General features: G+C 35.2%; 2 protein-coding genes across 4 annotated transcripts in view; one reads left to right on the top strand and one right to left on the bottom strand.

The window, feature by feature from the left end:
• Window positions 1–33427: 33427 nt before the first annotated feature.
• Window positions 33428–89578, bottom strand: LOC136028072 (tectonic-like complex member MKS1). The gene is made up of 9 exons (XM_065705677.1): window positions 89543–89578; window positions 86215–86307; window positions 80728–80866; window positions 78181–78386; window positions 59440–59644; window positions 50689–50818; window positions 45737–45856; window positions 43753–43985; window positions 33428–35356 (listed from the first exon to the last, which is right to left on the bottom strand). The coding sequence occupies exons 1-9, from the start codon at window positions 89560–89562 to the stop codon at window positions 35087–35089; spliced, it is 1416 nt and encodes a 471-aa protein (XP_065561749.1). The 5' UTR covers window positions 89563–89578; the 3' UTR covers window positions 33428–35086.
• An 11315-nt stretch (window positions 89579–100893) lies between these two features.
• LOC136028074 (uncharacterized) overlaps window positions 100894–116964 on the top strand; it is a 295077-nt gene continuing 279006 nt past the window's right edge. For 2 of the 3 annotated variants that reach the window (XM_065705681.1, XM_065705683.1), the window contains exons 1-3: window positions 109521–109610; window positions 112565–112669; window positions 115905–116071. In XM_065705681.1, the coding sequence (XP_065561753.1) occupies window positions 112606–112669; window positions 115905–116071 (231 nt within the window). In that variant the 5' untranslated portion in view covers window positions 109521–109610; window positions 112565–112605. Of the gene's footprint in view, window positions 100973–109520; window positions 109611–112564; window positions 112670–115904; window positions 116072–116964 lie in introns of those variants that run through there. The other variant, XM_065705682.1, reaches the window with a different exon arrangement.

The raw sequence follows: 116964 nt of genomic DNA, 5'->3' as shown, positions 1-116964 counted from the left end.
AATATTGTTTGTATTATTGTTTGTTAGTTCGCTATGATTGTATATTTAATTTCTGTTCGTTTTGGGTTTCATTTATACCTCAATAGCCAAATGTTTTTGTTTGTTTTAAGCTTGATTTTCATATTCAACTTAAGGTTTGCTCGTTTTGAGATTTACTTATTCATTTATATTAGCACCTGTTTTTATGGCACTTGGTATTAACCATATGACATATAACAATCGCAGATTCTGTCGGTCTGTTGGTCTGTCGGTCCCGGTTTTGCTACTTTAGGCACTTCCAGGTAAGCTAGGACGATGAAACTTGGCAGGCGTATCAGGGACTGGACCAGATTAAATCGGAAGTAGTCGTTTCTGAAAATCGTTAATTCTGTTATTTTAATCGTTAATTCTGAAAAATTAGAAAAAATGAGGTTTTTTAACTTACGGACGGGTTATTGGATCTCAAGAAAATTTGATATTTAGAAGGATATCGTGTCTCAGAGCTCTTATTTTAAGTCCCAACAAGATCTGGTGACCTTGGGGGGAGTTTGGGGTGGGGGAGCCTAAAATCGTGGAAAACGCTTAGATTGGAGGGATCGGGATGAAACTTGGTGGGAAAAATAAGCAGAAGTCTTAGATACGTGATTTGCATAATTGGAACGGATCCGTTCTATTGGGGGGGGGGTTAATTATGAAAAATTAGAAAAATGAAATATTTTTAACTTACGAAGGAGTGATCGGATCTTCATGAAACTTCATATTTAGAAGGACCTCGTGACTCAGATCGCTTATTTTAAATCTCAACCGGATCCAGCATAATTAAGGGGGGGGCAGTTGAGGGGCACCGAAAATCTTAGAAAATACTTAAGCGGTGAGATCAGGACGAAACCGGATGAGAAGAATAAAAACCTGTCTAAGACACGTGAATAACATAATCGGACCGGATCTGCTCTCTTTAGTGGAGTTGGGGGGTGGCGCTTAGCGCCACCCCAACAGCTAGTACGTAATAAAAACATGAGAATACAGAAGTTCGTTACGTAAGCTAATTTGTAAGCTACGTATAACTTTTACTGATAAAAACATTCGTAAGAAATTAAAAGTTCTAGTTGCCTTTTTAAGTAGCCAAAAAATCGGAGGGCAACTAGGCCTCCTCCCCCGCTCTTTTTTTCTCAAAATCATTCGATCAAAACTATGAGAAAGCCATTTAGCCAAAAAGATAAATATACAAATTTCGTTTTAATTATTCATCTGTGGAGAGCCAAAATTAAAACATGAATTGATTCAAAAACGTTCAGAAATTCAATAGAAAAAACAATTTTTTTTTAACGAGAAATATGGAGCAACATTAAAACTTAAAACGAACAGAAATTACTTCGTATATGAAAGGGGCCTCTTCCTCATCAACGCCCCGCTCTTTACGCTAAGGATTTTTATTGTTTTAAAAAGTAGAGTTAAGAGAAAGAGTCAAACTTTAGCGTAAAGAGCGGGGCGCTGATGAGGAAGCAGTCCCTTTCATATACGAAGTAATTTCTGTTCGTTTTAAGTTTTAATGTCGCTCCTTACTTTTCGTTAAAAAAATGTGTTTTTTTATTTAATCAGCAGTCAAAAATCCATTCCTGCTAATACCAATTTTGTTGCTGGAAATTCATGCAGCCGAGGCATGGACCTGTCAGTCCAGTCTATTTCAAGACCTTCCACTGAAGTAATTCCAAGTGACAATATATCTGACGCCACAAGCCATCCACTCAATGCATGCGATTTTGATAAGACTTTTGTGTCAGAGACAGGAATTTCGCATGTCGTAGTTAATTCGATATTATTCTTCGCTCTTGATTCGTTGAAAGCCGGAATAAGCGTTGATGAAATATCTAACGCAATGGCGGGATTCTATCGTTTAGAGGAGTTGAATGTAGTAAAAACGCTGCTCGCATGTCTGTGTCGTAAAGCTGGTAGATTGCAAGAAAGGAGAGGAAAAACAGCTGAAAAAAACTACTGCCTCGGACATAATGCGTGTTATCGTAGAACTTGATTCGAAACAGTTCATATTGCCTGTAATCGTCCCACGGAGCTTTAATGAATGTCCAGTATTAAAGCCTGACATCAGCGTCCGGCTTGATTAACTTGTTTATGACTATTCCTGAAAGCTTGGAAAAACACTGTCTTCTATTGAGCGTATCGAATCTAATTTGGAGAGAAAAAAAATAACGCCTGGCAATGATCTTGATATCAATCCCCCCACTATGCCCCACCATGAATGGCCGCCTCTCCCACTAAAGACTGTCCCATTAGAGACCGTAGTGATAAAAAACCCACCCGCTCTCCTACTGAAGGATCCTGTCTGCCGCAAGGAAGAATTTGATAAGACAGGGTGTGCAAATATTCGTTATGTTAAAGCGACTAAGGATAGTGTTATGGTATCGGTACCATGTCAAGATGCATCGAAGCTCAGTTGTGATCTAAGGGTTAATTTTCCTGAAAGCATAATAACTTCCAAGCCTCGGCGATTTTTTGGGAATTATCAGGAGTGTGGACATTGATTTTGATGTTAGTGCCTACGCATTGGACTTTCCGGGTATAACCGAGTTTAATCGGCTAGGAAAATCCTAAACTGTAAGAGTTATTTTTCAAACAGAAGAATACCTGCATTTTTACATTGCACAGGGCATCAAATTCGGTTATGAGCTTTTCCGAGTGGAACGTGATTGTATTCAGCCTAGGCGTTATTTTAAATTTCAAAGTTTTAACCATGTTCAAAATCAATGTAAATCTGAATGTTTCAAATGTGCCCGATGTAGCGGTAATCATATTTTGACTAAAGACTCCCTATGTCAAGTGCCAGTTAAATGCGCCAGTTGGAGCTCGAATGATCATCCAGTTTACAGCTACGATTTTAAAGAAATTTTGTAAATGAATGTGTTACTTCGTGTTACGTCCTTTAATTAAAATGGTGTATTAGGGAAATTACCTGTACTTCATATTTTTTTGAATGAAAAATCATCGTTATTATATCTTCAAGAACACCACCTCCTTGATCATTCGTTGAATCTGCTTTCTAGTCTGTCTACTCAGCATGATATTTTTGCTGTTCCCGCTACACCGACTGGTGGGCGTCCCTCCGGTGGTTTAGCTACTATTTTACCCAAGTCTCTTAATGCAACTATTCTAGCAATCGATACAAATTTTTTAGCTTGTAGTTTTTCAAACGTAGTTTTAATTAATTGTTATTTTCCGACTGATTACCATGATGATATTTCTTTTGATGCGTTTACTCAATGCTGTTTTAATCTTAGTCGTTTTGTCTCTAGCTTACAGTCGAATTTGCGTACTTATATTTTAGGTGATTTTAACTGTGATCCAAACATAGCGAAAGAAAGGGATACAATTTTATCATCTTGTCTTCCTAATTTTTCTGTTTTACCGAAGTCCCAGGATTTTACTTATATTCATTGGAGTGGTAGTACAACTAATATTGATCATGTTTTTTCTTCTAACCCAAGTGATCCTTTGCCTGTGGTTATTGTAATCGAAGATTTCCCCGTTAGTGACCACATGCCACTTCAGTTCCTTTTACCCCCTTTGCCTTCTCGTCCTTTCCCAGTTCGTTTTTCAGGTAATAAGCTTCCTAAATTTTTTGATCGGGTTGATTGGAATCCAAATTTTAAACCGCTTTACCAAGAAAGAGTTGGGACTTTAATTGATAAAGTTTTTATTCCTGATAGTTTGGATTCAATGGACAGTAATCCCTTTTTGACTATTAATTGTCATTATTTTGAATTAATCGATTGCTTAAAGTATGGTGCTGTGGCAGTTTTTCCTACTAATAGGATAAGATTGGGCGTGCAGAAACCTTTTTGGAGCCTCAATCCATTTTTGGTAAATTCTAATAAGGCGGCAAAACAAGCGTATTGGGAATGGCGGGTGCTTGGTAAGCCTAGAGACTCGCATCCAGCTGTTTTGCTAATGAAAAAGAGAAAGGCCGAATTCCAAGCGGAGCTTCATGGAAGAAGCTTCTTCAAATATTGATAACGGCAAGGACAAGAATCTCCTTTGGAATGTTCTCCGAGGCAATAGGCGGATTAACATGCCTGATACTAATTCCACACCATCGCTAAAAGAGTGGGAAAATTATTTTTCAAAGTTGTCGACTTCGCACGATTCTAAGAGTGTTGTGTTGTAATTAGATGAAAGGTTGAAGAATTTTTCAACTGATTATAGGATTTCTGAGGATATGTTATGTAAAGCAATCAAATCGTTAAAGGCGCAGTCGGCTAAGGATCATGATGGCGTATTTGCTAATCACCTTGATCTTGCTCCTTTTTCTTTTCTTATTACTCTACTGACATTTTTCAACCTTTTACTTATTACTGGTTTAGTACCATCGTCATTCTATATTGAAATTGTTACGCCTATTCCTAAGAGTGGGAAAAAAGACTGTAGTTCCTGGATGCCAATTACTAGAAGATCTATGATTGGGAAAGTGTTTGAGTTGTGTTTGAAGGATCTTCTTGAAATCCTTGACGCTGGTTCTAATCAAGTTGGTTTCAAAAGAGGTTTGGGATGTGACCACTCCCATGCATCTCTCAGCAAAGTTATTGAAGAAGCGAGAATCTCTGGTCAACCACTATACGCCCTCTTGGTTGATATCAAAGGGGCCTTTGATAACATTTCTCACGCATCTGCACTACTCGCTTTTATCCATGCTGGATTGCCCCTAGGTTTCATTCGAGTCCTTCGCTCTTGGTATTCTGGATTAAAGATCTGTATTTGTCCGAGTTCGTCTTCATCTCAGTCCAAATTAATTCAAGCGGGTAGAGGAATTAGACAAGGAAGAATTATTTCTCCTTATGTATTCAATTCTTGTTTAACTACTGCCCTTAATTCTCTTTCCTGCTCTTTTGTTTCATTATCTTGAAATCTGTCTTATATTGCATATGCTGATGCCATTATCCTTCTAAGCCGGTCCAAATCTAGTCTTGTTTCTAATTTTAATATTTTAATTAATCGTTTAAAAGGTTTGGGCATTTCTATCAGTTTTGAAAAATGTCAATTTTTTGTTGTAAATTGTTTAGAGGATAATGTCAGGGCGACTTTCGATTGCGGCAATGGTGTTATTTTCCAGTCGTCGCCAATAGTCACTTATTTGGGATTACCTTATGCTGCTTCGAAAAGAGATTTTAAACCAGTCCTGGTTCAGCATGTTCAGATGGAATTACGCAAGGCATTTGGTCTTTTAATTCGTTTTTGAGGTCTTTACCGTCGGGACGTCATTGGTCGTATGTATAGCGCTGTTGCTCTGCCTCACGTATTGTTCCCGTAATTACAGACCTTCTGATCTTTCGCCCATTAAAGTGTCTTATTTTAAATTTTGTAAATTTTTACTTGGTTTCCACCTTTCTTTTAGTAACACTGAGATTGTTTTAAAGCTTAAAGTGAAGGATCCTATAGTCTGTATAAAAAAAAAATATAAAACATTTGAAGATAAGGCAAAAATTATCCTTTTAGGCCACAATTTATTTCCGTTTTTTAGTAACAGTTCTGGCTCTTGATGATTTACTGGCTAAATTATTTAGCAAGTATTTTTGTATCTTTTTTTTTCTCTTTTTAAGTGTTTGATCAATATTTGATATTTTTCGATTGCAAGTGTTATCATTTGTCTTTTCTTTTATTATATTGTAGCCTACTCTTCATTTTTTGAGGGAAATAAAGAGAATAAATAAATAAATAGATAAATAGTTACTAATATAAATGACTAAATAAATCTTGAAACGGGTGAAACTTTAACTGAATATTCAAATCCAGCTTCAAATGAACAAAAATCTCTATAAAAACAAGTGTTTGGGTTTTGCCTCCTTCTTTTACTGTAAAAATCTAAAACCTACTGCGTCATTGGCGCTTACTGAAAATTTTATATGTCTTGAATAGTCTTGAAAAGTACAAATAAAATGAAACTGAATGTTTGATATATAATGCTCTTAATTGTTGAAAGATCCACCAATTCAAGATTTTATCTCACTGTAATTGTATTTCCATTGTCAAGGCTACAATAACTGGAAAAGAAAATATCTGTATATATAAAAATAAGTTGTTTGTTTGTGTGTCTGTCTGTCTGTCCGCATATGACGTCTGAATTATTTCATCATATACCAATTCAAAAACGAATGTATTCAAGCCGAAGTAGCTGAGTTGGTAAAGCGTTATGTTCCAGGTTCTAGGTCCGAGAGGTTCCAGGTTCGAACTTGGCTTTAGCATTAATACAAAAGAAAGAAAAAAACTAAAAAAGGTAAAAACTACAAAAAAAAACTAAAAAGAAAATACTAAAAAAATTAAAAAAGCTAAGAAACTAAAAAATACTAAAAAAAGGTAAAAAACTAAAAACAAAAAAAGAAAAAAAAAGAAAAAAAAGGTAAAAACTACAAAAAACAAAAAAGAAAAAAAACTAATAAAAAAACTAAAAAAACTAAAAAAAGGAAAAAAACTAAAAAATGAAGGAGAAAAAGAAAACTAAAAACCGGGACACAGGGAATATAAATGACGACCGGGACACTCAAAGAGAAATGACAGACTGGGACACTGGGACACAAATAACGACCGGGAGATATAAATGACGACCCGGACACTCAAAGATAAATTACAGACCGGGACACCGAGACACAAATGACGACCGGAACACCGGGACACGGGGAATATAAATGACGACCGGGACGCTTAAAGAGAAATTACAGACTGGGACACAAATGACGACCGGGATACTGGGAATATAAATGACGACGGGGACACAGGGAATGTTCGATTAGCAATCACCATCAACAAAGCTCAAGGGCAATCATTAGAATAATGAGGTATATATCTGAATACGGATTGTTTTTCCCATGGACAATTTTATGTTGCATGTTCAAGAGTCGGTAAACCTGACAACCTATCTATATGAACAGACAATGGGACATCGAAGAATGTTGTATATTCGCAAGTTTTACGTAGTTAAAAACATATATATATATATATATATATATATATATATATATATATATATATATATATATATATATATATATATATATATATATATATATATATATATATATATATATATATATATATATATCTATATTCACAGGTGGGACCCAGGGACACAACTGCAATGGCGCGTAACTAAGATGGCGCGTAACGACTTACGCGCGCGGGGGGCTTGGGGGGGCGTGAAGCGCCCCCTCAAACTAGGTGTTGGGGTGGCGCGAAGCGCCACCCCAACAGCTAGTTTGTAATATAATTCGCTTTCAGCGAAGCCCCGATGACGTAGTAGACTTTAGACTTTTACAGTTAGGGAAGGGGGCAGTATCCAAACTCTTGTTTTTAGTGAAGCTATATTTGTCTTGAATAGTCTTGGAAGGAGCTAATAAAATTAAACTAAATATTATATATATAATGACATTAGTTACTGAAAGCTCATCAGTTCAAAATTTAATTCTGCTGTAATTTATATTCTTATTTTCAATGTTGTAATAAATAAAAAAGAAAATATTCATAATATAATTTGTTTTCAGGAAAGCGCCAATGACGCAGTAGGTTTTAGACTTTTACAGTGAAGAAGAGGCAAAAGTGAAAGAAGTAGTTAGTGCGGGTTTCTATTTCTTCTGATCTCAAGCTTCGTATGGCTTTTTCTTTTCTTTAGGTAAGAACTAATAAATTAAACTGAATATTGAGCATATAATGATATTAATTGCGGAAACCTCTTTGTATTTGCCGCTCTGTTTTTGCAAGATTTTAGGGGAAGTCCCCAAAACTTCAGGAATAGTGAAAGCCGCAGGGCCTAGTGGGTCTATTGGTAAATCCTGTTCTGGTTTCACTGCAATTTTCATTTTATTTTCAGTGTTTTAATAAGAACAAAATAAAATGTTTGTTATATAACTCCTTTTAGTAAAGTGCCAAATACTCAGTAGGCCTTATACTTTTAACGTTAGAGAAAAGGGCAGAAACCATATTCTTGTTTGTAGTGAAGAAACCATTCAGTAGAAGTACATAACCCCTAATCCATGAAGATGACCGTGGTCTAACAACCAATCCTTAATCCAATTCTCAGTTGTGTTTGAATTCTGTTCTCCCATTTATTATGACAAAAAAAAAACGTAAACTGATTTTGCGGAACTTTGTAGCCACTCAAGCAAGAGAATGATCAATATTAGTAACAGAACTGGTTATCAAACAGTTCGTGGTAACGAACTGTAGTAAGGAGCGACCCGGCTCAATAGTAACCAAAACTCTAAAAAATGGAATTTTGATACCAATAGCTATATCAAAAGAATCGCATTTTAATGCTGGTTTTAAATATATAAGTTTCATCAAGTTTAGTCTTACCCATCAAAAGTTACGAGCCTGAGAAAATTTGCGTTATTTTAGAAAATAGGGGGAAACACCCCCTAAAAGTCATAGAATCTTAACGAAAATCACACCATCAGATTCAGCGTATCAGAGAACCCTATTGTAGAAGTTTCGAGCTCCTTTCTACAAAAATGTGGAATTTTGCATTTTTTGCCAGAAGGCAGATCACGGATGCGTGTTTATTTGTTTTTTTGTTTTTTTGTTTTTTTGTTTTTTTTTTTCCCCAGGGGTGATCGTATCGACCCAGTTGTCCTAGAATGTTGCAAGAGGGCTCATTCTAACGGAAATGAAAAGTTCTAGTGCCCTTTTTAAGTGACCAAAAAAATTGGAGGGCACCTAGGCCCCCTCCCACGCTAATTATTTTCCCAAAGTCAACGGATCAAAATTCTGAGATAGCCATTTTATTCAGCGTAGTCGAAAAACCTTATAACTATGTCTTTGGGGACGACTTACTCCCCCACAGTCCCCGTGGGAGGGGCAACAAGTTACAAACTTTGACCTGTGCTTACATATAGTAATGGTTATTGGGTAGTATACAGGCGTTTTCAGGAGGATTTTTTTGGTTGGGGGGAGGGGTTGAGAAGAGGGGGATATGCTGGGGGAACTTTCCATCGAGAATTTGTCATGGGAGAAGAAAACTTCCATGAAGGGAGAGCAGGATTTACTAGCATTATTTAAAAAAAAAAAATTAAAAAATAAATTTGAAGAAGCTTTTTCAGCTGGAAGTAAGGAACAGCAATAAAACTTAAAACAAACAGAAATTATTACCCATATGAGGGGCTCACCTCCTTATGATACCTAGCTCTTTACGCTAAAGTATTTTTAGTAATTTCAACTATTTATTCTACGGCTTTTGTGATTCAGGGGTCATTCTTAATGAATTGGGATAAAATTTAAGCTTTAGTGTAAAGAGCGAGGTACTGACGATGGGGTGGATCCCCTCATATATGTAATAAAAACATGAGAATACAAAAGTTCTTTACGTAAGCTAATTTATAAGTTACGTAAATCTTTTACCAATAAAAAGATTCGTAAAAAATTAAAAGTTCTAGTTGCCTTTTTAATTAACCAAAAAATCGGAGGGCAACTAGGCTTCGCCCCCGCTCTTTTTTTCTCAAAATCATTCGATCAAAATTATGAGCAAGCCATTTAGCCCCCCCCCCCAAAAAAAATTTTCAAATTTCGTTTTGATTACTCCTCTGCGGAGAGCCAAAATCAAAACAGGCATTGATTCAAAAACGTTCAGATATTAAATTCAAAAAAACAAGTTTTTTCAACTGAAAGTAAGGAGTGACATCAAAACTTAAAACGCACAGAAATTACTTCGTATATGAAAGAGGCTGCTTCCTCATCAACGCCCCGCTCTTTACGCTAAAGTTTGACTCTTTCTCTCAATTCTTCTTTATAAAACAGTAAAAAACTTTAGCGTAAAGAGCGGGGCGTTGATGAGGAAGCAGCCTCTTTCATATACGAAGTAATTTCTGTGCGTTTTAAGTTTTGATGTCACTCCTTACTTTCAGTTGAAAAAACTTGTTTTTTTGAATTTAATTTAAGTAAGAAAATGATACTTTTACAGTTAGGACAGCGGGCAGTAGTCATACTCTTGTTTGTAATGAAGATACCATTCATTAGCAGTGCATGATTTCTACTCCCTGAAGACGACCGCGGTCTAACAACCAATCCTTAATCCGATTGTCACTTGTCTTTGAATTCTGTTCTCCCAATTCATATGATAAAAAAAGGCTAAAAAAATTTGGCTATTTAAGTAAGAGAATGATACTTTTACCGTTTGAAAACGGACAATAGACATGCTCTTGTCTGTAGTGAAAATCCCATTAATTAGAAGTAACCCCAATAATTTCGGAAAAAATTAAGGAAAAAACTTTCGGAAAGTTTTTTCAAATTAATTTTTGTTCGTTTTGATTGCAAAAAGTTTCAAGTTTTTATAAACTCCTTGTTCTAAAATTAGATTTTTTTCAACTTCAAACTTTCATCAAAGTATCTAAACTAGTATCAAAGTGACGATATCGAAGTACCAGAGTATTAAAGTAAAGAAAGGATCAAAGTTAGCAAGGTATCAAAGTAAACAAAGTATCAAAGTAACAATAAGCAACTTGCTCAACTTGCACCCTTGTAACGTAAATCGAAGTTAAATCCAAGTATCAAAGTAACAATAATTAAGTTCCGTAAAAAAGAGCCATTTCCCCGGGGCTAAGGGGGGGACCAACCCTGGCAGCATAGTTTTTTGGCCTTTGAACTATTTTGAACAAAATGGCTATATCCAGATTGTGACCGGATGCCCTTTGGGAAAGCGAGGCAGGGGCTAGTTGGCCGTTGATTACTTTTAACTCGTAAAAATATCCGATACGACCTCCAAAGTTAATACGACCACCCCTTCTACAGAACCTTATATTATAACAATGGGCAACTTATATAGGTTACAATCCTTGCCCCGGGGACTAGGGAAGATTTCTCAGCCCCTAAGTTATAGTAATTTGAATTTTGGGCTATTTTAAACAAAATGGCTATTTCAAAGTTCTTATAATTTGTATCTGGAGAAAAAAGGCACAAGGGGAATGGGGCTTGTTACTTTTTAATCACTTTCGATTCTTAAGAACTTACAACTTCCATAAGTTACAATCCTTCTCCCGAATGCTATGGAGGATTTCTCAACCCCTAATTTATAGTAATTTCAATTTTGGACTATCATGAACAAAATAGCTATCTCGAAATTATTATCGGATGTATTTGGGAAAAAAGGCTTGGGGGGTAAATACCCTCCGATCACTTTCGATGACTCTCTTAAAAAGGTAACTACAACTTTCAGTTTCCAATCAAACGAGGCATCTCTGAAGTTTATGCGACCAGCCCTTTCATAAAACTTTATATGTCCTTGGGGCAAAGTTTATAACACTTGCCCCCGGGCTATGGGGGAATATGTTGACCCCGGAGTTTTATTATTTGATTTGTCACCTATTTTGAACGAAATAGCTATCCAAAAATTTGATGTGATGCATTTGGGGAAAAAAGGCCTCGGGAGGGGTAGGGCTAGTTACCCTCCGATCATTTTTAGCTCTTGCGAAGGGCACTAGAAATTATTATTTCCAATCGAATAAGCCCCCTCCGAAGTTTACACGACCATCCATTCCATAAGAACTTTATGTGCACCCAGGGCACATTTTACAACACTTGCCCCGGATTCTGGGGTGGGAGCTATATTATCCTTGGAGTTTTGCAATATTATCTTTGGTCTATTTTAAAAAAAATAGCTATATGAAAAATCGATCAGACACATTTGGGGAAAAGAAGGTTGGGAGGGAGGGGGCTAGTCGCCATCGGATCACTTTTGACTCTTAAATTGTGAATTAGAACTAAATTTACAATCATTTGAGTCCCTTCCAGAGTTTATACTACCACCTCTTCCATAAAAGCCTTATATGCCCCCTTGGAATAAATTATAATCTTTCCCCTGGCTCTTGGGGGGGGGTATGTTGACAAGGAACTTTCTGTTATCTTATCGTTGGACTATTTCAAACAAACTAGCTGTCTCAAAATTTTCATTCTATGAATTTGGGAAAAAGTCTGTGTTTGTGTCGGGGAGATGGGGGGGGGGTAGATGCCCTCTGTTAACTTTTTATTCATAAAAAGGTAATTATAACTTTAAATTTCCAATCAAATGAACCACCTTAAAAGTTTATACGACCACCCCTTACATAAAAACCTTATACACCTCCGGGCATACCTTAAAACACTTGCCCTCGGACTCTGATGTTCGAACTATTTAAAAAATGGCTATCAAAATTGGTATCAGATAAATTTGGGGTAAAGGAACTCTTAAAAAGTGAAATAGAACTTTCAATTTCTAATCAAATGAGCCACCTTCGAAGTTTATACGACCATCCCTTACATAAGAGTCTTATGCGCCTCTGGGGCATATTTCAAAACATCTGCCCCTGGGCTCTGGGGGTTTGTGTCCACCCTTGAGTTTTAGGTGTCTGATGTTTGAAATATTTAAGAAAATGGCTATCTCAAAATTTGTATTGGATGGGTTTGGGGAAAAAGGGGCTAGGGGCACCAGTTGCCCTCGGATCTCTTTTGACTCTTAGAAAGTGAACTAAAACTTTCAATTTCCAATCAAATGGGCCTTCTCTGAAGTTTATATGAGTATCCCTTCCATAAATCCATATATGCCCCCCAGAGCGTAACTTACAACGCTTGTCCCTAGGCCCTAGGGGGTTGTGTCAACACCACAATTTTTCTTCTCTGACTTTTCAGCTATTTTTAACAAAATGGCTACCTCAAAATTTGTATCTGATAGGTTTTGAAAAAAAGGGTGTGGAGGGGCCAATTGCCCTTGGATCTCTTTTGACTCTTAAAAAAGTGAACTAAAACTTTCAATTTCCAATAAAATGAGCCCACTCGTGAAGTTTAGACGAGCATCCTTTTCGTAATACCTAGATATGCCCCACAGACATAATTTACAACAACCTGCCCCCAGGCCCTGGGGGTTGTGTCGACACCGGAGTTTTTTTTTATCTGACCTTTGAACTATTTTTTTAAAAATTGCTATCTCAAAATTGTCATCGAATGAATTTGGGAAAAAAGAGTATGGGGGACTGGTTTCCCCCTGATCTCTTTTGACTCTTAAAAAGTGAACTAGAACTTTCATTTTTCATTCAAATGAGCCTTATCTGAAATTTATACGAGCATCCCTTCCATATGAAGCATATATGCCCCCAGGGCATAAATTACAATGCCCCAGGCCCTGGGTGGTTGTATTGACACTGGAGTTTTTCTCATCTGACCTTTGAACTATTTTTAACAAATACATCTCTCAAATTTTTATTGGATGGGTTTGGGGAAAAAAGGCCGGGGGGATGGGTAGTTGCCATCGGAACTCTTTTGACTCCTTAAAATTAAAATGGAACTTTCAAATTCCAATCAAATGAGCCCTCTATGAAGTTTGTACGAGCATCCTTTCTATAAGAACCATATATGCCCCAGGGCATAACTAATATCGCCTGCCCCTGGGACCTGGGGAGTTATATCGACACCGGAGTTTTTGTTGTCTGATCTTTTAACTATTTCTAACAAAATGGTCATCTCAAAATTTGTATTGGATGCACTTGGCTAAAAAGGGGGCGTGGGGAGGGGGGCTAGTTTCCCTCCGCTCTCTTTTAACTCTTAAAAACTGAACTATAACTTTCATTTCCAATCAAATGAGGATATATGAGCATCAAATGAGCATATAAAGTGTATATGAGCATTCCTTTCATAAGAACCATATACGCCCCCAGGAAATAACTTACATCTAATTTTTTCCCTATTTTAAAAAGAATGGCTATCTCAAAATAACTTAGACCGCCTGCCCCCGAGCCCTGGGGGGCTGTTTTGACACTGGAGTTTTCATATCTAACCATTGAACTATTATTAACAAAATGGCTATCTCAGAATTTTCACTTGATGGGTTTGGGGGGAAAAGGTGGGAAAGGGTTAGTTGCCCTCGGATCTCTTTTAACTTTTTAAAAGTTAACAAGAAATTTCAATTTCAAATAAAATGAGCCCCCTATGAAGTTTATAAGAGCATCTCTTTCAGAAGAGCCATATAAGCTCCTAGGGCATAACTTACAATGCCTGCCCCCGGGTCCTGAGGGGTTGTGTCTGCACCTGAGTTTTTGTTATCTGACATTTGAATTATTTTGAACAAAACGGCTATCTAATTTTGTTTATCAAATGCATTTGGAAAAAGGCGTGGGGAGGGGTTTAGTTGACCTCCAATGTCTTTTGACTCTCAAAAACTGAACTAGAACTTTCAATTTTCAATAAAATGAGCCCTCCCTGAAGTTTATACGAGCATCCCTTCCATAAGAACCATATATGTCGCCAGGGAATAACTTGCAATGCCTGGCTCTGGGACCTGGGGGTGTGTGTTGACCCCAGAGTTTTCGTTATATAATCTTTGAACTATTTTTTGGGAAATTGTTGGCATAAGGGGGCCAGTTGCCCTCTGATCCCTTTTGACTCTTAAAAAGGGCACTAGAACTTCCGATTTCCAATCGAAATGAGCCCCTTCCGAACTTTAAGCTATGACCCCATCCATATGAAGTGCATGTGGGAAAAAAAAAATCATTGAAGCCGTATGGCCTTTACTATAGGCAACGCTATAGCATTGCCGCTGATTCCTTTTAAAGTAATGTGACACACTTCTTTTTACAGTTAATTTTGGAAAAAAATGTTCTATAATAAAGATTTTTTAACTAGAGTGAGGCTACCTTTCCTACAAAAAAGCTATTTGTACTTTACTGAAAACAATTTGTGTTTTGAGCAGTGTTCTCATTTGTCATAACATCAACAACCACGAAACAGCAAAATAGTATGCACAAATCAAGGTTAACAGACAAAAACCTCCACAAATTAGAACAGGCTTTTTTTCTGAAAATCATGTTCACCAGTCCAAAGAAATTCACTTGTGACATTTTTGAAATACAAATGAAAGCGTTATATATATAATATTCGTGATTTTTTGTTCTAGAAAAACCATATTTGTCATGACATTTATTTACTTTTTCTATTTTTTTCATTTTTTTGGATAGTTATCATTTTCTAGGGTTTCATTTTCTAGGGGTATTTTCCAAGGGGTATTTTCTGGGGGGGTGTTTTTTCAGAGGGCAGTGATTCTTGGGGGTATTTTCCGGAGGTGGGTGGGTAAAGACAGGACGGGGGGTTAAACGCCGGGCACCATTTGTACCCATGTTTTCTCGATAGCGTATCAGCAGTAGGTCTGGATCTGCTTGGTGGATCGATCTATAACTGTCAAACAGTGTTGAAGGGGCCAAATGAAACCATAATCTTGACTTTGGGAGAGGAGATGGAGGCAAATCAAAAGAAAACACATGCATCCCGGTTATCAAAGTAAAATAACTGCAACATCTAAGGAACTGTATAGGGAATTTAATTAAGACTTTGAAAGTGCTGGAAGTAGGCAAGGGGAATTTGTGATCAGAGGGAGGGGCAGTGGAACGAATTTTGTTTCACTGACTCACCTGAAATTTTTGCAGTTTAAGTCCCTGCGGAACCTATAACCTATTCATATCCGTTTCAACATTAATAATAATTTTCGCTGGTTTGATTTCAGATATCTTATATAAGCTAATGTCTGTTCGCTTGAAGTTTTGAATTCACTTGATTTTTTAGGGAATTTTTTATTGAATTAATTATAAAAAAAAATGGCATCAGAAAATCACTTCATGGATAGTTGAGGTGCTTGTGACGACTGGGGATGGAAGATTTTGCAATAACTAAGAGAGAGCTTCTTCATTAGTGTTCTTATGTTTTTGTCACATCTTCTCGAGCAAAGAATCTAATTAGGATACTCGAGAGGTGGATACTGACTTTAAAAGAATATTTTTTCACCAGACTATCAGTTTATTATGATTTTTTTTACTGAATATTAAAATTTATAGCAATCTAGGCTTATTGTTGGCCACATCAGAAGAAAGTAATTACATGTAAAACCCTTGACTCGCAGAGAACATCAAACACGGAGTAAGGGGGTCTTAGTAAGTCGCACTTCTTGCAATTTTTGCGCTTTGGGTGAAAATCAAATTAAGACTTCAGATCCGTCACAATTAAAAATTTAGGTTGTTTGAAATATTTAAATATTTCAATGAGAAATAAATCAAACAGCTCGTGGTAACGAACTGTAGTAAGGAGTGACCCGGCTGAAGAGTAAGCCAAACTCTAAAAAACGGCATTTTGATACCAATAGATATATCAAAGAATTGGATTTTTATGATAATTTTAAATATATAAGTTTCATCAAATTTAGTCTTACTCATCAAAAGTTACGAGCCTGAGAAAATTTGCCTTGTTTTGGAAAATAGGGGGAAACACCCCCTAAAATTCATACGATCTTAACGAAAATCACACCATCGCATTTAGCGTATTAAAGAACACTACTGTAGAAGTTTCAAGCTCTTATCTACAAAAATGTGGAATTTAGTATTTTTTGCCAGAAGATCCATCACGGGTGCGTGTTTATTTGTTTGTTTTTTTCTTTTCCCAAGGGTGATCGTATCGACCAAGTGGTCTTAAAATGTCATGAGAGGGCTCATTCTAACAGAAATTAAAAGCTCTAGTGCCCTTTTTAAGTGACCAAAAGAATTGGAGGGCACCTAGGCCCCCTCCCACGCTCATTTTTTCCCAAAGTCAACAGTCAAAATTTTGAGATAGCCATTTTGTTCAGCATAGTCGAAAAACATAATAACTATGTCTTTGGGACTCACTTACTCCCTCACAGTCCCCAGGGGAGGGACTGCAAGTTACAAACTTTGACCAGCGTTTCAAACAGTTCGTGGTAACGAACTGTAGTAAGGAGCGACCCGGCTCAATAGTAACCAAAACTCTAAAAAATTGAATTTTGATATCAATAGCTACATCAAAAGAATCGCATTTTAATGCTGATTTTAAATATATAAGTTTCATCAAGTTTAGTCTTACTTATCAAAAGTTACGAGCCTGAGAAAATTTGCCTTATTTAGGAAAATAGGGGAAAACACCCCTAAAAGTCGTAGGATCTTAACGAAAATGACGCCATCAGATTCAGCGTATCAGAGAACACTGCTGTAGAAGTTTCAAGCTCCTATCTACAAAAATGTGGAATTTTGTATTTTTTGCCAGAAGACAAATCACGGGTGCGTGTTTATTTGTTTGTTTTTTTGTTTTTTTTTCTTCTTTTCCCCAGGGGTCATCGTATCGACGAAGTGGTCCTAGAATGTTGCAAGATGGCTCATTCTAACGGAAATGAAAAGTTCTAGTGCCCTTTTTAAGTGACCAAAAAAATTGGAGGGCATCTAGGCCCCCTCCCACGCTCATTTTTTTCCCAAGGTCAACGGATCAAAATTTTGAGATAGCCATTATGTTCAGCATAGTCGAAAACCATAATAACTGTGTCTTTGGGGATGATTTGCTCCCCCGCAATCCCTGGGGGAGGGGCTGCAAGTTACAAACTTTGACCAGTGTTTACATATAGTAATGGTTATTGGGAAGTGTACAGACGTTTTCAGGGGGATTTTATTTTGTTTGGGGGTGGGGCTGAGGAGAGGGGGCTATGTTGGAGGATCTTTCATTGAAGGAATCTGTCATGGGGGAAGAAAAATTCAATGACAAGGGCGCAGGATTCTCTAGCATTACTATAAGAAAACAATGAAAAATTGAAAACGTTTTTTCAAATGAAAGGAAGAAGTAGCATTGAAACTTAAAACGAACAGAGATTATTACGCATATGAGGGGTTCTAAAAATACTTTAGCATAAAGAGCGAGGTATTTAGGAGGAGATAAATACCTTGCTCTTTATGCTAAAGTATTTTTAGTAATTTCAACTATTTAGTCTACGGCCTTTCTGATTCAGGGGTCATTCTTAAAGAATTGGGACAAAACTTACGATTTAGTGTAAAGAGCGAGGTATTAACGAGGGTACAAATCCCCTCGTATACATAATAAAAATATAAGGCTATGAAAGTTTGTTACGTAAGTTAATTCTTAAGTTACGTATATCTTTTACTAATAAAAACGTTCGTTAAAAATTAAAAGTTCTAGTTGCCTTTTTAAGTAACCGAAAAATTGGAGGGCAACTAGGCCTCCTTCTCCACCCCTTATTTCTCAAAATCGTCTGATCAAAACCAATAGAAAGCCATTTAGCCAAAAAAAGAATTAATATACAAATTTCATTTTAATAATTTATGTGCGGAGAGCCAAAACCAAATATGCATTAATTCAAAAACGTTCAGAAATTAAATAAAAAAAACTAATTTTTTTAGCTGAAAGTAAGGAGCGACATTAAAACTTAAAACGAACAGAAATTACTCCGTATATGAAATGAGTGGTCCCCTCCGCAATCCCTCGCTCTTTACGCTAAAGTTTGACTCTTTGCCACAATTCTACTTTTTAAAACAATTTAAAGCTTTAGCGTAAAGAGCGAGGGATTGCGGAGGGGACAACTCATTTCATATACGGAGTAAATTCTGTTCGTTTTAAGTTTTAATGTCGCTCCTTACTTTCAGCTAAAAAAATTAGTTTTTTTTATTTAATACATACAGTAATGACTATTTGGAAGTGTACAGATCTTTTCAGGATGATTTTTTGGTTGGGAGGGGGTTGAGGGGAGGGGGCTACGTGGAAGGATCTTCCCTAGGAGGAATTTGTCATTGGAGAAGAGAAATTCCATGAAGGGTTGCAGGATTTTCTAGCATTATTTTTAAAAAACAATTAAAAAAATAAATATGAAAAAGTGAAAGTAAGGGCCAGCATTAAAACTTAAAACGAACAGAGATTATTACGCATATTGGGGATCTATCTCTTGCTAAATAGTTCGCTTTCTACGCTAAAGTATTTTTAGTAATTTCAACTATTTATTCTACACCCTTTGTGATTCGGGGTTAATCTTAAAGAATTGGGACAAAAATAAAGCTTTAGTGTAAAGAGTGAGGTATTAACGAGGGGGAAAACCCACTCATATACATAATAAAAATATACGAATATAGAAGTTCGTTACGTAAGTTAATTTGAAATTTATGTATATTTTTTACTAATAAAAACGTTCGTTAAAAATTAAAAATATTAGTTGCCTTTTTGAGTATCCGCAAAATTGGGGGGCAACTGGGCCTCCTCTCCCACCCTTTTTCTCAAAATCGTCTGATCAAGACTAAGAGAAAGCCATTTAGCAAAAAAAATTAATACGCAAATTTCGTTTTAATTATTCGTTTGCGGAAAGCCAGAATAAAAACATATATTAATTCAAAAACGTTCAGAAATTAAATAAAAAAAAACAAGTTTTTTTAACTGAAAGTAAGGAGCGACATTAAAACTTAAAACAAACAGAAATTACTCCGTGTATGAAAGGGGCTGTTCCTTCCTCAAAGCCCCACTCTTTACGCTAAAGTTTGACTCTTTCTCTCAATTCTACTTTATAAAACAGTAAATAACTTTAGTGTAAAGAGAGGGACGTTGAGGAAGGAAAAGCTCCTTTCATACACGGAGTAATTTCTGTTCGTTTTAAGTTTTAACGTCACTCCTTACTTTCAGTTAAAAAACTTTTTTATTTATTTATTAATATTTAAAACATACTATGAATAAAGATTTTTTCTAATATTTGAAAATTTACACTGATTAAAATCTTTACTTCAAACCCTTGTCTCCCTACCCCCTTCCTCCACTGAAAAATCTTGTGGGTGGCCAAATTGATATCGAAGGTTTTATAATGCAGAGGTTTATGTGGCTAGTTCAGGAGATTTTGCAATGCAGCTTTTTTGATATCCACTTAACAAATAAGCAAGTTTTGGGGTGGTTCAATGGGGCGATGCTTGCCAAGGGCTAAAACACTCATTAAAGGTGCATGAAAAGAGGTTAACAAATCAGAAACGGTTCAGAAATCGATTTCCTCTAGAGTGTTCGCCAACTCTTAAGAAAACGTTTAGACGATCGAGTGATAAATTGAAAATTACTAATGTAAAGGCTATGATTGCCATTAGAGTAAAATGATAAGGCGTAGTATTAGAAGACTGTAATAGGCTCGCTTATTTTGGATTTAATTATTCATCGAGTTATCGATTTGGAAAGCATCTGGTGCTAGGTAAAAGGGTTAAAAGAAAGTACTGCTTGTACACTTTGACTGCAAGCCAACTAACGAACATATCGAGCCTGAAGCTTCCTAAGCAGATTATGGAAAGCAGGCTGCCCAAAACGCATTATATTAAATACATAACCTAGCCAACTCCATGTATTAAATATTTAATTAAAATATACCTGTATAGTAGTTTATCTGACTGAGACTAAGCTAATAATCTCCTAATGCAGACAGACACCGGTTTTACTCAGATCAAGAACTTCAGTCTGGTCGGGAAAACTGACAGGTACCAAAATCTGTACTTCAAATTCTTTTCTCCCTCTCCCCCTCCTCCACTGAAAAATCTTGTGGAAGGCCGAATTGGATATTGAAGGTTTTATAATGCAGACATTTTTGTGGCTAGTTCAGGGGATTTTGCAAGACATATTTTTTGACATCTACTTAACAAATAAGCAAGTTTGGGAGTGATTAAAATCATTAACCACCTGTACCACCCGAAAAAAACCAACCGGGGCAAAACCCATTAAAGGTGTGAAAAGGGCATAGAAAAACCAAAAATGTTTAGGCCATTGTCTTCCTATAGAGTGTTGGCCTGCTCTTAAGAAAACTTTTAGACCATCTAGTGAAAATTTGAAATGGCATCTACGAATGTGGCTATTAACTTTAGTTAAATACTTCGATGTTTACATAATACTTACTAATGTAAAGACGCATTTAATCAATAATCCATAGTAACACAGTCCAATCCATTTCATTTTATTAAATTCAAATTAAATAGATCACGGCACATTATTGCTACTGAGAGCAGACGTTTTTTGATAAGATGAAACTATTTTTTAATCTAATTAAAAGTGTTCATTTAAAAAAAATAGCCTTGGGCGTATATTTTTCCTATTGGCTTAAATAGAGAGGTGTCCTAGTAGCACAGTAAAAATTAAAAACCGCATCGATTAATTTTGTTAAGTTTTATCAGTGAGATGTAACAGATGAACTGTTTTCATATGAGACATAATCTTCCATGGATTAATGCACATGGTTTTGGTGTGAAAATTGCGACTCACAAATGATTAATTATCTATATCTAAAGAGTGACATATTGTTGAAAAAATTTATCAATTTCAGTGAGTTTGAAAAATGATTCAATTACCTATGACACATTCCCATGGGTGCTCTGAATCATTATTATTATTTTCTACAATTAGAAACAGTAAAGAAACAAACTAATTTCAATGACATCTTGGCTTTATTAATTTTCAAATGTTCTGCTAAAATTTGGTACAATTTTACTAGGAAAAAAAAATTGCGAAAATCAGTTTATTTTCTCCCTCTTTTCCAAGCGAAATTTGCCGGGTCAATAAAAAGGCTGATGTGAAACAGATGAAACTTTAAATGAACAATCTCTTTTATTCTGTTATTTATTTGTTTGTTTTAGTGAATCTTTATCAACAAAATATCAACACTGGTCAATGAGCTGAATTAAAAGTTGATTTTAAGTTAAAAACTAACAAACAATTCATGGGAAGGAAGAAGGACTTAACTGGAATAAAACATGAGCGCTATCAGGGTAGAAATTTTTAAGACTTAAAAAAGGATTCACCTGACAAAGTCACAAGTATGATAGATAGATATTTCAATAAAAACAAAACCAAAAACTCAACTTAATAACACAAACACAAGTCCCCCACAAAGGCTCAATGGCCTGTAAAAGAGGGTGATCACAAAACGAGACTTTAAAATATCAAATTATTAATTGTTCAAGCACATAAAATGCAGAAACACCTACTCAAAAAAATAAATAGCAGGAAAAAAAGAAAAAGTAACAAAAAAGAAAAGAAGTGACAGAATTTTTTAGTGACAGCAAATTTTGGGCAATAATTTGGAAACAAATATTATACACCTCTTGCCTCTTGACTATCCGGATATGAGTCCCTCTTGCTCCCCCCCCCAATAAAAATGCTGAAGATTCACCCTGCACAGAAGGAACCAAAATTTCTTTAAATATGACACTTAAATCAGGTGATACAGGACGCCAGAAGTGGCAAAAAGACCCTCTAATTTACTGAATAGTTTTTGCTGGTTTTCAGTTCAACAAATAAAGAAAAAAGATGAGCTATCTAAATCTTAATGTTAGTAAAATCTCATAGTGAATGGGCCTTTAAACCATTAAAAAACGAAACTTGTATTGAAGTCATAATTTTTGACTGCCAACCGAAAAAGAAAAAAGAGACAGAAGAAAAAATAGGTTTCTTCGGAGTATTTGGACGGTGATCCGCAAAACTATGGCTTCTAGATTAAATAAAAAAATCAACTGAAATTAAGAACCTTAAAAACTATCAATGATTCCGTATCTGACCCCTCTTCAATCCTTCGCTATTTACGGTAAAGGTTTTTAGTACTTTGAAAAAGCTTGTTGTTCCAATTAAACGGCCCTTGTGTTTAAGGAGTCGTTCCAGAAGAATTGGCACAAAAAGTTAAACTTTAGCGTACAGAGAAAAGGATTGAGGAGGGGATAGGCCCCCTAATTTACTGAATAGTTTTTGTTGGTTTTCAGTTCTATGTTGCTCCTTACTGTTGAAAAACTTTTTTTTTTATTTGATTTCAATACGTTTCTCAAATAATGCCGGGAAAGCCTTGGAAAATTTTCCATGTAAAATTCCTCCTACACAAGATCCCCCCTAGATAATGTCCACCTCATTGAAAATCCCACCGAAAAGTTTCTGTATTTTTCCGACTAACAAATACTATGCAAATTGCATAATATACAGCTTTTTCCCTAGGGGCTAGCGGGGGCTAACTTATCTCTAGAAGCATAGCAATTGGAACTTTCAACTATGCTGAACAAAATGGCCCTCTTAAATTTTAATCAGATATATTTGGGGGGAAATGGAAGAGGGAAGGGGACAGTTACCCTTAAATCTTTTTGGTCACTTAAAAAGAGTACTAGAGCTATTATTTTCCATTTGAATGAGCCCTCTCCTGATCTTTTAGGATCATTTGTTCGATACGGTCACCCCTGGTAAAAACTAAAAAAAATAAATAAAAATTAAAATAATAACACATTCGTGATCTTTATCCTGGCAAAATATGTAGAATTCTATATGTTCGTTATGTTCTTTCCTGTCCGTATGTTCGGGCAGGAAAGCCTTGCAGCAGGGCTCTTTGATATTCTGGATCTGAAAATGACATATTTATTTAGATCCCTTGATCTTTGGGGGTGTTTCGTCCCTTTTTTACAACTAGGCAAATTTTCTCAGGCTCATAGCTTTTGATGGGTAATATTAAACTTGATGAATTCAATATATATTTAGAATCAGCATAAGAGTCATTTCTTCTGATGTAATGTTGTCATCAGAACTCCTTTTTTACAGTTTCGACTAATATTGAGCCAAGTCACTCCTTACTTATAGTGGACCAGACAAGTTATTACATCCAAGTGAAAATGAAACATACTATGAAGTATGGATATGTTGAAGGAAAAACATACCACAAAAATAGCATTTTTATTATGAGCACTACAAAATTTGGCATTTTTGTTTCTTATTCGTCATCTAAAATGTCATACGGGAGGGAGGGGGAGTACAATTCCAACCTTCCTTTTAATGGCAGCCAAGGCCAAAAGGGTTTAGCCAAAATTCCGCTTCTATAATGAAGTTCCTTTATTGCTATGATTGTTTTTTTTGTTTTACTTTGTTTCTATACTCTAAACATGCTGAGAGAATGATCGGCACAACGTACGATCGACAGAATATTTTCTTTTCTCCAAAACGTTTTATTTGATGTTTTTAAAAATTATCCCCGGGTAGTCTTGAACAATTCAACTAACTGTTCCAAAAGCATCCAGATATTTTCTTCATTGAGTGTTTTATAAATTGTCCAAAATTATTTTCTTGTGAGTAAAAAACTCACAAGAAAAAAAATACTATAAAAACAATAAAAACACAGGAAAGTCTTAAAAGTTAAATAACAATCCCAAAGAAATCTCAAATATTGTTTACACTGATTAAAGTAATGCTCAAAAGCTGTTTGCCCCTTAAAAGCATAAATATAAAAGTGTATTTCAACAGCCCTGGGGCCATCTACACCATACCCTGCATACAATACAATTTTTTTTAAAGATTGAGGGTAAAAAAAACTCATGATATCTGAATATACAACACATTTTCATATTTATAAATTTTTAAGGTGGAGAAAATTACGTACTGTACCCATCAGTTTTTAGAAAGCTTTCCTTCGAAAACAGGCTGTGTACCCTCATAGTCTTATGTAGTATTAATTTACACCAAAACTACGTCATATACACTTAGCTCCTGGCGTAATGGCAGGCACGTACGCAGGATTTTTTTTTCGGGGGGGGGGCAAAACCTTTGAAACAGCAGATATAAAGTAGCACCTTTTTATATAGTAACTAAATAAATGCAAAAAACATGTATATCGGAAAATACAGATTAACTTTAATCTCTAGTATTGTAGCAGATGGGGGAAGGAGACTGAAGCCTCAAAAGTACGTTTTAGGCTAAGGATATGTTCATGGCGATTTAGAACCAGTGATGAATCTATTATATCCCAATGAAAGGGAAAATTTAGGGTTAATAGTACAATATGGGTGCTGTGGGGGTAGTTCTTCTATTGCGAAAACATCGATTTTAATGAAAAATGATAGTCTCCAAAATTGATCCATTAAAAGCTGTACTTTATCCTGAAAAGGGGGGGGGGGTAAACGCCCTAATATCAAGGATAATTCTATTTTTCTGTGGAAAGCAAACTCTCTTTAAAAAAAAAAAAATAACAGTACAATCGCTAATTACTTCAAAGAGGGTAAAAAGTTAGACAGAAAATTGGTTAATAATTGGGCAGTGACTTGACCAGATAATTGCATGTTGTAAAATCCGAAAAAAAGGCTTCACAAGTGTATCTAGATTCTTAATAAATGTCCTGCTTTTGCCAGAAATCCCAAGAAACCATGGGGAAATTAAACATTTCACAAAATTTCGGGGGAGGGGCCGGGACCGAAGCCCCCCCCCCCTACGTACGTGCCAGCGTAAAGGATTATAGATTACCCTAATTTTTCCTTCACTGTTATGTTTAACATCCTCCCTAGGTTTTCTTACTTTAGAAATACTAAAAAAAACTTTACCAGACTTTCGCAGCCTACCTCCACTCGCTCAGGACCTCGGATTTTGCAATGCATGATTGCTGCCCTCGGACAATACTCCATGTAGTCCAAATTAAAAAAAAATATACCTATCTGAAGTCTCGCCTGTGAACAGGGTATGTTTAGAGATTAGTGTCTGGTAGGACAAGTTTCTAAACATGGGTTTCGATCTTGATGTTTATGTTTGCAGGTTTTTCGTTTATCTGAAGGATAAAATTTAATCGGTTCTAGGCATTTACCCCCCCCCCCCCAGAAAATTCCCCTTCAATGAAGAAACGCCCTGAAAAATATGCTCCCCCTTGAGAAACTGCCCCCTTGATAATATCCCCCGGAAAATACCCTCCTCCGTGGAAAATACCCCTGAAAAAAGCTCCCCCATGGAAAAATTCCTCCGTGGAAAGTTCTTTTCACGTAAAAGTACCCTTCCGTCCAGTAAAATCTTCCCAACACAATCCCATTTTAGCTAAAAATTTCACCCAGAAAATTTCTTACGGACGATCTCGGGTGAAATCTTTTTTTTAGCGTACTTTCATATGAAAAAGACTAACTTCTGATTGTTTTTAAAATCATGCCGATAATTCCCTCTTTGGTAAAAAGTTTCCCAGCAAAAAGCCAGCAAAAGATATTTTCCAACGAAGGTTTTAGGGTGAGGGGCACAAAAGAAACTTTAAACGAACGCATCAGAATTGTAAAATTGATATCTACTTCCGAAACATTAATGGGAATATTCCTGGTCTCCGCTGTTTATGAAAATAAAGAATGACATTAAACCCCAAAATGAGCAGAACTTATTCTGTACAGGAGGGGGTCTGCCCCTTCCTGATCCATACCTCCACCTCAAGTCTTAGCTCACTTTCATTTGAAAAAGACTAATTTCTGATTGTTTTTAGAATCCTGCCGGTAATCCCCCCCCCCTGGGACAAAAGTTTCCCGGCAAAAGGTAATTTCCAGCAAAGTTTTTTTTGAGGGGTGTGGGCACAAAAGAACCTTAAAAAAACGCATCAAAAACGTGAAATTTATATCTACTCGCTTATGATTTCTGGGAATATTTCTGGTCTCCGCTGTTTATGAAAGTGAAGATTAATATTAAACCCCAAAATGATCATAACTTATTCCGTACAGGAGAGGAGGTTCTAGTCCTTTTTTTTTGAAGTCCAGAGGGATTAGAGACCATCCAGCCGTGTGGGGGTACAATTTTTGAGCGGTTCCATGGGGTGTTTTTCTAGGGGCTATTTTTAAGGGTGTCTTTCCCGAGGAGGGGATATTTTCCGTGGCGGGGTAATTTCTGGGGGTATTTCCGGCGGGGGGTATTTTCCATGAGTGGGTATTTTTCGCGGGGACTTATTTTCCGAAGGATATTTTCCAAGGGGGTATTTTTCGTTAGGAGTATTTTCCAGGGGCTCTTTAATGAGGGTTTTTTCTGGGAAGGGGGTTAAACGCAGCCACCAATTTAATCAAGCAAATTTATTTTTCTATATCAAATTACTGTCTAAGCTAAATTTTTAAAGGAAATAACAGGTGTTCTTTAAACTTAGATGTATTTTCTCTCTTTCCCTAATCCTCTCCAGAGGCACCATTAGGGCCAAATTTTGGGGTTGGCATGGGGCGTTTGACAGAACTTGAGACTTTTATTATGAATCTAACCTACTTTCAAAGTTTACAATGATAAATAGCAAATAGCATAATTACCCCAAGGGTCGTCAAGTAATTACGCTCTTTGGCTAATAGGCGTGCAGTTAGTTCAAATCATTTGAACAGAATGGATAATGTTGGACATAATGGATAATTATGGCCGGAAAGGGCCCTTTGTGGTGGAAGCTTGGGCCCCCTGGAAAATCTGGGGTGGGCATTTGCCCACCCTGACCCCCCCTCCGCCAATGCCGCCTCAGATCCTCTCTCTCTTTCATTTATTTTTATCTATCCGTTCTCTTAGCAGTGTTCATGCAACAAGTTTATAGTTCCATATTAAATGACTGTACTTTTTAGCTTCGATTTTATTTTGTCTTTCTCTATAACTCTGTTTCAAGAAAGTGTTGAATGTAGTATTATTTTTCACATTTACGATTTGCAGTCCCTTTAGAGTAAGAATGTAGCCGATAATAGCTTCAGCTTCACCAAGCACTTACCCCCGAATTCTAATGTACCTACGATTATGAAACTTATTTGAGCGTAAGAGAGATTTAGTAAAAAGTCATGGCGACTAAGAAAAAGGCCCAAAATCATTTTTTAGTGCATTGAAGCATAACTTGTACTGATTTTGTGTAAGTTTATCCATTTTTGACACATCATATTTAATAGTTAGCTATGAACCGGTTTATGGTTAAATTTTGAGCATTTACGCCTGAATATTACTAAATAAGCTGTCAAAGTTGAATGAAGTGTGTAAATCTGCAATTAATCGTTTCAGTTGGTAAATCTTCAATTGCCTTTTCATTCAATTGTGTTACTGAGCATAGCTAAACATAGCCAAAAAAAAATTTGTGCTAATTGAAAAAATCAAATTTCTTTTATTTATTTTTTTTTCATGGGCAAAACTTTACTCGAATATTTTAGTAAAAGTGGATATAAAATATGATCCTACTAAAGGTTTTTTTTAGATTGTGTTGCTATTTTCTATGTTTCATTGAGAAATGAAGCTTAGAAGCTTGTTGCAGGAAGAGAGATTCATTAAAAGTCATAGATTCAAAAGAAATGTTAAACAAATGCAATAAAACATTGGGAGATAACAAAGGTATTACTATCTGGAGAGGGGAGCTAAACCCTCCCGGATATTTTGCACAGAAATCACTAGTTCAATAGTATCTTACTATAATTAAACAATAAAAAACGAGTTTTTTTTTTAACTGCAAGCAAGGAGTTACATTAAAACTTAAAACGAACAGAAATTATTCCGTATATGAAAGGGGCTGTCCCCTCCTCAACGCCTCGCTCCTTACGCTAAAGTTTGACTCTTTGTCACACCTCTACTTTTTAAAACAATAAAAAACTTCAGCGTATAGAGCAAGGCGTTGAGGAGGGGACAACCCCTTCCACATAATGTTTTTTTTAATTCGATTTCTAAACGTTTTTGAATTAATGTTGGTTTTAATTTAGGCTCACCGCACACGAATACTTAAAACGAAATTTGCATATTAATTAAAAATTCCGGTAAAGATAAAGCCTCAGTTATTCACCAAAGAGGGGTCTATCAAATACCTTGAATCTGGAGAAATGGCTACAGCAGCATAAAAAAGACACAGACAAGGTATTAATTTCAAATAGTTCTAATAACTCCTTTGATTCTCCTTTAGGTTGGCATATATTCAATAATCCCTCCCACACGATACTTTTTGAAAAATAACTTTGAGGCTGGCTACCAAAAACACAAGGCTAGCTTTGAAAATTGGCATTTAATCATTTTGCTCTGTTTTGTTTGAATGAATTTATCATCTCACTTCATTGAATTTATCACCCCTAGTTGAACTTCGTTGAAATAAGGATGCTAGGGCTGTTTTTGAAAAGTTTTAAAAACATTAGTAATTCTCATTTTGTGCTGAAGACGGCCCATGGCCATAGGGCCGATATATCCACTGAATTGATTTCTTCTGTCTTTTCCCTATTGTTTAGACTTTTTGTGTGTTTGCATATTTATTTGCTTTTTTTTTTTGCTAAATGCCTTTCTCATGGTTTTGATCGGACGATTTTGATTAAAAGGGGTGGGGAAGGGAGCTTAGTTATCCTCCAATTTTTGTTTTCTTAAAAATGCAACTATAAATTTTTTTACGAACGTTTTTATTAGTAATAAATATACAAAACATACGAATTAACTTACCTAACAAACTTCTATATTTGTATATTTTTATTACGTATATGAGAGGTTTGCCCCCTCGTCAATACCTCGCTCTTTACACTAAAGCTTGAATTCCCAATTTTTTAAGAATCATCCCTGAATCACAAAGGCTGTAGAATAAATAGTTAAAATTACTAAAAATAATTAAGCATAAAGAGCAAGGTATTGTGGAGGAGACGAACCCCTTATATATGTGATATTTTCTGTTCGTTTTAAGTTTTGATGCTGCTCATTACTTCCAATTGAAAAAAAAATATTTATTTTCTCATTTGATTTTTTTTAAATAATGCTAGAAATTCCTTCCCCCCCTTCACGGAAATTCTCATCCCTCATGATAAATTCCTCCATGGAAATATCCTCCCACGTAACCCTTTCTCCTGACCCACCCCTACCCCATCGTGAAAAGTCCCCCTGAAGACATCTCTACACTTCCCAATAGCCATTACTGTATGTAAACAATGCTCAAAGTCCGTAACGTGCAGCCCATTCCCCGGGGACTGCGGGGGATTAAGTAGTCCCCAAAGACATAGGTATTAGATTTTTCGACTGTGTTGAACAAATTGGCTATCTCAAATTTTGATCCGGTGACTTTGGGACAAAATCAGCGTGGGGGGGGGGCTAGGTACCCTCCAATTTTTGTCACTTAAATAGGAGACTAGAACTACAAATTTCCGTAAGAATGGGCCCTATGACGACATTCTAGAACCACTGAGTCGATACGATCAACTCTGAGGTAAAAACAAACAAAAAAATAAATACACATCCGTGATCTGTCTTCTGGCAAAAAAAACAAAATTCCACATTTTTGTAGTCAGGAGCTCGCTACAGTCGGGTTCTCTGATATGTTGAATCTGATGGTGTGATTTTTGTTAAGATTCTATGACTTTTAGGGGTTGTTTCACCCTATTTTCTAAAATAAGGCAAAGTTTCTCAGTCTCGTAACTTTTGATGGGCAGGACCAGAAGATATTTTATCTTGAAATCGAATTGAAAAAAAGTCTATGAAAGGGGTTGTCCCCTCCTCAACGCCTTACACTGTACGCTAAAGTTTTTTATTGTTTTAAAAAGTAGAGTTGTGGCAAAGAGTCAAACTTTAGCGTAAGGAGCGAAGGGTTGAGGAGGAGACAACCCCTTTCATATAGAGAATAATTTATGTTCGTTTTGAGTTTTAATGTAACTCCTTGCTTGCAGTTAAAAAAAAAACTTGTTTTTTTTATTAAATTATAGTAAGATACTATTGAACTAGTGATTTGTGTGTAAAATATCCGGGAGGGTTTAGCTCCCCTCTCCAGATATTAGTATGTTTGTTATCTACCAATGTTTTATTGAATTTGTTTAACATTTCGTTTGTTTCTATGACTTTTAATGAATCCCTCTTCCTGGAACGAGCTTCTAAGCTTCATTTCTCAATGAAAAATAGAAAATAGCAACACAATCTCAAATAAAAACATTTTGGAGGGATCATATTTTATATCCATTTCCCCTAAAATATTTGAGTAAAGTTTTGCCCTTGAAAAAAAATATATGTCCCAAAATGAATAAAAGAAATTTGACTTTTTTCCATTAGCACAAAAATTTTTTTGGCTATGTTTAGCTGTGCTCAGTAACACAATTGAATGGAAAAACAACTGAAGATTTATCAATTGAAATAATATCTGGGAATTTTCCAGAATTTCTGCATAAAATTCTTTTTATTTGTCTTACTTTCTCTTTGCTGACTGAATTTTACATGTGGAGATATTAATGGTAATTGTTCGGGGCACATGTTCACCAAAATTTTCGCAGAATTTTCGAATAAAAAAAGAAGATTATTTAACTGAAAGTACAGAGTGACATTAAAAATTAAAACTAACAGGACCTATACGTCTACCAGAGGGTTACTTCCTCCTAAATACCTCGATTTTTATGCTAAAGTTCAAATTAAGTCAAAATTCCTTATGAATGAATCTTGACACACAAGGGTTGTTTAATTAAAACAATAAGAAGCTTTTTTAAAAGTATTAAAAAAACTTCAGCGTGAAGAACGAGGTATTGAGGAGCAGGGAACTTCCTGATATACGTAATAATTTCTGTCATTCTTATGTTTTAATATTGCTCCTTACTTTCAGTTGAAAAACCTCGTTTGTTTGTTTAATTCAACGATATACGTCCAAGTGATCCGCAATATAGCACCCTATTCATAGTCTCCTTTCAAACAGTTCGTGGTAACAAACTGTAGCAAGGATTGACCCGGCTCAATAGTAACCAAGACTCTAAAAAATGGGATTTTGATATCAATACCTACATCAAATGAATCGCATTTTAATGCTGATTTAAAATATATAAGTTTAGCCGTCAAGTTTAGTCTTACCCATCAAAAGTTACAAGCCTGAAAAAATTTGTCTCATTTTAGAAATTAGGGGAAAACAACCCCAAAAAGTCACGGAATCTTAACAAAAGTCACAACATCAGATTCAGCGTATCAGAGGACCCTATTGTAGAAGTTTCAAGGTCCTATCTACAAAAATGAGGAATTTTGTATTTTTTGCCAGAAGGCAGATGACGGATGCGTGTTTATATGTTTTTTTGTTTTTTGTTTCCCAGGAGTGATCGTATCGACCCATTGGTCCTAGAATCTTGTGAGAGAGCTCATTCTAACGAAAATTGAAAGTTCTAGTGCCTTTTTAAGTGACCAAAATATTTGAGGGCATCTTGGCCCCCTCCCACACTAATTATTTTCCCAAAGTCACCGAATCAAAATTCTGAGATAGCCATTTTGATTCACACGTAGTCGAGAATCCTTATAACTATGTCTTTGGGGACGACTTACTCCCCCACAGTTCCCGTGGGAGCGGCTAAAAGTTACAAACTTTGACCAGTGCTTGCATATAGTAATTGTGATTGGAAAGTGTACCGACGTTTTCAGGGGGATTTTTTGGTTGGGGGAGGGGTTGAGAAGAGGGGGATATGTCAGAGGAACTTTTCATGGAGGAATTGGTCATGGGGGAAGAAAATTTCCATGAAGGGAGCGCAGGATTTTTTAGCACTATTTAAAAAAAAACAATGAAAAAATAAACATGAAAAAGTTTTTTCAACTGAAAATCAGGAGCAGCATTAAAACTTAAAACGAACAGAAATTATTACGCATATGAGGGGTTAACCTCCTCCTAATATCTCGCTCTTTAAGCTAAAGTATTTTTAGTAATTTCAACTATTTATTCTACGGCTTTATGATTCAGGGGTCATTCTTAAGAAATTGGGACTACATTTAAGCTTTAGTGTACAGAGCGAGGTACTGACGAGGGGGTGAACCCCTTCATATACGTAATAAAAACATGAGAATACGGAAGTTCGTTACGTAAGCTAATTTGTGAGTTACGTATATCTTTTACTCATAAAAACATTCGTAAAAAATTAAAAGTTCTAGTTGCCTTTTAAGTAACCGAAAAATCGGAGGGCAACTAGGCCTCCTCCCCCGCTTCTTTTTTTCTCAAAATCATTCGATCAAAACTACGAGAAAGCCATTTAGCCAAAAAAATAAATGTGCGAATTTCGTTTTAATTATTCATCTGCGGGGAGCCAAAATCAAAACATGCATTGATTCAAAAACGTTCAGAAATTAAATATAAAAAAAAACAAGTTTTTTTCAACTGAAAGTAAGGAGCGACATTAAAGCTTAAAACGAACAGAAATCACTTCTTATATAAAAGGGGCTGCTTCCTCATCAACGCCCCGCTCTTTACGCTAAAGTTTTTTACTGTTTTGAAAAGTAGAGTTAAGAGAAAGAGTCAAACTTTAGCGTAAAGAGCGCGGCATTGATGAGGAGGCAGCTTCTTTCATATTTTAAGTAATTTCGGTTCGTTTTAAGTTTTAATGTCACTCCTTACTCTCAGTAAAAAAAAACTTTTTTTTTTTATTTATCTACTAATATATACAGGGTTTGCATCGATAGGAGCGAAAACAAACGATTGATTTGAAAGAGCTAGCTATCGGTCGAAACTGACATATTAATATGGCAGGCAATAATTAATGTGAAGGGGAGGGGGATAAGGGTCAATAAATGTAAAATTCTAAGTCTTTTTAAGAGTATCTGACATTTTCCAATAAATATTATTTTTGTTGATGATTTTATCTCATTTTTTCCAAACAAATTTAAGTGCAAGACCATCCAGCAATTTGTTTTGGATCGTTATTCAGATAACATATAAATAGAGAATTTACATATTTAAACCAGTTCTACCCACGTAGATTCTAACAAAATGAATTTCTTTTCTTCCTTTTATTCTTTTGAAATTAAGTTTTAGGTGCGTAAAGATTGAATTTTTCTTACTAAACAAAATGCGGGCCGAAGTCTTCCATTACTTTAAAAATTGAAGTGACGCATTAAAAAACCACAATTAAAAGTGAAATAAACAAAATCCCTTAACTAAGAAATGGACTTCCCATGGCTAAGTCTAAAGTGAATAATTAATGCACAATTAGTAATAAAATCTTATAAAACCACAAATAACGTTAAAACTTTCCTTTAATCTCAGAATGTGCACTTGACATATATACTAATAGCACCTGTTACTAGCTATATAAAAAAATAAAATAAAATGACTGGGTGAAAATACACATTATTTGATTTAAGCTAAAATGTTTCAAAAAAAAAAAAAATCATATTAGTTTAAAGCAGCGCTAAAGTGTTTAAAATGTATTGTTTTTAAGAGCAGAAGAAATTTGGTCATGGAGTCGGGTTTTTTGTAGAGTAGTTGAAGATTTAGTTAGATAGATTGCAGATAACATTGAAGTTAAACAGTAAACTTAAAATAAAAGATTTAGAAAATAAAACAAGAAATAAAATGCTCACTGAAATGAAAACACGATTGACGACTAACAGTGAAATAAGAGCTGAAATAGAGTAAGAGCTGTTTTGGCTTTACAAGGTTTTTTCCTTGCCTAAAACTTATTGACTTTAATATTTCTTTTAATTTAAGCAGAAAATTTCAATCGAATGCGGAATTTTTAAGCTTATTTCTCTGTTTCTTATAGATTTTATTTTGTTTTGACTGTGTTATTACTTAGAGAGATTTCATTTCTTTTTTACTTCAGCAAAAGCTGCAGCATAGCGTCTTGTTGCTTTGTCTCTCACAGAAGATTTCTCCTCCAAAAGCATCTCTGTTCATTCCGATCTCAACAAGACACGGAGGAGATTTTGAAGTTTTTTTTTGTGGTGGGTTAAAAATAAAAAGGTTAAATATAAAGTAATGTCACTGAAAAAGTGGCATTACGATTATAATGAAATACTACACTTTTTTGTATATCTATTAAATCTGGCGGGGAAAGCTGCCCTTTAACACCATCACAAAATTTAAGCTTTAGTGTAAAGAGCAAGGTATTGACAAGGGGGTGAAACCCCTCATATACGTAATGAAATACACAAATATAGAATGTTGTTACGCAAGTTAATTCGAAAAAGTGGCATTACAAATATAATAAAATATTACACTTTTTTGCATATCAATTAAATCTGGCGGGGACGGCTGCCCTTTAACACCATCATAAAATTCGAACTTTAGTGTAAAGAGCGAGATATACGAGGGGGAAAAAACCCTCATATACGTAATAAAATTACACAAATATACAAGTTCATTACGTAAGTTAATTCGAAAAAGTGGCATTACGAATATAATAAAATATTGCACTTTTTTTGCATATCAATTAAGTCTGGCGGGGACAGCTCCCCTTTAACACCATCATAAAATTCGAACTTTAGTGTAAAGAGCGAGATATACGAGGGGGCAAAAACCCCCATATACGTAATAAAATTACACAAATATAGAAGTTCATTACGTAAGTTAATTCGAAAAAGTGGCATTACGAATATAATAAAATATTGCACTTTTTTGCGTATCAATTAAATCTGGCGGGGACGGCTGCTCTTTAACACCATCATAAAATTCGAACTTTAGTGTAAAGAGCGAGATATACGATGGGGCAAAAACCCTCATATACGTAATAAAATTACACAAATATAGAAGTTCATTACGTAAGTTAATTGGAAAAAACGGCATTACGAATATAATAAAATATTGCACTTTTTGTGCATATCAATATATTTTTTGCATATAAGTCTGGCGGGGACAGCTGCCCTTTAACCTCTCTGGTCAGTAGGCTTGTACTTGAGGCTCCTCATGTTTTTGTAAGTAAGTCAAAAATTTTTCGAGAACACTGGATAGTTGATACTTGGCTGTATAAATTGCTTGGAGAGTTTCTTGAATCTTCATGTCATGTTTGTTTAAGCCCTCTTGTGACAACTTAACTTCTTTGCAGTTTTGTTTTTCAGTTAAGCTGCTATTTTGCAGAATTACATTCAGATTCAATGTTATGCTTCCTGTCGGCTGAACATCAATGTTGTCTGAAAATGCCAAGTTACCCTGAAATTTAAAATTAGCATTTTACTAATTAGTATCAATTAGTTATTTACGACGGGAACGTCGTAAATAACTAAAAGCTACACAATGAAGTATATAGAAAAAGTGAAAAATAAAATTTTGTCACTAAACATTAAAACTGGAATCAGACTATCCTAAAATAAATAACTACCATAAATATCTAACCCCGTCAGAGACTAATGTGCCATAGCGAGGACTCAGCAAACAACTCAACCGAGACGCCCAAGGCGGACAAGCCTAAGTCATTTTGAAACCTTTCAGATTGCAATGTATCAAACAGTTCGCGACAACGAATCATAGGTAAGTAAAGAGCGATGTGGTCACAATGTACTATCTATTCATTTATTTACTTTTTTCACCAAGGCACTTCGTATAGAAGGAATTGTTGTAGAAACTTCGAAAGAAGCTTGTTCGATTGAAAATGAAATTTCTAGTGCCCCTCTTAAGAGCAAAAGTCATTAGAGGGTAAACAGTCCCCTCTCACACCCATCAATTTCCAAAACACATATAATGAAAGTTTTAAGTTGCCATTTTGTTCAGCATAGTTGAAAGGTCCAGTAACTCTGTCTTTGGGAATATTAACCCCTACTGCCCTCAGGGCAGGGGCTTTAAGCTATGCACTTCGTCCATTGTTTACATATAGCATATGTTTATGAGAAAGGTGCGTATGTTTGACCTTTACTTTCTATAAAAACGAAGGGCAATCAGTTGAGGCTTTCACAAAAGTTTGAGGCGAGTGTTGAACTAAATTAAAACACGTTATGTGTATATAGATTTTCAAGAGGGCTTAACCCAGGAATGAATGAGTATATTAATTTGGGACTTACATTAAAGGATAAGGGAGATTATCAGTTAACCAAAAAGACAATATCTAAACACTCCTACTACAAATAATACTGATACTACTGTGTTTTTTCTGAGCCTCCAACAAACGGTTGCTATTAAATGTGAACTATCTATTTACTTGTCAAACAGTTCTTGGGATCACACTGCAACTAAGGAGTGACAGGGCCAAGTAGTGCCCGAAACTCTAAGAAACATAGTTTTGATCACAACTGATAAATCAAAAGAATTGGCTTTTTATGTTAATTAGAAATGTCAAAGTTTCATTAAATTTAGTATTACCCATAAAAAGCTACGAGCCTGAAAAACTTGCCTGATTTTCGAAATAGGGGAGAAACATCCCAAAAGGTCAAGAAATGTTAATGAAAATCACATCATCAGATTAAGAGTAACAGAGGGTCGTTTTGTAGAGGGTTCAAGTTCCCATCTGCAGAAATAGGGAATTTTGAAGTTTTTGCCAAAGAAACATCACGGATGTGGATATATATATATATATATATATATATATATATATATATATATATATATATATATATATATATATATATATATATATATTTATGTTGTTCATCTCAGGGGTGATCATATCGAACCAATAGTCTTAGAATGGGGAGCAACTAGCCCCCAACGTGCTTTTTCCTAAAGTCGTCCGACCAAATTTTGCCTTTGGGGATGACATAGCCGCCCACAGCCCCCAGGAGAAGGATTGCAAGTTATAAATTTTCCCATCGTTTGCATTTGATATTTGTTATATGGAAGAATGAAGACATTTTTCGTGGGCAGGGGGGAGGGGTGAATAATTTTTGTGGATGAATTATTTACGGACGGATTTTTTCATTGGGAAGAAGTTCCTGGGGGCAAACTTTCCAGAGAATTTTGCATGAAGGCTATTTGTCAGATTTCATATACAAAATAAGTTTTATTTTTCTTACTTTCTCATCGGGATTTCCATTAATAGTGTAAAAATTTTCTGTGGGAATTTTTTGGGGAAATTTTCCGCGGATTCAAATTTCTGTGGGGGATTTTTATGTAGGAGGAGGGGTATTTCCCACATGATAAATTCTCTGTCGGGGAGTTATCTTCCAGATGAATTTTGCATGGTGAAAATTTTCAGCTGGAGAAACTTTCCATTGGGGGACCAATTTTCAACATAGTGGGAGAAAGGAGGTTCCGCCATGGCCTGAAAATCAATTAGAAATTATTTAAGATCATATCTTCTTTCTTGAAATGAAAGCATGCTAAGGATAGTTTTCAGGTAGACTTGTCTGTAAAAAAAAATCCTGTCGGAATTTGCAGCGAGGATGGAATTGTCTGGGGGTAATTTCCCGGCGGAAGAATTTTACGCAAGAAAAGCATCCATTGAAATCCTTTTTTTTGTTGAAATTCTCCATGTTGGGGGAGTTGGATATCCCGGGATTATTTGAAAAACAATTAGATTTTTTTAACTTGTTTCTACTGAAAGTAAGGAGCAAAATTAAAACCTAAAACGAACAGAAATTATTCCGTATATAAAGGGGACTGCCCTCTTCTAAACACCCCCTCCTAACTTCCCCACTCTTTACGCTAAATTTTGACCTTCTGTCTCAATTCTTTAATAACTACTACCGAAACACAAGGGCCGTTTACTTAGAATTAGAAATTGTTTTTTAAGTACTAAAAATTTTAGTATGATGAAAGGGGTATTAAAGAAGGGGTACTGCCATCACATATAGTTACAATTTCTGTTCGTTTTTAGTTTTAATCTGTTCCTTGCGTTCGGTAGAAAGAACTTGTCTTTTTTAATTTAATCTATCTATATTTCGCACTAAAATTTGATGAAATTTTGTCACCTATCGATTTCTATGTCATTTGAGCAGGGTTAAAAGACTGAGCCTTACTTTGTCGACTGTGCTTGTAATATTATCTTTTAGATACTTAATTTCCCCGAAGCATGTATAGATACAATACAAGAAGGCAAGTTCCTTTGGGAAGTGTTGAAGCTTGAGTAGAGATTTAAAAGGTATAAAATTGGTTAAAGAGCAATTATGCTCGCTCAACCCTTTTACTGCAGCCAAAATTCCATTTCTAGGAGGACTTTAGCTCCTTAGAAATTTTTAGATTCTTTATTTGGTTAATTCTGGACAAACTTTTCTTTATTTCTATATAACCTAGCATTTTCATAGCACGTTGATTAGATGACCTATACACCAACAATGGCTCTGGAGGATCTTTATCCTCATTTATCTTTTTAATTAATCTACTGTCAAAATCAACTTTAGGCATTGTTCATATTACTGAACAATGATAAAATATTCATATATTCATATTACTGAACAAATTATAAAATATTTTTAATTTTATGAAGAGTTGTTATGTTGGAATGTGTTCTAGTTAATTTTCGACACCATTATCATCATCCGAAAAAGGATTAAATTTCTTTTTTTTTTTAGCTACCTTTAACTCAAGACGCAGAAGTGGTCCTAATGCTACTACTACTGCTATTGACAACTAACTGCAGAACCAAGCCGCCTGACGCCAATAGAGCTACACACACTCCCTGTCAACCCCTATTTATCCATGCCTCCCTCTTTAAACCACCCAAAGAAGTTCCAATTTTGATTAAGTTATTCCTTAGAACCCTCTACCTAAAGCTTCAAAAAAGACATTCTTGGTAATTAGATTTAGGATACTAGTTTTCAAAAGTCGAAAACTTATCTATTAAAAATAAATATTTATTTTTAGTTATCTATTTAAAAATCTAATTAATTTTTTAGTTTTAAATAAACTTTTAATCTAAATTGTTTTTTAATCTTTAAAAATCTTTTTAAGGTTTTTAATATAATTAGAAGATGAATTTTTAAATAAATAACTAAAGTTAATTAGATTAAAAAATTAGCTAAATTCATAATTATTAATTATTAATTAATTAGTTTAAAAAATTATCTATTTTTAGAGAAGTCACTTGCATACATCACATACATATTATATACATACATAACATACACATTACATGCATACATCGCATAAAAAAATTCCACCTTACAGCAATCAATGTATTTTTTCGAGACAAGAAAACGAGGGGAGTGTAGGGGTAACAGCACGGGTGAGTTATATTCGTAATATTTTCATAAACACAAATTATTGTGTTTATATTCGTAAACACAAACAACCGTTTCACTTTTCTGCACGAAGAAAGTCAATTATGAAAAGATGAAACCACCAAAATTAAACAGTTTAAGGTTTTTATTACTAAAGACTCAGTTTAGTGTAGTGTTTTTAACTTAATGCTATTTTGCTCTATGCCTAAGTGTCCATTTACATTTCATAGCATATAAAACTCCACACCCGCCCATTTTATACAGTTTTTGCTTTTATTATTGGATATTAATGTATTGTGTCAAGCATTCCATACATTATGGCTCAAGGATTGTTCAAGTTCAACTAACAAAACGTTTTCACAACGACTCATTAATGTGACTCTCTCGGGTTCTACTAAGATTGATTTAAAAACTTTTTCCCCAAAATACATATTTGAAAGAAAAGTAAAACGCTACATTAAACCAAAAAAATAGTAGAAGTAAAGTCAAATGATTTTCTAAGCATAAAACTACCACAGATCAGCATCAATAAATAAATGAAACCCAAAACGAAGATAAAATACAAATAAACCGAGTCCAACTCAGAATCAGCAGAAACAAGATGAGTAGGGCTAACCCCCCTCTCCTTCTGAAGACAGAGTATAATTTACATTTTGATGAAAAAATCTTGATTTTGAGCTAAATGTCTCTTATTCTCAAAACATCGAAAACGTTTTAAAAAAGCAACGTCTAACCAAAATTACTGAAAAAAAAAAATCAATGAATGTGGTAAATCTACATATACTGATATTTACTTCTTGAAATCTTACTAATTCTGGATTTATTAAGCTAAAAAGTGGAAACATTTAAAATGTATTTTTTTTTTACTCGTATAACCTTTGTACTTTTATACTATCTATCTTGGCTTTTTCTCCAATTAGCCATGGCCTGATGGCAACTTGATTTTAATTAAAAAGTCAACTAGCTCCCTCAATCCTAGCTAAAAATTAATTCCCTAGCAGAAGTAATAGTAGAATGAATAGGAGTGGAAATAGCAGTGATAGTATAATAGTACAGCAATAGTAAGCAGTAGTGGGATTCACATTGTGCCTGTTTGGTCTAATAAAACACATTAAATCAAGTTTTTTTTTTTAAACTGAAAGTAAGGAAAAGCATTAAAACTAAAAACAAACAGAGATTATCCTGCATGTGAGGGCTTACCCCCTCCTCAATACCCTGCTCTTTATGCTAAAGCTGTAAGCACTTTTAGGAAAGTTTCCTATTCTAATTAAACAGCCCTGCGTTTCAGTAGCCATTCTTAAAATTTGGGACAAACAGTCAAACTTTAGCGTATGGAGCCAGGTATTGCGGAGGTGGCAACCCTTTATATACAGGATAATTTCTGTTCGGGTTTTATGCTACTCCTTACTTTCAGTTAAAAAAACTAGTTTTTTTGTTTAATTTCTGTTCGTTTTTCAAATAGCGCAGGTAAATCTGGCTCAGCCTCCGTGAAATATACCCCCTCCCCCTTGGAAATTCCTCCATGAAAATTCCATCAAGCATATAGTACATCCCCCTTGAATTTCCGTCCAGACAGTTCCATCCTCGGTGAAAATACCCCTTCTGCGTAAAATTTGCTGCGGATGATTCAGCCTGAAAAATTATCCTTAGCAAACTTTCATTTGAAAAAGACTTTAATCCCTAATCGGTTTTTTGATCACTCCGGAAATGCCCCCTTCCTTAGAATTTTCCGGAAATCAAAAGACGCGAAAAATAGCCCCCGGGCCATTCCCCCAGAACATCTCCACATGCAAAATTGAGTTGGAAAGGGTAATGCAACTAACAAGGATTTCGCATGGGAGTTCTATCAAATCCAAGAGTGCAAAAGTTTCCCTCGAATTTTCATCCCCCTCCAGAAGTAGCCCTCCCCAAGGAAGATTCTCCCAATGTATAATCATCCCAAGTACTAAATTCCCCCCGCCGAAAAATGTCTGCATACTTCCTAATAACAAATACTATGCGTAAACAATTAGCAAATTTCATAAATAGCCGGCCTCTCCCCACGGACTGTGGGGGGTTATTTTACCCCTAAAGACATTGTTATTTGATCTTTCAACTATACCGAACAAAATGACTATCTCAAATTTTAATCATATATTATTGGAAAATAAGTGAGCGTTGGAGAGGGCCAGATACCCTCTAAAACTTTTTGTCACTTAAAAAGGGAACTAGAACTTTTAATTTGCGTTCAAATTCTAGGATCAAAGATCTCTTCCGATTTTCTAGGACCATTTTATCAACACGATTACCCCTAGGAAAAAAAAGAAACAAAAAAAAACAAAAAAAAAACACGCATCCGTGATCTGTCTTCTGGCAAAAATAACAAAATTCTACAGTTTTGTGTATAGGGGCTTGAAACTTCTACAGTAAGGTTCTCGGATACGATGATTCTGATGGTGTGATTTTCATCATGGTTTCCTGAATTTTAGGGATGGTTTCCCCCTATATAAAAAATTAGGCAAATTTTCTCAGCCTTGTAATAACTATTGATATTACTAGTTAGAACAAATAACTATTGATAAGTAACACTAAACTCGATTAATCTTATATATTTGGAATCAGTATAATAAGCTGATTCTTTTGATGTATCTATTGTTATCAAATCTGTTTTTTAGAGTTTCGGTTACCATTGAGCCTAGTCTCTCCTTACTTACAGTTCGTTATCACGAACTGTTTGATTCCCTCTTCATGCCCTGCTAGTTAGAACTTAAAACTTTAAGCTCTTTTTTAGATATTTCTGATACATCTTGTTGATAACGTGCATGCGCACAATGTGTTTTGATTTAGACCAACATTCCCTTCAACATTCCCTAAAAGTTCCTAATTATCACCATCAGCCTTAGTGATATAAGCACTAACGGTCAAATGGCCTAGTACTCCGAGCCGCTCTTGATATACAGACGATAAGGCCATTTTTCAGCCTACATGAATAGAGCGTGTTTCAAAATAGTTTAACATACTCTCCAACATTTTTTGAAGATGTTCCCTTGATACACGTGGCTTTAACGGCACTAGTAGCAGCAGAAGCAGCAGGAGAAGTACATACAGAATACCTTTGGTTTATTCAATATCCCCTTTAATGTACACAGAAAGTTTCAAATTAATACTCTAAGTTGTTCCTGAGATATAGCTGCTATGACATTTTAATAGCCTGTATCCACATAGCACGTTCCAATTTTACTTCATTATTCAACATTCCCTAAAATTTTCACTGTAACATCCTTAGCTTCAGTAGTACTAGTAGTACTCGTCATTGTTGTGGTTCTAGCAGCAATTCCATTAGTAGCATCAATTCTAGTTGTAGTGTAGTAGCAGTAATAGTAGTAGTGTTAGTAGTTGTAGTAGTATGCGCACTTTTCATTTTGCGTTGTTCTAAATAGCCCTTAAACACGTCCTTAAAGTTTCAGCTTGATATTCTTGACCATTCCTGGGATACTGCTGATACACCCTTTTGACAACTTGCTTGAACAGAGTGTGTTTTCATTTAGTTCAACATCTTCATGAACATTGCCTGAAAGTTTCAACTTCCTAGTTTTAGCCTAAGTAATAGTGGTCGTGACAAAATTAGCAGCAGTAGTAGTAGCAGCATGCACAGAGTACCTTTTAGTTAGTTCAATGTCCCTCTCAACAAGCCCTGGAAGTTTCAACTTAATACTCTAAGCTATTCCTGAGAAATTGAGCACACATCCTTTTGGAAACTTAAATACAAACAGTGCGTTTTGATATACAGTACTTCAACAATCCCCTAAATATTTCCTGAAAATTTCACCTTAATAACCCAAACCTTGGTAGAAGTAGTAGTGGTAGCAGTCGTGATAGTAGCAAGTAGATCCAACCGCTTTTTCAATGCCCTCTTTGACACATGCTGTCTTTAATGCCTCAAATGGTTTTGAATAAAAAAATGGGGATGTCCATTTCAATGAGAATGGTAGCCCTAAGCCTGTGGAGTAAGGTGCAACTGGGTTCATGCAGCCCAGGTGTAAGGACTGTGCTTCAAGAACTATATGAGATAAAGTTCAGTATCGGTTGATGCAGGTTATTTTTTAGCAGTGTGGAGTAGATGCACTTTATTTTCTGAAAAAGAGTAGGAATAATATTGGGAATAATCATATATTAGTTTCGAAGCTTTACTTTTGAGGGACAAAGGAAGACAGAAATAAAACACAAAAATGATTTGGGAACTAATTTCTCAAAACTTACCCTTCTGGATACTTTAATACTGTAAACTTTGTTTTTAAATCAAAATTAACAAAACATGTATTTTAAGCTAAATTAAAATTCAAAAAAAGTTTCCGAACGCTACTACAAGCGGTAAAGCTAAAACAAAATATTAGCCGGTTTTTGGTGCTAATTACTGATTACTGACAACGTTGATTCTTAGCCGTAAATGAAAAAAAAAAGTAAAAATGAGATACCTACATAAAAACTGATAGTTTCGGCTAGTGTCGTCACATCAGGCATTTTAAATTCCTTATAGGGCGCCCTTCTCAATACTCTTTTTCGTGTACTTTTGTAAAAAGGCTTCCAAGTAATGGCCTTAATTTGCTGCATTCCAGGAGAAATAGGAACTTTTAAAATGGAAAATCCTTGAAACGTTGATTGTCCTCCCTCAAACGAAAAAACTTGGAACAGAAGTTTTGTTTGGTTATCACCTATCAAAAAAGAGCATGCAGTTGAAGAATTCCTTACGCGAAAAGTGCATAAATAAAGAAAAATATGCAGAATATTCAGAATATCCAAAATATATTCGAAATTTATAGATTTAGTATCCTTTGATATGGAGCATATTCAGAAAACAGAAATTGTGGCCATTGGGACTAACCTTTTCAGATACAGAACCTCTTTTAAGAAACATCAAAGCATCTTTCGTAGATTTCACGTACCGTTAAAGATAAATTCGGTACCTCCAATGAATTTTTTTATTATTTCCACAAAAAGCTTTTTCTTGTTTAAATAATTTAGTAGTGGATATCCCACAATTTAGTCCATCTTCTTATAATTCACGACTACGTAGATTTCCTGAAACGCTGACAATATTTTGCTTGGAATACAAGACAAATAAACTGAGAAAATATAATTATAAAAGTTGAATGGCAGAAAAATAGGTACAAAACAAGAAGAAACAGGATGGATTTGTAAAACAGGAGGACTGTTTTTTATCTCCTGTAAATTCCCATTCTCCGTTTTATTTTTTTCTGTTTTTCCGCTGAACTATAGCTTTTTCCATTGAGCCAAGCTCTGCATCAATTTGTGCAATATTTTTAATAATATTTTATTAAAGCAATATTTTATCAAAGCAATATTTTACTAAAACCAATATTTTATTAATATTCTATTAAAGCAATATTTTATTGAAGTATAACAGACATTTTTGAATATGCACTTGTAAAGTGAAAAGTTTAAAAACAGCCGAATAAGAGGAATGCTAGGACAAAAGCATAAATTTCTTATCGCATCATTCAAGATTATTGCTTAGATTTGTTAAATATCAACTGCCAACCATTTCTTCCTGGCTCATCCTAGCTGTTCATCTTAATAACAGAAATAACAGAAATAAGAAATAAATCCAGTCTTTTTTTTAAGATTATTTAATCAGATAAAAAGGAAATTATAAATTGTCTTATTTATGTTTGAATTCAATTCAGATGATCAATTTCTATACTTTCACTTTTTTCGCTGGTATATCCCAATTTATAAGTAAAAATAAAGAGGACCTAAGAACCAAGCTTTCAAAAAAATTGGATATCCCTCCCTCCCCCTCCAACTTAAATTCTCATGTACATGCTTGGGTAAATATTTCACAGTTCATATAATTGACTTACCAATAAGAAGAAAATACCATTCGATTCCTTTTCTTAGGTTCTTTACGAATATAACAATCGCTTCTATCACAAATTAAAATTTAAGCACCTTTTGAGCTCTTGAAAATAACCAATATATGGGGTATAAAAAAAGGCTTAAAACATTGGTCTCAAACTTCAAAACATTGGTCTCAAACTTACTGTTGCATTATAAATCTATTTTTTTAATGTTATATAATCCACAAGCACTGATTTTCCACGATTAAGTTAGATCGAGAAAATAATTTTTTTTGCTGTTTATGCCGTTTTCTTCATCCTTGACGCCGAATTTTCAATTAAAGTATGCGTTTTCGGTCGTTTTCGAATGCTACTTTTTCTCAGCACCAAAATTATTTATAGTTAGGTTAGATTAGTTAGGTTATGTCAAAAAGTGCTTAAATTTTAATTGCGATAGAAATGATTATTATATTTGTAAAGAACATAAAAAAGGCATCGAGTTGTATGTTCACTTTATTGTTAACTCAATTATATGAATACCGAAAATTTTACCCATGCTTGCTCCCCAGCTCTGATCCAGGGTCCAAGAAAAGAAAGAAACTTGCCTTTTAATCTGTCAGTTCGATATCGTGCATACAAAGGGTGAGAGAATATTGCATTTTGGTTTTTATTCCGACACCGCTGAGTGGTGCCCTGTAACGAATATTTGCTTAGAGCTTTCCAACCTTAAACAAACAGATAATTAATTACGAAATACCAAATATGTTTCATAGCTTAAAAAGATATGACAATACTACTACTATTACTAAAATCAGCTCATGGGAGCCCAAAGCCACAAGAGGCCAACACAGTAAGCAACACCCTGTGTTACTTATTTGGCGTTATTTACTTCGAGGATCGTCACTCCTTGAGAGCATTACGCCAGGAAGGTTTGAAACATAGTCCCTAGAGTCAGGCGTGGCCGTCATTGGGATACAGTCACAAGTTAAACTGTGCAGACATTGGTTTAGATGTTGGTATTTTCGAAGATTTGCACTCCCTTTCCATGACATACAAGTAGCAGTTCAATAGAGACAAATCCTTTTATTTGACATTGAAACTACAAAAGATCTCTGAATATATTGGTCGCATATACAATAGCCGTTCCATTTTTTCTTCAGAATATAGAGGAAATACTGGACATTATACTGAAACGTCCGTGTCAGTTAATAATAATGGGTGACTTTAATATAAATTTGATGGATTCAAACTCTTCGGCTTCAGTTGATTTTCTTTCAACCATGCTTTCCACAGGAACACTATCAACTACATCCATCATCGCGCGAGTAACTAATGCTATAGCTTCTTTGATTGACAATATCTTCTATACGCTTAGCTTGAAGGAAAACTCAATTTAAGTTAGTGATAGTTCCGATCATTTTCCAATATATTCTTGGTTCAGCTTTAAACAGAGGAAGAGTCACCAGCCTCAAGTGTTTGATTCCTATTCTATTAGGTCTGGTGAGAAAGAATTATTCCTTCTTGGGTCTAAATTGGCGGAAAAGCTTGTTTGAGAATGCTAAGGATTTTTCTGATTTATTGGAGTCCTTTTATGGAATCATAAAAGAGGCTATTCTTAGCATTTATAAAGTACCACCTTCTATTCATACGTGTAAAGGAATTGTACCTTTAAACCTATGGATGACATCCGGACTTCTCAAAAGCTGAAGAAGGTAAAATAATCTCTAAAGGGCTTATAAATGCGTTACACTTTCAGCGAGTGCCGTTCGTCTTTGTCAGTTCAAGATCTACCGAAATATTTATAATTCTATATATAGGAAAGCCAAGTCACTCTATTATCTAAATAATTTTGCTGCATGTAGCAATGATATTAGTAATAATCGGAGGTAATAAATTCTATACTTAAACCCGGTTCTTAATCTAGCTTTGCCTATGAGTCTGGTCATTGGTAATGCAGCTTCAGAGGGAACCTTAATGTCCAAGAGCCATTCTCCTCATTCTTCGCTAGCGTTGGTGAGAATATTGCTTCTAAATTTACTTTATCTTGGCCTAAGCCGGACTTAAGATCTTACCTCGGGCTGTCTTGTGTTAAGTCTATGTTTCTTGAGCCAGTAACAGTAAGTGAAATTACTAAAATTGTCAACGGCTTGAAAAACCCGTAGATTATCGACCAATATCAATTTTATCAGTATTTATTAAAATCTTTGAAAAGGCTATGCTCTGTCGTCTCCTTAATTTTCTAAAGCCTAAAAAAAATCTTCAGGATTTTCTATTTTTTTCGTAATGAAGCACCCCACTGAATATGCCTGTATGACCCTTTTGAATTTTATACATTCTGCATTAGATTCGGGATTAATTCCGGCTACTATATTCCTGAATATTCATAAGGCATTCGATTCCTTAACCCACGAAGTTCTTCTATCGAAGATGTCTCGTTTTGGCATTTGGGGTAATGTATTCTTTTGGTTTCCGTCTTATTTGAATGATAGGTAAATTTTTGTTGATCCACTTTTTTGTTCATCCTCACAAGTAAATTTTGGCGTCCCTCAAGGATCAGTTTTATTGCCTGTGCTATTTTTGATTTATGTAAATGATCTTTTTTATGTAGTAAAAAAGCAGAAACTTATAAATTGCTATAGACTTTGTCATCCTAAGCTGTCCTTTGCCCATAGTGCCAATTATAGTTCTCCATCTTCTGATGTCCTTGTTTGTTTTGCTGATAATAGCACACGTGGCACTTCGGAAAATGCGAATCAGAGCTTTGATTAAATTCTGAAAATTTGTTTGACAAATTAATTTTATGGCTTTATCTTACTAATTATCTTACCTTAAATTTTTAGTCCAGTTTTTTATATTTTCATGTGTTTCATAGATTTATCCCCAGTTATCTGAAATTCACCAGCCAAATGGGATAATTCATAGAACTTAAGATGTAAATGTGCGTTTTATGGACATTCTTGTGGATGAAAACCTGTAATTTTAAAATGTTACATTGATTTGATTAAAATGAAGACATGCAAGGGTCTCCGTATTTTAAGGAAACTTAAACATGCTTTTCCTGGATAAATTTTGAAACTCCCTTTTCACTGATTGATCCAATCTTACGTTTATTGCTGTCCAATAGTATGGATGTCAACCTTTCCTTCACTGTTAAAACCACTTTCTAATGTATACAATAAAGCTAGAAACCTCGTTAAGAAAACTAATCGTTCAGGAGTTATCCCATTACTTAATCTCGAGTCACTGTATATTCTTTCGTGTGCATGTTTTACTTTTTAACAGCTTCATTGTGACCTCTCTCATCCCCTAAGTGTTCCACAATCTTTTACCTTTGATCAAAATAATTATAATCTTCGTAATACCAAAAATAATATTCAAATTCCTTTTACTCCTTCTGTAAGGTCAGATTTTAATCCTTTAACTCGAGTCAAATTGTGTAGAATAAGTTGCCCGAATCAGCTCGAAGGTGCCAGTCATTCGTTTTGCTAAAAAAAACTGTTAAAAATCCTTTGGCTTCTTAGAAGTTATTTTATCGATTTTCTTTTAAATATACTTATTATTATTTTATTGGAGTCTATTTAATATGCTAATTTACTTAATTAATATAGTCTATTCAATCTATTTTTTTTTGTTTTCTATAGTTTTCATTTTATTTATATTTGTTTTTCTTCTGCTTTTTGCTCTTTCTCTCTGTGAGTAAGTAATCATTTTAATTTTTTTGTTTTTTTTCTCTGATTCCGTTTGTCTTCCCCCCTTCTTTACAGGCCAAAGAGCCTTTAGGGGAATAGGAAAATTTATCTTACACAGTTCAATCAAATATCAAGCGATTTAACTTGGAGAAATAAGGCTTTAGAAAAAGTGTCGATGTTAACTCTCTATTTTACGTGAACTACGTAACTCCTTAAGAAACGAATGTGCCACAGTGCATCATTACTGCCTCAAAAACTGGGAAGTTCAGTATAAAGTTTTTCAACAATTTTATATTGATTCGCTATTTTAAAATCTTCAATCGAAAAAAAATTGCACTCTTTGGGTCAATATGTAGTTCAAGGTCACACAATGGCAGAAGAAATATCTTTTTTCGCACTTAGAAAGGGTACTAAAACTTTAAATTACCGTTCTTATGAACCGTCTAGATTTTCCGGGACCACTGCTTTCAATAGGATAGTCCCTGGGAAATCAGCATATAAAGACGAATTTTTGATCTTCCTTCTCGAAAATAACAAAACAAAATTCCTCATTTCGTAGATGTGATTTCGAAACCTCTACAATAGGGTAGAGGCTTAAATGCTAAATTTGATGGTTTAGCTTTCATCAAGATCACGTAACTAGTTAATCTCAGGCTCCCAGGTTTTGAAGGGTAACTTAAAGCTTGATGAATTTTGTATATTTCAAGTCCCCGTAAAACGCGGATTCTTTTGATTCGTGTATAGTTATAAGAAATATAATTAGTATTCGTTCAAAATTTGTCAGTTTAAAATGTTGTGACGAGGCACCGAAACTCGGTGTAAAGTATAATGAATTTGGTAATAAAATTTTTATGTTTTCATAAAGAAAACGCTCACGTTCAATAGATCGAGTTTAAATATTGAAAAAAAATATCAATACAATTTCTTTTCACGAAGTAACACATAAAATATATTAAGTTTCAGTATCTCAAATACTATAGTTTCGCGTGAGGCAAAATTCAAACTCCGATTATTATTTTGAATCAAGTATCGACTAGATAGCCGTTCGAGGCAATTGTGTTAGCTTCTATCTAACAGTGTGCCAATGTCAAACACTTTTGCGAAAATATTTTGCAAAATTCAGGTAACAAAGTGGTGATAGCACAATATTTTCTTTTTCTTTGTGATGTTAGTGCTGCTAATTTATGATTAATCGTTTGAGCAAGTCTTGAAGTACGACATATTTCAAGATTTTGTTTTAGGTTAATGCGAGCTGAGGCTCTGGTATTCTAAAATGTGTAAATAAAAGGTTTTTTTTTGGCATTAATTTTCAGTAGTTCAGTGATTACTTTGTTTCACAATGATTCACGTTGGTTTTTATTTTTTGGTTTCTATTCATTTTCATTCCGCAATTTTATCTATACGTTTTGAGAATTATTTTTAGAATATTCATAAAATTTACATTTATTTACATAAATCAATAAATTTATAGTAATATAGTTCTGAAATAAACCAGTGAATTACACAAACGGATAGGCTAGCCACCCCTTAAGTTTGTATTTGTATAGTTTTCCCTTACATTTAAACAATTCCGTCGACACCAAAAAAATAAACAAACCCAAAAATTTAAACATTTACACACATTTTCAATTTTACAGTCACAAGTACACATCTTAATGAACCCTAATGAAATCTGTGCCCCTCTCATAATTTCAGTATCCACAATAAAAATCTTTTCTCTTTTTTAAGATCCCAAAGGACACGACTACTGGATAAATTTTAAAAGAATGTCCATGCTGGGAAAACTTATTCTGTTCCACAGTTGAATTTACATTCTTAAAAATAAGAGCTTCTAAGTACCAAGTGTGTAAAAGTATAAATTTTCTTACCTTTTGGAGTAACTATTGCATATTTCATGTACAGCATGGTTCCGGGATAGTCATTAGCCTGAGCAATTTCTCCACATATAGTGATAATGACCTCGCTGATATCAGGTATATCAACATACACCGTTTCAATCTAAAAAGTGTACAAAAATAGTTTTGTACCAGGATGTGTTTCCCTGATTTTACCTTCTATGGAAAAAATATGATTCTCAGCAAAACCCAGTGGCCATTAAACTCTTTAAATTTCAATTGTTTCTAGATAAAAATATATTTTCTTATCATCAGTGATTGGTCTCACACTTACCCTCAGGAAAATCTAACCCTCCAATGGATCTAGAGTCAGCAGCTGGTGACAACTTACCATGTTTAGCACCCTCAAACTTAATGAGTATCATTTGTGTCCACTGGGCAGGTAAACTCGTGCTGGCAACTCTTTGTGGCACATGGTGACCTAAGGGCCAATGGCCACCAGGTTGTGACCGTTTGACTTCATCCCGCTCTATTCAGAGCCTCACTCTTTAATACTTCACACGGAGCTCTTATTTCTCTTATTTCTACATCCTCACGCCATATTCAAAGCCGTCAAGCCTTATATTTAGCACTTGCCGGATTCCCATGAAGCAAAAGTTTGACAGCCCATCATCTTTCATGCATAAAATATAACCAAAGCATCTTAACTTGTCTTTCATAATAGCCTTAGACAGTGTCATCAAAGCATATAGATTTTTCTAGCTTTTGTTATAGTCGTTTGGAAGTAACACTTGAAACGATCCTTAAGCAATTCCTAAGGAAAACATCGTGTTTGGCTCCTCAAACTTTCGAACCCTGTGTTTCAGAGCCATACTTGATCACTGTCAACACTGTTATGCCAAAGGTCTAATAATTACCTATTTATTTAAAAATATTGAAAAATGTGTTGAAATAGGCCTTCGCTGTTCTAATTATGCATTTCGCTGTATCCTCCCCTGTCATTAACAACGCTAGCTAAGAATGTGAGGATGTCCAATCGATCAATTTCCTTTTTAGCTAACATCAATTTTTCATCCTCGTTCATGCTAATTCAACTGCCATAAAAGTAGCGTTTATTTCAAACCAATTCTTACAGTCTGAACTTTCGAAACCTCAAAAATTTGATTTTGTTCGCTAGATTTCAATACAGGACGCTTAACCCTAAGCATTTGCTTAGTTCCTGGTTCTGACGCTTAGCATGGAGCTCAAAACTATATAATGATAGAAAAGATCGCGAATATGGGAATTCTTAATTATTTTTGAATTAATGTGCCAAGAAGGAAGATATAAGAAATATTTACAAAATTTAAGGTATTTTTTTTCTAAGACACGATGTATCTCTTCCTGTCAGTGGGAGGATTACTCCCGACAAACACGTAACGTGGGGCACATCACAAGACGAGAAAATATTTCCAAGATATTTCCGGCAAAATTCTCCTCAAACCATAACTAGACCGGACACTTCCCACCATTTGACAACATATTGCCTCTCTTGTCTGACGTAACGTACAAGCAAACCGTGCTCCTACATACAAAAACAAATCAACGGAAGAAATAGCAGAAGCACCGATAGAAACAGAAACTGGATAACCGCAGTTTAACACTAAAAGTAATTCAGTCATATAGTTATCAGTTTTGATAGTTGCAATCCGTGGTAGTTACAATCCGTTTAATAGTTACCATCACAGTTAAAATACGTCACATCTGATGCAGGGAACTACAGTAACAAAAGCAGAACCACTGATTTAATTTATTCTTTAGTTATACATATTAATTTAATATTCAGCTAAGTTCAACACATCAAAGCTCAATATATTAAAAATCCCAAGGCGTAGTGAATTCCTCTGACACAATGAAACATGCGTTAGTCTTAGTTTTCAAATTTTATACGCAGGACCCAACCGACAGATCTTGGAAAAATTATTTCATTTGTTGTTTATTTTCACCAGCAATCGTTCGCCAAAACCGTGACGGCTGTTACTGCATTAAGAAAAGCCATTGAATGGAGAGTATAAGCTAATGATGTATTTATTTACTACCTATCTGATTTCGTTCCTGGGCAATACCTCTTTCATTCCTTCAGTGCTCTTTCCAAAGATAATACCTTCCACTGCAATAATTATACCTCAATCTCCCCTTGGGGCTAGAGACAGGCCTAGGCAATATAGAAAAAAATTTACTGATTTTCTTTATTGCCATTATCTTTGATACACCATAATATGTTCGATACATCAAACATATTACCATAAATATAAAACATTAACTCTAAAGAGCCTAAGAAGAAATAAAGGGCACAAGTCAGGTCTTGTCATTTTTAGTTATGCCAGGATAGCGAGTTTGTTTGTCAGCCACATTCATTCATACAGTTGTCGGTTTGGATTGTTTTTTTTTTTTTTTTTGTTTTTTTTTTCCATTGGCAGATAATTTTGGATTGTTCCAAACTCAGATATGGTTTTCCTATTGAGAAGGGGGTTCATATGTAACTTAGACATAATGTTGTTTCATCCGAAATATTTACTTGAGTAATTAAAAACTTCAGTCTACTTATCATTTGCTGACATGAAATTAAAAAGTAAGCTCCTTTAAAAATGTCCAACTCTGTTTTTCGGTGTTTTAGTGTATTCTAAAGATTTGACAATATATTTACTAATACGATATCTATACTTTTCTTATGTTAACTATTACTTTGAAAATGGACATGTTTGGTAGATTTGATTTCCTGTTTGGTGAATTCACCTTTCCAAAAAAGTATTAATATTCAAGCAAACTGAAGGTTTCTTGTATTTCTTTTCCCCTCTAAAGATTTTATCTTTCGGGTTTTTTTTTTTCAAATTGCCACTGCTCAGATATGATAAATATCACAGAAAAAATTCTAATACTGGCAGAATCAGCATATTAATAACATTCAACAAAAAAACTCCTTTATTATGTTTCAAAAGCTTAAAAATCAATAAATAAATACAAATGTGATAATAGTAATCACTAACTTCTCTGACTTCAATTATCGGATCCGGAAGGGATGATAATTACTTTAAAAGATTATATACTGTGTTGTCTTTTTATGCAATGAAGAACAGATGTAATTTTTTAACCAACCTTTAATGTGCGTTACTACTACTGCTACAGCTCATTGCTGCACTAAGCATCTGAGGTCAGCTGTGTAAGCTCCTCCTCCGTCCTAATCTTTTCAAAGCCTTACTCTTTGCCCTCTCCCATGAGGCTTAAATTTCACTTAAATCTTTTCTTAAAACCTCTGTCCGCCTATTTGAGAAAGACATGCTTAAATAGGGGAAATAGGTATACCTGCCAATTGCATATATTGGATTTCTAGCTTTTTGAGAAATTGTTAGGTTAGGAAAAACATATGGTATACTATTCTCAAAAAATAATAAGACTGCGGTACCACAAGTAAATGTCGTAAATAAGACTATTAGGCTGGATGACTCTTTCTGCTACCTTGGCCTAATTTTTGTAGTAAAATGATATTGTTGAGACACATAGAGTATTTATTAGGTAATATTAGGAGTGGACTAAACCTTATAAATGTAATGTGCCTAGGGAAAAGGTATGCTCCTTTTAAGTGTCTTAGTAAAATTATAAAGGCTGTTATTGTTAGTAAGTTTGATTATGGTAGCTTTATATATGGTGATGCTAATCAGAAGGATCTATTAAAAGTTAGATACAGTGTTCCACAGTTTTTTAGGCGATCTAATGGCTGCCTAAATAGTACCCCTATTCCAGCAATGATGATAGAATAGGTGAGCATGCTTAAGCTACGACGTGACAAATTACTTGTGAAGTATTTCACTGAAAATAACAGTTTAAATGAGGATATAAACAAGACGCTCCACGCAAAGGGTAGCCTTGACCTCAAAAGGTGGGTGGAGCCCACCCCAGGGACACTCAATAGTTAGACTCCTCTAGCTAATCATGTCCCAGGCCTAGGGTCGGTTGGGCTTGCGACCCTCCATCCGAATCTAATTGCAACGAATAGAGATGTTATTGCCTCGGATGATCGATCTTCTTTTTACCCTTCAAGACCTCAGCATGTCCCCGGACCGAAATTTGACCATCGTTTGAACCTTATTGACCAAGGTTGTCTTTGCCTGGCCACCTCTAACGTTCTGGCCCTTAACTTCCCTGAAGCGAAGTCAATGCTTGCGCTAAAACTCAAGCGTTTTGGCGTAGCTGTAGCAGGTGCAACTGAAGCTCACCTTATAGGAAACGACTCTGAAGACATTGGTGAAGGCTATCACCTACTCTGGTCGGGTAATCAGAGAACCAAAACTAATGGTGTCGCACTTGTGCTAGACTCTTGGACCAGGAGGTGCCTCCTTTCTTACGAGCAAATATCAGACAGGATACTAACAGCGCAAATCCAACATAAACATGGAAAATGGACCATCATTGTCTGCTACGCCCCAACAAACCAAGTTTCAGATGAGATGAAAGATCGCTTTTACGCCCAGCTGTCTAGCATCCTAGCAAAAGTATCCCCTCATGACGTTTTAACCCTTCTTGGCGACTTCAACGGCAGTGTCAGAGACAGACGGCGTTTGGAACAATGTTCTACGATCTGTAATACCCGACTGCTTGAACAACAATGGCCTAAGGCTCCTTCAGCTGCGCAACATGCACGATCTCGTGATCACCAATACCCTTTTTCAAAGGAAAGAAGTTCACAAATATACCTGGTATACCATTGACGGACGAACAAGAAAGATGTTAGACTACATAATCGTGTCCCGACGCTGGCGTTCCTCTATAACTAATTGCCGAGCTTACAAAAGTGTAGAATTGGGAAACACCGATCACAGGCTTGTCGTCTCTAACCTTAGGCTACGCCTGAAAGCCCAGAAAAGTGATTGCCGTGTCCCCAAATTAGACCTAAACAATCTCGCAAACTCCAACACACACCAGGTCTATGCTATCTCCATCTCCAACCGCTTCGACTGTCTTTGGTTAAATTTCAGAATCTGAAGAAGCATGGCAGCTATTCAAGGACGGTGTATTGCTTTCAGCTGAAATTATTATCGGTCGTCTGAAGCCCAGAAAAAGTCCTGGATATCGCAGGAAACTTTAGATGTTATTGAACAGCGTCACAAAGCACGCCTAGCGAAATACATGGTTACCTACAGACGTCTAAACGGCGTAAGAAATAAATTTCTCCACAGAGACAGAAAACTGTTCACCGAGAAAAAGGCCACTGATCTTGAGGAAGCCGCCAGAAAGGGTGACACATGCGCTCTATACAAACACCTTCGGAATCTTACAGATGGAAAGCCATCCTCCCTAGGGCCAATCACATCTAATGATGGAAATATTCTCACTGAAAAGAGCGCTCAACTGTCTGCCTGGAAGGATCACTTCCCTTCACTCCTAAACCTGGACTGTGTTAGCCAGCCCGACCCTGAACTTCTTCAAGCTGCATCCAGCACCCTTGAGACCCCGTGTGAAAGTGTGCAAAACCCTTTCATCTCAACAGAAATTTCGAAATCTCTGAAGCGGATGAAAAACAACCGAGCCCCAGGAGTCTGTGGTATCCCTGCAGAACTGCTGAAATATTGTGGGGCAGCGACTCTTCTCTGGCTCCAAGTACTGTTCTCCATAGTATTTCGTACGGAATGGATTCCAAAAGACTGGCGAGTAGGCATCATTGCCTCTCTGGAAACAGAAAAGCAGTCGAAGAATCTGTTCCAACTATCGTCGCATCACTCTCCTCTCTGTGCCCGGAAAGCTCTTCGTTATGACCCTCCTGGACTGCTGTACTACTTTCCGCAGAAGCCAACCTAGAATCCAACAGGCTGGCTTCATGCAATGAAGGTTCACCATGGAGTAAATATTCACATTGCGGCAGCTGATAGAAAAGACTCGAGAATTTCAACAAAAAGCATATGTTGCCTTTGTGGATTCCAAGCCTGCTTTCGATTCTGTCGACCGGCAATCACTCTGGCTCATACTGAAATCAACGGGACTACCAGCGAAGTACTGCAACCTTTCGAATGGTTCCACGAAGGACTGAAATCTGCGTGCAAGTCAATGGCTGACGCAGCTCATCTTTTGAAATCAATACTGGAGTCCGTCAAGGCTGTGCTGCTGCTCCAGAGATATTTAATTGTGTCATCGACCACATTGTGACTCGGACCATAAACCGCCTCCAGTTTAGGTTTCATTACGGTGATAGAGTAGTTTAAGACACTGACTATCCTGATGACCTTGCTCTTGTCTCAGATTCACAGTCGAAGCTCAAAGTAGCCCTACAGATCTTTGCTGATGAAGCCTTAAAGATAGGGCTGTCGATTAATTGGCAGAAGACAAAAGTGATGTTTGTTGAGCCCCGTAAATCACTGCGTCCCCCGGCAGTCCTAATGGTCGGTGACAAACCAGCTGAGATTGTTGAGGAATTTACATACCTTGGCTCTATCCTCTCAAATGACGGATCAATCCTCAAAGATCGAATGCACCGAATTGCCAAAGCCTCAGCTGTAGTTGGAAGACTAAGTGCCCTTTGGAGGAAACCTTCTATCAGCCGTAGGACCAAGATGCGCATATACAATTCTTCGATGGGATACGTGCTTCTTTACGGAGCCGAAACCTGGCCAGCCACTCAGTCTGTGCTTAGCACCGTAAATATAGCCCAAACTAAACATCTTCGCCGCATTGAAGGACTACGCTGGCACGATTTTTTTAGCAACGAGAACCTCCAGGTGTTAACTGCTCAGACATCCTTCTCAGTCCAACTCGCCCAACGAACACTACGCTGGTACGGACATCTCGTTCGCATGCCCCCCCCCCCCCGACACTCCCCTACGAACGATTTTTGACTTTGATCCCGTGCTGCATGGCGGGAAACACCCAAGAGGTTGTACCCCAGCCTGATGGAAGGACACGATAGGTGCCTTCTTAGCCATGGCAAATATTCAGGAGGACGTCCACATCCTTGCAAGAGACCAGTCTAAATTTAGGCACCATGTAGCATCACTCTCGACGCCGGAAGCATTTCGGCAGGAGCATTAAGTCAAGTCTCCAAGTCGTATAAGGGTCCTGGCTGTGCAGTGGTGGTCCCCAGTATGTCAGAAACATGTAGCTTCAAGTTACCAGGCAGCCTGTCTATTTTGTCAATTGAGATTATTGCTATATGTAAGGTATTGGAATTTATAAAGTCACATGGGTATGCTCAGAGTTGGATAATATGCTCTGACTCAGCATAAGCCATTAAGTACCTGATGAATGAGCATGAACCTAATAGCGAATAAGTTTGTAATATCCACCAAATATTTAGGTCATTAGAGCTTGTGGGATAGATTGTACTTCTGGTCTGGGTCCCAGCATATGTATTAATTGCTGGAAATGAATCTACTGATATAATGGCAAAGTGGGGTATTTTAAATGGTCAGAGTATAAGTGTAAAACCCACTCAAAATGAATATTTTGCATGTATTTATAAGGTGTTATGTGATAGAGACCAATAATTTTATTAGAATTTGCATAAATCCAATTTTAGAACTTTATAACTATAAAGCACCGCCTGATGGACTTGAACATGATATTAGGTCTGTTGCTGTTACTATTTTTATATTGAGGACTAGTCTTGCCAAAACCCGTTCAGTATTACATAAATGGGGGTGAGTTGGCTCGCCCTTTTGTGATAATTGTAATGAGTATGATGATGTTAGGCATACAAAATATGAAGTAAAAAGAAATGTGTTTAGAAACCAAATTATAAAGTATTTTGGTGCATTTACAATGAGAGCAATCTTAGGTCAGGCTAAGTCCCCAAGTGGGCCCATAGAAAGACTATTTTTTGTTGACTAGGTATATAAAGAGTTGTAATCTGCATAACATTCTCTGATTTTTTTTTTAAGCTATAATGTATTGACTTTTATATTCATTGTATGGACCTTTTTATTTCGTCTTTACATGTCCGTTTCTAGACGTTTTATTTGTAGTAACTGTATTAACTTCTATTTTTACTGTATTGATCTCTTTATTTATTTATTTTTTCTGGTATTTTAGCCTAATTTAAATCTGAGTATGTTGCTTTTCACAGATATTTTAAGCAATAATAGCAGGATGGAGATGTGATATACATACTAGTGCCAGTGATTTAAGCAAGAACACTCTGTTCAACGGCCTAGTACTCTCCCAAGATATCTTAAGTGTTGACGTGGCTTGTGCCAAAATTTTATTTGTGTGATTCTTATAGTGATGTGGCTTCATAAGCCCAAGTTTTAAAAGAGGATCGCACGCATGCGAGCGGTTTATTCGCTTAAACGTCAACTAAACAAGAACAACAACGACAAGACATGCTTTTTACTTGTCCCCAGAGCGATAACCATAAAGCATAATTTCTTTAAAATATCATCCATATTCTGTAATACGTGGCCTAGTCGTGGCAAACTTTCTTTCGATATAGCCCTAGCAAGTGAAGCCAAACTACATTTTCTGTATAACATATTGTTTGATATGGTCATTTAAATGAGTGCATAAAAACAATCCTTATAGAATCGCTCGGGAAAAAAAAATCTTCTATATCTTTCCCAGAATTCCAAAGTGCCCTGTTTTCTGAGCACTGCTGTCCCCTCCAATTTCTAAATCTTAGTCTGGACGCTTATTCTCCAATTCTTGCAAACGTTTCTATATAACCAGTATTTCATTTTTCAAAAAGAAAATACTAGCATTTTTTTTTAGAAAAATAAACAAATAAAATTAAGCATTGTTATTCACATTGATCTATCAACTTACTTGATTTATTGGCCTTTGAATTGGCTCAATTTTTGGTGGTTTGGAAACATCGTGAATCCAATAAGTGATAACATAATCATTTATAGAAATTGAATAAGGCGGTTCATCATCCTTACTGAAATCAGGCTCACATGTGAATTTCGTTCTATAAGCAAGACGAACCAACTGAACTTGATTTTCCTTAAAATTTTCGCCAAATACTTCCCTAAAAAACAGTAAAAGACAATCACCGTTTAAGTGTTACTGAATTATCAATGATTCTACTGGGTTAAGGCGATCCTGGAATATTCAAGGAATATTCTTGGAATATTTTTCTATATGGCCTTTTAGGAATTACCGGCATGCCTGAAATTTCTTAAAATTCGGAAAAGAATACTCACTTTCAAACAAATCTTGTTTAATGTAACTATGGGTTTTTTGTGCGTTATATGTAAATGCACAAAAAACAAACTGTGCGTTTGTTTCACCATCTTCCTAGATTTTAATTCTCCCTTCCTATCTTTTGATGCATACCTTTTATTGGTGTTTTCATTGAAAAATGTCTTTTTCGATAATAAAATTAAAAAACGACAGAATTGTCCCCTCGAGATATGAGCAGTAAATTTTACCCCTCCCCGAAATTTTCGCGAATTAATATTTCCCGTGATAGAAATACGAGCACTGGACCAACTGTAACCTGCCTTGGGTAAAAATGAACAGAATCAAAATGGTGAACAGCGCGCAATGCTGCAAGCCCCAGGGTAGACGAAATAAGAGTGAATTCTTCCTCTGTATGCAGTGCTTCCATCTATTAGCAATCAACAACAGTAATATATTAAGAGGCATCACTGGCCTGTTTTAGTCAAAATCAAATTACTCAGAGTGAAGAAGTAAACTGTTTATATAATTATGTAAACAGACATCAATATTGATCTTTCTTTATGATTAAAATGGACATCATTGGGTCAGTCTTTCAAAAACTTTTGAATATTTGCATTAAATAAAATAAATAAAAAACATATCAATCTTGCATGAAATTAGTTCTTTAGTTATATTTTGTTATATCTTGACTAGCCAGTTAATGTGTACTGATTTTAAGTGGATACTTAGAATTATTTTAAATTATTTCATAATTGTTGACTATAGACTGTATATATATTTATGTTTTGACGACTAAACGAATATTCGGCTTGTCCGTTGCCTCTTTCGGAAATAAACTGAGTTGAATGGAAATCGTACCGATTCTTGTTGTATGAATTAAATCTTGGTACTTATACGAGAAACACTCGAGAATTTGGATTGCGAAGATCGGATAGGACAAAAACCGGTTAGTTTGCAATGCATAGTTATAGAAAACAGTGCGTCACCATGGATGTCCAAATTAAGATTTGGGATTTGCCAAGGACCGAAAAATAGGCAGTTGTATTTTTCCAGGATAAGAGGTTGTTGCCCAAAACAGAACAGTTCGTCAATGGACACAACATAACTTTGTACTCTTACGACAAGCAAAATTTTTGGAAGTGTTACCTAACCTTGCCCTCATTACCATTAATCAAACTTCACTTCTTTAGTTTCTCGTATAATACATAAGTACCTAAATGTTTTTTTGTTGTTGAATATTCAAGGATGGATTCCAAGGAATTTTTTGGAAATTCTTGTTCTCACTCAAAGATGCTGGATGGCAGTTTGGTTTTAGTTAATATTTTTTTTTTTTTGGACAATGGGCCTGTATTTGTAAAAATTCAAAAACCTCGACAAAAAACAGAAAAAGAACTAAACCAAAGAATTAATGGAAATCTAAGGACAAGAAACTAGCAGAACAGATTGGCTGAATTATCTCGTGGCTGGTCATAACTGTCATAGATGCTCCTTAATATTTCATCTATAAACATCAAAAGACTAGTTTAGACTCATTATCGCGCGCAATGCGCGATTTGTCAAGACATAATCCTAAACTGTATTTCAGAGAAAATAATAGACATATCTGCTTGAATTGACACCGTATTATGTATATTGAGATATAAACACCAATCTGTTTTCATACTTTATTTTCTCACACTTGTTCACGCATGGCTATACAAAATGGAATTGTTTTATTTGAAAAAAAAAAGAAAAACTTAATTTTAGCTCTATTAATCGTATAAGATGCACTAATTAACAATGTGAATGAAAGTAAAAATATTGTTTTCTTTTGCATTTTCTCAGCTATTGCCATAGGCTCTGAGAAATGTGATCTCATATTCAATTATCAAGAGCAGATGATGTTTTCAGGTAATCCGAAAGTTTCCCTTTAATAAATTTATTGAAATTAGTAAACACGTCACTTTTTAAGATACTAATTGGTAATGAATTAAAGAAACATCTTTTACTGAAATACCTATTTACAGTTGAAAATTTAAAGAATTTTTTTCCCTTACACAAAGAAAGGTCAAAAGAAACAATGTTTAAGAATATAAAGGGTTTATTGTTTTCCGGGCCCTTCTACCAAACAATTCACAAGAAGTGAAGGCGTAACAGTATCCAAAACTCTAAGAACAAAACTTTTATAATTGCAGATATTTCAAAAAAATTGAATTTCTATACTGATTTGAAATATATAAATTCATTATAACATTTGATATTGCCCATCAAAAGATAATGTTGCACATCAAAAAAGCTTAGAAAAGCAGCCTGATTTTCAAAAAAGAGATGAAACACCCTCAAAGTCAATAGATCTTAATGAAAATCACAACTTCCGATTCAGCATGTCAGAGAACTCGACGGTAAAGGCCCATAGCCACTACTCCTTTCTTTCTTTAATAATTTAAGTTGAACGGCGATTACCTACGCGCAAGACGCAAGTACATCTTACGTGAGAGGGAATATTTTCTACGAGACGCAGGCGTATGTTACGTAACAGTAAATGTTTACTTTTGCTTGTTCTGTATTAGGGTTTGGTTGTTACGTAATAGGGTATTGTTTACTTTTGAGACTGAAGTAATCTTAAGTGACCTGGTAGACTTATTGGGAATGACGCAATCTCGCGTGAAATGCTGGAATTAAGGGGCCCGTGAGGAAATCCCCGGATGTAACTGAGAAGAGCACACTCGTCGATGTTACGTAATGACGGTGCACACCGTCGATACGGATAAAGTACAGACCATTTTTCACGCATATGACATTTTCAGGCATTTTTCTGCAAGAATATTTGTTTACACAAGAATCGATAAATTAAAATTAATGAAAAAATCCCCGTTAGAGTTTTTTCTGATGACTCCTAGCAATTGAGGCCAGCGTGGCACTATATACCAGCCCCCTAAGGACACCCTTCTGGCGCACATTATCACACCTAAGGGATTTTCAAAGTTTCCCCCTCAAAATAATTTTATGAACTAAAAGGTTACCATTGTTTTTACTTAAACAGTGGAAACTTGCCATTTCTTTGCTAGATCGGGATGTTCCATGATAATTTCAAGCGTGTGACACTCAATGACTGACAAAGACACCACTTAGCAAGCATTATCACATATTTGACTTTGATTTTTCTCCTCTTAAAACTGATTTTGTTCTTGGAAATTGTTGTGTGCTAAGTTTTGCTCCTGAAATTCGTTCCGTGTTGATTTTTCGTTTCGTGAAAGTTGTAAATTAATTTATATCCTCGTAAAATTGATTTTGTTCATAGGACTTATTGTGTGCTGATTGTTGTTCGTGAAGCTTGTTGTGTGATGATTTTTGTTCGTGAAAATTATTCCATGATGATTTTTCCCTTCGTAAAAATTGTACGATTTTTCTCCTCGTGAAACTGATTTTGTTCGTGAAGCTTGTTGCGTGCTGATTTTTGTTCGCGAAGTTTGTTGCATGTACATTTTCCTCTTCGTGAAACTTGTGCATAGCAAAAGGTTTCGTGAAAAAAATCAGCACGCAACAAGTTCCATGAACAAAATCTGTTTCACGAGGACAAAATCCATGTACGAGTTCCACCAAGAAAATGATAAAGTTCCACGAACAAAAATCAGCTCTCAACAAGTTCTAGGAACAAAACCAGTTTCACAAGAAAACAAAAAATTAACGTACGAGTTTTTCGAAGAAAATAATAAAGATGCAACAAATTTCACGCACAAAAATCAACACACAGTATGTTCCCCGAAGACAAACTAGCAATCAAGAAATTCCATGAACAAAATCACTTCCACAAGGAGAAATATCGACACAGAAGACTCACGAAGAGAAAAATCAAATTGCAACAAGTTTCGCGAACAAAAACAAGCACGCAACAAGTTCCGCAAGCAAAAATTAAAACGCGAGAAACTCAATGAACAAAATTCATTTTACAATGAGAAAATAAATGTCCAATATTCACAAAGAAAAAATCAACATTAAATAAGCTTCGCGAAGAAAAATCCGCACGCAACAAGTTCCACGAACAAAACATTAGCACTAAATAAGTCTTATGAACAAAATCAGTTTCACGGGAAGAAAAATGAGTGTACAAGCTTCACAAAGAGAAAGATCAACATGCAATAAGCTCCATGAACAAAAACACTTTCACAAGGACAAAGATCGATATACAAGTCTCATGAAGAGAAATCAAAATGCAGCAATTTTCACAACAAAAATCAGCAGGAAACAGGTTCCAAGAAAAAAAAATTAGCACACAACGAGTTCCACGATCAAAATCAGTTTCACGGGAAAAAAATCAAATTGCAACAAGTTTCGCGAACAAAAACAAGCACGCAACAAGTTCCGCAAGCAAAAATTAAAACGCGAGAAACTCAATGAACAAAATTCATTTTACAATGAGAAAATAAATGTCCAATATTCACAAAGAAAAAATCAACATTAAATAAGCTTCGCGAAGAAAAATCCGCACGCAACAAGTTCCACGAACAAAACATTAGCACTAAATAAGTCTTATGAACAAAATCAGTTTCACGGGAAGAAAAATGAGTGTACAAGCTTCACAAAGAGAAAGATCAACATGCAATAAGCTCCATGAACAAAAACACTTTCACAAGGACAAAGATCGATATACAAGTCTCATGAAGAGAAATCAAAATGCAGCAATTTTCACAACAAAAATCAGCAGGAAACAGGTTCCAAGAAAAAAAATTAGCACACAACGAGTTCCACGATCAAAATCAGTTTCACGGGAAAAAAATCAATGTACATGTTTCCCGAAGAAAAAATTAATATGCAAGAAGTTTCACGAACTTAAATATTTAATCTTCCTCTATGTGTGTTTTGTTTTTGTGTCCTGCATTTGGGATTTCCTCCCACGGCCCTCCTGCCCGATATTTAAATTGTTTTATCCTTGTTACTTCTCTTTTATGTCTTTTTTTGTTTGTTTTCTGCCGTGTTAAATTTGGAATTATTAGTACGATGAGACGCTGATGTTTTTCTATGTTTTCGCACTGTCCTAGCCTTATGAGTACAGCTGTTTGTTGGAATATAATATTTTTTTTATATTTTTTAAGTTGAATAAAAAAGTTGAAAAGTTGAAAGTTACAACAAAAATCAACACGCAACATGATCCATGAACAAAATCGACACGTAACAGTTTCCATTAACAAAAACAGTTTATAGAGGAGAAAATTAATGTAAAAGTTTCATGAAGAGAGAAAGCTATATGAAATATGTTTCACGAACAAAAATCAGCGTGCAACAGGTTCCAAGAACAAAATCAACACGCTACAAGCTCTATGAACAAAATTAGTTTCCCGAGGGAAAAAAATCAATTTAAAAGAATCACATAGAGAAAAATCAAAATGTGAAAAGTTTGACGAACAGATATAAGCACGCAAATGGTCCCACGCAAAAAGTTCCGTCAATAAAATCAGTTTCACGAGGGAAAAAATCAATGTACATGTTTCACGAAGAGGAAAATCAACATGCAACAAGATTAAAGAACAAAGTCAGCATACTGCAAGTTCCACGGACAAAATATTCAGCAGGTTATGATTTCAATGAATAAAATCAGTTTTACGAGGAGAAAAATCAATGTACAAGTTTAACGAAGAGGATAATCAACGTAAAACAAGTTTCACGAACAAAAATCAGCATGCAGCAAGTTTCATAAATAAAATCAACACGCAACAAGTTCCACGAACAAAATCAGTTTCACGATGAGAAAAATAAATGTACAAGTTTCATTGGTAGTAAAATCAACATATAACAAGTTTCACGAACCAAAATAAGCATACAATAAGTCCAATGAACAAAAAATTAGCACGCACCAGGTTCCATGAGCAAAACCACTTCCACAAGGAGAAAGATCGATATTCAAGTCCTACGAAGAGAAATATCAAAATGCAATAAGTTTCACAAACAAAAAATCAGTACGAAATAAGTTACACGAACAAATGTCACCACGCAACAAGTTTCATAAACAAAATTAGTTTCATTAGGAGAAAATTCAATGGACAAGTTTCAAAATGCGAAAAATAAACTTGCAACAAGTAAAAAAATCAGCACGAGACAATTTCCACAAACAAAATTCAGCACCCAACAAGTTCTATGAATAAAATCAATTTCACGAGGAGAAACATCAGTGTACAAGTTTCAAGAAGAGAAAAATCAACTTGCAACAAGTCTCATAAAAAAAATCAGCACACAACAAGTTCCACATAGAAGAATCAGCACCCAGCAACTACTAAGAATAAAATCAGTTTTACAAGGAGAAAAAAAATATGCAATAAGTTTCACGAACAAAACACACCACGCAACTTGTTCCACAAAAAATTAGAACGCAACAAATTCCATGAACAAAAGCAGTTTCACGAGGAGAAAAAATAATGTACAAGTTTCACGAAGAAAAAAATCAACATGCAACAAGTTTCACGAGCAAAAAGCAGCAAGCAACAAGTTCCATGATAAGAAAACGCGCAGGAAGAAAAAACAATATGCAACAGGTTTTACGAACAAATACAGCACGAAACAAGTTCCAAGAACGAAATCAGTTTCATGATGATAAAAAGCAATGTTCAACTTTTAAAAAGAAAAATCAAAATGCAACCAGTTTTACGAACAAAAATCAGCACGTGGCAAGTTCCAGGAACCAAATGAACACGCAACGATCTCCATGAATAAAATCTATTTCAAGAGGAGGAAAATCAATGTACAAGTTTCACGAATAGAAACATCAAGATGCAGAAAGATTCACGAATAAAAATCATCACAGGACAAATTCAACAAATAAAAATCAGCAAGAAACAAGTTCCATGAACAAAATCAGTTTTATGGGCAGCAAAATCAATATACAAGTTACACGACGAGAAAATCAACATGCAACAAGTTTCAAGAACAAAATTCAGCAAAACCAGCATGCAACAAGCTCCAAGAACATAATCAGTTTCACAAGAAGAAAAATCAACATATAAAAAGTTTAACAAAGAAAAATCAACACGCAACGAGCCTTACGAACAAAGCTCAGCACGCGACAAGTTCCATGGACATATTCAGTTTAATGAGGACAAATATCCATGTAGTAGTTTCACGAAGAGCAAAATCAATGTACAAGTTTCACGAACAAGAATCAGCACGAAACAAGTTTAAATAAAAACAATGGTCATCTTTCAGTTTATATATTTATTGTTGTGGATAAAAGGTTGAAAACCCATAGGTGTGATGAAGTGCACCAGAAGGGTGTCATCAAGAGGGGATGGGCTGGTGCATTGTGGCATGCTGGCCTCAGTTGCTCGGAGTTATTAGAAGAAACGCTAATGGGGATTTTTTCATTAAGTTTGAACATTTGAGTCTATTGTAAACGAATATTTTTACGGGAAAATGCCCGAAAAATGTCTTGATAATGTTTGCTTGAGGGTACCGTTATCATTCATTGAGTGTCATAGGCTGGGAATAGCCATGGAACATCTTAATCTAACACTGGAATGGCGAGTTTTCTCGGTTCAAATAAAAACAATGGTGGTTTTTTTAGTTTATAAATTTATTTTCGGGGGTAAAATGTTGAAAAAACCTTTAGGTGTGGTAATGTGCATAAGAAAGGTGTCATCAAGAGGCTGGTACATTGTACCACGCTGGTCTCAACTGCTAGGAATCATCAGAAAAAAAGCTAATGGGGACTTTTTTAATTAAGTTTAAATGGTTTTTAATAGTGTAAGTGAATTTTTTTGCAGAAAAATGCCCAAAAAATGTAATATATATGATAATGCTTGCTAGAGGGTGTCAAATGTCAGCCGTTGAGTGTCAGAGGCTTCTAATTACCACAGAACATTGCAGTCTAGCAACGAAATGGCAAGTTTCCGCTTTTCAAATAAAGCAGTTGTTATTTTTATTTTATAAGTTGATTTTTTGAGAGAATACAAGTTGAAACACACTTAGGTATGATAATTTGCGTCAGGAGCGTGTCATAGGTGGGCTGATACATTGTGCCACACTGACCTCAATTGCAAGGATTCATCGGAAGAAACACTAATGAGGATTTCTTTTATTATACTTAAATTATCAATTCCAGCGTAAACGAATATTTTTGCAGGAAAATGCCCGAAAAATGTAAATGTCATATGTGTGAAAAAGACTCTATTAGTTAAGAAAATGCCCTAAGAACAAGCCGCAATGTTATCTGATAACATCCTCTAAAGTATTACTTAACAAACAGGTCTACTTCAAATGTAAGTAAATTTCAGCAATCGATATTCCATCCTGCATTTCAGTTTTTGCAATTATATGGGAAAACGCAATCAATATCTTAATCATTCTAGTATGCGCGAATTGCATTCTCCCTGCATGCGATAATCTATCAAGTAGAATTTATTGTCCAAACGAAAATATTAAAAAGGGTTTCATGGTCCAGTGGGTTAGCACCCACTCTATCTCATTGAGGGGGAATCCTATTCAAATCCTGATATGGACAAAAAATCTTTAGTTAATACAAAAGATCTTTTTAGAAAAAAACGTCTAAAAAGGAAATTAAATCCTTAAAAAAATGCTTTGAAAAAAAGAAATCCCGAAGAAAATGAAATCTCTTAAAGTATTATGTAACATCTCACGTGTACACCGTCACTACGTAACACCCATGTGTACACTATCATTACGTGACACCCACGAGTGCACAATCATTACCTAACACCCACGTGTGTAACCTCCTTAGTTACAACCGGGGATTTCCCCACAGGCCCCTGAATTCTTGCCTATCACGTGAGATTGCGTCATTCTTAGTAAATCTAGCAAGTCACGTAAGATTACATCACAATCAAAAGTAAACAATACACTATTACGTCACAATCAAACCCTATTGCATAACAAGCAAAAGTAAACATTACCTATAACGTAAAATTCGCCTGCGTATCTTAGAAAACATTTTCTATTACGTAACATGCATCCGTGACTTGCGTATGGGAATTGCTGGTTAACTTAATTCATTAAGGGAAGAAAGGAGTATCGGCTCTGGGTGTCATAGGACATGGAGGGTGATCACTACGTTATATCTTTAGGAACGACATTTAGAACCCCTTAGTCCTTTGGGGACGTGCTATTAGCTACGCAATTTTCCCATTTTGCACATAATATAGTACAGTGTAGTATAGTATATTGACACCTAAGAAAACAGGGCTATGCCCCCCCCCCAAAAAAAAAAAATATACAAATAAAATTAACAACATAAAAATATAGTTAAAGGATTCAACTTAAACTTTCCGTCAAAACCATTAAAGCACAGAAAACCATTCAAAAAGACTAATACAAGCACACAAAAAACGAAGTTATAACATAACACTCTCACGGTAGGTTATACCTACACGAATAACCCTGTTCACCCTAGAATACATAACGAGAATCATACCATCTGATCAGGCACTCCCACTTCCGAATTTCCTGGTCGACTAAAATAGAATATATCTATTTGGACACCTCTCTCACTCGCCTATTCCTACCATATCCCCTTTTCCATTGAAAAATGTTCACATTCCATGTGAATTCAAAATTGCTTTAATCTTGTCATCCACGAACACCTTCTTCTGTCTAACATAAACTCCGCCATATCTAGTGTTTGCTATCGGAATATATGAATAATTTCTTAGGGAGGGGGAAATTTTCCACAGGGAGAATATATAGTGAGGAGGATATTCCTCCTCGCCACGTTTTCCATTGTAATTTTCCAGGGGAAATGTCTACACGGTGGGAGGGAAGGAGATCTCCTGGCATGATTTAAAAAAAGATCGGAAATTACACTTTCAACAAAAGTATTTTATTTCGGCTGAAAATAAGGAGCAACATTAAAACGTAAAACAAACAGGAATTATTCTGTATATCAAGGGGAACCTTCCACAACCCTTGCTCTTTACGATAAAATTTGTCTTTTTGTCACAATTTTTTAGGAAAGACTGCTCAAACACAAGGGCTGTTTAATTAAATTAATTTGAATGAGAAATACCCTTAATGAACTTAAAGATTTAACTTTAGCGTAAAGAGCAAGGATTGAGGAAAGGGCAGCCCCCACTCATATATAAGCAAATTCTTTTTGTTTCAAGTTTTGTTTCAAAAATTCATTTGCTTGTTAATTTGAAGCGAATGTCAAATTAAAAAAAAAGAAACATGGGTGAGAATTCAGCGAAAAATAAGCTAAAACATATGACACCAAAAAGGTTGCGTATTTTCAGCTCTCCCTTGAAGGCGTTGCAGTCTTTGGGAACTCACAAGTTTTTAATGTTCGAACTTTTGTGGACGGAAAATATTTTATCAAGATCAGTTATACCCTTCAAAAGTTACGAGCCCGAGAAAATTTGCCTCATTTTAGAAAATAGGGGGAAACACCCCCTAAAAGTAATAGAATCTTAACGAAAATCCCACCATCAGATTCAACGTATCAGAGAATCTCATTGTAGAAGTTTCAAACTCCTATCTACAAAAATGTGGAATTTCGTATTTTTGCCAGAAGATAGATCACGGATGCGTGTTTATTTGTTTTTTTTTTTGTTTGTTTTTTTCCCACGGGTGATCGTATCGACTAATTGATCCTAGAATGTCGCAAGAGGGCTCATTCTAACGGAAATTAAAATTTCTAGTGCCCTTTATAAGTGACCAAAAAAATTGGAGGGCACCTCCACGCTACTTTTTCCCAAAAGTCACCAGATCAAAATTCTGAGATAGCCATTTTATTCACCATAGTCGAAAAGCTTAATAACTATGTCTTTAGGGACGACTTACTCCCCGCAGTCCCCGTGGGAGGGGCTAAAAGTTACAAACTTTGACCTGTGTTTACATATAGTAATGTTTACTGGGAAGTGTATAGACTTTGTCAGGGTGATTTTTCGGTTTAGGGGGGAGAGTTGAGGGGGTGGGGGGGTACGTGGGAGGATATTTCCATGGAGAAATTTCAACTATTTATTATACGGCCTTTGTGATTTAGAGGTCATTCTTAAGGAATTGGGACAAAATCTAAGCTTTTGTGTAAAGAGCGAGGTATCGACGAGGGTTGAACCCCCGCATATACGCAATAAAAACATAAGAATATAGAGGTTCGTTACGTAAGTTAATTCGTAAGTTACATATATTTTTTACCAATAAAAACGTTTGTAAAAAATAAAAAAATCTAGTTGCTTTTTTAAGTAATCAAAAACTTGGAGGGCAACTAGCCCTCCTCCCTCGCTCCTTTTTTCTCAAAATCTTCCAATTAATTTCAATTAATTAATATGCAAATTTCGTTTAATTATATATGTGTGGAGAGCCAAGATCAAAACATGCATTAATTCAAAAACGTCCAGAAATTAAATAAAAAAAACAAGTTTTTTAAAATGAAAGTAAGGAGAAACATTAAAACTTAAAACGAAAAGAAATTACTCCGTACATGAAAGGGGCTTTTCCTCCTCAACGCCCAGCTCTTTACGCTAAAGTTTCTTACTGTTTTAAAAATAGAGTTAAGAGAAAGAGTCAAACCTTCGCGTAAAGAGCGGAGCGTTGAGGAGGAAAAGCCCCTTGCATATACGGAGTAATTTCTGTTCGTTTTAAGTTTTATTGTTGCTCCTTACTTTCATTTTAAAAAACATGTTTTTTTTATTTAATTTTTACAAAAGATAATTCACTGATAATTTCGACGACTTATCGTCAGGATCTTTTTGTTATACGATCTTACTCTTTTATGGGGTCATGCTAATGGGGTCGTACTACCCCTGATAATAGTGGTCTCTTAAAAATTCTGATTGACTTTAGTGTGATATTGCATGGAGACTTCACTTCCTGATTTATCGGCAGAACTTTCACGTATCGACAAATCGCTTATCTCTGTATATAATAAGGTTCATTCATAAGCAATCAAGGGTAGAGACGAAATAAAAAAAAATGCTCCACTATCTAAGGCCCGGAACTATGGGCACCCATAAGGAGGGGCAGGGGGTACCAGTCTCCCCTCGCCGGATAGCGCTGCCTTATATTTTTATATTTGTGTTTTTAGATTTCCATTATCAACATTGGAAGTGCCGATTAGATCAGGTAGCCCCACCCTATCATTCAGCATATGGGCGCCAATGCCCGGAACACACAATGTTTGAAAAGGCAGCTTTTAAAGGAAGCTTATGAAAAAGACACATTTTTGCTGCAAAATAAATGATTCATTACTTGATATATTATAAAATTCACCCGACCTGTTTAGAAGGAAAACCCAAAATCTGAATCAGTACAAAAACGAGCTAAGACTAATCTGCGGACTCAGTCGTTGCAAAAACAAATACTGAATAAACTGAACATTATAGGAACTATAATGATTTATAGGAACTATAATGTTCAGTTATAGTTACTGAATACTGAACTGTACATAATTTATTTTGCAGCAAAAATGTGTCTTTTTCACAAGCTTCCTTTAAAAGCTGCCTTTTCAAACATTGTGTGTTCCGGGCATTGGCGCCCATATGCTGAATGATAGGGTGGGGCTACCTGATCTAATCGGCACTTCCAATGTTGATAATGGAAATCTAAAAACACAAATATAAAAATATAAGGCAGCGCTATCCGGCGAGGGGAGACTGGTACCCCCTGCCCCTCCTTATGGGTGCCCATAGTTCCGGGCCTTAGATAGTGGAGCATTTTTTTTTATTTCGTCTCTACCCTTGATTGCTTATGAATGAACCTTATTATATACAGAGATAAGCGATTTGTCGATACGTGAAAGTTCTGCCGATAAATCAGGAAGTGAAGTGTCCATGCAATATCACACTAAAACCAATCAGAATTTTTAAGAGACCACTATTATCAGGGGTAGTACGACCCCATTAGCATGACCCCATAAAAGAGTAAGATCGTATAACAAAAAGATCCTGACGATAAGCCGTCGAAGTTATCAGTGAATTATCTTTTGTAAAAATTAAATAAAAAAAACAAGTTTTTTAAAATGAAAGTAAGGAGCAACAATAAAACTTAAAACGAACAGAAATTACTCCGTATATGAAAGGGGCTTTTCCTCCTCAACGCTCAGCTCTTTACGCTAAAGTTTGACTCTTTCTCTTAACTCTATTTTTAAAACAGTAAGAAACTTTAGCGTAAGGAGCTGGGCGTTGAGGAGAAAAAGCCCCTTTCATATACGGAGTAATTTCTTTTTGTTTTAAGTTTTAATGTTTCTCCTTACTTTCATTTTAAAAAACTTGTTTTTTATTTAATTTCTGGACGTTTTTGAATTAATGCATGTTTTGATCTTGGCTCTCCACACATAAATAATTAAACGAAATTTGCAATCAATTAATTGAAAGATTTTGAGAAAAAAGGAGCGAGGGAGGAGGCCTGGTTGCCCTACAAGTTTTTGATTACTTAAAAAAGCAACTAGATTTTTTTATTTTTTACAAACGTTTTCATTGGTAAAAAATATAAGTAATTTATGAATTAACTTACGTAACGAACCTCTATATTCTTGTGTTTTATTGTGTATATGCGGGGGTTCAACCCTCGTCGATACCTCGCTCTTTACAAAAAAGCTTAGATTTTGTCCCAATTCCTTAAGAATGACCTCTAAATCACAAAGGCCGTATAATAAATAGTTGAAATTTCTCCATGGAAATATCCTCCCACGTACCCCCCCCCCCCGTCAACTCTCCCCCCTAAACCGAAAAATCCCCCTGACAAAGTCTGTAAACTTCCCAGTGAACATTACTATATGTAAACACAGGTCAAAGTTTGTAACTTTTAGCCCCTCCCACGGGGACTGCGGGGAGTAAGTCGTCTCTAAAGACATAATTATTAAGCTTTTCGACCATGGTGAATAAAATGGCTATCTCAGAATTTTGGTCCGGTGACTTTTGGGAAAAAGTAGCGTGGAAGTGCCCTCCAATTTTTTTGGTCACTTATAAAGAGCACTAGATCTTTTAATTTCCGTTAGAATGAGCCCTCTTGCGACATTCTAGGACCAATCAGTCGATACGATCACCCCTGGAAAAAAAAACAAAAAAAAACAAATAAACACGCATCCGTGATCTATCTTCTGGCAAAAACACGAAATTCCACATTTTTGTAGATAGGAGTTTGGAACTTCTACAATGAGGTTCTCTGATACGCTGAATCTGATGGTGGGATTTTCGTTAAGATTATATTACTTTTAGGGGGTGTTTACCCTTTTTTCTAAAATGAGGCAAATATTCTCGGGCTCGTAACTTTTGATGGGTATAACTGATCTTGATGAAACTTATATATTTAAAATTAGCATTAAAATGCGATTTTTTTATGTAACTATTGGTATCAAAATGCCCTTTTTTTAGTGTTTCGGTTACTATTGAGCCGGGTCGCTCCTTACTACAGTTCGTTACCACAAACTGTTTGATAAAGAGATTTTTTCCAAGTAGTGTGTGCTCTACTTCAAAGGCAGTTCAGAGTCCATGCTGTGAAAGAAAAATAAATGAGGCTAATTTTTAGCCATATATTTTGTTCACCTACCAAATCTGGGCACAGTGTTGCAGAAAAAAAATCTTTTAGATAACAGTTCACTCTCATAAACTCCCTTAAAAGGTTATTAAGTATTTTGTCAAGAAATGTAGTGCCAAACCCCGTCGAAAAATTCGGAAATATAGAGCTCATTATCAATTATGAAATGGTTCATATTGGATTCTTTAAGCCCATAATAAAAAGCTATCCGGTCAAGAAATCTATTATGATTTATTATTGTTTTGGCTTCAATAACCAAAACTAAACCTCCGATGTCAAGCCCCTTGGGGAGGTTGCACTCGCTAAGACCCATGGGTCACAGTTTTGGAGAAACACATGTAACTATGTGTATGTTCCTGTTTCACATTTTCAGAAGCGTTACGGTAATATGAAAAATATTTCAGAAGTGTTTTTTAATATGAAGAATGCATGTCTTCTTGCTTATCTTTCGTTGCAATAGACGTCTAAAATATAATGAACACAAAATCAGAGATTTTAAAAGAAGAAAAGATCACAATTTCTGTTTTAAAATAATTATTGCTGGTAAAATTTATCAGGCACACAGAATGTTGCTTAGGTTGCAGAAGAGACATTATTTAGTGAATTTAGTATCCAATGCTATTTATTTTCTAAAAAGTTAAGCTTTGAACCTAAAGTATTTTAATTAGATAAAATGTAGGGATTCGAAACGAAAAAGTTTCAAAATAAAATAAGTCACAAAAGGAATTCTATTTATGGAGAATCAACGCAAACTAGTGCTCTCAGAAGATCTATATTTCTTTATCTGCTTTAAAAAAATTATATCTTGTCTAGAAAAGAAGTTACCTCTAGTATGTCAAGGAAATCAATTCGTGAACTATAGAAAATATTTCTTAGTAGCAGTTCATCTTTAGATATAGAAAAACACATGTCTTCTTGTCTACTTTTCATAGGATTAAAAGTCTAAAATGTAATATAAAAATTTTCTAATTATACCTAATTATTTTCTAGATATACCATTTGGAACTTCCGTGTGTTTCAAAATGAGGATTTAAATTAGGCTATTACTTCCCAAAAGTTATCAGAGATGCAGAAATTTTGTCTAAGTTCTCAAAGAAATAATATGAAGTTGCATCATTATTCAAAGTTACTTGATTTCTTAAAAGTTTAACTTCAAAGCTATGACATTTAATCAGATAAAAAAGGAAGGGGTTCGCGAAATCAATACTTCAGAATATGTCCCAGAAAAAAAATTATATTTAGAAAAACAATGTCAGCTGCTGTTCTAAGACGATCAAGACCTGTCTATCCGCACAGGAAGAAATAATTCTAGTCTAATTCTAATAATAATTATAAGTCTAGGAAAAAAAATTATGACATACGAAAATTCATATGTTATTATTTCTAACTGAATGAAGCATTTTGTTGCAGAGATTTTGCAGAAATGTTGCAAGAAATTTCGTATCATCTTGCGTGCTTTTTGTAGTATTATTTGATTAAAATACAAAAGGGCATTGAATCAAAAATGTCAGAAAATAACCCAAGCAACCGGGACTTGGCATTAAAGATCTTCTTTTTCAAATTTATTTCCAAGAAATCTAGAAGGGATATGGAATTTTGTTCCCTGGTTCTCAGAGAGATAGTTTGTGGTTCTCATTACTTTATGTCTTAGTAATTTACTGGGATTACATAACTTGTGACCTAGATTAGTCACGAAATTGATTTGCAACGGTTTTTCGTTAGATTAAAAATTGTTTGCTTCAATACCAGTGCAACAAGTAAAAAATCACCTTAGAAAAACCTTAGAAACCTTAGAAACATTATGACGAACCGCTCATAAGAAATTTGTTACAAATTAATAATTGCTACGCTTAAAATTAGTGTAATAGATAGATATCAACTAATTAGGATTTATTACACATGTTCAAAATTCGAAACTGTGTACGAGTCAGAGGATCTACCCAAGAGAAATCAAACCTTGGGTTAAATACCATAAATAGTAGATTCAATGAACAAATTTTCTCTAACACTCACAGAAAGTACTCACAGGCACTTGCACCTGTCTCTCCATCTGAAACCATCCTATTCTTACGAAATCTAAGAGGTAATTCAGCTACTGGTTTCTACCGAATACACACTAAGGTGTTAAAAGCTGCCATCAGTCATAGATTCTCTTATTTATTTGATAAATTTGTCTTTTCAGAAGGGTGTGTTCCCAGAAATGCTACAGAAAGCTTGGTTAATTCCGCTACACAAAGGATGTTCTCAAGTTATTCCGCCTAATTCCAGATTCTATTTCCCTGTTCATTCCCTTTCCACCTACTTTTGTTCTTCCAGTTTTTTAGATAGCTTTTGAAAAACTCCTGTAGCAGCAGAAAATTCAAGTTTCTGGATAGGAAAAGATGTTTTGGTTCAGACGAGGGCAGTCCACCTAAGATGCACTAATAGAGGTGAGCTTATGGGTAAACAATACACAAAGATTCTGGCCTACTACCTGTAGCGGTTCAACTTGATATCTGTAAAGCATTTTATAGTATGTACCATTCAATTCTTTTCGTAAAACTGCAGCATGTAGGGATAAGATTCGACGTTATGGATTGGTTCAGATCTTATTTGGAAATTTAAATGGGAGAAGATCCAGAAAACAATTTACTTGTCAACTGTGGTGTCCCCCAGGGGTCAATATTAGGACCGCTGCTGTTTCTGATCTACGTTAATGATCTGTGTTGAATGTTGTACCTGGTATGGACAAATCTTCACTGCTATAATCTATGCTATGATGAAGATTTTCTTCAGCCCAAATATTACGATAATGAGCTTGTAGCTTTCACCTAGGATTCTAAGCTTGGCTGCTGTGAAAACGACAAGATTAAGCTCGTGTAAAAATTGTGAGAAGTTCTTAAGGATTGTGAGAAGTGCTAACTGGCTTGTTATTAATGCTGAAAAATCTTATGTTTTACTGTTTTCCCAAAGTGGGATTATCCATCAGGAGATATATAGTATCCAAACATCCAAGGGTCTTATTAGTCGATCAGAAAAGTGTTTCGCAAACTGCTTGGGAGTCCTCTTTGATGAGAACCTGTCATTCCCGTATCATGTCTCAGCAGCAGAACTGAAGCTATCCCGAAATCTTGGAATCATGAAAAAACTTCAGAACACCTTGTAGAAGAAAACACGTATCCTGTTGAACCACGCTCTTATAAAGTCCCATTTACAGCATTGTACATTACTCTGGCAATCCACCTTCAATTCTCACCTGCGATAACTGAGCCTGATTGATGAAACTCGTTTGCTATTAGCTCTAAGAAATTAAGAGTATTTGTCACTTAAGTCACTCTATCCACTGTCATGCTTGAGTTTTGTGCTTAAGTGTTTAGCTAGTGAGCTGTCAACTTTATGTAATACATTATTCAGACATATCTCTCACTAGCACAATTTGCATAAGCGGCCATCATAAAACTTGCATATAATCCGACTGTAGGATCAGATTTTGTTCCGAATATAACATGTGGGAAGATATGGAAGCTGGTCCCAAACAAGCTGAGAGGTAGAAGCTTTCTTGCGTTATTTATGAAAAAGGTGACAAATTATCTATTAGAATCACAAATGAATTATGAAATTATAATCTGGTTACTAAACAGTTTAATATTTATTTGAATAAAATGAAGTTAAGTTATAAATAAAAAAAAAATATGAAAATTTAGAATTGGATAGAATTATAGCGAAAATGAGAGGTAAGTTTGTGTCTGACAGTAGGAGCATTGACCACTCTGCGTATTATTTTTAAAATATTAATACTGGGGTTCTTGGCGACCATGAAAGGATTGAGTATTTTGATTATCTAAGATTTATATTTTCATTTGAAAAAAAAACTGTTGAGCTTGACCTTAACCCTTGCGTTAGGCCTTAACCCTTGCATAGGCCTGACCTGATATATATACAAATACCTACCTAAGATCTAGCATTACATACATGACTTCTGACATGATGCAACGCAAACGGTCATATGCGGTCACGTCTGTCGACAAAAGTGTACCCGGATCAGAATGTTTCTTTCCATCAGACAACTGAAAACGAGTCATTTTTCTTGCTTTAATTACTTTCTTCACCAGGCAGGGAAGCTTTTGGTCTTTTTGTTTAGCCCTGTATTTTTCGATCTAAAAAGTAGGGGATATATTACTCACAAGACAAATAGTTTACTCACCTTCAAGGTTACAAAGTACACAGTCCTAGACACTTAGATCTAGTAGAAAGAATTAAAGGGGGTAATAGACCCTCTGACGGCTGGTTATACTTATCAGTACAGTTTTTATGATATTACACTTTTACCTGCGTATTCAGTGTGGTAAAATCTTTTGTGAAATATACTGAAAATCAGTAGATGAGAAAACGAAACTAAATCTGATGTTTAAAATACTGTAAATTTGACCCTATGTCCCAATTCCTTAACAACGATTCCTGAAACACAGGAGCCTATTAATTAGTATAAAAAACTCTCTTAAAAGCTAAAAAAATAACTTTAGTGTAAAGACCAGGGTATTCAGTAGGAGCATCCCCTCTTAAATGTGGAATAATTTCTGCTCGTATAAGTTTTAGTGATGCTCCTCACTTTCGGCTGAGAATTTTTTTTTGTAATTATAGGTAAGCCGTTTAATTTGCTATGAATTTTCTCAATTAATCATGGAGCAGTCACAATTCTGCTAGTCTGCAGAATAAAGAATTTGCTAGTTAGAAGAAAGGAAATATACACAAATATACCTCTTATCCTCTTTTGGCAAAGGGGGTTCTATTAACATAGAAAAATGTAAAGCAAATGTGGAACAGGAGAAAACAAATAACAACTAGCTATATTTTTGTCTAAGATTTTATAATCAACTTGATGACTATGTAACGCTATGTACTTACTGTGTGACGCGTGTGACCTTAGAATTTTGTTCCGAAGAGATGAGAATGAGTTTTTTTCGCTTGTTTTTCCTACCCTCTTTAATGTTAGAGATAAAATTTGAATTTCAAAAGGTAAATGTCTTATCTGTATGTTAAGGCCCAATCCTTACAATCAAATAGACAACACCATTCACGTTTGATTTTATTGCTTTTTAGCAGACTTCATAATGATCTCAAAAATAAATTCCTTTTCTTGCGCTAACCATTATGATGTTCTCGTTTGTTTTTTGTTTTGTTTTTTGTTGGGGAGGGGGCATAAATCTAGAGGATCCAATGTTTGAATTACAATTTCTTATACAAATTGTGCAAGAATCTTGCACTTGTGCGTTTTTTTACTCTGTTCCTGTTCAAAAGGCCCACTGAAGGGCTGTGGGGGGAGGGGGTTGTCATCCTCAAAGACATAATTTCAGGATCTTTTAACTACGTTTAAAAAAATTGCTATCTCGAAATTTAATTGGATGTGTTTGGGTAAATGATGGATGTAAGGGGGGATGATTGCCCTCCAATCACTTTTGCATAATAAAAAGGGCACTAGCCCTCGCAATTTCCAATTGAATGAGTTCTTTTTGAAGTTTCTACGACAGCTCCTTTTATACGAAGTGCCCTGGTATAAAACAAACCAAAAAATAATAATAAAGTAAATAATACATTATGCTAATATCGTTCTTTACTTAGGTAGCAGTATTGCGTTGCTTATCATAATTGGAGTTTTTATCTACATCTCCTCAACAATGCCAAGGATAATATACTCTAAGTACTCTTCATGTGAAAAACATGCATTTTTTTTCTAAAGGCAAAGTTTAAGAGAGATGTAAATCAAAACCCGTGTTTAATGCCTATTTAAACAAAATCTCACATCGACTTCTTCAGTTTTACACCTAAGTTGGGAAAAAAAAATTTGTAAGATTTGTTTTGTACACTTCTAAATCTAAAAAACTAAAAAAAAGAACATTTCTAAGAAACAAAGTTCTTCTGATGGAAATAAAGAGCGAAGTTGAAAGTTATAACGAACAAAATTACTTCTTTGTAATTTATGCAATACATTTTTGAAAAACTTTCAAATAAACTCACTTGATGTTTTCCTATGTTTGTAGAATTCTGAAAAAACTAACGTTTTACTTAAACTAAACTTGCTTAAGATATTTAGAGAATTAAAATTGCGAAATAAAACTTAATAATTTTCTGGCATTTAAAAGACTGCGAGAGCTTTGTAAACGGTCTTTTGTTTTATGCTGGCTACTTAAATGTTTTTCTGCTCCAAATCTTGTTTTGTCGTGCTGGTTTCGTGTTTTCAGTAAATAGCTAGTATTTAAAAATTCGACAAATATTGGAAAATATCAAGAGTCAATTCATTTAAAACATTTTTCAGAAATAAGTTGCATAAGGTGCAAAGCAAAATTTTTGCCCGTTTTAAGCTTAAACTTTGCCCTTTATTTTCATTAGAAAAACTTTTTAACTAATCCTACTTTTGTATTTAATTTTACTGAAGACCTGAAAAAATAAAATGAAAAAATAAAGGTTGAATATTAAAATTCAGCAGCCGAAGTAGCTCACCTCATTTTTAACAGCATAAGAATCTGAGTTAATATAGGTGAAAATTGGAGACGATACATAATCTATTCCATTCAATTCTGATTCTCGTCTGGAGTACAGAGGCACTTTTTTCGAATGGACTCCTTGCAGATCCAGCTTGCTAAAATGGAAATGACACAAATGATTAAATTAAATAAGGAGCTGTGCACCATGGTGCAGATTGTGATTACACCATGGTGCAGATTGTGATTGATCCATGGTGCAGATTGTGATTGCACCTGTGATATTTGGTGAAACATATGTTCATGTTGTTCGAGCTATTCCTCTGCAAATGGACATTTATTTTCGAAGCCTGTCCAAGAATGTCCAAAGATCCTTGAAAGGGTTTTTGGAAAATGTGTTAAACTCGTATAATTTGAATTTCTTGGCTGAAAATACACTAGCTTTGAAAAATCAGGTGTAATTTAAACGGCTTTCGAATAATTTGGCTTCTCTGTTGTGTTTTGCTGCTTTTTGAATGATGTTGCAATTATTTTGGCTATTCAGAATTATTGGAATTATTTGCGACTGGATCAATTATGTAAATTATTTGGGAATTTATTGGCTACTAAATCGTTGGGTGAATTGTGTTGCTATTTAGTGTTGCTTACTGTTGCAGCTCCATGAAAGGCTATCCCAATAAATACTAAATGATGGTAATCATCACAAATCAGACATGGTTCAAATGATTTTCGAGTAACTTGGCTCCTATACTATTTTGGAATAGTATGCTGAAACTACATTGACTATTTGGAATTATTGTAATTATTTAATAATTGCAAATTATTCGATAAACTGTTTGCCTTCTTCATTGTACCACGTTTTTGGGCGATTACGGTCCTATTTAGTCTTGCCTAACGTTGCAACAGCGTAAGGGACATATCCTGACAAACACTAAATAACGGCAGTTGCCATTAAATTTTCTACTTGCTTATCCACACTAGTATTTTGTTGATAATGTGCTACTGTTAAATTGAGTCAAATTGCATCCAAATGACATCAAAAATGACATCAAATTCAAATTAAATTGAATCCAAATGACATCAAGTCAGGTTTGAAGTCCATTTAACGATTGTAAATTTTCTTTTAAAGTTGACCAGTAGTAAACAAACACCACAGGACATTATAAGTTAAATGAAACACAATTTTGTTCATATATATTTTTTTGTAGGAGTGACATTTTGGTTTCATCCTTCTTTTTAATGTTACCCAAAATGTAGCAAAATGGATCCTAATGTTTTGGATGATTACAAAAAGAAGATTTTTCCAGTCCTTTAAAAAAGGAGGCTTAGCCGCATAAAATACTGACATTATTGAATTTATCACTTGAGAATATAGACAGACAAACCATATCAAAACTCTCCTGAATGAATGAATGAACTTATTGACTTGACAGGATACAACAGAACAACAAATGGTCATATATCCTAACAGGGAGCTTGTAATTGTTGGGGATAACTAACATAGGGATTGAACACAGGAATAAACAATCAACATAATGGAAACAACTAAACATGTATCCTCTATAAATAGTGGATTGTGGACAATTAATTAATAGTGACCTTAAGACAATTATAATGAAGAAGAAGCGGCGACATCAATTGAAGACTGGGGGGCACAACTTGCCCCTCCCCCCAGTTGTGCATTGAGGCAATTGTCAGTCTTTCACGTCTTCACGCGGGGGATCTTCCCCAAGGGATTCCTCCCCTTCATAAAAGATTAAATCCTCCTTTGAGTTGATAAAACCAGTCTCAGTTTCCTTCCCAAATTTCTTCAATCTTTCCGAAATTCAGTATCTCCCAATCTTTCCGTAACCCATTGCAGTCCCGTCGATTCTATTTCATGATTATCTGTAGTTCCTCTTAATAGGTCATGGCCCTTCGCCTCCCTCCTAAGCCTTTTCGTGCTTCTGTAGTTTTGTGACTACCAAAATTTCTTATTGTTATAATTTTTTAGAGGATTAAGACAATCCTCTTTAAATAGTGGACAATGAATAGACATGAGTTGCATTCACTTCTTTTAGTACATGTCCTCAGAGAATAACCTCTGCCATAAATACGTTTGGGCCCATAAATTGTAAAAAAATATGATTTTCATATGATTCACTAGTGTTTATCTTTCTTTGAATTTTTCCCTGAAAAGCTACGTCCAAAAAACAGTTCCTTGTTGTGCGTCTTTTCTGAGAGCAATAAGGATTTTCTAAAATTATATACATTCATTATGATCTTCAGATAACGTTTTGGCGACCAGATAATTTGAGGACGTACAAGTATTCCACCAGCTTTTTAAATAAACACTAATCATCTGTTATTTATATTACGTTGGATTGTACTAAAATCGCGTACTGGAATAAGAACCGCTCACAGGTCAAATTTTTCGTCTTTACTGTTTACACTTTACATATTTGAGTGACAGATCAATCGAATAAGATGACTGTTGATTTAATAAGTTCACAGATTTCGATGCACAGAGGTCCTACTAACTATTCATGGGGATACTTCCTAAGCATAAGGGTTCATGTTGAAAATGCACACAAGTCTTTGACCACTGAGAAAGTTACTTATTTCGAGAACAATTGATTTAATTGACGCGTTTTAGAAAAATTTACGCATTTTGCAGAAAAATATGAACATAAACATGAGGCAAATATCCAGTTTTCTTTAGACCCATGAGCCACCCCCTCCCTCCCCCCAATAAACCCCAAATTTTACTATTTTTTTATTATTCCTCTGAAATTAGCCCATTTTGGAAATAGCTGGAAGAGATTTACTGAAAGTTTTTTTGGATCTTTTTTGAAAATTTTGTTAAACGCGTGTTTAAATTTTTGGTTACTTTTGGCCGTTCCTCGCTCTTATCTAGGTTGAAGCTGCTGCTGTAACCATGATTGAGCTTTCTTCCTAGCCTAAGCAAAATTTTCATTTTTCTGATCGAGCATATTTCAATGCTTCATTAAGTCCACTTTAGGCCGTGGACTTCATAAGTCCACCTTCTTATAATATAATTTTGCGCTAAAGATTATTCCTAAATATTGCAAAAAATCAGTGATTTTCTTATCAATTTTAGCTGAATTTAAAGGATTCACATTACTTTCAGTCAATATCTGGCAAATACAATTGGGAACGTAAAATAATACTTTTGAGGTATTTCGTCTGTATTCTTCTTTGTTTCCTTTATAAGACGATGGTGTATTCGTATATTTTCTGAGTTTTACCTCTTCCATATTAAAGTGTTTTACAGCATTTTATTTAAACACTAATACCCAAGCTTCACTATAGCCACATAAGTGTGTAAAATGAGTTTTCGAATAACTCGTGTTTTTCGTTTACTTTATTGTCATACTTGTGCCACAGAAGTGGAAAATTGAATTGGTATGAACTTAGTTTGAAAAGTCTATATTAAGAGTGACTTGAGCTTGGGTATTTTAAGTTAATGTTTTGGCGTCTTATATTTTGCTACATCAAACAGTTCGTGGTAACGAACTGTGTTTATTTGTTTGTTTTTTTGTTGTTTTTTCCCCAGGGGTGTCGTATCGACTGACTGGTCCTAGAATGTCGCGACAGGGCTCATTATAACGGAAATTAAAACTTCTGGTGCCCTTTTTAAGTTACCAAAAAATTGGAGGGTACCTAGGCCCCCTCCCACGCTCACTTTTCCCAAAAGTCACCGGATCAAAATTCTGAGATAGTTATTTTATTCGCCATAGTCGAAAAACCTAATAACTATGTCTTTAGGGGACTTACTCCCCCGCAGTCCCAGTGGGAGGGGCTGCAAGTCACAAACTTTGACCTGTGTTTACATATAGTAATGGTTACTGGGAAGTGTACAGACGTTTTCAGGGGATTTTTTATTGTTTAGGGGGGAAAGTTGAGGGGAGGGGGGTTATGTGGGAGGATATTTCCATTGAAAAATTTCTCATGGTGGAAGATAATTTCAATTAAGGGGGCGCAGGATTTTCTAGCATTATTTGAAAAAACAATGAAAAAGTAAATATGAAAAGTTTTTTTCTACTGAAAGTAAGGAGCAGCATTAAAACTTAAAACGAACAAAAATCATTACGCATATGAAGGGTTTACCTCCTCTTTATACCTCACTCTTTACGCTAAAGTATTTTTAGTAATTCCAACTATTTATTCTACGGCCTTTGTGATTCAGAGGTCATTCTTAAGGAATTGGGACAAAATGTAAGCTTTAGTGTAAAGAGCGATGTATCGAAGAGGGTTGAACCCCCTCATATACGCAATAAAAACATACGAATATAGAAGGTCGTTACGTAAGTTAATTCGTAAGTTACGTATATTTTTTACCAATGAAAACGTTAGTAAAAAATTAAAAGTTCTAGTTGCTTTTTTAAGTAACCAAAAACTTGGAGGGCAACTAGGCCTCCTCCCTCGCTCCTTTTGTCTCAAAATCTTCCGATTAATTGCAATTAATAAATATGCAAATTTCGTTTTAATTATTTATGTGTGGAGAGCCAAGATCAAAACATGCATTAATTCAAAAACGCCCAGAAATTAAATAAAAAAAAAGTTTTTTTAAATGAAAGTAAGGAGCAGTATTAAAACTTAAAACGAACAGAAATTAATCCGTATATGAAAGGGGCTTTTCCTCCTCAACGCCCCGCTCTTTACGCTAAAGTTTCTTACTGTTTTAAAAAATAGAGTTAAGAGAAAGAGTCAAACTTTAGCGTAAAGAGCGGAGCGTTGAGGAGGAAAAGCCCCTTTCAAATACGGAGTAATTTCTGTTCGTTTAATTTTTAATGTTGCTCCTTACTTTCATTTAAAAAAAAAACTTGTTTTTTTTATTTAATTCAGTATAGAAATAGGGCAACAGTTGTTGGAAGATTCGGTCTTTTCAGTTTTAGGCAAAATATGCTTTCAGTCATCTGTCTGATTATTTAATTATAAAATTACAACAGAAACTTGAGCATGACCTAGCTAAAACGAAAAAAAGTTAGTCTTAACAGTTGTATTTTAATGTGAGCTTCTTTTATATTCTCATTTGTTTTACTGAGGACGGCCCTTGGATATAGGGTCGAAATATCATTTAGGGTTAAGTTTCCACTGTCTTAAAAGAAATTCCTGCTGTTTCTACTTCTTGCTTGGGTTTATTATGGAAAGACAGTGTGGTCTTCGTTGCTATATACGCAGAGGATAACTGGCACTGCAGTCCTTCGAAGCTTGAGTTTTTGTCCATAAGTTTGACTATAGTATTATTCGGGTACGACAAACCTGAATAAAACAAATTCTTGAGGACAAATTCTCTCACTTCTTAGTTGGCGATAAACAATGGAACTAGTAATATATCTTACCAATATTTTACGAAATTTGCAACTGAGTCAACAATATTTATATTAACTCTTACCAACTGCTTTCTGTGTTACATGCTTCAAATTTTGATGTGCAGTATTTATAATAGTTATTTAAACTTAAGAATTAATACCCTAAAGTGACCAGCTTTTGCATAACCTACCTGAACTTCTTTTGCTGCCATTTGAACTTAGCAATAATCTCCCGCACCAACTTTAAAATACCGGCATCTTTCTTCCATATTCGGACTGAAACTCTGCAAAATAAAATTAACAAGTAATATGGAAACAAATATTGATACCATTGGGGTAGAGGAGGGGCGACGGCTACTTTTCCACTACAGGATCATTGGTCAAATTTGTGTTAAGAACAAGCCTCAGACAGAAAGACAAGCTTTGAATCTTTAACGATAAATTTCTAATAGCTATTTTTAAGTTTATTTTGGTGATGGCATTAATAATAACTGTAAAGAATCCCACTGGTAGGTAGGACAAAAATTGTCCCACCCTCCCCCCTCAAGAGAATGAAAATAGATGAAGTCGAAAAATTGTAACATTCGGTGAGGATATGACGTTAACCAAGAAAATAAGGTTTTTAATAAAGAAATTCTGTTTTAAAACACTTGGATTAAGCTAACACATTATTTTATTTTAGGAAAATTATGGGTTCTATTTAATCTTGTTTCACTGTTATAATGCAAAATTACAGCTTTTCATAGTATGTTTTGTTTTTGCATCCTGCAACTGACACCTTATTCGTTAAGATTTTTTGAGGGGGCGACATCAATACACTTATTTTTAGTGGTTTTTGTAAGTTTGATTTTGTATAATGAATATGATTTTTGAAAAAGGGGAAGTACCTAATAACTCTAGGAAAACCTTAATTAAACCACTGTATAAGAAAGGTGACAAGAGTGGGTGTCGTAATTATCGAGGCATTAATCTGGTCTCTGTAAGTAACAAATTACTTAGTAATATGATACTTTTTAGACTTAGAGGTGTTGTAGAAAAGGTAGAGAAAGTGTCGACCAAGTTTTCACTCTTAGGTTAATAATTGAGAAGTCCATTCGTTGTCAAACACCTTTGGTCCTCAGTTTTATCGATTATGAGCAAGCGTTCGACTCTGTAGATAGAAGAGCTTTAGCAAAGGTCTTATCCTTATATGGTATACCAGACAAATACATTAAAGTGATTTGTGCTATGCACGAGAATAATATGTACGAGAATAACTGGTTTTGTAATAAATCAGGAGTTAAGCAAGGTTGTGTTTCATCCCCCTTTATATGGATCATTTTGATGAGCTTCGTCTTAAGGAGCACAGGAAAGGCAATTGGAGACCATGGAATCAAACGAGGAGGAAAAAATTTCCTGGACTTAGATTATGCTGATAATTTAAGCATATTAGATGAAAGTGTGTGCAAAATGAATGAATGTTTAGAGGTGTGCGAGTTCATGGTGCTAGAATAGGTTTGAAAATTAATGTTAAGAGGACTAAGTCAGTAAGGCTAGGAATAAGTGAAGATGAAAAGGTAACGTTGGGTAGTGAAAAAACAATGAGAAACAATACAAAAAAAAAATCTTCAGCTGGAAGTAAGGAGCAGCATTAAAACCTAAAAATAACAGAAATTATTACGTAAATAAGGCTGTTCATCTCATCCACATTCCACAATACATTGCTTTAAAAATTAATATGCCAATTTGGTTTTAACTATTCATATGCGGTGAGCCAAAATCAAAACATTTATTAATTCAAAAACGTTCAGAAATTAAAAAAAACAAGTTTTTATTACTGCAAGTAAGGAGCTACATTAAAACTTAAAACGACCACAAATTATTCCATATATTAAAGAGGTTGTCCCCTCCTCAACGGTTCGCTCTTTACGCTAAAGTTTTTAATGTTTTAAAAAATAGAGTTGTGAAAAAGAGTCAAACTTTAGCGTAAGGAGTGGGGCATTGAGGAGGGGACAACCCCTTTCATATACGGAATGATTTATGTTCTTTTTAAAATTTAATGTCGCTCTTTACTTGCAGTTATAGAAACTTGTTTTTTTACATTTTATTGGTAAAGACGGTGGGAACAGTGAAAATTTTAAAAGTAGAATATCTAAGGCTCAGGGTCTTTTTTCACAGTTAAAAAAAGTTTGGAAGAACAGGCTCATAGGCGATAGGCCGTAGGCGATCTATCGAACTTCGCGACATTAATCACTTTTTTCCACTGGCTAGGAGTCTTAAGAAATTGTGCACCATTATACCTGATTCTTCGAAGATAGCGTTTAAAATCAAGCTTTGTTCTTTGTTTAATATCGAAAACATTACCCCTTAAAGGGCAGCCGCAAGCTATCCACATTTTTAGCCACAATGTAGCCCGATCTTTTATAGTTTTGAGCTCTTGGTCATTCTTCCAAATTGAACTTCTTGTTTGGGCTCGAAAGCGACATAGGGGAACAGCTACCTCTTCAGACCTCTTTGAGCACGGTACAATGTGGCTATAATAAATATTAAGCTGAATTCTGGCTTGTGGGGATCCAACACTTGTACACAACAAATTAAAAGGGACTTTAATGGTTGATAGAAGGCTAACAAGCGTAGAAAAATAAAGAGGCCAGTCAGCTTTGTTCCATTCTCTTTTAGAAATCCATTTTCTAGAATTAGGACGAAGGTTCTTTTCAGCAGTAGCATTAAGGGTAACAGTGAGGGATAGGGGGAGATGGTCATAATCACGGTCATCCTGATTCTTCCAAAGGAATATGGCTCTGAAGCATGGGCGCTCCGAAAAGCGGACGAAAGTTTACTAGATGTTTTCCAGAGAAAATGGCTACGGATTGTTCTGGGTACCCGGCTGCCTGACAGTATTTCAAACAGTAGGTTATACGAAAAATGTGGTTCAATCCCGCTTTTTAGGGCTATATTGAAAGAAAGGTTGAGATGGCTAGGCCACGTTCTGTGGATGAAGGATGACAGATTGCCGAAGATTGTTCTTTTTGGCCAACCGCCTGGTGCTACACGGAAAGCAGGTCGTCCTCGTCTGGGGTAGGAGGATGTCATGAATAAAGATCTAAAGGAAATGGGAAGATCCTGGGAGGGTTTAAAGAGGGAGGGCTTGAATAGGTTAGGTTGGAGGAGGAGCGTGCATAGCTGTGTTGGCCTCAGGCGGCTTGGTGCTGCAGTGAGTTATTAGCATTAGTAGTAGTAGTTTTTAAGTTTGAGCTCATTGTTTGGTAATAGCTTCTGATCACTTGGAGTTTATTTACTCATTAGTATCAGTTTTAGTTGTTTTTAAGTTATATTCTTATGTTTGTTAACGCTAAAACTACAGTCAATTCTTATGTACCCTTGTCTGGCCTCTTTGGATCCAAAATCGGTATAGGAGTTCACTAGTCTCTCAATTTTTCAAATAAGGTATTTCTGACTTTGTTGCATCGTTGTTTTAGTTAATCGCTGCAAAAAAGATTTTATGTTCAATATATTGAAATATCAAACCAAACAATTTACCTTATCCTAAACGCATCCATAGCTCGAAAACTTCTTTCATGGTTTCTCACTATGGAAACATGAATAAATACAAAAAAACACTGCCATCTATATTGCACAAATTGTTTAAAGCAGTGGAAAGTGAAGATAAAAAGTAAAAACTTTTCTATTTGATTAGTTGTGGGCTCAGTTTGTCATAGGTCAAAACTTATTTGCCAGAACGAGAATTATTAGAAGTAAAAGTTAAACTTGACACTAATTGTTTTGATTCTTTCCCCTCAAGTAAAATAATATTGCTTAAAGCACTGGTGTTACTACCTCCAAGTAAATGCAGCACAAAGATGTTTGAGGCCATTATAGCCGCACAAATCACTGTTCCTATCTTCAGTCCTTACTCCCTCTCATAAATTTTCTACTTAGTTTTAATACTTCCTTATGCGCTTCTTCCCACCCTTCCAAGGACATCCTACATTTCGTTCGGTCTCAGTTAAACTCCAAAATAGGTACAATTGTCAGCTATTATATTTAAATTTAAAGTAAGATTGTAATTAAAGTTTAAAGCACAAATATAATTACAGTTTGACTTAATCATATTATATTTTGCTTCCTTATAGCCCTTGAGAGTAGGATCAAAGCTTTTTTTCCTACTTTTTATTCTTTGAAATCCGATTACTGATACGACTACTCAAAATCCTCCTTGGACAATGTCTCTCAAAAAAACTGGGCGTATAATGAGAACTGGATCTGATTTGTATCAAAAATTGAAATTGGTAGGTATTCCAAAATTTAGGTCACCAGGAGATCTCAGTTCATGCTCCATTATTAGATTTCCTTTTCCAGCCTTTTTAGCTGCAACAGACACTTCACAAGTACTAGGAAGATCCACTAATGAGAGGTAAGAAAGATCGACTGAAATATGAAACCTGCTATCTATCAAACAGTTCGTAGTAATGAGCTCTAAGTAAGGAGTGACTTGGCCAAATAGTAACCGAAATTCTAAGAAATTCGAATTTTATTAACAACTATTGGATCAAGGGAATTGACTTTTTATGCTTATTCCAAATATATAAAATTCATTAATTTTGATATTACTCACAGAAGCTACGAGCCTGATAAAATTTGCCTTATTTTCAAAAAAGGGGGAAAATACCTCCAAAAGAGTCAAGCAATCCTAATGAAATCACATAGTCAGATTCAACATATCAGAGAAGTCTGCTGTAGAAGTTCCAACCCCCATCCCCGAAAACATAGAGTGTCGTATTTTTACCAGAAGAAAGATCATGGATGCATGTTCATTTTTTTCCTCAATCAATCAATCAATCATCAAATTTATTTATTCAACCAGAAAAATACAAAAAGAATATCATGTCACAAAAGAGAGCAGAGCTCATAAGGCTGGGACAGTACACAGCCATAGAAAAAACATCAACATCTCATCATGCTAACAATTCCAAAAATTAACACGGCAAAAAAAAACAAACAAAATGGAAAAAACACAAAAGAGAAGTAACAAAGATAAGTAAATAACTAAATATCGGGAGGAAGGGGCGTGGGAGGCCCTCCCAAACGCAGGGACACAAAAACAAAACACACAAAGAAGAATATCAAATAATTGAATGCTCCATCATCGATGGTGAATAATCAAACATTAGCAAACGATCTTTAATAATCGCTTTTTGAAATTTAGCTGAGATTATTGGGATGCATCAAGCAGAATTTTGTCTTTCAGGATTATAACCTTTTGCAATGAAGGCTATTTGGCACCTAATCGAAAAGCTTGACCTGTCAAAACTTATAAAAAGAATTCAGTGCATTAGAGACCGCTGACTATCCGAACGAGGAAGTAAAATTAACAGAGATTTATCATAGAAAAAATAATTAGGATGTTGGATTTGAAAAAGCCATATGGAAATATTTAATACTCGTATGTCTTTGATATCTAACAAATTTGAGGAAAAGAATAACGTTTTAGTTTCTGATACATTTTCAAGTTTTGAAGGTTGATGTAAATTTCGAAGTATTCTTATTGCCCTATTTTGCAGTACCCGTAAGGGTTTTATATGCTTCCAAAAGGGATTGAAATAAACAATTAAGCAGTAATTCAAATATGAAGCAATTAGAGAGTGGTAAATTATTTTTAATATGGAAAATGGAATAATATTCTTCACACGATACATCGACCAAATATTTTGATCAAGTTTTAATCTTAAACACTCAATATGATGATGAAATGACAAAAGGGAATCAAGAAAAACTCCTAAAGAACAATATGATTGGATCCTACAAATTTGCCGATCACCAACCTGAAGCTCCTGACAAGAAATCTCTCGAGAGGCACGTTTTGAACGACCCAAAACCATAAATTTGTTTTTGTAAAACTCGGTACTAGGTTATTGGAAACAAACCATCGATTAACTGAGATAACACTCATAATCAAATTTTCGATCAATGTCTAAGAATCCCTAGCTTTAACTGGTATAGCTGTGTCATCTGCAAACAGAATTGCAAGGCTAATATTCTCTTGCAAACCTCTTGGAAGATCATCAGTATAAACCAAAAATAAAAGCGGATCTAATTCTGAACCTTGGGGGACACCAATATCATTAAGACTTTTTAAGTTGATCATTTTCCCACCAACATCTACTATGATTTTACGTCCGCACAGGTATGATTTAATAATTTGTAATCCTTTCCCTCTTACACCGGAATTTATCATTTTGTCAAGAAGAATTTCATGATTTAAAGTGTCAAATGCTTTTTTACATCATAGAAAATAGTAGCCACATGGAAATCATCATCTAAACAATCATTAATTTCTAATAAAGAGCTTCAACTGTGTGTTCTGTCGAACGGTTTGCCCTAAATCCAAATTGATATTTGGTAAAGGAATTTATTTTATCCAAATAGCTAGAAATTCTTCTTTTTAAGATTTTTTCAAACACTTTAGATAATGGTGATAAGATTGCAATTGGACGATAATTACTTACATCAGATTTACCACCTTGTTTATGCTCATACAAATTTATCACCCTTGTTATACTCGGGCAATTTTTCATCAACTAGGAAATATACCTGAATTGATACTCAAATTGAAAATGTGGGTAAGTGGTTCAAATATGACTCTGGCAATACTCTTTAATAAATTTGTTGCTAGTTCATCATGTCCCACTGAATTACCGTTTTTATATTTTTGATAATCTTTTAAAATTCTTCAAAACTAACAGGGGCCAGAAATATGCTCGTATTTTCAGTGGGATGTAATTATTGTTTATGCGACATGCAAGAGGACAAATCAATTCCTGCTGAAACAATTGATTGACCGACACCAGAAAAATAATCACTAAGCATATTAGCAACTTGCGGTCATCCAACTTCATCACCATATGTATTGATACCTCAGGATTTGATAAATTTTTATTTTTTCCAATTTTATCCTTGATTAAATTCCAAATTTTTGGGGAGAACCAGAATTTTAAAATGGATTTTCATAATAACCCTTTCGCTTTCTCTAAGAATCCTTACTAACAGATTCATATAATGTTTAAAATGTATTATATTTATTTCACTGGGAGACTTCATTTTGATTTTGTAAAAACGATTTTTCTCATTAGTAGACCTCAAAAGTGATGTATTTACCCATGGTTTTCTTGGTGTATGCATCTTTCCTTTTGGATTTCTATGCGGGCAAAATTGATCAAGATTTTCAGTCAATATATTATAAAAGTCATCTAAGGATTGATTTGGATCCATTTCATCAGTTACCGAACTCCACCCAACGTCACCAAGTTCTTCTTTTAATTTTAACACAATTTTTTCCTCAAAGTTTCTTCGCTTTGTTGACTTTTTTTTATTACACAGGAAATATAGCAAAAAATCAGCCATAAATATGCAGTGATCAGATAAATCATCAGGAACGACATGAATTGACATCACTGTCAGGCGAAAAAATATTATCAATTAGTGAATATGACGTATCAGTACAAGATATCCATGAGATAGCGGACATTCTAAAAACTTCAAAGTGTTACTGTCCAGTCCATTCTAATTAGCATCAAAATCTCCAATAACTAGATAAGAAGTATTAAGACTAGCTAATTTATCCAAGAATTTTTCAAAACAATTCCTAAATTCTACCTGACGGAGCGCGGTAAATAACTGCGATTAGAATCTTCTCACTATTTGGGGAAAAAAAATTCAACAACACAAGATTCAAATAGCACTTCGATGTTCAATGGCAAAAAATCTAGCCTTACACGGGCTGGTATGCAACTTTGAATTAAAACACCAAGACCACCTTTCTTTTGCATACTCCTCCCAACATGAAACAATTGATAACCATCAACATGAACACTTTCAATTGAAAACTCATCTGAAAAAGTTTCGCATAAACGAATATGTCCGTATAAGATGTCAACAGAAAAGTGTCAATCATATCCTTTGCAGTTCTCCAGCCCCAGCAATTCCAAAACAATATCCTCCTTGTTCTAGAGTTTTTATTTGCCAATCCATACAGAAATAACTATTGATTTTTTGGTATATCTAATATGCTGCTATTATCTTCATTATCAATGGCTACAATATTTTGGAAAACTGAATGAAACAAAAGGGAATCTCGCTCCAATTCTTATAAACTTGATGATGGAATTCCATCATTATCTCTATCCATTATCAAATATTACCACCATGTGAAGAATAACGACACCACAACTCATACGCCCAGCAAACAAAAATATAAGGTAATACACACAGAAACAACTAAGAAAAGAAAAGAGAAATGTCTTCATTCCAATTTTCAACTCAATTTTTTTCAATATTCTACCGCTATTCAGAAAGACCTCTATTTGCTTCTAAACAAGAAGTAAAAAATTAAAAAATTAAATAGATAAATAAGGAGAAAAAATAGTAATAAATATATAGAGCAACAAAAATTAGTCAGAAGATAAATAAAAAACAAATAATTACGAGGTAAAACAAGATAAAACGTTTCCTGCTTGTATATTTTAACAGGGAATTTTATTGTTAGACGATATGATTTTATTTCACTGAAACATCACTTGGAAAACTATGATGGACATGTCATCGGACGTTCAGAAAGTCGTCAACCTCTGGTATGCTATCACTAAATGAATATTCTGTAATTAAGCCGTCAGGACTTTTCACGAACAAGTTTGTCTTAATCTCCTTTGATATCCATGCCTCATACCTAGAATTTTCTGCAATTTACCCAGTTTCACTAAAAGCAGCTTATGTATTTTGCGAATTTCGGCTGGTACAGCATCACTAATAAACAAGTTGCTATTGTCTCCATGAAACTTCTAGTCCTTGAGCTTGCTGGCATTTTTATGGCACTTGGTATTAACCAAGTGACATGTAGCGATCGCAAATTCTGTCGGTCTGTCTGTCCCAGTTTTGCTACTTTAGGCACTTCCAGGTAAGATAGGACGATGAAATTTGGCAGGCGTATCAGGGACCAGACCGGATTAAATTAGAAATAGTCGTTTTTGTGATTTGACCGTCTGGGGGGAGCGGGGGATCTGTTAATTCGGAAAAATAGAAAAAAGGAAGTATTTTTAACTTACGAATAGGTGTTGGAATCTTAATGAAATTTGATGTTTGGAAGGATACCGTATCTCAAAGCTCTTATCTTAAATCCCGACCATCTCCGGTGACATTGGGGGGAGTTGGGGGCGAACCTAAAATCTTGGAAAACGCTTAGAATGGAGGGATCGGAATGAAACTTGGTGGGAAAAATAAGCACAAGTCTTAGATACGTAATTGACATAACCAAGACGGATCTGCTCTGTTTGGGGGAGTTGGGGGGGGGGGGTTAATTCTGAAAATTTGAAAAAATGAGGTACTTATAAGTTACGAAGAAGTGATCGGATCTTAATGAAATTTGATATCTAGAAGGATCTTGTCTCAGAGCTCTATCTCAGAGCTTTTATTTTAAATCCCAACTGGATCCGGTGACATTGGGGGGATTTGAGGGGGAACCTAAAATCTCGGAAAACGCTGAGAGTTGAGGGATCCGGATGAAACTTGGTGGTAAAAATAATCGTAACTCCTAGATACTTGATTGAAATAACTGGAACGGATTCGCTCTCTTTGGGGGAGGAGGGTTAATTAAATAAAATGAGGTATTTTTAACTTATGGAGGAATGATCGTATCTTCATGAAATTTGATGTTTAGAAGCATATCGTGTCTCAAAGCTCTTATTTCAAACCCCGAAAGGATCCAGTGAAGGGGAAGTTGGGGCGGGAACGGAACCTAAAATCTTGGAAAACTCTTAAAGTGGAGGGATCGGGATGAAACTTTGTGGGAAAAAATATGCACAAGTCTTAGATACGGGAATGACATAACCGGAACGAATCAGCTCTCTTTGGGGGAGTTAGGGGAGGGGTTAATTTTAAAAAAAAATCCAAAAAAGAGTTATGTTTGACTTACGAAAGAGTGATCGTACCTTAATGAAATTTCATATTCAGAAGGACCTCGAAACTCAGATCTCTTATTTAAAATCCCGGCCAGATCCAGTATTATTAGAGGGGGGAGTAATCTTGGAAAACGCTTAAAGCGGAGAGATCAGGATGAAACTTGGTGGAAAGAATAAGCACAAGTCCAAGATAAATGACTGACATAACCGGACCGGATCCGCTCTCTTTGGTGGAGTTGGGGGGGAGTAATTTGGAAAAACTAGAAAAAATGAGGTATTTTCAACTTACGAACGGGTGATTAGATCTTAATGAAATTTGATATCTAGAAAGGTCTTGTGCCTTAGAACCCTTGTTTTCAGTCTCGGCCAGATACGGTGACATCGAAGGGAGTCGGAGGGGGAAACCGGAATTCTTAGAAAACGTGAAAATCGAGGTATCTTACGAATGTGTGATCGGATCTTAATTAAACTTTATACATAGAAGAATCTTATGTCTCAGATACTCCATTTTCAATTCGACGTGGATCCGGGGCATAGAGGGTAGGAGGAGGGAAACAGAAATCCGGAAATCTTGGAAAACCCTTAGAGTGGAGAGATCGGGGTGAAACTTGATGGGAAGAATAAGCACAAGTTATAGATACGAGATTGACATAATTGGTACAGATCCGTTCTCTTTGAAAGAGCTGGGGGTGGTTAATCTGGAAAAAATAGAAAAATTGAGGTATTTTTAGCTTAAGTACGGGTGACCGGATCTTAACGAAATTAAATTAAAAAAACAAGTTTTTTTAACGGGAAGTAAGGAGCGACCTTAAAACTTAAAACGAAAAGAAATTACTTCGTATATGAAAGGGCTGCTTCCTCATCAACACCCCGCTCTTTACGCTAAAGTTTGACTCTTTCTCTTAATTCAACTTTTTAAAACAGTAAAAAACTTTAGCGTAAAGAGCGGGGCGTTGATGAGGAAGCAGCCCTTTTATATACGAAGTAATTTGTGTTCGTTTTATGTTTTAATGTCGCTCCTTACTTCCTGTTAACAAAAAAATCGTTTTTTTTTTATTTAATTTCTGAACGTTTTTAAATCAATGCATGTTTTGATTTTGGATCTCTGCAGATGAATAATTAAAATGAAATTTGCATATTTATTTTTTTTTTGGCTAATTGGCTTTCTCGTAGTTTTGGTCGAGTGATTTTGAAAAAAGGAGCGGAGGAGGAGGCCTAGTTGCCTTCCGATTTTTTGGTGACTTAAAAAGGCAACTAGAACTTTAATTTTTTTACGAATGTTTATTAGTAAAAGATATACGTAGCTTACAAATTAGCTTACGTAACGAACTTCTGTATTCTCATGGTTTTATTACGTATATGAAGGGATTCACCCCCTCGTCAGTACCTCGCTCTTTACACTAAAGCTTAAATCTTGTCCCAATTTCTTAAGAATGACCCCTGAATCACAAAAGCCGTAGAATAAATAGTTAAAATTACTAAAAAATGCTTTAGCGTAAAGAGCGAGGTATTAGGAGGAGGTAAGCCCATCATAGACGTAATAATTTCTGTTCGTTTTAAGTTTTAATGTTTCTCCTTACTTTCAGTTGAAAAATCTTTTTAATATTTATTTTTTCATTGTTTTTTTTTTAATAATGCTAGAAAATCCTGCTCTCCCTTCATGAAACTTTTCTTCCCCCATGACAAATTCCTCCAAGGAAAGTTCCGCAAACATATCCCCCTCTCCTCAACCCCCCCCCCCCCCTCAGCCTAAAAATCACCCAGAAAACGTCTGTGCTCTTCCAAATAACCATTACTATATGTAAGCACTGGTCAGTTTGTAACTTGTGGCCCCTCCCACGGGGACTGTGGGGGAGTAAGTCGTCCCCAAAGACATAGTTATAAGGTTTTTGACTACGCTGAATAAAATGGCTGTCTCAAAATTTTGATTCGGTGACTTTGGGTAAATAATTAGCGTGGGAGGGGGCACAGGTGCCCTCAATTTTTTTGGTCACTTAAAAAGGGCACTAGAACTTTTCATTTCCGTTAGAATGAGCCCTATCGCAAGATTGTCGGACCACTGGGTCGATACGATCACCCCTGGGAAAAAAAACAAAACAAAACAAAAAACAAACAAATAAACACGCATCCGTGATCTGCCTTCTGGCAAAAAATACAAATTCCATATTTGTGTAGATAGGAACTTGAAACTTCTACAATAGGGTTCTCTGATACACTGAATCTGATGGTGTGATTTTCGTTAAGATTCTATGACTTTTAGGGGTTGGTTCCCCCTAATTTTTTAAAATAAGGCAAATCTTGATGAAACTTATATATTTAAAATCAGCATTAAAATGCGATTCTCTTGATGTAGCTATTGGTATCAAAATTCCATTTTTTAGAGTTTTGGTTACTATTGAGCCGGGTCGCTCCTTACTACAGTTCATTATCACGAACTGTTTGATTTGATATTTAGAAGGAACCCATGTCTCAGAGCTCTAATTTTGAGTCCCGGCCAGATCTTTTGACATTGGGGGGAATTGGAGGGGGAAACCGGAAATCTTGGAAAACTCTTATAAATGTCGTAGATACGTGATTCGTAACCGGACTGGATCCGCTCTCTTTGGTGGAGTTAGGTGGTGGGGTTCAGTGCTTTGGTGAGTTTGGTACTTCTGGACGTGCCAGGACGATGAAAATTGGTAGGCGCGTCAGGGAGCTGCACAAATTTACTTGAAAAAGTCGTTTTCCCCGATTCGACCATCTGGGGGGCTGAAGGGAGAGGAAAAATGAGAAAAATTGAGGTATTTTTAACTTACGAGCGGATTTGATATTTAGAAGGACTCGTAACTCAGAGCTCTTATTTCAAATCCCGACCGGCATTAAACCTCTGATTTTCGTTTTAAAGCAATTTATTGATTCTTAGAATTTTGCTAGAGCTCATACTATATGAGCTCTTGGCTCTTCCGACCTCGTCGCAAGTGCCATATGAACTCTTAGCTCTTGTTTATAATAGAATACTTGTCGTCTTTTTTTTATTTAATGTCACCTTTAAGAAATTGCGATTTCTGTCGTATTGCAAGATTGTAAAATTTACTTCAGGCAATTCTAATGGCGAACAACTTCTGTGAATAAAGCTGTAGCGTTATCAATTTCTTCGCAAACTACATTCCATATGATGACATTATTTTCTAACTTGGCGGCTTCCAATTTCAAAATCCGATACATTGAATTTTCTTTTTTTTTCTTCTTACTTTATTATTTCATTGGTACAAGTTATTAGTTGCAAATTGAGGCAGGACGTATCATTTTCAATTTTCTGATTTTCAATTCACTATTAACCCTATTAATCTTAAGAAGCGAATGCTCTTTATCAAGATTCTCGACCCTGGTGGTAAGAGTACCTAATTGATTGCATAAGTTGTCTAATTTATTACCATTGTTTTATGACTTCGAGAATTTGCTTAAAATCTGCAGCTAGTATTGATATTTCCGGTTTCGAGCTAGAGCTATCATCTGAGGTGTCTAATAAAATATGCATACCTTCTTGTTTCGGATTTTCCTTTTACGTCCCATAATAAAATATGCATACCTTCTTGTTTCGGATTTTCCTTTTACGTCCCATTATACACTAATATCAAAATATCAAATTGTATTACTAATTATCCGAAAGTTCTTGAAATAATATTTTCACATAAATCAACACAGAGGCCTTAAATGCGTCTTACTCTGACGCGATCATTGAATGAACTGACGAGAGAATTACAAGTACTAAAAACTTTAGTAGCGTAAAGAGGAAAGTGTTGAGGAGAGGTCTACCCCCTCCATACAAGTAATAATTTCTGTTCATTTTAAGTTTTAATGTTGCTCCTTACTTTCAGTTGAAAAAACTTGTTTTTTTTAAAATTAGCTTAAAGGGGTCTCCTATCCTTTCCAGTACGCGTATGAGAGTTTGGAGGAGAAAAAAGCGAAATAACTCGCAACAGAATCTGATGGTGTGATTTTTGTAAGATTCTATGACTTTTAGGGGGTGTTTTCCCCTATTTTCTAAAATTAGGCAAATTTTCTCAGGCTCGTAACTTTCGATGGGTAAGACTAAACTTGATGAAACTTAAATATTTAAAATCAACATAAAAATTTGATTCTTTTGATGTAACTATTGGTATCAAATTCTATTTTTTAGAGTTTCGGTTACAATTGAGCAAGGTCGTCCTTACTACAGTTCGTTACCACGAATTGTTTGATTGCTTGAAAAAAATTGATTTTCATATGAATTGTAAAATAAGAGACTGAAAGTATTCTGAAATTGTACGCGAATGTAACATAGTCAGGGTTAGGCCAAGGTTAGGTCTGTGAGGCTTGAGTCCCTTCTCCCCTGCTGACGTATAAAATATTACTGCCAGTATTTGTTAGCTATTTTTTGACCAAGAAGCATCCTTCATTGTTGACCCTTCCCCCACTGAAATAAATTTTGACAGCATCCAAAAATGAGTTCTGGCTACGCCCCTGCTTTAGTGGTGTTTTCTATAACTTAATATAACCCTTGCAATTGGACAAGAATTAATTTTGCTTCGCCTTTATGAACTTTCATTCATTCCAAGTAACTTATTTATTAATAGTAAATTACGTCTTTTTTTATCCTGGTTAAACTTATTACCTTAAATCGCATTTACAGCGAGATAAGGTGGACTGCCTCCTCCTGCAGAACATCTCGCTGTTGAATTGATGAGGTGACACAATTAGTGGGTGTGATGGTATGTGGCGTCCCACTGGTACTTCCATTCCGCGTTACTCCACTCCAAACCAACTGCATTTTCGAAAGAATTAATCGATTCACCCGTGAAGTCTAATGGATAGACTGTTCGAAGTTGAGACAGAACGTACCGAGAAAAAGTTCGTCCTCTCTCTGCGTCTAGAGTGCTCCTATTGCAGCTTCATTGAGACTTGATTAATTTCAATTTGATTCATTTTGACTTGAAATATTATTTCAGTGTGTCTTGACGGGTGAAGTGAGATGGTAGATTTAAACAAGAGTCGTCATCAGGTAATATAAAGCTGCATAGTAATTATGTTTAAGAAGTTAATGTTTTTATGATATGAGTGATAATGTCAACATTTGATTGAATTTCCATTTTATTATTTCAATCAATCGTTTTATTAATACTAAAACACTATCACGAACGTAAAAAAGTTGTTCGCCCCAAGAAGCTTCGCTTGTTATGGGCCATACAACACAATAATAAAGCACTAAAAGAACCATAAATCAAACAATACATATGAAATAAAGAAGAAGGAAAATAAACACTAGCTTACAGTAAAAAAAAAACTGGTAGTAATTATAACAATAGAAATAAGTAGAAACCAAGAAAGTAGAGAAACAGGAAAGACCAAGTTGACTTTAGGAAAAAAAGGACTTTAAAAGTTAGGAGGATTCCAAAAACATTTTGAAAAAAATAGGAGAGAGATATATCAGTTGGGAAAGAATTTCAAAAAGGAGAATTTGGGGTTTGAGTGTGCAAATATTGGTGCTAGGCGCCCCCTGGAAAATCTACCTGTGGACCCCCTGGAACATTGCTCCCGGGATGATTTCCCTCCCACAGTAAATTCTCCACATGCAAAATTGAACAACCACAGAGAAAGTGCAAACTGAGTACTTCAAAATGTCGATAACATGTCCAAAGGGTTAACACAATGACAAGATGTCTGATTTACTACTGAAATTTACAAGCCTTTTTCGACAACAAATAAAAAGAAAATGAATGGAATCATACAGTTAATCACATTATCTGGGCAAAAAAGTCAAAATGGTCAGAACTCCTGATTCAAAATAAGCAAGCAATAGTTTAAATAAACAAGGATAAAATACTGAAGAAAAGAAAACTGGTAATGGGTTTTTATAAATTCAACGAAAATACTGGAAAAAACGATACGAATATTTAGTGTATTTCAAAATCGTTTGGATATGTTTGGGGAATAGGGGCATGGAAAGGAAGCTAATTGCCCTCCAGTCGGTCTGGTCACTTGAAACAGCCCTTAAACTTTTAATTTTGTTCGAATTAGCCCTCGCCTGATCTTGTAGGACCCTTAGTTCAATACGACCATCCCTGTAAGGAAACAAAAAAACAAAAACGTAACACACATAATTGATCTTTCTTTGCCAAAAAGAAAATCCAAATTTTTGTTAATGAGAACCTCTCATCAACCTCTATAGTAGATTTTAACAGAGGTTTCAACAACAAGGTTGTTGGAACCTCTACATTAGGGTTTTCTGATCGTTTTGTAGGAAGCGAAGGAAGCAGATGCTGCGAAGAGCACATTTCAATACCAAAACATTCTAAGTCTCATCGATCCTTCAAGTAGATACAAAATTAGTTCTGAGGAAGGGTAGATGGAGGTAGAAATTGACATACAATCTCTCTTGATTCCTGTGAATATTTTTGGTTTACCTCATTATTGTGCAAGTCAACAGTAACATTAAACCCAAAAACAAGCAGAGTTTATTCCGTATAGGAGGGGGATTCCCCCTCCTTATTTTCCAGCCTCCCCCTCGTAGTAGTAGAAACTTCGGAAGATGCTGGCTCGGTCGGAAATTGAGAGCTCTAGTCTTTTTTTTAAGTCAAAGGTGATTGGAGACCAACTCGCCCAGTCCTAGCACCATTTTTCATATCTAGTCCTTTTGTTTTCCATGACATTTTGAGGCTCCGATTTTGAACTTCCTCTGTGACAGAGGGATATTGGGTAAATATTCCATGGGGGAATTTTTGTGGGGAATTCTGAGCAGGGGGGATTTTTTGGGGGGCGGTTTTTCTAGGTTTTGAGTCATACTCAAAACGAGCAAAAATTAACATGAGTAGGACTGACAGACCCAATGCTTTCTCAAGACCAGAGCATAATTTGCACTCTATTGAAAACAAAATACATTTAAAATGTTTTCCTTTTATTATTTTAATAAAAAAAAGTATTTAAACTTTAAGGAATAAATGTCAGTATGTGTATATTAAACTGACAATCCACTATCATTTCTTTAATTTATTTTTTTCAGTAAAGTGCAAATTATATTCCGGTCTTGACAAGGCATGGGGGTTGTCAGCCCTATTCATGTTAAGTTTTGCTCGTTTTAATTTGACTCGGTTATTTATTGTAATTTCTGTTCTAATTGAGTGTCATTTATTTATTGATGGTGATTTGTGGTAGTTTTACGCTTGAAAGGTTATTTGACTTTATTTTGGCTCATTTTTGGTTTACTGGAGATCTTTACTGTTCTTTGAAAGACTTGTTTTATAGAAAAGGATTTTAAAATTAATTTTATTAAAATGATGGATTAAGTATATTCAAGGGTTTTTATATAATAGAAGTCAGAATAACCTTAGCTCTATTGTAGAAACTAAAATGACGAAGAAATTTAATTCATATGAATAATAGAACCCCTCTCCATCAACCCTAAATTCTATTAGTAAAGCTATTGTTAAAATTTATTGCAAAAAAAACTACTGTTGATCGAAACTCTGACTGAATATACAGAAGTTGCTTAAACATCAAAATACAATCCAACATTTTAATCCTGATACGGAAACACTAAAAAATAGCTTAACGGTTATTTCTAATATTAATCATAAATAAAAAATACCAACTAAATACGAACAAGAATTAATTTTGAAATATTTTTCGAAATATTAAAGTTTTCAGAGATCAGTAAAGAGCCATATTAAAACCTAAGACTCCATCACCCCATTAACCATCCAAAGGTCATAGCTTTATTTACGTCTTATTGCAAACAAAGTGTATTTCCTGAATTTTCACCTTATAATTATAAAATTGAAAAAACAAAAATTTGCGCGAAGTTTCAGTAATTGATTTTATTTTAAATTTAACAAACAGTCTACTTGCATTAGTCCTTTCTAATCATCTTGGTTATTAAAGTATTTTTTATGTTAAAAAAATAAAAGTGCAGTGTTCAAAATGCATATCCTTCTGAATAAACCCGAATGGTACTTAAGCAGTTTAAAGGGCTTAATGGGGAGTGAGCGTGGCACCAAATGCTGATTAGCCTTGGGGTGTTGTTTTTTGTATTATTGTCGATTTTATGATAAACAAAAACACACTGCTCAATATACAACCAATTTTCAGTGAAACACAAATGACACTATGGCCTTTAGAAAGCTAAGTTGGCGGTGGTCCTACTCCTATTTGTGGTAAATTCTGTTCGTTTCAAGTATGACTTGATTACTCCTTTTTTTCTGGTCATTTTAAGATTCATTTATTTGTCTGTAGCAGTATCTGTTATCTTTATGTTTGTTTAATTTTGTTTTGTTTCTATTAGTTTTGGTGTTATTTATTCATTGAAAGAAATTTAAGCTTGTTTTAAGCTTGAACAGTAATAGGACTTCCACCCGCATTACGTTTCAATATGTTTATTTACTTTTCTTTGAAAAAGATCTGTTCTCTAAAACGAGTTTTATTTCTGCTCGTTTTATGTTTTAATACGGCTCTTTACTTGTCTTTGAAAGTTTTTTGGCTCTACGAAAGTTTTTTGGCTCTACAATATTTCAAAAATTAATTGCAACAAACATAGTGACCTCTTCTAAACTAAACACTACAGTATCAAAACAGCAGTAACAATCGATTCCCGATTCAACCTGTTTTCCTGTTTCCAAATATAATAGTCCTACAGTGGTAACTCGTTCCAGCTTCTCTAACGAGGCCAAATATAGCCATGGATTTATACAAATGCTGATTCTGTTGGTTTGTTTTTCAAATTGGCATTATTCCCTTTTATAAATCAATTTTGATGAGAAATAAGTACAAAACAATAATTCAAAGCAGTAGAATGAGCCATATTTTGTAAATAAACTAGGTCTATATCTGGCCTAGTTGGGGAGGGATTGAAACGGTTACGGTACTGACAAGTTAAATTTGGAAACAGTGCTGAATCGAACGACATTTCTCTTTTGTTATGAAAGTATCAAACAGTTCGTGGTAACGAACTGTAGTAAGGAGCGACCCGGCTCAATAGTAACCCAAACTCTAAAAAAACCGAATTTTGATACCGATAGTTACATGAAAAGAATTGCATTTTTATGCTGATTTCAAATATATAAGTTTCATCAAGTTTAGTGTTACCCATCAAAAGTTATGAGCCTGAGAAAATTTCCTTATTTTGGAAAATAGGAGAAAACACCCCTTAAAAGTGATGGAATCATAACGAAAATCACTCAGCGTATAAGAGAACCCTACAGTAGAAGTTCCAAGCTCCTATCTATAAAAATGTGGAATTCTGTGTTTTTTACCACAAGACAGATTACGGATGCGTCTTGATTTGTTTGCTTTGTTTTTCTTGTTTCGTTTTTTCCCAGGGGTGATCGTCTCGACCCAGTGTACCTAGAATGTCACAAGAGAAATTCTGACGAAAATTAAAAGTTCTAGTGCCCTTTTTAAGTGCCCTTTCTAAGTGACCAAGGAAAATGGAGGGGCACCTAGGCCCCCTTCCAAGCTAATTTTTCCCCCGAAGTCACCGGATCAAAATTTTGAGATAGTCATTTTATTCAGCATAGTCGAAACACCTACTAAATACGTCTCTGGGGACGACTTACTCCCCCACAGTCTCCATGGGAGGGGCTGCAAGTTACAAACTTTGACCAATGTTTACGTATAGTAGTGGTTATCGGGAAGTGTACAGACGTTTTTTGGTTTGAGGGAAGGATTGAGGGGAGGGGTTATGTGGGGGAACTTTCCATGAAGTAATATATCATGGGGGAAGAGAAATTACATGAAGGGGGCGCAGGATTTTCTAGAATTAAAAAAAGAAAAAATAAGTACGAAAAAGTTTTTTCAACTGAAAGTAAGGAGCAGCATTAAAATCTAAAACGAATAGAAATTATTGCGCATCTGAGGAGCTCACATCCTTCTAATACCTCGCTCTTTACGCTAAAGTATTTTTAGTAATTTCAACTATTTATTCCTACAACCTTTTGATTCAGGGGTTATTCTTAAGGAATTGGGACAAAATTTAAGCTTCGATGTAAAGTAAGAGGTATTGACGAGGGGGAGTAACCAAGTAACTTTTTAAGTAACAAAAAAACTGGAGGGTAAGTAGGCCTCCTCTCCCGCTCATTCTTTTCTCAGAGTTGTCCGATCAAAATTATGAGAAAGCCATTTAGCCAAAAAAACAATTTAATATGCAAATTTTTTTCAATTGTTTATGTGGGGAGAGCCAAAATAAAAACAGGCATTAATTCAAAAACGTTCAGAAATTAAATAAAAAACAAGTTTTTAACTGAAAGTAAGAAACGACATTAAAACTTGAAACGAACAGAAATTACTCCGTATATGAAAGGGACTGTTCCCTCCTCAACGCCCCACTCTTTACGCTAAAGTTTTTAATGTTTTAAAAAGTAGAGTTGAGATAGAGTAAAACTTTAGCGTATAGAGCGGGGCGTTCAGGAGGGAACAGCCCCTTTCATATACGAAGTAATTTCTGTTCGTTTTAAGTTCGAATATTGTTCCTTACTTTCAGTTAGAAAACTTTTTTTTATTTAATTTTTATTTCAAAAGAGCCTATGCACAAAAGTATTACCAAAGACTACTTTTATCATTTATCTTCAGTAAATGTACAAGCACCGATATTATTGCCGTTAAGATTGGAGATAAGGTCAGTAGATGGTATCCTATTAAATTGGAAGTTAAGTGGGGCTTTTCTTAGGGAAACTCCTAGATTTAGACTGTGCAGATAATTTGAGAGCCTTAGATAAAATGTTAGGAAAATAAATTAATTTTTGAGGTTTAGAGAGTTAATAATAGGTTTGAATCAATATTAGAAAGACTAAGTTGCTTTGTATAAGAATAAATGAAAATGAAAAGGTAATGCTTGGTAACGAGAAGATCGATCAAGTGAATAGCACTTACCTGGGTAGTATTACCAGTAAAGATGGAGGATACAGTGAAGATGAAAAAAGTAAAATAGCTAAGACCCATGGTGTTTGTTCCCAGTTGAAAAAAAGCAAACTGTACAAAAAAAACAACTGTGAATCTATCCCACTTGTAAGGTTGAAAGAAAGGTAGAGACAGCCAGGACACATCTTGTAGATGAAGAAAGACAGATTGCCGGAGATTGTACTGTTTGGCCATCCATCTAGGGACAAAAAAAGCTCTTAGTCTCCAAATTAAAATATATACATTTTTTTGGCATTTCCATTAAAAATCTTTTTTAAATTATTTTCGTAGGAAAAATTAAAAAATGCACAGCTCTAGATCTTGAAAGATAAGTTTTTGCCTCCCCATACTTACTTTCTACAAATTGGTGCCAGTGTTTTTGTGTCGATTTCTCTTCAGTTTTCAATTAACATAATATTATAAAATGTTAATTGTAGGAAAATATATTGTAATTGCGTTTGGTCAGGACTTGCCTTATATTATGGTAATAGGCGTATCCCCCCTCTAGAAAATTACTTCCGGTGGAAAATCCCTCCCCCCCAGAAAATTTCCCCTTAACTTCAAATTTATAATTGAATGAGCTCCCTCCAAGTTTCTTAGATAGCCCTTTTCATCTGAAGGAAGTAGAGGGTGGATTTGCCCTTTCTAGACTATTTTGAGGGGAAGCTATGTTTTTTACTTTCCTTCTGCATTGGATCCCCTTAGCCCAGAGTTTCATATAAGATTCATACCAGTCGAAAATATTCGAGGCGCATTTGAGCCTCCTTTGTTAAAAGAAGGACCAATTTCAAAGGGACCAATCCTTTCAATAATTTTTTGCACAGTAGTCCCGTCACCCCCAAAAAATTTTGGCTGTACGTTTTAAATGGGTCAGCGAATAAAAGTTCTTGTGGCTCTGGATCCTAGCCTCTCCTCCTACTCCCCCATCCCACTTTTACGGTTGAAAGAAAGGTTGAGATAGCTAGGACACATCTTCTAGATGAAGGATGACAGATTGTCAAAGACGGCACTTTTCGGCCATCCATCTAGGGATAAACGAAAAGCTGGTAGTCCCCAAATCAAGTTGGAAGAGGTCAGGTGGAAGGATTTGAACGAAATTATAACTTCATGGGATGTGGTGAAGAGGAACGCATGCAATAGATTGGGACGAAGGATGAGATGATACAGCTGTGTTGGCCTCAGGCAGTTTGGTGTTGCAGTCAGTTGTTAGTAGTAGTACTTTTAGCAGCAACTGTTTAATATTGATTTTCTCTCAGACCCCCAAGTTCTGCTTACAACAGAGAAATTAGTTGTTTGTCCGTCCATTTTTAATTAACCGCCTGTTTTTCTGTGGTATTAAAAGCTACACGCCATCTAATTTGATTTTCTAACTAATACGACCTAGAGTCTAAAACTAAGATTTCAGCTAGAAAGAAAGCAAAAAAAGATAGAGAAAAATCTGCAAAGGTAATTCTTTTTTTTATAAAAAAACTAGTTTTAATAAGAAAAAAGGGTAAATTTATAGCAAACCATATAACTGGCTTTCGTATAATATGAATATACCACTCGATGCCTGTTTTTATGCTCTTTACGAATATAATAATAGCTTCTACCACAGATTTAAGCACTTTTTAACCTAACCCAACCTACACTAACCTTATTATAAATGACTTTAGCACTGAGAAAATATAGTATTATTTTGTCGAAAACGGCGCGGAGAAAACTTATTTTGTCGGAAACAACGGATAACTCGTCCTTAAATTGAAAATTTGTCATTTTTAAGAGCTTAAAAAGTGCTTAAATTTGAATTTTTGGTAGAAGACGCGAGAATTTTAATTTGTATTTTATTATCGGGTGATGTGAGGGTCGCTGTTTCGTGGGGACTGCCGGTGAGTTGATTTCTTTTCCTTACATATTTATATTTAGATGTTGGTTAGTATGTTTATGACAAGTTTTATGATTCTTTATTTATTGTATGCCGTTTCCCAAATAACGGGCCATTGAGCCATTTGGGATATTGTTTTTGTTATTGTTATTTTATGAAAATAAATAGAACTTGAACTTGAAGCGATTATAATATTCGTAAAAAACATAAAAAAGGCATAAGGTGGTATGTTTGCTTTGTTGGTAAGTCAATTATATGAACTGTCATAATTTTTTGAAAATTCGTCTTTTTTAAGAGCTAAAAAGTGCTTAAATCTGAGTTTGTGGTAGAAGCGATTATTATATTCGCAAAGAGCATAAAAAAAGGCATCGAGTGGTATGCTCACTTTATACAAAATCCAGTTATATGGTTTACTAAAAATTGACCAAAAAAAGTGTTACCTTTGCAGATTTTTCTCTATCTTTTTTTTTGCTTTCTTTTTAGCTGAAATCTTAATTTTAGACTCTAGGTCTCATTGGTTAGAAAATCAAATTAGATGGCGTGTAGATTTTCTCTCTCTCATAGTGTTTGATGTATTATGATCCAATTAGTCAAAAAATTAGATTAAGTCCAAAAATTAGTCTTTGGTATTAATTTTCAAACTTAAACTAGTTTTAATAAAAAAAATTATTACCCTGGCAGATTCTTCTCTACGTTTTTTTTTTGCTTTCTATTTAGCTGAAATCTTAGTTTTCGACTCTAGGTCTCATTGGTTAGAAAATCAAGTTAGATGGCGTGTAGCTTTTAGTTGTACTTTGAACTCGGCCTTTGTCCAAGTTTCTTTAATGACTTGCAACAACATTTTAGTTGTAATTACGTTGTCTCTAAGATAGTATTCTAGACAGATACGGTTTGATTCTTTCTTTGAATTTGTTTGATTTTTATTATTGTTACAATTTGCTATGGGCAGGAGCAATCCAAGTTGAATTTCGTTTTATGTTTAACTTCATTATTTATTTTAATTGATGCTCTATTGACGTTTCAATATCACTCTCTACCTGTTTTGAAAAACATTTTTCACGGAAAATGCTATTTTTCATGCATCGGCGTGAATTAGGGACGAGACATCGCCTTTCCAAGATTTTGCCCCCCCCCCCACCTCCTTCGCCTCTAATTTTTTTAAAGTACTTTTTTGTGGTATTTCCATTGACAAGTTTTTTTTATAATTTTTGTGGAAAAAATTGAAAAAATGACCACATTTTGATTTTTAAAAAAAAGGTTTTTCCGTTCCCCATTAAATTTCCGTGAATTGGTGCCACTGGTTATATGTCAATTTCTCTTCACTTCTTGGTTGGCATAACATTGTAAAATGATAATTACATAATTACTTGTCATATCAGTCATAGTTACGCTTGGTCAGGACTTGGCTCATTTTTACGATAGGTAAAAGGTATTTTCTTCCCAGGTAATATCATTGGATAATTACCTCGCGTGGAGAATTGTACTCTGCCTCCCGAAAAATTTACCCGTAAACTTCATTCTCCTGCGGACCCCCCCCCCCTCTGCAGAGAATTACCCGGAACTTTTAATTTCCATACAAGTGATTCCCGTCCCAAGATTCTAAAATAACCAATCTAAAAAGTTTGGACCTTTTAGACCAAGTTTTTATATGCGTTTCAGGCCAATTGAAAAAAATCCGGCCCCTTTTTAAGCCACCTCGCTATAGGAGGGACTAATATTTTGAATAACATTTCTAGATTATTCCCCTTTGCTCAATGACTAACGGCTGCAAGTTTCAAATTGATCAGCATTTCCGGGCCCCTAGCCCCCCATTAATTTCCCCCCAGGAACATGTCGATGATCTTTAAAGGTTCACTCCAAGATAAAACATAGCCTTCCGTTTCTTCCACAGAAAAGGATTGTCGCAATAGGGGGTGCACTATTACCCCCCCCCCCCCCCGAATATCTAGTAATAAGGGCAAAGACCAGAAATATTCCCGTAAATGAAGATTTTTTATATATCAATTTCTATCCCTTCCCCTTCCCTAGAATTCTATATTTGTCTATATGTTCAGTTAGTTAAGATCTTTGGCATTAAAATGCGCTCTTTGAGGCATTTGCCCCTTCCCGCCAACAAAATGATCCACCACCCCTCCCTCGTATCAGCTTATGAGTACTTACATTTCATTGCCTAAGATTTTACAAAACATGAAGCAAATTAGTTTAGTTAAATGAAGCTTTAAAATAAATTTCCGAAACATTTTTTGGAATAAAAAGGGAGGTACCATCCCGCAGCACCCTTATTCAGGCTTAGTCTAAATAAAGAGAGATGAGACATTAAGTCCTATCCCTTCCCCCCGTACGTCTCCCTATATTTATCAGAGGGCTCTTGGAGATTTAGGCTATTTGGGTATTGAAGTGCTCATTTCTGGCATCTGGCATTCCCAACCACCTACACAATGAACCACCGACTTTCCTTCATAGTAGTTTTTGTACAGTTATACATTTTTCTTTATTCTTTTTATTTGTCATAATTTTCACTTAGGGATAATTTTTTCATGGAGGTATTTTTCACGGGGGAGAGGTCTAGGAGAATTTTTGGGGGGAATACACTTACCCCTATTTTTCTACAGTATCATTAAAACTCTGCAGCCTTGACGTAGCTGACTTGTGCACCCAGCCAGGACTTACCTCATTCTTTTTTTACCAAGCCAGTCGGCAGCTTTGACCTGTGTTGTTCTTGCGCCAAGCCAGGACTTAAATCATTTTTGCACAGAAAGTCCTGAGCTTGGACTAAGCTCTTCTTCGCAGTGAGACTGAGAATCCTTTATGATTCTAGTTAAAAAATTGATAACCAGCTTTTGTAATAAAATTTGCATGTGAAGAATGAACCCATAAAATTGTTTAGGGTCCTTGTCTTTGGAACTGCATGGATTATGTTCCCCCACCCCTAAAAGTACATTTTAAGTTTTTGATCATTATGAGGGAAACGACTATCTAAAAATTTTGGCCCGATAGTACGGGGTTACAAAAGTGGTGGAGGACATTTGTCTCCCCTCTAGATTTTGATAGACACTTTTTTATGTATTTACAGTGAAATTTTTGTTTTGTATTTTCATTGACAAAATTGAAAACAACAAAGTTGCCCTCTCCCCTAATTTCTGTGAACTGACACCACTGCTCCTGAAGCAAAATAGGGCACAAAAAGGGGTTTTTTTGCCCTCCAGTCACATTCAGCCTTTATAAGAGGGCCTTGGGCTCTTATTTTCCAACGGGATGGTCGGGCTGTATCACCAGTTTCCATAGACAGATCCAGACAGCACAGGGACACGTATCCCCCACAAGGTTGGAGGTTTACTATATATATATATATATATATATATATATATATATATATATATATAATATATATATATATATATATATATACCTATGTGATTGTATGGATGAGTAGGGTTAGGGCCTCATTCAAGTGCTGGTCTATATTAGTCACTAATTTAGGAAAACAGTCTTCCTTTTCTCCTTCTGTCTTTTTTTTTTTTTTTTTTTTTTGTGTTTGTGCTGTAGCATTGGTGATTTCTCTTTTCATGATATATATATATATATATATATATATATATATATATATATATATATATATATATATATATATATATATATATATATATATATATATATTATAAGCAAAAAGTTTTTAATAGACAGTGAAGGCAACATTGACAGAGTGTCTGGTGCTTTATATATTTTAATAAAGTGGCTGATAAATTTCGTAGAAATACAACCGACTGTGCTGTTTCCCATCCCCAATCATAAGAAAGAATCGTATATTTTATGGTTTTATCTTTTCTGATTGTCTTTATCTAGTTGGTTGTCCGGCAGTGTCAAAGGCAGTTACACATTCAAATATGGTGGTTTTAAATGAAGGATCGCCTGAACATAATATTTATATCAATGGGAAAAAGTATATAGGTAAGACATTTTTTCCCTACTAAACCAGCCCGTTCTGTTTTGTAGTAGTTTGACAGTGAAAATAAAAGAAAAATTTAATTTATAGGAGGGCAAGAGAAATTGATAAGCAACTTCTGAGTTACATAACTATTATCAATTTTTTTTGTGTTTGTTTCGTTTTTCTTTAATACTGAAGGTTTTACAGTTACCCGGTACACAGTAGAAATGATTTGTTTCAAAAGATTCGTTTTTGACTAATGCTCAGAGACACAAAAAATGAAAAAAGGGGAAACAGTTGCAAATTTTCAGAAAACCTTAGAGTGTCTTGAGAACCAAATTAAGCACTAGAACATGAAATGAACCAATTGTTCCAATCTAGATGCTTCAATGGCCAAGTCTTACTATAAAATGTCATTTAACATATTTTTGTAGTTCTGCAACACAATGAAAAGAGGGAATTTTTTTTTGTATTACAATTGGTAAGTGTGGCAATGGTTAGTAAAAGGGTTAAGCGAAACACTTTTCTAATGTTGGGTGTTCACATTACCCTGTAAATCTAGCAACTGAATGTAATCTTGACTTGGTTTAAAGATACTAGCTGGATAATATTCACTTTTGAAAATTTGTATCTTATTCAAATTTCTTCTATCGAATAAAAAACTCAGGGACAGTTGCTTTTTTTATCGGTATTAATTAAAAAAAATTGTCGTCGTGCAACAGGCATTTTTTTAGCTCTGTGATGAAATTCGAAAAATTCAATTTTTGATTCCATCCAATCTTTTTGTCTAGTCCAAAAGCTATATTTTGCAGTCTGAATACTTTTTTTTACTCAAAGATCCAAACTTGTGAAAGTAGCCTTAGTAATAGGTTTTTCACGGCTAGGGATTAAACGTGGATGGAGATAAATCTTATTCCCATTATGGAGTAAGATATTTCTTCGAAATTTTATTCCTACTTTACTGCCAAAAAAATGATTGTTTCGTCATTAGCATATGACCAAACAAGATTAATATTACTCCTTATTTTCTAGTTATCGATTGTTCGCTTCAGACCATGTTTACTTTCAGTTGACTCGTCGTTTGAAATACATTTAAAACCTTTTATTAATTATCTTTATTTGTTTGTTAAGATAAAGAGTCGCCCAGGCCTTTTTTTTTATGTCAAACTGCATTTATTTAGTTAGGACTTCTTACATTTTTTCCATAAAATATGTGTTGCAAACCAGCCATTTACAGTTTTTGCAGATAATTTACAAACCATTGATATATAATAATGAGTTCTTCTTTATATTAAATAAAAAAACAAGTTTTTTAAACTGCAAGTAAGGAGCGACGTTAAAACTTAAAACGAACAGAAATTACTCCGTATATGAAAGGAGTTGTCCCCTCCTCAACGCCCCGCTCTTTACGCTAAAGATTGACTCTGTCACAACTCTAGCTTTTAAAACAATAAAAACACTTTAGCGTAAAGAGTGAGGCGTTGAGGAGGGGGCAACCCCTTTTGTATACAGAATAATTTCTGTTCGTTGTAAGTTTTAGCCTAATGTCGCTCCTTACATGCAGTTTAAAAAACTTATTTTTTTTACTTAATTTTTGAACGTTTTTGAATTATTGCATGTTTTGATTTTGGCTCACCGCCCATGAATAAATAAAACGAAATTTAAATTTCGTCAATACCGCGCTCTTTACACTAAAGCTTGAATTGGTCCCAAATCTTTAAGAATGACCCTGAATCACGAAGGCCGTAGAATAAATAGCAGACATTACTAAAGAATACTTTAGTGTAAAGAGCAAGGTATTGTGGAGGAGATGAACCCCCTTATATACGTAATATTTTATGTTCGTTTTACGTTTTAATGCTGCTCATTACTTCCAGTTGGAAAAAATGTATTTATTTTTCATTGTTTACTTAAATAATGCTAAAAAATCCTGCACCCCCTTCATGGAAATTCTCTTCCCTCATGATAAATTCCTCCATGGAAAGATCCTCCCACGTAACCCACTCCCACCGACCCACCCCCACCCCAACGCGGAAAAGTCTCCCTGAAACCTCTGTACACTTCATAATAACCATTACTATATGTAAACAGTGGTCAAAGTTTGTAACTTCCAGCCCCTCCCCCGGAGACTGTGGGGGATTAAGTCGTTCCCAAAGACAAAGACACATTCTCCCAAAGTCATAAGGTTTTCGACTAAGCTGAACAGAATGGCTTCAAACCGGATCAAAATTTTGATCCGGTAATTTCGGGGGAAAATGTGCGTGGGAGGGGGTCTAGGTGCCCTCCAATTGTTTTGGTGACTTAAAAAGGGCATTAGAACTTTCAGTTTCCATTATACTGAGCCCTCCTGTGGCATTCTAGGGCCACTGGGTCGATACGATCACCCCTGGGAAAAAAAACACAAAAAAAACAAACAAAAACACGCATTTTATAGATAGGTGCTTGAAACGTCTGTAGTAGAGTTCTCTGATACGTTGAATCTGATGATGTTATTTTCATTAGGATTCTATGACTTTTAGGGGGTGTTTCCCCGTATTTCCTAAAATAGGACGAATTTTCTCAGACTTTTGATGAGTAAGACTAAACTTGATGAAACTTGTATATTTAAAATCAGCGTTAAAAAGCGATTCTTTTGATGTAACTATTGGTATCAAAATTTCGTGTTTTAGAGTTTTGGTTACTAGTGAGCCGGGTCGCTCCTTACTACAGTTCGTTACCACGAACTGTTTGAAAAATAATCATAAGATTTTGGGGAATTACGAAATTAGGTACACACTGAGCAGAAGATAAAACACAAACTTGGGCATTTTAAAGTTAATTTAAAGATATAAAAAAGTTAATAGAAAAGAGTTTCTTGCAAAAATTTGGAGTTTTGGCTATTCGAAAGAATGGAATTTAATTTTTCATTAAGCTATTCAGTTTTTAATCTTGTTTTCAAAATTCAAAAAGGTAATCTAATTTTTTTAGATGCTTGAAGCATTGTGTAATTTTTAAAAATTTTGTTTTGAAATTTCTGGTGCTTAAGACAAGAACGAAAACTTGGAAATTAATTATACAATTGCGATAGAGTTTAGAAATCTCTAACTACTTTCTTGAATTTGTCATAAAAAGGTACATTTTGGGTAGTGTACTGCATAACAATAAGTTTTATGTTGCTGCACCCTCCCCCATTTCGTTTTCAGTGACTATTTTGCTTAATTGTGATTTTTTTGTAAAACAACTAAGATTTATGCAATATCATAAGTTTTTGTTTTACAGTCGATAATGTTGCTGCAGAAACGTCCTTGCTAGAATTCCTCCGAGAAAACTGTCAAATCAAGTCTGCAAAACGGATGTGCAATGAAGGAGGCTGTGGATCCTGCTTAGTAAACGTGAGCAGGAAGAATCCATCCACCGGTGAACAAGAAGTATTCAGCGTCAATTCAGTAAGCTGTTTTAATCCATTCAGTTTATTTCTTTTTTTTTATTTGTGGGTAGCGACCTTTTCTACCAATCAGTATTTCCATCATGAAAGATTAGCTAAGGGGCTTGAAGGATTGACAAAGCCTATATCCTTAAAATATGTATGCTTAACAGCCCGAAAGTGTGTAAGAAAACTGCCAGGGGCTCTACATTATATGCTGATTTTTTCATGGCTCAGGCATCTTCAAGGCTCAGGCCCTTGTCTGAGAGGACGCGGGTTCGAATCCCAGCGTACCCAATTCTTCAGTTTGGGACGGGGGTCAGTGGGGTGACTCTGTAAGCTTAGCCAGAGTCGACCCAGCTCTAAATGGGTACCTGGAGAAATCTGGGGAAGGTAAACAGGAAGGGTGTGCGAAAGCACTGGTTGGCTGGCCCCCAACCCCCCATTGCACTTCCTGGCTGAAGGGCCAAGAAACGGAGATCAGCACCGCCGGTACGGACTGTAAAGTCTAATGACGTATCCTTTACCTTTTTTTTCTTATCTTCAAGGCTTCAACTCATAGCTTTAATCTCTATTATTTCCAAGTCCAATCACTTTTGCAGAGAAGTTGCTGCCTGCCTCAACTCTATGAATCCCATTTCCCAATATTACTTTCAGTTTTCAAGAGTTCCGATGCACTTTAAATTTTATCTTAAGGTAGTGAGGGTTATGAAAACCAACGTGTCACCTCTAAAGAAGGTTAATTTTTTGTCAATTTAAATTTTTCCATTCATCACTTTTATTTTTTGATATCACAGTTTACTATTTAATTCATGTTTGTTTTCTGACTTTAAGGACATGAAAATATACTTTTTTTGTTTTATTAGAGAAATAATAATAATGATAACTTACAAATGTACGTTTATATAAAAAAAG

This window comes from Artemia franciscana, chromosome 6 (genome assembly GCF_032884065.1).
Source record: "Artemia franciscana chromosome 6, ASM3288406v1, whole genome shotgun sequence".
In the NCBI taxonomy this organism is placed as follows: Eukaryota; Metazoa; Arthropoda; class Branchiopoda; order Anostraca; family Artemiidae; genus Artemia; species Artemia franciscana.
The sequence above is the reverse complement of the archived record's forward strand: the minus strand, read 5'-3'. Positions and strand labels throughout refer to the sequence as shown.

What these genes read in the sequence shown, in the direction of transcription:
- LOC136028072 (XM_065705677.1), bottom strand. Translation starts at nt 89,562, where the DNA reads ATGGATGCGTTTAGGATAAG. An exon ending in TATGTAATGCTAGATCTTAG is followed by an intron (nt 59,645 to 78,180) that starts GTAGGTATTTGT and finishes ACTGTTTTTTAG; the next exon opens with GGAAGTATTTGGCGAAAATT. An exon ending in TCGAACTGACAGATTAAAAG is followed by an intron (nt 43,986 to 45,736) that starts GCAAGTTTCTTT and finishes CTTTTTTGATAG; the next exon opens with GTGATAACCAAACAAAACTT.